Here is a 144179-nt window from a genome sequence, read left to right as displayed (position 1 = left end):
ATGAAAACACAAGTGGAATCAAAATTTAAATTGAGATTTCATTGATTCTAATAACAAGTTTGTTTCTCCACTCAGTTCACCAGATTGCATTCGTCATCCGTCATCTCACAATGGAATGTAAATTCCATGAGGATAGAGATTTCATCTGCCTTATTTGCCCCTGAATTTACAGTGCCTGGAACAGTGTGTGACAAGTGTTTGGTGCTCAACAAATAAATAATTGTTGAATGAATGAATAGTAAGCCTCAATAAATGTTAGCTTATTTTTATCATTCTCACTTACTCAGAGTAAATACGAGCGGTTGCTCTGCATATCCCTCTGTTTATATCTGGAGGTTGTATTTCTTGTCATCTCAGATCTATACAACAGTGCCCTGCCCACTCAAAATTGTGAAGTAAGTGTCTCTTGGCAGTGAAATCCTTTCACAAACCATGGAAGCTTTTCTCCATAGGAGAGGACAAATAGCCCTCAGAGTTTTTCTGAGACAATCACATCTGAAACAAGTCTGTACATTAGAAGCATTCACATACTGACATCTGCAGAAAGAAAGTGACAAACACAAGCAGAGGGGGAAGGCTAAAAACACACAGTTCTAGAAGCACAACATTCTGGGGTCTTTTGCGGGAAGGACAACCAACCTCCTCAGCTCTACAACCTCTAAGGCCTTCTCTGCAGTATAAGGATTAATGCTTATAATGATATGCTTGAGTTAAGACTAATTTCAAAATTATGCTCAATAAGTCTCCTTGAGAAACTTTGGGAAGTTGTTATCCAACTAAAAATAAAGTTTATATCAAGCATAATTAGAGCAAAATACTTTTTCAAATAATGTCTCAGTTGTGAATATCCGCTTGTGTATATCAAATTATTACTGTTTTACATTGTTGATCAATTCTTGGTGTACATACAAAAGTTTAATTTCATGATGCTGCACTATACAGAGCTCCAGGTTGCAGTGGTTATGAAGCTAATTGTTACAACGTAAATTTTGTTGACACCTTAACAGAAAATTGATGATGCATAAAAGCATTTGTTCAGTTGGTTTCACATATGGAAAATCTTAATTGTAGAGCTCTTCGACATAGAAATATGTCTTCACGGCAATAGTAATAAAGAGTTGATTTTATCTAGTAGACTGCATATAGCATCTGTTATTCAGTATTCAAAGGAGTGCTTCCAGCATGCACAGATGGAAAAATGTAGCCTTTTTAAAAGTTGCATCATTTTAATGAAGTGTATTTAACATAGCATGGCACTTTTCAGAAATTATGAAAAGATTCATCCTAGAAGAGCATTTGGTCAACTTTTATAAATGCTCCATTCAGTTACTCTACATTTTTAAAGAATGTGAAAATTACTAATTTCAGTAAATTATAGTTTACTCTTAAAATTAGCAGGGAAGCTATCTACATTCCCATAGTACCGTATTCCCCTAAGTATCCCATTGCCCACTTTCATTTTAAGTATCCACATTTAGGAGACACATATGTTCATACAGGAGATCTATCTGAGTTTTATGTAGAGGGTTGACTAAAAACAATAGATTCTTGATGTTTATCCATGAGATACCACTGCTGACAGGAGATTACTATTTTGGATTAACATTTTTATTCTTCACGAACATAGTCATTCCTTCCATCTTGTCTACCCATCTATGCGTTTTTAAATGGGTATTAACTAGCCTGAAAGCATACGACTGTCCATTATGTTTACTGCCCCCATTTATTTTAGATTCACAGGTTAAATTTCTTACTTTCCAGTAAATTACTATTTTGCTACTTATGCCACCTTGATAAAGACTTTTCTGTGCAATATTTCCTTTGTAATAAAGATATATATCTACAGTGAAAGAGAAAATTAAATCTATGCTATTCATGGGAAAGTTTATGGCTTGCAATACCACCAACATTTAAGAGCCTTTTATTAACTTCCTACTTATTTACCCATTACTACTACCTAAGGTGTACTACTAGTCACCAAAATCTCAATGACAGATATGACATTAACAATTTCACAAAATTACATTATTTTAAATAAAAATTAAAACAGTGAGAAAAGATCATTATACAAGTTTCAGTTATAAGGAGAGGTAAAAAATACACACTTTACCTAAGTATATGAAAATTAAAAAGACATTTATATCACCCGTGCTTCACCTATTATAGTCTGGAAAATATTAATTGCATGTCCTGTCATGAGCTAAGCTACAATAACAGGAATATCTGTTCTATAGAATATAGTTTAAAGAAGAATAAGGTCACAATAAATAACTCAAACATCATAAATTTAAGAGAGAATGGCAAAGAAAAATAAGTTGTATTCATTCACAGGTTGATTATTTGCTAGATAGGCTTCCCATGTCATTGTCTTACTTTTCCATTTTTATTAAATGAAGTATATATTTTCCATATTCCTTTTACCTAAGGGTTGATAAGGAAATCTTATTAAGTAACTATAAACTGGTATATTTTCTAACTCAATTAGTCAATCTGATTCCTGTTATTGTTAAGTTTTGTCTTGTTTGCCACTGTATTAAATACTTGATTAAACTAAAATTGTGATATGAAGTGATCAATAGTTTTTCATATTTGAAATATTCCCTTCTTTTTCAGACAATATAAAGCAAATGACTTCTTTATCAATTAATTCAATAAATATTTATTTAGAGCCTTTCTGTGATAAGCCATTTGCGGCCTTTGATGATCCAGTAGGAAATAAACATCACCCCATCTCTAAAATACCTTGCAATGCAGTGGGGGAGAAAGGCCCAAGAATATCATTTACGTGTGATAGGATGCATATAAGTATGCACAAGTATTACGGTTACATTCCTTTTCTCTTGCTACTATGATATAGCTTATCACCTAGATAAGGACCAAAGAAACTTGCCAATTCATACAATTTACTAGGTCATTGAGCCTCTGTTACGTGCCAAGCACATGTAAGAATATAAAAATGCATGCTGACTTAACACTGAACTCATGAAGTTTACAATCTAGCATGGAAATAATTTGACCTCCATTGCAAAGAAGATCTGCTTAATGATGTATTGACTTGGCTTAATATCATAATCATTCCTATGTTGAAAATTTAAAAAACATATCACTTAGGTCACCTATACGTTTCAAAAGTATATATAATAACACTGTACAATCTGTTGTGCTTATTCTTTATAAATTATTATTGGGCCAAATTGTTTTGTTCTAGAAACAACATCCCTCCATGGCAGAACTGCTCTTCCATTGTCTCCTTTGCCCCTGTATAAAGGCTGCTTTTTAAGAGTATGGTTAGCTCTGATGACTGGTGACCAGCACTAAACCCATTAGAACATTCCACTCAGAATTTTCCGTACTTTTCTTTAACCTTTCCTTGTTTTTTTCTCTAATCAGAAAAATACTCATATTTGGGGTTACATCCGTGTATGATCAAGTGAGGTGACAACATAATTAGTCAAAATAAATGAAGGGATCAATGGGCTACATGTCACCACTGCAAGAATACAAACACTTGAATCATGAAGAGCTGTATTAAAATTCTAGTTCTCTCATTTATTAATGATTGAAAATTTATTTAATTTACTGAGTCTAAATGTACGCATTTATACAATAGATATGACACCACCACCATCATAGAGTTATGGATGAAATTCAACTAATACTACAGGAAAAGTATCTAGTACAATGCCTTACACATGGTCAATTAGTGACATGATTTCTTTAGCTACCAGATTATATGTTAGCAGATGACCACACTTACTGACTCTTAAGAAAATGGTGGATATCTTTGGTGAGTTGGTAACTGGAAGATAATTTCCAAGCGAACTTAACAGTATATCATCAAAACTGTTCCCTTATATAATATTTGTTCTGATTTTTATCTACTTGTAAGCCTTGAATGTAAAAGATAGATTATTAGACGACGCAATGTGTGTAAAACTCCACAACTGACTTGTCACATAGTAAAAGACCAGTAATATGATTTGTCATTAAAAATAAGATATTAGAAGGTGAAGCTTTAAGTGAGTTTATGGTTTACATTTCACAGTATTTAGATTTAACTGAAAAAATGCAAGTAATCATATACGTATTTTCCCACAAAGCCTGCAAGATTAGAAAACAAATGTGTCATCAGTATGATTTATGCCCCAATAGACTTTTCCTAAAAATCTTAATTAAGCTTCCTCTAGGGCTAGCAGTCTTAAAAGAAAATATTGTAGCTTTCCCTTGCTGCCTCCACTAGAAATAGTTCTCAAGTTAACTAACACTTTTTCTTTGTAGCACCATATAGGAAGACAGAAGGGCCAAAATCTTGAGATGTGTCAAATTGCTTTTGGAAATAATGACTTGTTGCCATGGTAACCTAGAACCTAACGAATCTATCACAAGATACAAGATCTCAGTACAGGTGTGGGATGAAAAGCACTGGAGATTTTAAAATAGTGACTCGGTTGCCTGAATCATATTCTCTTTTTCCTCAAGTATTAGATAATAGAGTATCATCTAGCAAATGAACTCAAGTCAGGTGTGATTATTATTTTTTTCTCCAAAACTGTGGAGAACTACTATGTACAGAGCTGATTTTAAAATAGGATGTTTGTAATACCTTCCAGGCAATCTTTAAACACATGTCCTTTTTTATTGTATTTTTCCTGTCCCTGACAGATAGCAGTACTTTATTGTTTATATACAGATAAAGTGCGGCCACTTTAGAGTGATGGCACCATTTTTAATTTTTCTTAGATTGAATTGTGAACATTAATAAAGAGAAACAACAGAGAGGCAAGTGGACAGAGTAGTACATTCTTACATTTAGACATTGGCACTGATGTCCTACTAACCGGGAGAAATGATTGACTACTGTCATGCCTGTGGTGTGATATGCTATACTCTCAAGACGAATCATGGTGTTGGCAGTTCATGCTCAAGAAAGCTGCACAGGATGGAAAAATGATATGTCACAGCTGAAGCACACTCACAGTGAAGATTTCATAGCTGCTGCCTGCCCAGGACCTGACTCTGATGTGATATTTCTTCTACTCTTTAAATTGAGTTTTATTGAAATCATTTGAAAAGCATCATGCCATGTTAGGAAATTATTTAACAATCCAAAATCATTTCTGATATTAAAGTCTAAACAGGTTGTTCAAGTTTCTTTAATGACAAAGTATGAAGCTGAGAAGAAAATTAAATAAATATGAAATCTTTGAAGAATAAATAACAGCCCCTCTGTTCTTAAAAAGCCTGCTAAATGTCTATGTTGTGTAACTACCAGTGAATAAACTCTGACCCCATAGCTCCCAGGAGATAGTTGTCAGGATATACCAACCACCACCCACTTTGACATAATTAGTGTGGAGAGCTGAAGCACAGCTTCATGGGTCAGAACGGAGCCATGTGGTGAAGCGCGCACAGCCTCTGACTTTCTCTTGTCTCAAGTAGTTTGAGCTGCAGCATCCCATTGTGCTAGAGAAATGTGGAAGCAAGAAAAATTTAATTTCCTTTGCCCAGATATACCATTCTATGTTGGAATATGTAAGCATTAAAAAAGTTCAAACTAAAAGAGTGCAAAATTAAAACCACTAAATCCAGTGACCACACTTGCATGGAGTCTAGTGAGAAATACTGTTGTATTCTTTGGAACGGTGGTGTTGGAACTGAGGAGTTAGAACTCTCTCTTTTTCTATTCATCCCAACTTTGGTTAAAAGAAAAGAAAAATCAACTCAAATGCTAGAGATACAAAGACAAACATAAAACACTACTTGACCTGAAGGAACTTATCATCAGGAAAAGGACCTATGTACAGATATTTTAGAAGCCATGTAGCATCATTGTGGGAGAGAGTTGGATCTGGTGCCTTGATAACTCCAGAGCAGCTTATGTTACCCCCAGAGCTTTGCAAAGTATTCCTGGACGAGAAGGATCAGAAGAAAATTGTAGAGCGATTTGGAGCCAGGGGCTTATTAGGAATGAAATTTCTACTTTCAAAAGTGTTGAGGTGTTTTAGGCAAGAAAAGTAGCACCAGCAGAAGCTCAGAGTTGTTGGGCAGGTGGCATGAAGAGATTTACGTTTCAGAAGAAAACAATGTTTAATATTTTAAGACTGTAGGATGGAAGAGTTTAAAATATATCCAAGTGAGAGAGAGAACAAAAGGTTCTTTATCTAGAGTAACAATAATATGGATTGTGGGTCAAAAAATAAGTATTTACAGGTAGGTTATGAATACTTACATAAGGAATAGCAGATACACCAAATAATCTAGGAATATTTCAGGTTGGGAATCTGGAAAGACCACTAACTGAGATATGGAAGATTTATTTTTTTTGAGAAAGATTAGCCCTGAGCTAACTGCTGCCAATCCTCCTCTTTTTGCTGAGGAAGACTGGCCCTGAGCTAACCTCCACGTCCATCTTCCTCTACTTTGTGTGTGGGATGCCTAGCACAGAATGGCTTCTGCAAAGCAGTGCCATGTCTGCACCCAGGATTCGAACTGGCGAACCCCAGGCTGCCGAAGCGGAACGTGCGCACTTAACTGCTGTGGCACCAGGCCGGCCAGATATGGAAGATTTTAAGAAGAGATATGGAAGACACAATGAGTTCCATTTTAAAATATAATGGACCTGTGGTATCTTTGGGATATGCAAAGGAGATGAAGAATAGACAACCTGAATTTCAGAAGAAAAGACAAAATAGAGATTTGAAGACACAAGGATCTGTGATAATCAAACCCATGTGCAGAATGGCATGATGCCTTAGATTTGACATAAAAAATAAGATCTAAGCTCCAGTTTCAGCTGGAATATATAGAGCACTGTAAATATGCTCCTTCTTCTCAAGAAGAAGAAAAGCTGGAAAAACAAAATTGACCATTTTTTTTGATCCCATGATAGAACTCATGATGCAGAGAAGCAGTTATTCCATAATATGGAGATACACAAGGACCTTCGGCATGATTATAGCCTGAGCATACATAAACTGAAATATATTACAGCCATGGCAGACAAGCTGGAAGAGAGAGATTGGAATATACCATCATAAAGTCGTTTCACTGCATGTGAATTGGTATACAATTGTATGAAGAGGTTCTCAGATTAACTAAAAATATATGTTGCAACCTCATAAGAATCATTTTAAAAGTTTCAAAAAAAAGTATAGAGACTAAATCAATTGAGGAGATTACATGGAATCATACAATAAAACTCACTTAAGAGAGGGCAGAAGAAGAGGAAAACTGATGCAATGAATAGAAAATAGCTAGCAAGATGGTAGATTTTAAACTGACTTTATCAATAATCTTCTTTTTTCTTTATTTTGTGAGGAAGATTAGCTCTGAGCTAACATCTGTGCCAATATTCCTCTACTTTGTATGTGGGATGCCTCTGCAGCACGGCTGATGAGTGGAGTAGGTCTGCACCTGGGACCCAAACCCATGAACCCGGGCTGTCAAAGTGGAGTGCACAGAACTTGCACCACTTGGCCACAGGGTGGCCGCTCAATAATCATTTTTAATGTAAATGTTCTAAACAAACCTGTTAAAAGAGATAGTGTGACTAGATACAAATGCAAGACCTATCTATGGTCTGTGTACAAGAGACCCACATTAAATAGATAAAGATTTAGGTAGAAGTAAATGGATGAAGAAAAACTAACCATTCAAAACTAACCAAAGTAAACTGGAGTGGCCATATTAATTTTAGTCAAGGTAGATTTCAAAGCAAGGAAAATTATCAGAGATAAGGATGTACATTAGCTAATAAAAATGGTCAATTCTGTGCTAGTCCCAGTGGCCTACTGGTTAAGTTTGGTGTGGTAGGCTTCATCAGCCTGGGTTCAGATCCTGGGCACAGACCTACACCACTCTTCTGTTAGCAGCCATGCTGTGGTGGCAGCCCACATAAAAATGCAAAGGAGAAAGATTGGCAATGGATGTTAGCTCAGGGAAAATCATCCTCAACAACAAGAAAAAAAGTAAATTCTGCAAGAAACATAACAATCTCACATGAGTAAACACTTTAAAACAGAGCTTCAAAATATGAGACAAAAAGTTGATGGATTGAAGTGGAGAAAGACACATCCACAATTTTATTTGGAGACTTCAACAACCCTCTCTCAACAACTGATAGAATAAGTAGGGAGAAAATTAGTAAGGATACTGAATGATGTGAATAGCACTATCAACTACCTTGACAGAAGTGACCTAACAGAGAACTCCATGTAGACAAAGCAGAATGAAGGACATAATAAAAATTAAAGCAAAAATCAACAAATTGAAAATAAGAAAACAATAGAGAAAAATCAATGAAACCAAAAGCCAATTCTTTAAAAAGATTAATAAAGTAGACAAACCACTAGCAAGGCAAAGGAAAAAAGAAAGAAGACACAAACTACTAATATTAAGAATGAAACAAGGGATATCATTACACACCCTGCACACATCAAGAGGATAATAAGGAAATACTGCAGACATTTCTACACACATGAATTGGATGACTTAGACGAAAAGGACCAATTCCTCAACAAACACAAAATGCCACAACTCACCCAATATGAAACATAATTTGAATACCCTTATATTTATTAAGGAAATTAAATCAATAACTTAACAATTCAAGTGCATCCAGGGAGATATAGGGCCAGAGGTTTGCTTACTTGGAGCAGACGCTATGAGATTCCATAAGCCAGAAGAACACATAAATAGTAATTTTGATGAATTTCTCTCCGGCCCCTCTCCAGTGTGGTAGGGTGAGGGTGAGAAGCTTATGGGAGGACAGTTATACAGAGGCCCCATGTTTTCACAGGCTTTTCCTCCAGAACTCTTCCAGGCTTTCACAGGGAGAACTGGAGAAAGTTCCCCTGTGGCTCTGGCAGGGAAACAGGAAAAAAAGCCATGATAAAACCCTCTCAGATTCTTCTCCCTTAACAAACAAAGGCTTCGTCTCCAGGGGCAAAGTGATGCTTTGATGCTTCAGAAGTGAAAGAGCAATAAAGAATTTCTCAGAGAAAAAAAAGTTTTTTAAAGATATATATATCTCTACTATACCTATTATAGTAGATATCTATAAAGATATACATATATCTACTATAATATTCTAATATCTATTTTATATATATATATATATATATATATATATATATAATTTGCACTTACAAACCTTCCAACAAAGAAAATTCCAGACCCAAATAGTTTGACTTGGGAATTCTACCAAACATTTAAAGAAGTAACGCAAATTCTACGCAACCTCTGCTAAAATACACAAGAAGAAGGAATCCTTTCAAACTCATTTTATGACTAGTATTATCCCAGCACAAAAAGCAATTCAAAGACTTCAAAAGAAAGTATAACTCCAGATCATTATCTCATAAACGTGTATGCAAAAGTCCTTAACAAAATATTATGAAATACAATCCAGCAATATAAAAAAAGGATAATACATCACAAGAAAATGGAGTTTATCCTATGAATATAAGGATGTTTCAATGTTCAAAAATAAATCGATGTAATTCAACATATTAACAGACTAAATATGTGAAAGTTTATGATCATATCAATAGATGCAAGAAATGCATGGACAAAATTCAATACCCATTCCCTATAAAACTCAACCAACTAGAAACTGAAGGGAAACTCCTTAACCTAACAAAGAGTACCTGTCAAACACTTACAGCTCTCATAATCAACTGTGAAAGATTAATGCTTTCCTCCTAAAATCTGGAACAAAGCAAAGTTTGTCACCACTCCCATTCAGCATCTTACTGGAAGTCCTAACACATGCAACAAAGCAGGAGAATAATATAAGATAAAATACAGGAAAAAATAAAGCTTTCTATTTGCCAGTGACATTTATGTTTATATAGAAAATCCCAAAGAACCTACAAAAAAATTTTCTTATAGTGGGAGAGGGAAGTTACAGATAGTCAAGAAGAAAAAGCTGGAATGAATCCCATGGAACTGCCTTAGAGTCAAAGACATTAGCATAAACTGAAATTTAGCTTAACATAGAGATGGATAAACAGGGAAACAATTATAGATATCTGTGTGTATATGGGTTAGTAGTCAGATGCACATTACCTAGCTCTCTTCTTCAAGGGGCTCAGGAAGCAATGACATCTTATGAGTAACAAGTGAACCCAGGGCCCATGGTTGCTAATACCATTCTCCAATAAAAGAAATAAAGGCTTCTTGAAGAAATGGCTAGTTCTAGGGCTGGGACAGGGCATATTCAAGATGAGCCTGAAGTACCTTGTAGTATCAGAAAATAATGAAGCACCTAAACAATAAAAAGGGATATTTCAAAGGAGTGTCGGAGCCAAACTAAAGGAACCTCCATTGTATATCACAGGTCACTTGTCTCATTATTGTGTACTTCAATAAAATATTTTACTTAAAAAAAATCCAAGTTCCAGCAATGATTGACACTTACATAACAACATTTAATTTGGGAATGTTAGTCACGTGCACCTCTGGGTGATGTGTTTGGGCGGAGGAAGTGAGGTCACAGGTGACACTCAATTCATCCTGTACATTCTTTTAAGTGATAGGATTAATGATTGCATTTGCAAGGGAACATTTTGAAAGAGAAAAATAATTTGGCATTATTGAAGCAATTGCAATGTGAAACTAAGGCTTTCCTATTCCAGAACATGCTTTTTGATATCTTATCATCAAACAAAATTCAGCCTAAAGAAGGAAAATTTTTACAGATTCTCACTTTGGCAGCAAACACTATTGAAGGAAAGGTTGACTTGTGTGTGTGGAAAGTGCCCGCTGCCTAACTTAAAGGACTTACGTATTTAGGGAATAAAAAGGGAAAAAGGACATTTTGGTTTTCAGGTCCACACAGAGCCCTTGAAGACAGGACATTGTATTTGTCCCTCTCCAGCAGCAGCAATGAGCCTGGAAACTATTAGACAGACAATAAGTACTTAGGGAATAAATACGTCAATTTCTATTTATCCTGCTTTCTCATTTAGACGATTAAAACCAGGTCTATGACACTAGTGACATTTGAAAAATATTCTCCCTAGGGTAGTAGCAGTCTTATCAGATGCAGAGGAAGGTGCTTAACTTTATGAGAAAATCGTGGTGACCACAAAATGTACCTAACTGAATTCTATCAAATGTGATTTCTTAAGCCTTAATCTCAACATTAACATCTAGATCAAGTCACATACCTTCTACCCTTGCACAATTCTCCACCACTTCCTTAATGACATTCAAATAGATTTCCCATTCCTTTCATTAATCAATAAAACTCCTCATATTGGACACGCATTGTTGCATCATTTTGTACTAACTGTTTCACTAAGCAACCCAACACAGTAATGTCCCCATTTGTGGCCAAGGAATGTGAAATAGAGAAATTAAAATATATATCAGAGATTTAAGTTAAATAAGTTGCAAGAAAAAACTTAATTTTGGCCTTTTGATTGATATTTTGCTGATCCCCAGCACATTGCATCTGGGTGCGAGTGGGGATAACAGCTTTGTAAATGGGGATATTTTTAAAATTGTGTAAAATTCATTAGAATGGGCCTATAAACACGCACATACTATATCCTGTATATAAGAATGCCATGATCATAACATTTGTTCCTCCCATGCATACACTCCCTGGAGCCTCCAAGCACACATCACATTTGAGGGAGCTGGCCAAAACGGTGACTTTCAGAGTCAACATGGACCATCTTAATATTCTCATTAACACATGAGCCATCCGGCACAGTGTAATTTTCCTAAAAAGTAAGGCTGCTGTTTCCTGTTTTCTGTTTATTTTAGCTGGAGCACATTAGTTTTGTTTTCTTTGTCAGTGATATAGTTATATTTAAAAATAAAACATTAAGTCAGGTTTTCTATGAAAAGGGAAAAACAATGCTAAGCGAGGTGAAAAATATTTTCATTAATGCTTCCTCCGAAAACAGAAGGCCTCAAATTTTATACTTTTGGTTTATTATTCTCACTTTCAAAAGGATGATTTTATTTGACTGAAAGAAAATTCTTGGTGATAGTGTCTATTTCTTTTTTTTTATATTCATGTTTTGCTATTTATTTTCCATACCCTTATTCTGTTTCTCTCTGCCTATTATCCATCATACACTCTTCACCCACATCTTATACTTTTCTGATTATATTTTTCCTGCTAGATCTTCCTATTGAGTTCTGTGACTTGCGGTCATTTAAAAAGAAACCCTGGCAATATTTTTAATCAGGTAAGTCTGTTCTTTGCCTAGGAGAAGAGCAGGGAGTATTCACGGGTATATTAATTTACCTGTTTGAGGATCCCTGGTCAGGGCACTTCCAACCCACCTTGGTGTGAATTTTAAAAAGGCATCCATTTCTTGAGAGACAATTTTTTCCCTCTCGGAAAATAGTTGCAATCTGCAGGCTCTGTTATAACAAGATATTTTGTTGCCATTTGCCAGAATAGATGATGAATGTATAAATCTATGGATGTGAAAAGCCCTCCCAGGGTTGCATATTTTAGGCGGGTTCTTCAATTCTGTCTTCCGGTTTACTACTTTCAATTCCATTTTCTAAGCTACTGTAATTCAATCACTGGTTTTTCAATTATATTGGTGTCTATTTTTTTCAAATCTATAAATTTAAGCAAATTCTAACACCCATTTTGAGTTTTGAGTACTTTTGAGTTTTGTCATTATTTCTGTTTCTTTATTTAAAACTATTTTGAGCCTTATTGTCTCTCATTTATTTTTTTAATTTTACAGATGCTTATATCTCAAGCATGATGTGCTAGACATTGTTGGGAATATTTTATGAATATTATCTCATTGTTCTATGATAAACCTTACCTGGCCGCTCAGCTCGCTGACTGGTGGGTGACATAACCCCAACTCAGGTACATCCGATATAAAGTAAAGGCAGCTGGACCGCCCATCCCACGATGGCCAGATCTCTTGCAGCAAGCCACCTCCATGCATACGTGGGTCCAGTGCTTTCCTAAGCAGCAGCACTCAGAGACTTAGGTTTACTAATGCTGGGCAGAGATGGTTCATGAGATTTTGGCTTTAAAAACTCACCCTGTTCCTCTTCTCTCAAAACTTGTCTTGGAGAGGCGCTAGGGTCCTGCTTGAGAGTAAAACTTTTCAGCCTTCAGTCTTTGGTTTCTTTCTGTTTAACAAATATGAAACTACTTCCCTATTGCCGCCTATTCTTGGGATGATAATTATCTTGTTTCTCATACATGCTTTGTTTTATTTTATTAATTTCCTTGTTTGAATGCAATTTTCTGTATCGTGAGACTTTCTTTATGAAGGTTTTTTTTTTCTTTTTTTCCCCATGGGAATTCTGTGTCCAGCTTGTGGAAATCTCTCCATATTCTAGTTTTGCATTTGATCTGAAGGGAAACTGGGGAATTCATAAACTCAGAATCAGTGTTGGTCTTAATTACGCAGTGTTGGTGGATTCGTGCCTCCCAGAGCTGAGGTTTAAATTCAGATCTATATCTCCGGGTGGGATGATGTTTGGTTTCCAATTCTCTTTGAGTGGCATGGCATGCGGGCAAGCTTCTGCCATTTCTGAGGTGAATGAGAAGAGTTTTCCCAATCCCAGGGTTAAAGGTGGGCTAGCACTGGAGGTTAGCATATTTCTGGTTTGCTGGTGGGGGAGAGGAGGAGCAGACAGGAGGTGCTTCTTCCTTAGATAGGCCTAAGACCTGCCTCCTTTCCCATATCCTTCCGTGGACAGCAGGACCAAGCCCCATTGCTAAGGCACTCATGTGTCCGGTCCTCCCACAGACCACTGCAGGTGAGCCCTTGCATGCTTCTGGTCTTTTGGGACCTGGGGATTTCTGCTATCGATTTTCAGTTCATATATATTTTTAAATATTTTTTGTTGTATTTTCTCCATTGTTTCTTTACATTCTTGAGACCTAACAGTCCTTGAAGACCTCAACTATCATAATTCATATAGTATGGTGCCTACTTTAAATACCTAATTCTTAGATCCAGTTTTATTCTGCATTGTTAGCAATCTACTATTTTTAGCCACACACTTTATAGCAACAAGAAAGAAAGCATTTCCTAGTCAAGGAACTATAAGATGATAAAGTTGTTACATTTTAGCATTCACTCTGGAACTCACTATTGAGAGGGGTTGTTCCTTTCCACAAAATGTGTTGAATGACACCAACTAGTGATTTTAATTTCTAAACTTCAAAAGATTTGACAGTTTATCCTCGGTAGTTTTCAGTTTATAGACACCTTGTACTTAATCTTAAAAAAATTTCCATAAGATTGTAGGATTTTTATTTCAAATTTTCTTTTATTATTACAATAACTTTTAAAATTGTTCTCCAAACAGCCCCAGAATTTAGTAATGGTCCCTCAGAAAAGTGGTAATTTGCACGTTTATATTCAGACCCTCCTTCACTTTCAGCAGAACCGCTCTCCTTTTCTTTGAACACAAAAAGCTAAAAGATTGAAAACAACTACATAAAGCCAATGGTATAATAATGTGAGTTACAGTTTCTCATCTTCAAAAAGAAGATGACTGAAGAAGAATATGCTTTGTGGAAGTAGTCTGAGGAGAATCATTCAATAGAAAATGCTGCATATTGAAATAAGTTTATCAGGAGCATCACAATAGATAACATATACTGCGAACTTTTGTGTGTCTAGGAATCCTAACTGATTTACATTTATTAACTTGGTGGAATTCCAAAACAATCTAATAGGTGGGTCATATGGTCCATATTTTACAATGAGAAAAATGAGGCACAAAAAAGTAACTAAATTACCCAAGGGTATTTATCTAGCAAAAGATCTACTTACAGTTTGAAGGATCAGATTCTAGATTAGCACTCTAAATTTTATTTATTTTTCTTTGGAATTGCCATTTGATTGCTTTTTATTCAAACCCAGCACTAACCTCTAATGTATAATGGTGAATATTCCAAGAACGTATCCAATAAGAGACGGACACTGTTGGCTGAACTTAGACTTAAGAATTCAGATGTTTTAAGTTCTCACCCAAACTAGACATTCGGTCTTTCAAAATATTTAAGAATTCTAAAATCAAAATCCTTTAATCTAGCTCAGAAAACAAGTGTGTTTTGATACAACATTCGCTCTCCATTTATTTTAGGGGTTGCCAAAGATATCATTGAAGTAAACTCCAGGGTTAATTATGTTGAGTACTTTTGACTTTAAAAATTTTTATGTTACTATTTGCTAATATTGAAGTAGATACTGTAAAGGGTTTTGAGGGTTTCAAGAAAAACATAATTTTCTTCCTTTTCTGTACCAATATTCTAAGATTTTACTGTGAAACAATTCACTATCAAGAAAAGAGACAAACAGATATAAGTTTCTCCTCTGGTTCTACTACTTTATAGTTACGTAAAATTAACCATTCTGAAACTTATAATTTGCATATGGATATAACTTTTTTTTGGTACAATGCTGTTTTAAGGATTAAATGAGATAATACAGGTCAAGAATATATGATGGAGGGACTTTTTCTTCTCATCTCCACTTTCTTGTCTTTTCCAGAGTGACCATTGCTCCCTAATTTATATAATACTAATGTGTTTTGGGAAACAAATCATGGCATCAATTTCAACATAATTCGTTAATTCCTTCTCTAAATATCACATAGATTCATAATTAAATCATCATAATATATCACAGCTGAAGATTAGGTTAGTTAAGTGAAGACATCAATTCAAAACTGATGTCAAGTTCAGCAAAATAATAAGAAAGCATTTATTTTATGGGTAAATACATTTCTAGTAGAGAAAATTAAATGCTAGTGATAGATAAAAATTACATAAATTGATTTTTTTTAATTTAACTTTTTTTTTAAAGATTGGCAGCTGAGCTAACAACTGTTGCCAATCTTCTTTTTTTTTCTGGTTTATCTTCCCCAAACCCCCCCGTACATAGTTGTATATCCTAGCTGCAGGTCCTTCCAGTTGTGGGATGTGGGACGCCGCCTCAACACGGCCTGACAAGCGGTGCCATGTCCGCATCCAGGATCCGAACCCTGGGCCGCCGCAGAGGAGCGTGCAAACTTAACCACTCGGCAACGGAGCCCGCCCCTGATTTTTTTCTACATGTAAATAGGAAATCCCAGGTATGTATAAAAATGCTGAAACAGAATTTTATCATTTTATCATATACATTTTACCATACACATATAAAAATTACATTTTTCAGAGCCAGCCTGGTGGTGTAGTGGTTAACTTCATGCTCTCCACTTCGGTGGCCTGAGGTTAGCTAGTTTGGATCCTGGGAAGGGACCTATGTGCTACTCAACAAGCCATAGTGCAGCGGCATCCCACATACAAAATAGAGGAAGATTGCCACAGATGTTAGGTCGGCAACAATCTTCCTTGAGCAAAAAGAGAAAGATTGGCAATAGGTATTCGCTCAGGGCCAATCTTCATCACCAAAATATATATATATATTTGTCAAAATAACAAAAACTAAAAAATTTATTTTGACAAATATATTTTAAATGTTGCAATACTATCAATAATGTTGTTTTGTAGTCTCAAGCCATACATTTCCCTGTGGAAGAACACACAGTATAATGAATTTCTTTTGGTATTATAATAATACCAATAATCCTCCTCAGATAGCCTCTAAATTGAATACACTGTCTCTCAAATATGGTGTAGGACATTTTCCCATAAATATAAACTTCCCATCAAATATTTCACAGTATTTCCTCAAGATTTCAAGTGCTAACATTTTAAAATATGTAACATATCCTAAAAGACCTTACCGGAATCATTTGATTTGATTTCTTAGAAATATTTGATTAACGTCACAAAGCGATTCAGTTAGCATTATGCTCGTTTTCCGAGATCTAGTTGTTCTGAGCACCATGGTGTGCAGTGACAAATTGTTAAGCTGTTCAATTTTATAATTTATTTTAATATCTTATTTGCCTCTTTATATCCACTAGTGTTGTTACGGCTGTTCTTTGAAATCATTAAAAATAAATGATTTTGTTTTTTTGATATTGTTTTTGTTTTTAAGAGATAGAAATTTAATGACAGAAGAAAGAATAAATCAGTTATACACTGATTACTTTACTATCTGTTATGACCTTCCATGGATGGCCATTATGTGGAAAAGAGGCTTAACTGATAAGTTTTAAGGAAAAAATAAAACAACACTGGCAAGAAATTCTTTAGTAGGAAAAGTACTATAAGGGTCAATTAGAGTGATGCTTCAAATCCAAATATTGCACACTTCCACTTCCAGCTTTGATGGAGTAGCTTGTAGCTGACCAATATTCTTGCCAAGCACAACAGGAAAATACAATGAAAATTGGAAAGAGGAACTCGAATTGGCCAGTGAACATATGAAAACTTCCTCAATCTCATTAATTACTGGGGAAAATTAAACCCACATCAATATGTCATTACATATCATCAGAAAGGTTAAAGTTAAAAAGAACAAAAATATCAAGTGTGGCTGAAGATGTGGAGCAATTTGGACTCTCATGTAATGACATTTTTACAGCCCCAAAATGGTGAAATATCACAAATTTCATATGTTTTCACCTAACTCAATCATTTTTTGAAAACCTGCTAAGCAATACCTGCTTAATATTAACACACACTATGACTCAGCCGTTCTACTCTTACATATAAAACCACCAGATATTTGTGTATGTGATATATATGGGAAGGGGAGAGACTAGTAATTATCATCCAAAGCTGGAAACACTCAAATATGCTAGGTATTTGTGATATGTTCATGCAATGCAATACTGTAAATCAATAAATCAATGAGAATAAAAGAATGATTGGTACATGCAATAGCATAGATAGATCTCACAAACATAATACTAAGGGAAAAAGAGCCAGACTCAAAAGAATACATACTGTGTGCTTCCATTTACATAAAATTCAGAAACAGAAAAACAGAATTGATAGTGATGCAAGTAGGTATACTAGCCACATGACTGACAGTGGGCTCAGGGGCACTTTCAGTGATGCTGGCAATGTTGTAATTCCTGATCTGGATGCTAGTTACTACTGGTGCATTTACTGTATGTGCATTTCAACTAAAATATATTTTAACAAAAAATAAAAATGAATTTTATGAATTTGGCAATAGTTTAGTGCTTTGCCCAGCTGTATTACCATTGTGGTCTTCCTAGACTAACCTTTTTGACACATAGTAGAATTGGATGCACCCACAGCTAAAAGGCTACTTGCTTAGTTTGTATCTCTGATTCTGACTTTTGAAACTGTTACAGTGATGCCTGGATCAGAGAATCCTAAACTGCAAAGCGAAGCAGTAAGAGGCTTGTTGAAATTTTCTTTCCGTATGTTGCCTTTTCTCTTTTGTTTCATGATTTTATATTTGTTCTTATTTTTCTCTAGTGATTTGAAATATATAGGTACAAATACCCCTGAGGGTTAATTTTAAGGCCTTAAACAATGTAGTTGAACATAAATTACTCTAATTAGGAACAGCAAGAATGAAACATTATTTGCTATTTCCCACCCATACAGGATAAATAACTCAGCTCCATTTTCTTCATGTCATCCTCTAGTACTCCTGTTTCACAAATGCTATTTTGATAATAAAAGCTAAAATTTTTTATGCATACTGCAAAGATCAGATCATTTAACTCCATCTTTCAACACTTATTTCATCATTTTTATGGTGTTATATTTCCTTTAAAATATTTAAATTTCATTTTTCTGATTGCATTTTCTAAAAATTGTATTTCACTTCACAAATCTTAACCTCTTTGATTTGCACCATCTCTCAATTTAGTGTAACTCTTTTTTTCCTATTGTGTTTAAAGTAACAGTTTTCATTAAATATCCATGGGTTGTTTACATTCTGAATCCTATGACTGAGGATTTTTTTACATTCTGTTGCTCAGGAATATCAACTTAGAGTATATGTTGTGTCTTAGATGAAATATTTCTATCTCAATCTTTCTAATAGCAGTGTTTCTTTTAGTTAAATCCAAATCCTGTCACATTTTTGCAGGAAATATGATTTTTAAGAAAAGTCTGGGTATTAGGACTTGTTTTACATTGCTGAATTACAAACAATTGAATGTGAAGAAAAAATATATGGATGTTAATTGTGTTTCTAAAGTTCAAATAAGCATAAAGTGATGAGGAAATTATTGTGTGCAGAGCGAGTTGGATAAAAAACACACCAGTCACAATGTAGAAAAAAGTGTTCCATGAAAATCTGACTAAAATAAAGAAAAATCGATTGACTTATGAATGTAGTTTTAAAACATTAAAGATCTTTTAAAAATAAAACCAGAAGTTTGGCATTCATCTATTCAGTTTGGGTATCATTTTGCAACATATTGGAGATGAAATATCAACATAAAATCTGAAAAACAAAGACTTTGAGCAATGACACATTTACTAAAAGTATAGCTCAGGGATATTTCATACGACACAAATTAAAAAGCATCAGTAATTAAGATGCTATATTTTTAACTAATTATGACAATGTAGAATAATTTTTAATGTTATATGAAGCAGGTTCAAAACAATATTTACCATCATGAGCTCCATCCACTTATACATATAAATCTTGTTAATATGTAGATAGGGTAAGGTAATATTTTGAGAAGAAGCAAAACCAAAAGATATATGTGATCTCCCATAATACATGAATACAAGGACACAATTTCACCTATGAATGGTCAATGCAAATCATAAAATAATTTATTCCAAAAATATTTATATATTTCTATATGCCAGAATCTTTGTTCCTTTATGAAAATACAAAGACGAACATGACACAGAAATGTCCTTCAAAGGACTTAATCTAAAGATACATATAAAAAGTAAACTCTTCTAACAATACGGTGGGATAAATGTCATAATAAAAACAATAATAGTGATTATATAGGGTTTTTTTGTGGTTGTGATAATGTAGGTCTCTTTTGTTAAGATGAGAAAATAGAATCACAAAGCACAATTGCCTAACATCAACCATCCTGCAGTGCTGGTGGCAGGATTGAAACTGAGACAGTCTAATCTGGAGATTAAGGTCCTACCTACCACAGAAGTGTCTCTTGAAAGGCTACAATGCTGTGGGCTCACAAAGACCTTTTAACTCATCTCATAGCTTCAGGTACTTCCTAGCAAATATAGTCTCGAAACTAACCAAGGAAAATAGAGCAATTGCAAAAAATAAAGATCTCCTCTATTTCTTTTAATATGGGAAAATTTTAAGCCTGGTTTTTTGCTCAAGGAAATGGATCACATGACTAGAAATTAGAGATATGGAGATACAACAGTTGAAAATAATAGCAGAGAAATGGCATCAAATATAATTGAAACTAAGAATAGAAAAATACAAATAAGAAAATTATCCTAGAGCTGATTTAATTTTTAAAAGATGTGGGATATTTAGAAAGATTCTATTTTTGTTCTAGTCATTACATTTGTACTCACACCATTTTTAATGTCCTTAATGCTCGTTCTCTCATTTAATCGTTTAATGCCTGGTGTGTCAACCTTTTTTAAAATGGTGTCTTTTATCTCCCAACGATTGACTAAATAACAAGGAGCTGCTCTGGGTTCCTATTCTCCCTCTTACATTTTTTAGTTGAGTTGTTACTACTTTGCCACAAATATAGCACTTGCATCTCAGTCTTCTACCTTTGACACCACTTCTGTTTTAGTTGTGATATTTATTTACTAAAATGGCCATTATCTGTCCTTTTGCTGGTATGTTTCCATTCATTGCTTGGTTGCATGAAGCTCATCTTGAGCAAGATTCCTCCAAAAGTGCTTATGGGTAGACAGTTCCCCAAATTCTTACATTTTAAGCTTTTTTCCTTCATTCTGGCAGTATAGCAATGTCTAGACATTTAGTGGTTTTTTTTTTTTTTATTCTTTGAAAGTGGAGGAAGGGTTTGTGTGTGCTCTTCGTTACTCAACTGTCAAAGGATGCTTCTGTTTTTCCTTTGTGCTTCTCCTTTTCCTTTGTGCTTCTCCCCCAGAAATGATTCATTTCCATGCTTGCCATTTCACAGGACGTCCTTTCAACTCCCTTCCCTGTGAACATGTTCTCATCTACCCGGGCACTTATTTTAGTATCTTCAGACTCAGGGTGCACTTGCTCTTTCTGATGGTGGTTTTAGATAAACTTTAGGTCCATTCCTAGCTCCTTCTCTCTTCCCGACAGATTTCTCTTGGTGGGGTGGGGTGGAAGTATGAGAGAATGCTTGCTGGAATTTGGTGGGTTTATTATTACTTTTTTGTATAAAATAGAGTTGTCTAGAAGTTCGGGCATTTTCTGCCTTCAAATTATGTTGATGTTGGAATTCTTGTATAGTTTTATTTTATTTTTACCTATTGTTCTTCTATATTGTTTCTAGAGGAAATATGGAAAGATGTGAACTAGACATTCCGCTTTATTGTCAGCTACCAGGAACCTTCGTCTATTTTCTGCAACACAGAGATCACAGTTATTTTAAAATTCCTGTCTGCTAATTTTCACATCTATATCTCCTGTAGGTTTATATCTGTCATCTGTTATTTTCTCTTAGCTTTTGGCCACATGATTCTCTCATTTCATATTCCAAGGAGTTTTTTATTTAATGTAGGTGCTATAGAGTGAATGTTTGTGTCCCCCCAAAATTCGCATGTTGAAACCTAATCCCTAAAGTGATGGATTTATGAAGCGGGGCCTCTGGGAGGGGATTAGGTCATGATGGTAGAGCCCTCATGAGTGGTCTTAGTGTCCTTATAAAAGAGACTCCAGAGAGCTTCTCCTCACTTCCACCATGTCAGGACACAGTGAAAAGATGGCACCTATGAACCGGGAAGCCGGCCCTAACCAGACACCCAATCTGCCAGCCCTTGATATTGGACTTCCAGCCTCTAGAACTGGGAGAAACTTTGTTGTTCATAAGCCACTCAATCTATGGCCTTTTTATTATAGCAGCCTCAGCTAAGACAGTCAGGAAAATAATATACGCATACATATATATTTAATAAAAGATGATACCTTCCTCTTTTATGCAGAGACAGCAGAGAGTTGAACACCTTAGTCCTCTCACAGACTAGGGTGGGCTGAGGTCGGTGTGCAGTGTTAAGAACAGTGTACCTTTGTCTCACCCCTGTTCTAAGAAAATGACTCTAGAATTCTCAATGGAGATCTAACGGGCCTTTGTCTCTTCACCACTGGGGGCTGCAGGAAATGCACTCAGATTTACAGATCTCTCCAGCCTCTGCTCTAAGCTTCTTTACCATTTAATAAAGCTCTGAGGTAGAGACTGGCTATATGTGTGATGTTGCTCAAGCCTCCAGTTTTTCAATGATCACTCCAAAGCTCTATGGCTTCTTCTCCCTCAGCAGAGGCCCTCAGCCAAGGAACTGCCTGGACCTCAGCCTCTCCCTGAGCCCAGAGAAAGACACACCCTCAGGGAAGATGCTGTTGCACTTTGTCACTGTCAAGGCACCAAGATGTTAGTCAAAGGGTACGAACATTCAGCTATGCAGGATGAGTATGTTCTGGAGCTGTAACATACAGTATAGTGACTATAGTTAATAACACTGCCTTGTATACTTGAAGTTCACAAAGACAGTAAATCTTAAATGTTCTCACCACACACACAAAAACAGTAATTATGTTAGGTGATGCAAATATTAATTAGCTTGATTGTGGTCATCATTTCACAATGTATGCACACATCAAAACATCAAGTTGAACACCTTAAATACGCACAATTTTGATTTGCCAATTATACCCCAATAAAGCTGGAAAAAAGGATTTTGATTCTTCACAGTGTTCTCAAACCCTCCCCATAGTAGGTCTTTTATTCCTAAATACCACATTACTGCAGGAGATTTTAATCTGTTTCATAGAAGTTTGGTTGAATTCTTTAGCCTTCCATGGGAAGCTTCTGAATTTAGTAAGTGTATTGAGCCTGTAACTAGCCTTGTGTTTGAAAATCCTCACATCTCTGATTTTGGCCAAAAGCTCTAATGATTCCTGTCCTAAAATAGAAGACCTCAGCTTTGTTCAAACCTAGATTCTGAGGCTCTAGCCTGTGCCAGGTCAGCAAATGATCCTATCATAGCCAACAGCTCTCTGAAGCCTTTAAATTTATGCTTTTAAATTTTTCTCCCTTCTCAAAATTTTCTGCATAGAAATGCAGTCTTGTCACAAAGTAGTTCATTCTGCTTGAAAGCAAATAAACCATTTATATTTTTTAAGTCACCATTTGAAGTTACCAGTTTCAACTATTAAAACAACAAACTGGAAAACATCTGGGCATAAATCTAGCAAAAAGTTATGCAAGATATCTAAACAGAAAGCTATAAAGCTTTACTAAACAACTTTAAGAAAGAGTAAACAAAGGGAGCAGTTATCGCCTGTTCTTGGACAGGAAAATTCAATACCACAAAGACATCAATTCTCACAAATTTTATAAATATATTAAGTGAAATTTTAATGAAAACCATGAAAGGAATTCTTGTGGAAGTTAACAAGTCAATATCAAGCTTAGAACTGAAAAACAAAAGAACAGCAACAGCAGCAGCAGAAGGAAGAGAGGGAAGAGGAGAGAAGTTAAGAAACCTATAATTATAACAATTAAAAGAGAGAGCTGCTGGTTAGTACAAACACTTGCAAACCAACCAAGGGAAAAGAACTGAGAAGCCAGAGGGGATACACACTTACATATGCTTCTTTGACAGATGGTAAATGGCCACGGAAGATCAGTGAGGAAGGCAGGACCTATTTTGTAAATGAAACAGTAAAATGTGTATCACTACTTCAGTCCACATGTGAAAGTCACCTTCAGGTGACTTAACTTGATTTTTAACCCGGTAACATTCAGAATAGAAACATGGACAATGAATCATCTAAAAGTAAATCCTCTCAGCAAAGAAAACCATCAACAACTGAAAAGGCAATTTATGGAATGGGAGAAAATATTTACAAACTGCATATCTGATAAGGGGTTAATATCCAAAATATACATGAAACTCACAAAACTCAATAGCAAAACCCCCAAAATAATCCAATTAAAAAATGGACAAAAGACATGAATAGACATTTTTTCCTAAGAAGGCATGAAAGGCCAACAGGTATATGGAAAGATGCTCAATACTGCTAATCATTGAGGAAATGCCAATCAAAACCACAATGAGATATCACCTCACACCTCTTAGGATGTGTCATTGAAAAGACGAGATATAACAAACGATGGCTCTGTTGGTTATGAGGATGTGGAGAAAAGGGAACCTTGTTTCCCACTATTGGTGGGAATATAAATTGGTGCAACCATTATGGAAAACAGTATGGTGGTTCCTCAAAAGATTAAAAATTGAACTAGCATATAATTCAGCAATACCACTCCTGGGTATATATCCAAAGGAAATGAAACTATTATCTCAAAAAGATATCTGTACTCTCGTGTTTATTGGAGCATTATTTGCAACATCCAAGATATGGAAGTAACCTAAAATTACTGTTGAACTGCAAAAGATTCCAAATAGCCGTAGCAATCTTGAGCAAAAAGAATAAAGTTGGAGGCATGACACTACCTGGTTTCAAAATATACTACAAAGTTATAGTACTCCAAACAACATGATACTGGCAGAAAAACAGACATACAGACCAATGGGACAGAATAGGGAACCCTGAAATAAATCCACATATTTACAGTCAATTGATCTTTGACAACTGTGCCAAGAACATTCAATGGGGTAAGGACAGTCTCTTCAATAAATGGAGTTGGGAAAACTGGATAAGCACATGTTCAAGAATGAAATTTGAGACTTATCTCACAGCATATACAAAAATAAACTCAAAGGGATTAAGGACTTCATGTAAGACTTGAAATTTTAAGACTATGAGAAGAAAACATAAGGAAAAAGTTTCTTGACATTAGTCTGGGTAATGATTTTCTGGATATGACCCCAAAGGCACAGGCAATAAAAACAGAAATAGACAAATGGGGTTGCATGAACTAAAAAGCTTCTGAACAGCAAAGGAAACAGTAAATGGAGTGAAGAGACAATGAAGACACGACGTATGTTATGGGAGAACATATTTGCAAACTATACGTCTGATAAGGGGTTAATATGCAAAATATATAAGGAACTCAAACAATCCAACAGCAAGAAAACAAATAACTCGATTCAAAAATGGGCAAAGGACATGAATAGATATTTATCAAAATAAGACATACAAATGGTCTATAATAAAATATTCACCATCACTGATCATCAGAGAAATGCAATTCAAAACCACAATGATATAACACGTCTTACCTTTTATTTTATTTACTTTTCACTCATTTTTTGAGGAAAATTAGCCCTGAGCTAACATCTGTGCCCATCTTCCTCTACTTTATATGTGGGACACCTGCCACAGCATGGTTTGACAAGCGGTGCATAGGCCCACACTCAGGATCCGAACTGGTGAACGACAGGCTGCCAAAATGGAATGTGCGAAGTTGATTGCTGCGCCACTGGGCTGGCCCCCCTCATATCTTTTAGACTGGTTGTTATTAGAAAGACAAGAGGTAAGGGTATGGCAAGGGTGTGGAGAAAAGGGAGGCCTTGTACACTGTTGGATGGGATGAAAAGTGGTAGAGCCATTACGGAGAAAAGTATGGAGGTTCCGCAGAAAATTTAAAAATAGAACATGTAATTCGGTAATTCCTTTTCTGAATACATATCCAAAGGGAATGAAATAAGGATCTTAAGGAGATATCGCTATATCCATGTTCATTCCAGCATTATTCACAATAGCCAAGATATGCAAAAAGCTTAAGTGTCCATTGACAGATGAATGAATAAAGAAAATGTGATAAACACACATACATACACACACACACACACACACACACACATATATATATATATATATAATGGACTATTATTCAGCCATAAGACAAACAGAAATCCTATCCACAACAACTTGCATGAACCTGGAGGACATTATGCTAAGTGAAATAAGCCAGACACAGAAAGACAAATACTGCATGATTTCACCTATATACAGAATCAAAAAAAGTCACACTCATAGAAGCAGAGTAGAATGGTGGCTGCCAGGAGATTGAGGGTGGGAGAAATGGGGAGATGTCAGTAAAAGGGTAGAAAGTCTCAGTTACAAAGGATGAATAAATTCTGGAGATCTAATATAGAGCATGGTGACTAAAGTTAATAATATTATTTTGTATACTTGAAACTTACTAGGTGAGTAGATTATAAATGTTCTTATCACCCACACACAAATAACTATGTGAGATGAGGGATACATTAATTAGCTTAATTGTGGTAATCATCTCACAGTGTATATCAAAACATCATGTTGTATCCTGTAAATTGCTACTCTGCCTGCCGCATTGAGAAAGGACTAAGGGCAGGTGGCTGAAAGCAGAGAAACCAGTTAGAAGGTCACTGCAGTAACCAAAACAAGAGGTGATGGAGGCTTATAGCAGAATGGTGAGGAAAGGTGTGAAAAATGGTCAGATGCTGGATTTATCTTGAAATTAACAAAACTGACTGCTGATGAGATAAGAAATAAAATGGAGAGTCAAGGAAGAAACCAAGGTCTTTTGGCTTGAAAACCTAAAATAAACAAAAAACAAAAAAGATTACATTGCCTACTGAGATAGGGAAGCTCTGGAAGAGTGAATTTGGTTGAGGAGATATCAAGATTTCACTTTTGGATGTATTTTATATGAGCTACCTTCTAACCATCCCAGTAAAGATGCCAAGTATAGATTGAGTCTGTAGCTCAAGGGAGAGGTTTGCTCCAGAGGTATCAATTTGGAAATCATTAACATACAGATAATGTTTAAAGGCAAGAAGCTGAATGAGATTCCCAGTGGAGTGTTAACAAGCAAGGGAGTTGAGAAAACATCACTAAAATGTATTTAGTAGGGAGGGTCAGTGCATTAGGGAGAAAATCAGAGAGCTTAGTTTTCTCAAAACCAAATGCAGAAAGCATTTCAAAGGAGGATGGGTTGATCAACTGAGCCAAACGCTGCTAGTAGGTCAAGTGAAATGAGCACTGTGAACTAAAAACTTGAATTTAATCAACAATGTCTTTGGCAAGAAGAGTTTTAGTGGAGGAGAGATGGAGGAAAAGCCCAAACTAAAGAGAATTCAAGAGAGAACGGGGGCAGGCATAGGAGACAGAAAATATAGACTATAACTTCAAGGAATTCTGCCATTAAGCAAGGCAAAAAAGTAAATAAATAAAGTGGGAGAGGGGATACTCAGAGAAAAATGTTCAGGGAGAGAATACTTTTCATGTTGGAAGAAAATTACAGTATATTTGTATGTTGCATTTTGGGATAAACTAGAAAAAAATTATAATGCATGAGAATGAGGGGAGAATTGCTAGACTGACGTTCCTAAATAGATTCAAAGGCATGGACTCTAGGGCACAGGTGTGGGAAGAAGCCCTATAAAGAAGCAAGGAAGTTACATCTCTGGTCACTCCAGGTTTCTCAGAGAAATGATGTCATCATCTGAATATGAAGATGGAAAGGTGTGAAGAGAATGGAATGTATGACACATGAGAGAAGGTAGACTAGAGAAATCAGATTTGAAAGAGCACAAAGGGGCAAATTGCTAGCATGACTGAGTTTGATTTTACCAGAAATGTACACAGAGAATAAAACAGATCTCTAAGCTCACGTTTCACCAGAGAGAAGTCTGGCTAAGGATTGAAATTTCTTGCTACCAGAATGATTGTGTACGTGTGTGTGGTACTTATGAGTATGTATGTGTGATTTTACATATATTGAATTATAACATCCCGTTATAAACTGCATTCCCCACTCCATATGCCATGAGATCATTTGTTCAGCTCATAGAAATCTATCTCATATTTTTAAAAAGCCAGCCTTTCTTTGAAAGCTATCATACCACTTACATACATCTCCACTATGTGCAAATGTAGTATTTATTTACTGGGCATTCTTTTTGTAGAATTTCACTATGATATTAAATTCCTGAATGAGCATTTCTGTAATATATTCTTCTCTATCTGTGCTATTCCATAATTAGATAAACTTCAAGAAGTGAAATTGCTCATTAAATACTTGTATATATAAATATAGATACAGGTTGCTGGGACATCTATACATAACATAACAATAACACAACATGATCTTGCCATTGATACCAGTGTCCCAGATTCCCTAACCATGAGGTTTCTCTTATGCTATCTCCAAACAAGGCTGAAGGATGGTGTTAGGTGTCTCTTTCTCCACACAACCGTACCTTCAGCTAAGGAATCCGAACCATCTCATTAGCGCACCACAATTTTCATCACGTTAACTATCTTTTTAGATATGATGTAGCTTCCTGTGGTTTCTTAGGAGCGACTCTCTTAATCTGACTTATGACCATCCTTTCAATTAGGAATTCAAAGCAACTTTTACTAGCTTTATGCATAATTTGATCTTGATAACTAAAAATAAGTTGAGGATGATTATTAAAAGTAAAAATACTTTTAAGTAAGCCATAAAATTATAGATTTATGTTTCTACTTTGATACTTGATTGTTAAATTGACAAACCTCATTAAACTTGCATAATGAGTATTGATCAACCATTTTCAATATACTGTTCTCCAATATCATGCAGAGCATTAATTTTTGTTTAATTGGGATGTCAACACACTGTCACAAATTTTAAAAAATAATCAGCTATTCAACAATGATTACAGATCATATTAATCTGCCTATATGGATTTCAGCATCAATACAGCGTTAATATACCTGAGATAAAGAATCAAATGTTTCAAAATTACTTATGGGTAACAGTCACAGTTCAAACTATTCTTTGAGCTAGAAATGAGGTTTATAAAAATAACAGTCTGTGGAATGGGATATGTGTTGCTGCTGATAAGCAACTAAAAGAATGAAAAATAATATTAGAACTCTAGAGTCTCTATTTTGACCATTCAATATGTCCCACGTATGTGTTCTTTTTGGTGCAGGAATTGGAAATGTAATGAAACGAAGAACATCACAGATGAAATCACAAATAACACATTTAGGTTTGTGCTTTTGGAGTCTTACTGAAATAAACAAAATTCACTGAAATGAGAAAAGTTAATCTGTCTAGCCACACACTAAAGAGTCCATCCAGGCTTTCTATTGAGGAACCAGTCTGAAAGTGTCTGTTGATGGGATGGATATTACAGCTAAAGAAACAAAGATTCTATTTAAATATATAGAAAGAAGGATAAGCATGCAATAGTCTTTTCAGTCACATCTCCATACATACATTCACAAAGAACCATATTAATATGAGTGTATTTTGGCCCTTCTGTCAGAATGGTGTGCAGAAAGAAAACCCTGAAATTACTCTGATATCCTCTGAATCTTGTATGTGAGACACACTTAATTAGTCCCAAAGGAGTAAAAGTCTCTCATGGCAGATTGAGACCCAAGACTGAACCATCCATATGAGGCAATTTGAAAGGGAGCCATGCAAAGCTCCTTCCCAAAAGGATTAATCTCCTCACCTGCCACCTATAACTCTCAAATGTGATTCTCTACATCTGAAAGCCCTTCCACACTGAAGATGGAGATTAGCCTTCTCACACAAAACTCAGATTTATGTTGGAAAAATAGCACCTTATTTATTCTACAAATTCTGTTTATTACATAACATTCTGACTGTAGATTTGGGGAGAAAATGATGTAAAATTATTTCTTCCTCAAGTAATTCAAAGTTTTCTTCTATGTTACATATTCTATGTCCCATGAAATAGTAATTTTATTTCAGTTTGAAAAGGTAAATATAGTTTTAAAAAACACAGTCTGTACATTTTTTGCAGAGGCGTGGACTACCAATTCTAAAACTACATCCCTGTGTATTCTGAGATTAAGCAAATAAGTAAAAATATTGTGATATTGGGAGCAAGGTTCCTCAATGTCAGAAAAGAGAGTTACAAATATGGATATGGGGAATTCTACAATGAACTTTATTGTGTTCAAATGGAATTATAGATATTAGTATGAGTGCATAGTTTTCAATATCTATATAGTAATAGAAACAGTATTGTGATCATATATGTTTATAAGCATATAAATACATAGTTAAATGTATGTTTCTGTGTATGACTAGACATATGTATTTGTGAGATTTGTCAGCTTTTTAGAAGGCCTAGAAACAATTACACCCAAATGAAAATGATTCACCCAAGAGCCCAGATCTTGGTTTCTAAATTCCATTCTCCACCAAAAGAACCTTGGAGAAATGACCAATTTTGGCTAGGATAGGAAAATACACGGCGATTTTAGAACATATTATGCCAAACAGTAAAGAAGTACTCGGAGATTTATGGACACATGTCCAAAGGGTGCAGGAACCAGACTGAATGTGTTACCAGTGGCTACGGATGACACATCATTAAAAGAATGAGAGTAAAGGATTGTAACTCACTGATTAAAATAAGGACCTGTGATTCCTCATGTAATTAATGAATTAATTAATAAAAATGGCTTAAGGGCTTTCAGTTGCAGTAGAGAGAATGGAAGCCTTTTCCTTACAGTACAAAACCAACTGGTAAATATAGAAGGAATAATATAATTTATGATCACAATTTGATGATTATCCTAATAATAATTAAAGTAAGAAGAATCAATGGACGGTAAAAATTGAAGAGTGAATTTTGAGGAGTAAAAGGATAATTTCAATTACCCCGCAATTTACTTGCTATTTAAGAAAAAATATTAACTTTTCAATGGTCAAACTAGACATATACCAACTTAGCCAAAGTTGACATCGCCAGTAATGGAACAAATTGACCTCATACCTCATGAAATACACTGAAAAGAACAAAATATCCCTTACTGCATAATCTTGCCAAAAGTGCAATAAATTGAAAGGTTTTCTACAAATATATGGTCATTATTTGTGCTATTTAAAATGACTGAAGCTATGTGTCTGATTAAAGATTACAAAAGGAACATGAAAACTGAATGTAAGGGATGATCTGGAATTTGGCTATGAAAGACGCTATTGAGACAACTAGCAAAATCTGTATAAGGTCTGTCGATTAGCTAACAGTATCCTATCCATGGTATTTTCCTCATTTTATAAGTATACAATGGTTATGTCAGAGAACATCCTTGTTCCTAGGAACACTAAAGTACGATGTAAGGGCAACAATTCTGCAACAGAATCTTTAATGTCTCATCCAAAATAAGAAAATAGTATATTAATGTAGACCTGGAGAGGGGGCAGTAAAAGGTGAGTGTTACCATTTGGAGAATCAGATGGAAGAGAAGGTAGGAATTCTTTGTACTTTTCTTACAACTTTTCTCTAAGCCTGAAATACCGTGTCCAAAGTAAAATTTAAATGAAAGTAATGCCACTTACTGTATGGAATGTCTTGGAGATTTCAAATGAACATTATAATATTGAAGGATTTGCAAATAATTTTTAACATTTTGTTTGGCTATTATTTCTAAAACTCTAATGAGTAGCTATATGTGCCCACTCAATTGTTGCCAGAAATCTCTGCATTGTAGATTCATCAGAATTTGCACAGCTGTAAAAATAAGTGATCATTTATTTTCATTCCAAAATGCATCTATACATATCCTTTTGGAATATCATAGAAAAGAGTGTGGTGATCAAGATGAGGTTTCTTGTTTCTGGCCAAGGTGCTCACCTAAAAGCAGCAAAACCTGCCTAGAAGTGCTGTATGTTAATACTCAGCGCTGGATGTTAACACCCAATAAGTGTGAAGATGTAGGGTAACAGGCACACTCTAACTACTGGAGTGAGCATGTAAATTAGTGCAACATATCTGCAGGGAAATGTCCCAATATTATTGTTAGGACAATAGCAAACTAAGGAATTTATCCTAAGAAAACAATTTGTTAACTGCACAAAAATGTATAAAAGGATAGTAGACACCATACGATTTATACGCAAAACTATTGAGAACCATTTAATTGTCCATCATTGTAGGACTGGTCTGAGAGTAGAACACGTAAACGATAGAACAGGCTGTGTAGCAGACAAGTCAAGAGTCTGAGTACTGAAGTCAGGCAGCCTAAATCCGTGTCTCGGCTCTTCTACTTACCAGCTGGGTAACATTGGTCAGATCACTTACTCCCCTTTAAGCCTCCATTCACGCATCATAGGATTATTGAGATTGTTAAAAGAGACAAAGTATGAATTTCATAGGGCTTTTGTGGGAGTCAGGTACATAAAATACCCAGCACAGTGCCTGGCATGTATTAGATGCAAAATAAAATTTAGCCATTGTTTTGTTTTATTGTTAATTTATACTCACACAATGGAATTCTCTGCAATTATTACATTCCATTGTGTCTACCTACATACTACCTATGTATATTAATTTCATATAATATGTAAATATAACATTGTTAAAGTGAAAAAATTGGTTTCAGATAGCATTGAAGTATGATTCTTTTTCTGTGTGTGCATATCTCCATAGAACTATCTTCCGGGCGACAATCTAAATATTAACACATAATATTCTTGTTTTTCTTTACATCTTGTTTTCTTTTAAGTGAACATGTAGTAATTTTATAATCTGGAAAAAAAGGAGAGTCATTTACATTAAGAAACTGCCATCCTCAATGCTTAATTCCTCCCTTTCATCTTAATCTCATTTCTGATTTCCATTGCCCAGAGGAACAGGAAGGCACACACACTGCATTCCTACAACTGCTCCGAGGGAAGACAGCGCTTGACAAGAGCACCCTGCAATCACCCAGCTCGTAGGCCTCTCTCATTCTGGCCAAGTGACTGATTTATTTTATACAGGCATTAAATTTTAAATTAATCCTTAAAAATCTCCAGTTGACTATTTGAACTTTTCATGAGAGGGTTTGAGTGTATTGATAACACCTGCACTTAAGGATTTTTTTAAATTAAATATGTGCTGTGTTTGTACATAGTAGGTGGGAAACCATATGGTCTCAAAGAAATTAGGTATGATAACTTAAATCAAAAAAGTAATGCAGTTTTTAACACAAGTTGTGTTTTTATGGAAAGACAAATATTAAGTAAGCAGAAAACCATGTATTATACTTTATAAGATGCCATTGATGGTAAGGTGCACTATTATTTTATGTCCTCCAAAAGAATGAAAGCAAAAGTGGTTTTGTCACATTTATTGTAACAAGAATCCTAACTTCAGAGATGTTAAATATGAAAAGAAATAAAAAATAAAACCCACTCAGTTTTAGAAGAATAAATCACCATATTTTCATAGAGGCTGTGTTTCTTAGCATGGAATTATGGAAGTTACTGCATCAAATCCTATGAGACGCATTAAAATGGGGTTCTTCCTGTTTTAATTATTGGCTATCAACACAATGCGCATGAAATTGAATCAGTGTATATAATGAAAAGGGTTAAACCTCTAACCGGATGAATATTCCAGTGAGCCCCCTCCACAATTAAAACATGAAGGGCTAATAAAAAGTTGAAGCACAATGTGGTGGGTTTTTTTCCTGGTTACAGGCTAATAAAACAATATTCTCTGCACAAATATTTTTTCTTCCCCATCCAATACAAACCAGTGCTTAATGGAGAGTCAATAACCTTATTACGAAAATTGGTCTAAATCAATAGTGTACAGACAGTGGTTAACGATGCTAGGTAGCCTTTTCAAATGCATTTACTGACAGCATCCCATCCCTCTGGTCAGGAGTTATTGGGAACACATCTTGAAAAGCACACTGTGATATAAAGAATGCATGCAGATGCCTAGTGCTCGAGACTAAATTTAATCACCTCCTGCTTGCGACCATTTGGCAGCTTTGAGAAAGTTCTCTTCTAACCAGCTCTCTGAAGCCGAGCTATTAAAGCACTAATTAAAGACAGTGCATGGAAGACACGAACACTAGGAGTCTGGGGTAATTGGCTACAAAAAAGACAAGGCTGGAACACGTCACTTTGTCTGCTTCTCCTGATTAGACTCTAATTCGAATACCAATATTTCACTGCACGCCAAGGTGCTCTGGGAGAGATGTCTGCCTCTCTCTCGGTTGAATGGATGGCTCTTGTGTGAAAAGGGAAAAATAGCAATTTTCTTTTATATTTAATCCTCTGAAACCCTCAGGATCAACAAGGAAGTCCACAAAACCTTTCCTGTGCATCTTGATACAATTTATTAAAGATGAGGAAAATAAAGAAAAAATAACATCTAATGAAACAAATAAGTAATTCTGTGCAATGGCAGTTGCCCAGCAAGCCCATCATGGAGCAACAGTAATTACATTTGAAGAGCTTATGTGCTGCCTGATAAAATGGTTCAAAACGTAATGTGTCTAGTTCTCATCTACTTCGAGCTTTCTTCATAAATGAGACACACTAGAAGGGGTTCAGAGTGGGAGAAGAGAAGAAATTGGGGGAGGAATGTATTCACAAAAGTTCTAAAGTATCTCCCGTGCTCCAGACACTTCCCTGAGCACCGAACACGTGCTTTTACTTAACCCAGTCAAAACCCAGTGAATGGGAATTCCTTCTTTCTTGATTGATGAAGAATTTGAGATAAATTAGGTTATGAATCTACCTAGGATATCCTGTGAAATAATCAGTGAATTTCAATCTAAAAGGTAAGGAAACTGAGGAATGGAAACGAAGCATTTTTGCTAAGGATACCCAGCAGTCAATTCTGGATTCAAGATTTGAGCCCAGACTCTCTTACTGCAGTGTACATATAAACTACTAAACATGACCATTAGTCGTCACAAGGGCAAAAGTCCTTTTCAATTATGTGATCACTAAATTCGTGCTATAATATCTATAAAATTTAAGTAGATATGATACTATTAAACAATGCCAATTCAATTCTTCATAATGCCTATTCTGTTTCCCATGATAATGTATTTCAGTCACTACAGAAACAGCCCAAAGACCATGTTCCACAGATGTTGAAATAGTGACATCATCTTCATACATGACATATTGGCTCAACAAAGTCAGTTCCATAATCTTTTAAAGACAAGCCAGTTCATGTGTCAGACTTTGGAGAAAAACCGAATGTAAGTAAATATTCAAGGCTGAAAAGTAACTCTGAATTTGGCCTCTTCACCAGAATTCATTGTCTTTGAGATAATTTTAAAACTTGAGCTTGGAATGAAAGATGTGTTCTTCAAAGTCCCCATTTAAGCCAGCACTCACACTTCAGAAAAGAGAGGAGGCTATTCTGCAAAGACAGAGGAACAATCATTAAAGATTCTAGAGTAAAGTCTAGATGAAGGGGTGAGAAGTCATTGGGTCTGGACTCATTGCAGGAAAAGGGCCATAAGAACAGGCAGCTGGGGCAGCTGAAGAGGAAATTCGAGAAAAGAGAAAAGATACGACTTTTACCCACCATGCCTCGCCCACCCTCCTCCACTCTCTTTTGTCTATCTCCTCTTTGACATATTCAATAAAGTCTATGTTTGTCTTTGTATCAGTGAACTATTTTTGAAGCCTGAAAGAGTTGTCAAGAAAATGCATGTGAGCAAGGTCTATCCAGACGAAGAAAGTGCCATGATAATGTAAGACTCTGGTATTTCATGGAAGACAGAGGGAGTAGACAGACAGCTTTTAGTCTCTTGGGAACATCCAATCAGCAGATAGAGTCAGAGCTTCACCTGTCAAGGGCTCAGAACCAACACCTGGATTATACAATCAGAAGTCAAGAGATCTGAAAAAACTTTCAATATAGAAACCAAAAAGAGGAAAGCAGGGACCAGCTTGCTGGCATAGCAGTTCAGTTCGAGTGCTCTGCTGTGGCAGCTGGGGTTCACTGGTTCAGATCCCGGGTGTGGACCTACCCACTGCTTATCAAGCAATGACAGGCATCCCACATATAAAGTAGAGGATGATGGGCATGGATCTTAGCTCAGGGGCAATCTTCCTCAGTAAAAAGAGGAGGATTGGCGGCAGATGTTAGCTCAGGGCTAATCTTCCTCAAAAAAGAAAAAAAAGAGGCAAGCAATGAGCACAGTCTTACAGGAACTCTGCCACTACCATCTCACGTTCAGCATAACCCAGGTCGTTTTTGCTTATTTGCACGTTTGTTTTTAAAGTAATGGCTTCATCTGTGCTTTTTCACTCCCTTTTCAAAGTGAGAGCTTCCCCTCTTGGTCAAGGTTAATTGTCCATTTGTCTTCCTCTGACCTAGACTTTACACAGTGCTACAAATCTTAGTGCAAGCAAACCTCAGGCAGATATTCATGAAAAGCACTCAATCTGAGTCACACACCCTCTTCTGGAGTCCTACTGCACCCTGTGGATACCTTATTCATACCACTTATGCACTGGACTAAACTTGCTGCAACTGTGGCTACATGGAGTCAGTTTGCAGGAAAGTGGGAGGTACTCTATGCAAGGTAAAGAGAATAGTTTCCCTGGTAGTCCTTTCCTTGAAATGTGCTGCCCGGGACACAGAATTCAGTGTTACTGGGGCAGTGAGGAAGAGGGCATATAGGAGGTGAGATATATTTGACATCTCTGCCCACCCCAGCATATTGTAAAATCCTTGTAGGCAAAAGCATACTTTTCAGCACTTAGTACAGTTCCTGGCTGGTGGTATGCTCTTGATATGTGTGTTTCTTATGTTGAAAACGTATTAACTAATGAGAGAAAAAATGAAAAAGCATCCAATTTTATTAAGAAACAAAGGATTTGACATAGTTTTGAATTTGTTAAATAGATAACATAATGAGTAGAGCAGAAAGTTAATAATTAAAGTAGAAAGATACATTCAAAAAGAGCAAATTGTGGCTGCTGTGGGGGCCACTGTTGCCAACAAGACACCAATGAGGTTGAGGAAGCAAACGCTCGCTGTGTGGAGTTAGTTTAGGCCCTGAAGTCTTTCCGCTGAAAAACAGTAGCACGGAAGCAGAATCATACAGTGAGGAAGGGGCGTATAGAAAGTGAGATATGCAACTGAAACATGTGAGGATGTTAGGTACACCTGACAATCCAGATGGTACTGGACACGAGTGTGCAAAACAATGTGTCCGTGAAAGAACACTAAACAAGTTGCATCTGATGAGAAGAGGGCACGGCAGATGTATTCTGATGCTCTGGACCAGGGCTCTCCATTCCTCAGGTCACACTGGTTCCAAGGCTGATACTACACTTAGTTTCTTAAGTTTATTATTTGCATCACACATGGTATCACATACATCATTACATAATTTTTCAGGTTCTTAATCCTTCATACTTATTTTGACCGTTGTGCTTTTCAAGTACTTATATATATTACTGAGAACAAAACCCTGAATGAGAAAGGAAACCGAGACAGGTAGGGGAAATGAGTTCCAGCGTGCTAAAGACCCCCAGGATCACAAAGCAATATATTGGCTAGAACCACCAACTAGAATTTAAATGTCCTTTTCCAGCACATTTCAACAATATTGGAGTGTTTCTTCAAGGCAGGATATAGACAAATGGAGCAGAGAAACAGAATTGAACATTGACACCCTTCTCTGGACACCGGAATATGGTATTGCTTAACCAAATGCTATTATAGGTGACTAACGCATTAAAATATAACATAAATATTTTACTAAAATAATAAAAGTACATAAATTTTAAAGAGACATTAAGAAGCATATTTGAAATTGATTTTACAGTTAAGACTCATTTCAGAAGAGACTATGCAAAAGTAAAATAAAATAAGCTAACTAAAAAGAGAGGCGAGGATAATAACTCTAATATCAACCACTTCAGCATTGACTTGAATTCTCTCTTGGATAACAACAATATCCTTGAAGTGTATCTTTTTCTTTTCTGAAACATAAGTATATTAGTTTACTTATGCTGCATAACAAACTACCACAAATTTATCAGCTTAAAATAACAGCCACTCATTATTTCACGGTCTCTGTGGGTTGGGAATCCAGGCAACATCTATCACTTATCTGGTTCCTCTCATCAAGGACTCACAAAGTGACAATCAAGGTGTTGATTGGGCTGAATTCTCATCTGGAGGCTCAGCTGGGGAGGGGTCCACTTCTATGCTTACTCAAGTTATTGACAGAATTGATTTCCTTGTAGCTACAGAGCTAAGGGCTGCGGATTCTTGCTGCCAGCTGGAGGGTGTTCTTAGCAACCATAGGCATCTTGCAGTTCCTACAGGCCACCCACCATTCCTTGACACATGGACACATACTTCCTCAAAACAATCAGGAAATTCCTTCTTGAAGTCTTTCAACTCAAGAAGACTCAGTTCTTTTTTTAAGGTTTTCAGCTGATTAAGTCAGGCTCACCCAGGATAATCTCCTTCTTAATCTATTGAATTTATTAATTTGAGATCTTAATTACATCCATAAATCCCTTCACCTTTGCCATAGAAGTGGCATTTCATTACTTTTGCCTTATTTCATTGTCTAGAAGCAAGTTATTGGCCCCACTCACACTCAAGGGAAAGGGATTATACAAGGCATGGACAGTAGGGGTTGAGAACTATAGTGATCCATCCTGGGGTGTGTCCAACTTGACCAGGGGGAGAGAATCCAAGGGGGAAGTAGGTGTGATTCAACTCAACTGTGTTTACTAAGATACTTTGGAACACTTTTCTATTAGAAATAACAGGGTCTTTAAACTAGCTGCTATTAAGATGCTCTTTTACTATTCTGTTGCTATTGCTTTTTATATGTCTGTGCAGAATCTTCAGCAGCTCAGCTGCACTATTATATTCCTGGTCCCAGGAGGTTGCTCCAGCTTGCTTAGTTTTGAATTCCTTAAAGTTGTAAACATGCAAATATGAAAACCACTACATATTTTTTATAAGGTACAAATACTATTTTTGAGATTGAGTTAAGTTTATGTGAGGAACTATATGTATGAGGCCACAGGGTCATCTTTATTAGCTTGAGAAAATCAGTCTGAATAGAAGCAATAATTAATGTTTGTGCAAGAAAAGAAAAGCTCATGGAAGTGTTATTCCAAAGAAAATTTCTTTGTGTGTGCATGTGTGTCTGTTTATCTTGAAACTGTAATCTGAAATATTAGAAATCATTGGGCAAAACATGTCATCATAAATTTTGTCTATATCTTCGTAATTGTTAAAGCTGAAAACCGCACTAGCAGTGGAAAGTAAAGAAAAACATGGCTGCAAGAAAAGTAAAGATAAAATGTCTTACATGGTGCTCCTGCATATGTAGCATTCTTATTCTCAAATAATTCCCAAGATAAAATACAGGTAACTTCCCTTCTAAATGTCAAATGAAAATATTTTAAAAATCCTAATAAATGTATAGTAGGAACTACAAATAAAGGACATATAATCTAATTATGGCAATGAAGTATATTTTTTATACATTTTTCAGATTTAAGTACAACCATCATGCTTCTTGTATTTATTAGTAAACATTCAAAAAAGAATTTATGTTTTCATCATTTTCTCAGTACTGAGAAATGTAGTCTTATATGGCTTGGTTATTACTTCAATTGAGGGGTAAATTAGAGGGGAACAATGACTACAGCTTGATATTTGCCAGGGTTGGGAGAGGAGTTGTGGTCCTGTATGTTCTGAAAAAAATCATAGTTAGTCCCCTCTCTTCCCCATTCAAGAAAAGTAACTACTAAGAAGAACAACTAGGAATATATGAGGTTGTTGCCCTGAGACAAAATACCAACATTGACAACAATTCTCTGAACTTTGGGGACTATGAAACCAGTTTTGACTTTCGTTTCATTTTAATAACACTTTTTAAAGTGTTCTCAGCTCTCTTTGAGTTCACACTCAGTTTCTTCCTCTCTGCCTGGATATGAAGCATCAAGCCCAGAAGCTATGACTGGTTGCTCCTGGGTGGAAGCAGGACATAAGGAGGGAGGAGAAAGGTGGGAATCACAGTGAAAGTGACAAGGAGGAGACTAAATCCTCCAGGGCACCTTCCAGGGCACCCCCACTCTGAGCCCGTCCCTGCTTTTACTCTGTCTACACTGTAGCTGGTGCCTAGAACTTACTAACTTCTGGATCTGCAGCAAGAATAAATGACATTTAAAATTTTTGTTTGTATCCTAAGGCTGTAAGTGTTAAAGCATGTTTTTTGAGTGAATTGTCATTATAGTCTTACTAGTTTAAAATCCATCATACCATAAATATATATGTTTTGATACATAATTATTAAATATAATAACTATAGTTTTATTGAGCATGCTTCTGATAATGACATGGATGGAGAGGTTTTTAATTACTTCATATACCTATAGATGAATATTATTTTTGCTAGGCTTAGGGTTCTGCATCAATTCCATTCCTATATAATTTTTTATTTTATAGAAGTAAAAGCTAAGAAAGCTTTTTTACCTAAATAAGTTTACGGGAAGGGAAAGAGTGTTCTTGCTTTTATAATGCTCTGTTCTCTAAAACATATTCCTATTGTTATATTAACACTGTTGTAGCAATTGTTCTCATAATTATCAGCTGGAAGCTTGATTAGTTCTCCTTCAATTTAGTTGAAAGCAAACCAGAAATTATCTATGTTATGAAAAGTTTTGTTATCAGAATATTGTCAGGTCGTTGAAGTCATTGACTTTTTGTCTGTTTGATTTGTGTTTCTTCTTGGCATTTCTGAGATTTTGAATCTTGGAGCTTTGGGATTGTTTTAAGTTAAAATCCAGAATGCTTGTGAGGTCTGTCTTTTGTATTAGGCAGGGAAAAGATGATGTGAAAGAAGACAGGGAGAGAACGATGGGAATCTGGGATGAAGCTCACCTCAGTTCTGTTCTCAGGTTGACCCATTTGTAAAAGAAGGGAAACGAAAGTTGAGAATCTGAAAAGTACTACCCTAGTTTGAAGACCACTGTCGTAGAGAAGCCTACTCCTGAGCATTTTCACTAGGGAATTCCAGTTGAGCAAACATTTGTTGCAGATAAACATGCACATGCTGTTTTCAACTGACAGATTCAGACTTATCAACCTACAGTGTGCAACCTACCACGTAGTAGACACTGTGTGCTGCACAAGGTTCAGAAAAATTAACAATTTACTTATAATAATGGTCTAGTAGGAAGTAGAGATTAGACTTCAGGCCTACTATATATTTGGAGTTCGGTCCAATTCATCGTGATGTTGTTCATAAAATTAAGGCTTGGAACAGAGCAGAATGTGTTCAAATGTTCAAAAGAAGAAAATGGAAGGTGTTTCAAAATATTTAAATCATATACAACTCTGTCTTTCCTCTTAGTGGAAATGGTCCTCTCTATCCTCATGGACATGCCAGCATTTTCTGCTGGCCCAAAGAAAGAACTAAAGGTCATTCTTTTTTACAGAAACTAGTCCAAATGACAAGGGTTGTAACAATACATTTGGACATCAAAGTACAGTGTCATGAGTCAGAAGAGCCAGAAACAAAGAGAACTTTCATCTTGTTTCAACCATATTAATACAGTCTAAATAACAAGTGGACAAAATTTTAGCAAAGTGTGGTTATTTGGAGCAAAGGCAGGGTCATCCCTTGATTATTTCTACTGAGCCATCAGGTTCACAGTTCACCCTTAAATCGAAGATTTTCCCATATTAAGTTGACGCAGGCAGGACATTAATACACATCCTCAGTTGAGGATACCCATAGGCATTTGTAGATTTTAGTTGAAGTACTTTTTTATTACAACTCTTCCTTTGAATAACTTTCACCCTGCATTTAACATAAGACTAGCAATATTTATGTATCATTTCTTGATAAAATTGTTAGGTCACTTTTATCCATTCTGTGAGTATGGGTTTGGAGATATCTCAGCATATTAAGAGTCCTTCTCATCTTTCCTACTCCAGCCTTCAGAGAACTGCTGGTTTTATGGCCTCTTCTCTTCATGTCGCAGCCCTTGAACTTCACAGTATTTGATATTCTACCATTAAACACTTTTTCTCTCACTGCTTAAAATAAAATAAATTTGTTCCAGCAAACCTAATACTATTACTTAACACCATTTACAAAGCCAACATTTGGCTTGCTTTTTCTACTATTTAACCTTTCTCTAGATCATGATAAGAAAGGACCAACTACTTCTAAGTCTTATGTTTTCTACTCAGAACTTCAAAATCACAAGAGATGGTGTTTCAGTCTAATCTGTTCCATCCTACCTCACCTCTTTTGGTATCACCTGTTGTTCACAACAAATCTGGAGAAATGGAGAACAGTTGGTATTCTTCAGGATCACAGACAGAGAAACTCTAAAGGACCATATAGGAGCATGTTTTGGATGGATGGCATATTGTTTAATATCTTTACTCCTTGATATAAAGAGAGCGCCAAAAAACATATTTGGTGAATGGAGTTCCTTCTAAATAGCCTTTAGTGAGGAGTCATCAAAAAGTGTGGTTTGTCTTTTATTCTGGAGACAACACTGGGATTTCCTTTACCTATAATGGACCAAGTACCCTCCTGGATTTCACGAGTCTTGTGTTCTTTAGGAGACTTGAGAAACTTCAGAACAAGAATTTAAGACACTTGTTTTGTATCATCTCAGAGAAATATTGAGAAATAAGCATAGGCTGTTCTCCTCTATTATGATATATACTGTACTCACTAAAGTATTCTTTAAACATCAGGCATGTAAATCACCCTCCACTAAATGGAATTTGGCCCAATAAAGACATTTTTTCATTATTAATAGAAGCTGAATTTTATGCCAGATTCACGATATTAACTGCAGCAATGTCTTGTTCTCTATCAATGATAAGTTTTGGTACAGTGAGTTTAAGACACCATTGAACTTTTACAAGCTTCTCTTACTCCTGATATTCTTCATGAATACTCCCCAGAAGAGGGAAAGGAGGCATATAAAAGTGTGGTGTCAACGAAGCTAAAGACTTTAGAAAAAAACATACTAAAAATGAAAATTATATGATTTGTTAATATATTAAGAGTAAGAAATTGGGAGTATTTGAGATTCTTGTTAAATATGCGTCAAAATTTGAAAGATGTAGATGTTCCTTAAGGTGCCTATGGTTCATCACCTAAAAGCTTTTATTGTTGAAACGCTAATGAAACTCTGAATGAAAATAGAAACAAAAATTCTGGGTGAACTAATCCAACCAAAATGCCCTTTACTTTTCCCAGAAAACTCCTGGAAGGGCTTTCTATTCAAGTGAATGTCAAAGTCATTGTTGGGTAGTACATCTAAGAAGTTCATTGCTCTGTCGATTTTGCTGAGCAAAATCACCTTTGAATACCTATCATTTCTATTCAAAGTATTGGATTTGATTTTCTTTTTCAGTGCCATTCCAAACAAGCAAATTCAATATGGTCACATTTTTTCCTCTCTAAAACCATAGGTTATAACAGTTAAATTGATGGATCATATTTTTAAGTATCAGAAAATGAGAAAATATTTTTAAAGGCAGGACTTCTTAATATTTATTTCTAAATTTTCATATGTTTATGTACTGAATAGCAATGAATACATACAAATAATTGCATATAGTCATTATTTGAATTTGCATTTAAAGTGATTTCATGTACTAAGACTACAAGGCTACGCAATCAAATGATAGCAATTTATATTGAAAATAACAAAAGAATTTATATTCACAATCTTTTCTGTGTGATTATGTAAATGACTTTTAGGTTTTAATTAAAAACTTCCTTTGTAGAGATCTATGACAGTTCTATAATTTAGTTCACTATGGTATTTTGAGGAGAGGAGAAAAATTATTACTAATTAATTTTAGAGCTATTTCCATTGGTGCTTTTATTTACAACCCCTTTAGCTCAGAACTCAGAAATTATTTTTTTCTAAGGTAGAGTACAATTGGACAGAGAAATAAACAACCAGTTTTATTTTTCTTAATAAGACTTACCTTTCACAATTGAATAGAACTGTAATAGTTTAGGGAAACAAAAGTGTGATCCTGACTTACTAGATGTCTAAATCCTCATTTTTATAGCATTCACCTAGTCTTTGGAATTTAGTCAACACCATGGCAGACTCCCCAGCAAAACCTGTAAATCACAAATTATAGGTCTCAGTAAATCTTTAACACTATCCTTTTTGGTATAAATCATTTGCAAATCATCGAAACATCACTTAATGATGTCCAAATTTATGTGAGTTTAGATTGATTCCAGTCAAACAGCATCACTTGACATCTGATAATTAAAATAGAAGGTAGAGATAAATCAAAAGTACATAACCCCTAATGATACAAGGTGCTTATTTTTAGAGCAGATTACTGGATTTCCACATTTATATACACATTTGTGTGTGTGTTTCAAAAATACATGACGTAAAATTCCATGAGATCTATGTTTTTGAGTTCTGGGGTCTTAATTATAAGTTTTTAAGCCTTGGGTAATTAAGTAGACATCTATTTCATTACAGCGTGCAATTTAAATGCCCACTTCTAAGAACACGCAGATAGGTTTTTCTAGAAATATTTTTTTCCAACCAACCTGAATACAAACAGCTGTAATTCAGGTATGTTTAATCTAACTGAAAGTCAGATGGAATTTAAGATGAAGTTGTGTTTTAAAACTATGCATGCATATACATTTAAGCCATGCATATAATATACACATTTAAGTTAGAAGAGAAGGTTAAATTAAAAATTACAAGTGAAGAAAAACAGAATAAGCCATAAGACAGTACCAATAACCACGATTAAAAAAGCAATATTATTTCCAAAAAGAATAAGGCAGCAATTGTCAACAAGACATTTTTGAAGTTGGAAGCCCTATGAGTGCATAAATTCAAGTGTTTTGCCTATAGATGATTTATAGGACCTAAATATATTGTACATTAAAGAGTAACTTTCATTTTGTTTAATATCTTATTTTGTAATTTTTAGGACTCTTTGTATACAAGCCAAATAAACCCAATCTGGCTAACTTGAACAGAAAATGTATACTGGATTTACATGAAGAGGCTGCAAGAACTGAGGGGAAAGCTGAAAAGTCTCACATCAAAGAGCAGAGCCAAAGCACTGCAATGATCTATGAAATAGAAACGAAACTAGAGTTCAGTTTATTCCTTACTATTAAACTCTTTTGTTGTCCCTGGGTCATCATGTCAAGACTCATAATTCAAGAAGAAACCAGAATTGAGTTGGTGAGATGAGGCACAGCAGTTGTCTGACAAAACCCTCTTCCCTGCTTCCTGATCTCGTGACTCGGCCACATTTCTCAGTTAACTCTTCCCCCTACTTGTGGCCATGCGACAATATTCTCCTCAAGTGTGGTGATGTGGACCAGTTTCCAGCCTACTTTTGATGGCTAAGTCCCTGCCCTCTCCATCCTTCCTTTAGCTAGAACACAAATGTGCCTGAAACTTTCTTTTTCCAACAGAAAGGGACAAGGCCCTAGTGGATGATGGATAAATAGGAGAGAAATATGCTAGGTCTCCGAATGACCTTGTAAAGCAGAGTCAGCTTGAACTACTATGTGGAAGAGAAATAAGCTCTTATTTTCTTTAAACGACTGAATTATTGTAGGTCTAGCCTTAGCTTAATAACTCTACCTAGCTTGGGTTATATGCCTACAGCTTGGAATATCAAAAGAAAAGGCATTTATATTGACCATCCCACCAAGGCTACACAAAATGGTGGAAAGGTAACATCTTTGAGTGAAATAGAGACATTGGGCTGGCAAAATGTCAGGTGTCTTTGATAATTAGTACAAGAGGGATGGTTGAAATGGAAGGAAGAAGGGCCCATGTTCCTGTTTAAGGAAAGATGTCTCTCTATCCTCTGCTCTCTTTTTTTCCACATACCCAAGAATTCAATTTTGAAATGGGTAATTCCCTTAGGCATACAAACTGCTTAAAAAACAAAACAAACAAACAAAAAAACCTCCCTTAATCCTATCCGTTTTTACTTACTATCTCATTTCTGTGCTTGCCCTCTTTAGAGCAAAACTTCTTGAAGTGTCCATAGCTACTATCTCCAGGACTAACTACCATTTTCTCTGTTATAAAGCGATGAACTATTTCACATCTAAAGTCACAGAGGATAATATAAATAAGTCATATACTCAATTTTACAGGAAAAGATATAAAACGTTAAAAACAAAGTGAAAGTGTTCTGTGTATTTCCTTGATCATTTTACTAAACACACACACACACACTGCCCCCGCACTGCAAAATAGAAACTGTGCTGAATTTGGCATTTGTCGTTCTTCTGCATGTATTTATACTGCTACTTCATGTGTATAACCCCAAAACAAGACTATTTGATTTTACAGCTTTGGAAATTTTTGCAAATAGTGCCTTCCTGAATTGATCATTCTGCAATTTACTATTTGTTTCAATATTATGTTTTAAAATTTATCCATGTTGATACACGTAGTCACATAGTTCCTACAAATCCATTTTCTCTCTCATGTTCACTTGATGAATATAACAAATAAATTTATCATTCTTTTTTGAACGTCCTTTATTATATACACATACATACATATATTACATCAATATGTATAAATTTATGTATGCATATTATGTATATATAATTACATATATAATTATAGCTATGAGAATTTTATCCTATAAATAATTTTTGTGCACTTCTTTGAAAATCTCATTTGTGGAGTTGTTTAGAAATGGAGTATTCATGTCTTTCATCAAGTCTAGAAAATCTTCATGCATTATCTCTTTGAATAGTACTTCCCATTCTGCAACTCTGTTGAATTCCTACTCATCTTTTATCCTCATCTTTAACCTCACTTTTCTATTTGCTATGTCTTTGTCTATCATCTAGTTTTCCAATTCACTTTCATCTATGCATACTATCTAATCTGCTGTTTATCCAGCCATTGCATTTGAAAGAATAAAAATATATATGAACTATAATTATATTATAAAATTATGTATAGATAAATTATAATCATATAACTACATTATATAATTTTTATTTTTTAAATATATATATTATTTCTTTCTCTTTTAAATATGTCTTGCCTTTTTTTGGTCTGGTATATTCCTTATGTATTTGGTTCCATTTTTATTTCTTTGATAATTCATATATGCAAACTAGCATCTATACATGCTAATTCAATGACTAGGAATGTGAGAGGTTGTTTCTTTCTGCCGTTTGTTGTTTTGCTGACCCCTATGGTCCTGGAGGCTTTCTTTTCATGTGATTTGAATTAGACTGTGAAAGCATCTTAGTGTATTTCTCTACAAAATTTTGTTGTTTTTGTCTAGCCAGATCTGCTAGGTTGATTTTAAGCCCAGCACAGCACCACACATTGCAACAAACAGAAACTGCATATTTGAACATTAAATTGAAAGCAGGCCTGTTGTTACCAATTCTTAGGTGCGATTTTTATCCTGTTCAGCAGTCAAGTGAAGAGAGACAAGATTTCATATTGTTTCTCTTTGACAGTGACCAGAATTATTTTCATTTCCATTTTTTCACTGAAGTTGTAGCCCTTCAATAGGACTGGCTATTTGAGAGAATTTCAGTAAAAACTCCATGCTTTGCACAAGTTCAAAGTCTTGCCTCTTGTCTTCCTCTATATTACAATTAAAGAAAGTCTCTTTGATACTGAGACTGGTAGTGCCCCCAGGAAAGTTAAAACCACGGAGACCACTTAAGATTCTTCCTTTCCACCTCATCCTCATTGTTGGCCCTGAGGAATTTCTCTTACTTTCTTGCCAGTTTATCTACATCTTTAAAATAATGTTTATTTTATATTACCCATCACTTTTTACAAGTTTTATAGGTTAAGTTTTTCCATGATACCATTATAAGGTCTTTCTATTGTGTAACGTAATTGAATATATGAAGATGAGGAGAAATATTCATTAAAATTCTATTCAATATTTTATAGCATCATATACTAATTTTGTTTTTTAAGCTGTTTTTGAACAAACATGTGGCACGTACTAGTCTTTAAAACCATTTTAGGGGCCGGTTCGGTGGTGCAGCTGTTAAGTTTCCATGTTCTGCTTCTCAGCAGCCCGGGGTTCACAGGTTCAGATCCCAGGTGCAACACGGCACTGCTTGGCACGCCATGCTGTGGCAAGGGTCCCACATATAAAGTAGAGGAAGAGGGGCACGGATGTTAGCTTAGGGCCAGTCTTCCTCAGCAAAAAGAGGAGGACTGGCAGTGGTCAGCTCAGAACTAATCTTCCTCAAAAAAAAAAAAATTAGTTGTGAGTTGCAGTAATTGAAATACTCATATGGCAGTGAAAATTAAAGGAAAATTAGGCTGATCTCATCAAGATGGCGCTGTGAGCAGACATTGAACTCGCCTCCTCCCACGAACACAACCAGGTTACAACAATTTTGGGAAGAATCACCCTGGATTGAAAACTGAAACCTGGATAAAAAGAAACCCACGACAAGGGACAGTCCTGACGAAAGAGGAGAGGCAGTAACTCTGGCAGGAGAGGAAAAAAGCCACCTTTGGGAGCAGCGGAGCTTCTCAGCTGGCCAGGTGGGAGCCAACCTAAGGTACGAGCCCTCCCTGGAGGAGTGAGGTCCAGAGCGGGGGCAATACTGCTATAACCATCCTTCGGACTCAGCCCAACTGAGATGGGGGTCTTACTGTGTGGCTTTGCTGGCTGTTAACTGCAGCGAGGACACCCCAGAAAAGCTATCGGCCAAAAGCCAAAAAGATCCGGGTCTTAAAGGGTCCACGCACAAACTCACTCATTGCAGCAACCTAAAATCACCAGAGAGAAGGCTGACTGTCCTTTGGTGAAACAAGACTCACCTGGTGGGCTCTGGGGGCATCTTGATGAGAGGAGGATCCTCTCAGGAGACTGAGACATTGGTGGGGGCTGTTGTTCTGAACTGGTCCAGGGTGCTGATAGGGACACCAGTGGGGGCCATTGAGGTGCATCCCTTGGGCTGTTAGACCAGGCATCTGCCACATCCACTAGAGCACAGATTTAATCCAGTTCAGCCAGGGCAGGCAACCCGCCCTAAGGACTGGCCCCACCTAACAGCAAGCTCTCAGGCTACTTTTCAGCCTGCATTGACTGAGTGCCTTGATCCTCTACAGGCAGGCAAGGATGTCTGCCTCTGTGGGGCAGGGCTTGTGTGAGGACCAGCTGAACTGGGGGGGTCATTGGGGCAGAGGTGATGGCCTCAGAAGTGTGGCATTGGGGAACGCTCCAGGGGGTTGATAAGTGTGCACAGACCAGGACTGTGTTGACAGTGTATGTGGTCCAGTGGGGGGTGAGTCTTATCAGTGGCAGAAGACTTGTGCTTCACAAATAGCCATAAAAAGGATCAGCCCCACCTTCCAAAGCCTGAAACAACTGAGTGCCTCCATGCCAAGGGCTAGCCCCACTCAGCTGCACTCCTAAGAGAACTGACAACAGCCTTGTTGGCCTCAGGCCTATCACATCTGTACACCCCTTAGCCTAGCAACCAGCTACACTGGGTACCAACCCAATTAAGAGGACAATTGCAATAAGAGTGTGCTAATAGACTTTGTAGCCAACAGTGCTGAGGCCCCTCCAAACTGGATTTACAAACAGCTGACCAGGGAAGGAAAGATCAGACTCCCTGGGTACCTGCAGTGGGACCAACCCTGCCACAGCAGAAGAACACAAGTAGCCCACAAAGGGGTCACTCCTGGTTCTTATGGTCTGGTGACGAGAGGGAACCACACTGCTGGGCTTCATAAGGCATCTCATAAATAAGGCCACTTCTCCAAGATCAGGAGACATAGCTGACTCACCTAGTACAAAGAAAACAGCACAGAGAAAGAGGCATAATGAGGAGGCAAAGGAATACTTTCCAAGCAAGTCAACACTACAAAACACCAGAAAAAGAACTAAGTGAAACAGAAACTAGTGACCTACTCGACAAAGAATTCAAACAAAATATATTGAGGATGCTCACAGATATGCAGAGAAGAATGGATGAACACAGTGAGCACATCAGCAAAGAACTGGAAGATATGAAAGAGACCCAATCAGAAATGAAGAAGACAACACTCAAAATGAGAGATTCACTAGAGGGACTCAATAGCAGAGTAGAGGAAGCAGAAGAACGGATCAGCGAGCTAGGTGAAAGATTAGAGGAAATCACCCAAGCAGAACAGAAAAGAGAAAAAAGAATTAGACAGAATGAGAACCGTGTAAGGGAACTCTGGGACAATATCAAGCGTGCTAACAGTCGGATTATAGGGGTCCCAGACGGAGAAGAGAGAGACAAAGGGGCAGAAAATTTATTTGTCGAAATAATAGAGGAAAATTTTCCTCACCTGAGGAAGGAAACAGACATCCAAGGTCAGGAAGCACAGAGAGCTCCAAACAAGAGAAGCCCAAAGAGGCCTACACCAAGACATATTATAATCAAAATGTCTAAAATTAAAGACAAAGAGAGAATCCTAAAAGCAGCAAGAGAAAGACCACAAGTGACATATAAAGGGAAGCCCATCAGGCTGTCAGCAGACTTCTCAGTCGAGAGCCCACAGGTGAGAAGAGAATGGCACAAAAAATTTGAAGTGCTAAAAGGAAAAAACCTACAACCAAGAATACTCTATCCATCAAGGCTGTCATTCAGAATGGAAGGAGAGATAAAGAGCTTCCCAGACAAGCAAAAATTAAAGGAGTTTATCACCAAGAAGCCAGTTCTACAAGAAATGCTGAAGGGACTTATTTAAGTGGGAAAGTAATGACCACAAATAGAGATAAAAGAAAAAAATAATCAAAAACCCCAAAAGAACAACAAGAAAAAACAGGCAATAAAATCACTAGTAAGGTAAAAGTATAATAAAGGCAGCAGATCAACTACCTGTGAAGGTAAGATGAAGGTTAAAAGACAAATATACTAAAATTACCTATTTCAGTGATAAGAGGGTAAAGGATAGACACACACTAAAGAAAAGACTATATATGATGTGAAAAACATATAATGTGGGAGGAGGGTAGTGAAAAAGCAGAGCTTTTAGAAAGAGCTCAAGCTAAAGAGTCTATCTACTCAATATAGACTGTTATATGCATAGTATATTAAATAGGATCCTCATGGTAACCACAAACCAGAAACCTATAACAAGCAGGAAAAAAAGTAAGACAAAAGAAATCAAACATATTACTAAAGATAGCCATCAAACCACAAGTGAAGAGAGCAAGAGAAGAAGAAAGGAACTGAGAAGAACTACTAAAACACCCCAAAAAAAGAAAAAGTGACAAAATGGCAATAAATACATATTTATCAATAGCTACTTTAAATATCAAAGGACTAAATGCTCCAATCAAATGCCATAGGGTGGCCAACTGGATAAAAAAACAAGATCCATGTATATGCTGCATACAAGAGACACACTTCAGACCTATAGACACTCACAAACTTTAAGTTAAAAGATGGAGAAACATATTCCATGCAAATGGCAAAGAAAAGAAAGCAGGGGTAGCAATACTTATATCAGACAAAATAGACTTTACATCAAAAACTGTAATAAGAGACAAAGATGGGCACCACATAATGATAAAGGGGACAATCCAACAAGAAAATATAACACTTGTAAATATCTACGCACCCAACATAGGCGCACCTAAATATATAAAGCAATTATTAACAGGCATAAGAGGAGAAATAGACAGTAACACAATAATGGTAGGGGACTTTAACACTCCACTTACAACAATGGATAGATCATCCAAACAGAATATCAATAAGGAAACACTCGCCTTAAAAGACACATTAGACCAGATGGACTTAGTAGATATATACAGAACATTCCATCCAAAAAGCACAGAATACACATTCTCTTCAAATGCCCATGGAACATTCTCCAGGATTGATCACATATTAGGCCACAAAACAAGTCTCAATAAATTTAAGAAGATCAAAATAATCCCATGCATCTTTTCTGACCACAAAGGTATGAAACTGGAAACCAACTACAGAAAGAAAACCAGAAAAGCCACAAAAATGTGGAGATTGAGCAAAATGCTACTGAACAATGATTGGGTCAATGAAGAAATCAAAGAAGAAATCAAAAAATTCCTGGAGACAAATGAAAATGAAAACACGACGTGCCAAAATCTGTGGAATACAACAAATGCGGTTCCACGAGGGAAGTTTATAGCAATTCAGGCCTACGTCAACAAAGAAGAAAAATCCCAAATAGACAATCTAAAAGTGCACCTAAAGGTACTGGAAAAAGAACAACAAAGCCCAAAATCAGCAGAAAGAAGGAAATAGTAAAAATCAGAGCAGAAATAAACGAAATAGAGACTAAAAAAAAAAATAGAAAAAATTAATGAAACCAAGAGCTGGTTCTTTGAAAAGATAAACAAAATGGACAAACCCTTAGCTAGACTCACCAAGAAAAAAAGAGAGAAGGCTCAAATAAATAAAATCAGAAATGAAAGAGGAGAGATTACAATGGACACCTCAGAAATACAAAAGATAAGAGAATACTATGAAAAGCTATACGCCAACAAACTGGATAATCTAGAAGAAATGGATAAATTCTTAGAAACATACAACCTTCCAAAACTGGACCAAGAAGATGTAGAAAATTTGAATAGACTGATCACCAGTAAGGAGATCGAAACAGCAATTAAAAACCTCCCAAAAATAAACGTCCAGGGCAAGATGGCTTCCCTGGTGAATTCTACCAAACATTCAAAGAAGACTTAATACCTATCCTTCTCAAACTCTCCAAAAATTTGAAGTGGAGGGGAGGCTTCCTAACTCCTTCTATGAAGCAAACATTATCCTGATACCAAAACAAGACAAGGACAACACAAAAAAAGAAAATTACAGGCCAATATCACTGATGAACATCGATGCAAAAATCCTCAACAAAATACTAGCAAATCGAATACAACAACACATTAAAAAGATCATACATCATGATCAAGTGGGTTTCATTCCGGGGATACAGGGATGGTTCAACATCCACAAATCTATCAACGTGATACACCACATTAACAAAATGAAGAATAAAAATCACATGATCATCTCAACAGATGCAGAGAAAGCATTTGACAAGATATAGCATCCATTTATGATAAAAATTCTAAATAAAATGTGTATAGAAAGAAAATACCTCAACATAGTAAAAGCCATATATGACAAACCCACAGCCAATATCAATCTCAATGGAGAAAAAGTGAAAGCTATCCCTGTAAGAACAGGAACCAGACAAGGATGCCCACTGTCACCACTCTTATTTAACATAGTATTGGAAGTCCTAGCCAGAGCAATCAGGCAAGAAAAAGAAATAAAAGGGATCCACCTTGGAAAAGAAGAAGTGAAACTGTCACTCTTTGCAGAGGACATGATTTTATATCTAGAAAACCCTAAAGAGTCTAGTAGAACACTTCTAGAAATAATAAATGAATACAGTCAAGTTGCGGGATACAAAATCAACGTACAAAAATCAGTTGCGTTTCTATAAACTAACAATGAAGTAGTAGAAAGAGAAATTAAGAATACAATCCCATTTACAATTGCAACAAAAAGAATAAAATACCTAGGAATAAACTTAACAAAAGAGGTTAAATATCTGTACACCGAAAACTATAAAGCATTGTTGAAAGAAATCGAAGAAGACACAAAGAAATGGAAAGATATTCCGTGCTCTTGGATTGGAAGAATTAACATTGTTAAAATATCCATACTTCCTAAAGCAATCTATAGATTCAACGCAATCCCTATCAAAGTTCCAACAACATTTTTTACAGAAATAGAACAAAGAATCGTAAAATTTATATGGAACAACAAAAGACCCCGAATAGCCAAAGGATTCCTGAGAAAAAAGAACAAACCTGGAGGTATCACACTCCCAGATTTCAAATTATACTACAAAGCCATAGTAACCAAAACAGCATGGTACTGGCACAAAAACAGACACACACATCAATGGAACAAAATTGAGAGCCCAGAAGTAAACCCACACGTTTATGGACAGCTAATATTCGACAAGGGAGTCAAGAGCATACGATGGAGAAAGGAGAGTCTCTTCAATAAATGGTGTTGGGAAAACTGGACAGCCACATGCAAAAGAATGAAAGTAGACCATTCCCTTACACCATGCACAAAAATCAACTCAAAATGGATTAAAGACTTGAATGTAAGACCCGAAACCATGAGACTTCTAGAAGAAAACATAGTCAGTACGCTCTATGACATTGGTCTGAGCAGCATATTTTCAAGTCCCATGTCTGACTGGGCAAGGGAAACAAAAGTGAAAATGAACAAATGGGACTACATCAAACTAAAAATTTTCTTCACAGCAAAGGAAACCATCAACAAAATGAAAAGGCAACCTAACAATTGCGAGAAGATATTTGCAAACCACATATCAGATAAGGGGTTAATATCCAAAATATACAAAGAACTCATATAGCTCAACAACAAAAAAAACCAACAATCCAATTAGAAAATGGGCAAAAGATCTGAACAGAGATTTCTCCAAAGAAGATATACAGATGGCCAACAGGCATATGAAAAGATGCTCAACATCATTAGCTATCAGGGAAATGCAAATCAAAACTACAATGAGGTATCACCTCACTCCAGGCAGAATGGCTATAATTAACAAGACAGGAAACAACAAATGTTGGAGAGGGTGTGGAGAGAAGGGAACCCTTGTTCACTGCTGGTGGCAGTGCAAACTGGTGCAGCCACTAGGGAAAGCAGTTTGGAGTATCCTCAGAAAATTAAGGATAGATCTAACATATGATCCAGCTACTCCACTGCTGGGTATTTATCCAAAGAAGTTGAAAACACAAAGGCATAAAGACACCTGCACCCCTATGTTCATTGCCGCATTATACACGATAACCAAGATTTGCAAGCAACCTAGGTGCTCATCAAGGGACGAATGGATAAAGAAGATGTGGTATTTATACACCATGGACGACTACTCAGCCATAAGAAATGACGAAATCCGGCCATTTGTGACAACATGGATGGACCTTGAGGGTATTATGCTGAGTGAAATAAGTCAGAGGGAGAAAGTCAAATACCATATGATCTCACTCATAAGTAGAAGATTAAAACGACAAAAAAAACCACACATAGCATTGGAGATTGGACTGGTGGTTACCATTGGGGAAGGGGGGAGGGCAAAAGGGGTGATTAGGGTCACATGTGAGGGGATGTACTATTATTAGTGTTCGGGTGGTGAACATGATGTAATGTATACAGAATTCAAAATATGATGTACATCTGAAAAAATAAAAATTAAAAAAAATAAATAAATAAAGGAAAATTAAATTTGCTACTGTAGCCACCCCTGACACAGGAAGGGTTAATAATCACTGGAAAAGGTTTGCCAACAAACTGTGACCAAGAGGTGAGAAGGCCAGTCAGCCAATGACGGGTAAGACCCCCAGGGCAGGGCAACCTAAGACAGGCATGGCCACCTGGGGTCACAGATGGAGCAGGAGGGGCCGTTGCCTAAGAGACCTTGCCTGCTTGGAGATAAAAATATACGAGCACAGCAATAACATGATAATATCAAAACAGAGGCCAAGGGAGGGGTCCTTGAGAAATCACTAAGAATTCTTGGCATTTGCTAATTACTTCATCCAGAACACCTGTGTATGTTTAACACCTGTAAGCTATGTATATATTGAAAATGCTGGTTATAATAAACTCAGAGTGGCCATCAGCCCTCTCCGCGTCTATCCTGGTGTGTACATTGGATTGCAACTCTGACAGCTACAGATACTGAAAACATATGCGGAATATTACTGACATTCTTGGCAATTAAATGAATACATGAAGAAAAGAATCTTGATTTAATGTGGATGTGGAAGTAAGGTAATACAATTCTATGCCAATAGAGAAAACTTTCAAAGAGTTTCTGAAAAATATATGAAAAACAAGTCATTCCTCAAAGCTAAAGAATACTGTTTAATAAAGGTACTGCTACAGAAGTCAAAATACAGTGATGTACACCTGAAATTTATATAACGTTATAAACCAAGGTTACCTCAATAAAAAAATAATTAATTAAAAATAAATAAATAAAGGTACTTCTCCTAAATGCTATAGCCAAAAGGACAGAAAAATGATAGAATGAAGAGTGGAAAAGCACAATAGGTCGAATAGTTAAAAACAAACAAAAAGTTGGTTATAATGACCATATTACCAAGCTCTAAATTAACCTGGAGCAAGTAACAAGAGCACTTACATTATATATATTTATGTGTATATATATATACACACACACACATATAAAACATATATAACTTATGTTATATAATATACATATTTTATAGATGTATATTTATATATATTATATATTTTTCTATGAAGAAAGAGAAAGCGTCATAAACCAGACTTAATAACAAGGTGAAGCATAGCAATTCCGTTGGAGTTAATGAGATCATCACCCCATATGAACAACAGAGTACTTACTATGTAAATATTTAACTATTTAACAGCACATGATGCTGTGTTAATTTACAACTGCTAACTACTTGTAGTAACATAGGATTACTGACTTTTAAGGAAATATAAGCCAGTGTATTCTTAAATGATGAAGGTTAGATCTTCACTTATTTTCATAATAGTTATTCCTAACATTTTATCTCAAAAGCCAATACTTTATATCATCTCAAATTTGCTAAAAGTTGCAATGGAAATTGGATTCTGCTTCACCAGTTACTTTGGCCATAGCATTTTACCTCAATTAAATACTTTTTTCCTCTTGTACAGCCACAATAATGCTATCCAAAAAAACCCATAATCATACAACCATATGACATTCAGCAATAACTGTTTATGGCTTCCTGGGCTGGGGTCAGCTAATGGATACTAGACAGCTCTGTTCTCACTGTCGGAACTTGGTGACTGGGGCGATTCAACTCTATTCCAAATGTTTCTCATCCACCTGGCATGTTTTTATAGCAATGGTACAGACACCAAAATGAGCAGATCCAATTATACAAGTACTTTTCAAGACTGTTCTTGAAGAGTTGAAGAGTTGAGGTGATGGAGCTGAGAGCCCAGGGAGACGAAGATGGCTAAAGACTGCTAAAGATTGAAGAAAAAGAGCACTGCAACATGGAGAATTCTAAGGATCTATTGAAAATTCCTTCAACTATTCAGCAAAGTTATGTCAGTGCATGCATGGAAAGAAAATACATGAAGTCAGAGAAAAAAAACAAATAAGAAGATTAGAGGTTACAGTGCTCATTGCTAACATAGAGACTCAAATAAAGCTTGTTCCCACCAAACACATTGAAAATTGAGAATTCACAATGCATTGGTACAGTACCAAGAATAGTTTTGCTCTAAGATTGGAGAATAATCAGTCCTAGACTAAACACAGCTCTCACCTGACACATCTTAAAAACCAGACCCCCAACAATTCAAATTGTTTCCAAGTGCTTTAACTGTGTCCCAGAGCAAATCTCAAGATAGTTATATGAATATAAAGTTTCCACATATGACAACATAATATTCACAATGTTTGGAATCTAGTCAAATATTACCAGACGTGCAAAGAAACAAGAATATCTGACCCACATTGAGGGTGAGGAGGAAAGTCAATCAATCAAAACAGAGGCACACAGTTGTTAGAATTAGCAAGTAAGGACATTAAAACAGGAACTGTATTTCAGATGGTTAACAAATTGAGTAGAGACACTAAAAATATAGAAAGACTTGAAATGAACTTCTAGAGATGAAAATATAATAAGTGAGATGAAAAACACTCTGCATAGGATGAAAGGCAAATTAGGCATGTAGAAGAAAAGATTATTTAACTTGAAGATATAATAATATGAACTATCAAAACAAAAAACATAGACAAAATCAAATCTTTTAAAATGAAGAAAGCATCATTGAGCAGAAGCACAATTTCAAGTGGTCTACTGTACAAGTAACTGAAGTCCTAAAGAGGAGCAGTTAGAGAGGGGGACAAAAATATAATAGAGGAAATAATGGCTGAAAACTTCCAAATATGATAAAAACAACAAACATACAGATCCATGAATCTCAACAAACCCAAAAACAAGTAGCATGAATGAAACTACAGAAAATCACACAATAATCAAATTTTTCAAAAGCAGTGATAAAAAGAATATCTTAAAATGTCAGGTTTTTAAATGTACATGTGGTAGGTAGCTTCTAAAAAGGATTCCAACGATCCAGGGCTAATGATATGCAAGCCTTTATATGTAGGCTAGACTTAGTTACTTGATTATGATGAATACCTGAGGAACATATCTGAAACTATAGGAAAATTGATCCTTGTTATGTAATGGCAGAAAGTTTAGCAACACTCTCACCTGCAATTATGCGAGAAACAGAAAATGTGTCCCATGAACGTGATGATCTAGTTAAGCAGATTTCCAAATAAAATGCTAAAGGTGCCACATCATTTTTTTTCTTGCTACTCATATCAAAATGAAAGAATAGAGAAAACTATTTAACTATTAAACAAAAAAGAATCAGGATTTGATATTTGAGAAATGTGTCAGTCTCCAGAGAGCAATGAAAAGCTAAATTAAGAACTGACTTCTCAGCTCTCTAAGGAAAACGAGGTTTAGCGATAATATGGAGGGATGTGACTGTAAACCAGAGAAAGATCAAAATTTCAGAATATTATTTAGTCACACAAAGGGCTTCTAAAGAGACTTAGCATGTGGCTTAGTGTCCTAGACCACAGATCCTTTCAATTGAACAAAAGGGTCCCTAGGAAGCTTAAAGGAATTGTCCCTCAGCTATCACATCAAGAATTCAAAGTAGAGAACAGTTTATTTAGATGATATTTGTAGATGTGGCTTTTGTCTAATGGAGTAAATCCCAGAGGATCCACAGAGTTTTTGAGAAAACCATACCAGCAGAAACATTGTCAGTTGTACCAAAAGGGAGAGAGACAATATCAAATTTTAAGATGCTAATAAATCCCCAAAACTCTATTATTAGGAAGCAGACTGAGAAACTATTCAGCTACAAATATCGTCTCCCTTTCAAGAAACGGTGAAAGCAAGAGCCAAGAGTTGGGAGCAGAGGGCCATAGAAAATTATTAGCAGGCTTTGTAACCTGTTCAAAAGACTTCCAACATTTGCTCTGCTGCATTTAAGAATGGCTATGGATGACTGGCTCATTTATGACTTCTATATTCCTTTTTGAATAGGACTACTTACAGCAGTTGTCCTATGTCTATCCCACCATTGTAGGCTGACTGTACTAAGATAGCATGTCTTTTTAATTTAACAGTCCTACAGATTCAGAGGAGCAGTGCTCGAGGTGCTGAACTTAAGAAACTACACCCATCATCATACCAGAACCTGCGAGCTTCAATGAAAGCAATGCTCAGAGAGAAATTTACAGCAAGAAATTAATATATTAAAGATGAAGAAAAATGCCACATCGATAGTCTAACTTTGCACCTTATGAACTAGGAAAAGAAGAGCAAGAAAAACAAGATAAACTCTAAGTTATCATGAGGAAGCAAATAATAAAAATTAGAGTGGAAATAAATAAATTAGAGGATAGATAACAGTAGAGAGAACCAACAAAACCAAAACTGGTTCTTTGAAAAGACCAACAAAATTAAAAAACCTTTAGACAGACCAAGAAGAAAAAGAGAGAAGACTAAAATTATTGAAATCAGAAATGAAAGTGGGGACATTACTACCGACCTTACAGAAAAAAAAATACTATTAAAAATTGTGTGTAAACAAAATAGATAACTTGGATGAAATGGGCAAATTTCTAGAAATAAATATGCCAAGAAATTTCTTTCAAGCCAGAAGAAAGAGTGCATATACTTTATGATGCCATTTGTAATCTAGAAAATTCAAAGTAAACTATAGTGACAGAAAGCAAATCAGTGGTTATCTGGAAGGAGGGTGTGTAAGGAGGAGTGGGATGGAGGGGTTAGTTCAGGAAGGGCTCTTGCTCCACTCCCATGCTTGGACTCTGTGATACAATTGGTTTGCCTGGGGACCAGAAATCCACCACCTCCCTTTAGACTAATTTTTTGTGTGGATGTGAGGAAAATTGGCCCTGAGCTGACATCTGTTGCCAATCTTCCTCTTTTCCCTCGAGGAAGATTGTCACTGAGCTAACATCTGTGCCAATCTTCCTGTATGTTATGTGGGATGCCACCACAATGTGGCTTGACAAGTGGTGCTAGGTCTGTGCCTGGGATCTGAACCTGTGAACCCCAGGGCACTGAAGCAGAGCATGAAAACATAAATAGTAAGCCACTGGGCCAGCCCCTCATTAGACTAATTTTGCCTAATTGTGATACAGAGATGGCTTGTCACCATGGATTATAGTGAGATTATGACATTTATGGAATTCACAAAGCCCCCATTCTCATCTGATTTTCAAAAGAGACTGGTGGAGGTATAAGTACCCACTGCACCATATATCACACAGGTGTTTCTCTATGTGGTGTCACAGAGACTAAGAGAGGGTGTTCAAGAGTCAGGCAGCTCAAGCTCCACTCTGGGCTTCACCAAACTAGCTGTTGGAACGCAAAAATTTCCTTGAACTCTTGGTGCCTCATTTTCTTATAGGGTTATTCTAACAGAATTTTCTTTATAGTATCGTGGCAAGGTTTAATATGTTACAACAAGTCACATGCTCAGAAGAGTGGACAGCCGCCAATCAGCACTCAACAACATTGACCTCTGATAAGAGTAATAGCCATTACAGCCAGGTGCCTGGCTTCTTCATGAGGATGGGAGCCTCTTGTGAGCTGGGATGTCTTCTTATTCAGATTTGCATCTCCATCATTGTAGATATTCAACAAACGCTAGAGTAAGGAGGGTGAGAACTGTGAGATTAATGACCTACAAAGTCTATCCCCCACCAGGATTCATGAACCTCTGCTTTTCTCTGATGAGATATCCAGAAGGTGGTCACCCTGCTTAGCCCCTAGGTGATCTCCCCAAATCCTTTAACTTATGATTAATGAGAGAGCAAATACTCTATATGTACAAGAACAAAGAATTAACCACCAATATTAAGAGAGGAATGGTTTCCTCACAGCCATTGCCTCTACTCAGTAAAGAAAAAACCCACTATTAATTGTAAGAGTCTTTGGCAAGTCCTCCTCTTTTTCATTCTGTCCAGCCTTTCAAAGAGCCCAGCAGCACACCTTGCTCCCTAGCGCCTGCTCCTAGACCAATGGCAATGTATCGCTATTGATCATTTGAACTAACCATTTGACCTAATTTCAGTCAGAGTGAATTCCAAGTAACAAATTAGTTCACACTCAATACTGACAAACATAAATATTGAATTGTCATACTATCATTTTCCACAGAAGGTAACCACCATGAAACCTAACTTATTTCAATTTTACATAATTAAGGCCAAAAGACCCCACCATCACCAAGGTACATCATCCTTGTTAACATACAAATATAAAGAAACAACCAAATAAATCTCTGCCTTTTTAGATTTTTGGAAGAAATATAAAGAAACAGCCAAATAAATCTTTCCCTTTTAGATTTTTTAAAAAAAACTTCCTGGAGATAGCTGCTCATCACACTCAGGGCCCCTTAAATGGAGGCAGGTCACCAATTATACAGCTCCCTCAGCACCTGAGTTGGCCAGGCTAAGAGCACATGTGTGGGGGATTCGCTCAGAATGCCTTCCTCCTTGTCCACTGCAAACAGCATCTTCACTCCTGCTGTCAGCGGCTTTTCCTTGCTCTTGTCAATCTCCCAGACTTTAAGTCTCAAGTCCCAGTGCTGCCCAGACCTCATGCCTTGTTCTATCACCTGGGGCCCACGCTCCTCCGACATTGGCCCCCTCTTTTGGATACACTTTAACATACACCTCTGGCTCCAAGCACCAATGTGGTCATCCTGTCACCTACCCTGATCCATGATACATATACGCCAGGCCTTCTTCACCAGGAAAAGGACTGAATAATGATCAGTCTTAAGATGACTTCTGCACTGAAGCAGCAAACCAAGACAATGTCAAAACTTCTGTTCTGGCTACTGTACATTTTTCACTCAGGATAATAGCAATAGGGAGAAAGGAAAGCAATATAGTGGCTTTCGCAATAACTTGGTCAAAGTTGCTCCTTTCACACACAAACAGAGCAAGTCTCTTGACGATGACTTTTCCTATCTAATGTCATCATTGCCATTAAAATGTCCCCAATTTCCAAGAAATAGCTAGATGCTCTTACAAAATGTTCTCCGTAATTTGTTTTCTGTGTTTAATAAATTAATAACAATAAACTAATAATAATAAATTAACGCAGTCACTGGTCCTTGTATACCTTTGCCTTCTATTTTAATATGCACTGCCCTTAATGACATCTTAGAACAATAAGGGAACAAAACAACTGTCATTACTCTCTGTCCCTGGCTTTCTAGAGAGAATAAAAGACTTAGCAATCATATAAAATTGTATTGGGGCATACATGTGTATCCACTATCAATTTGATCTGATCTGAAAACGTATTTCTTGGAGCTATCTTTGATCAAATACCTTTTGGAAAATCTCAATCTACCCTCAGAGCTACATGTACTGCAGTCTGAAAAATCACTTTTTCAAATCCAATTTGAATAACAATATCCAATATACAAAGAATTTCCAAGTGTAAACAAATTCAATTTGATGACTTAATATAGTATCAATATTCTATTTCATGATTACACTATTCTAGCAATTCCTATATCTTTACATCCAATAACTTGGCAATATTAGCATCTCTTGCCCAAAAGTTCAATTATGTTTGTATGAATTCTTGTGGAAACAATTACTAAAAGATCTCTCAAGATGATTTCGGGAAAAATATTCAAAGAAGCCTGGAGAAAAGTAACATAAATCCCTCGTGTGCATGTACTTTCAAGGTCAAAATCTAGCACATCAAACTAATATCACATTAGTTTTCTTCAAGGTCATGATTAGAACATAAAATTCCGTGAAAAAACAGCAACATTTGCATTTCATATGAAGTGTGACCAATGACAGGTGCATCCCTTACATGGCTCACAAGACTAGCAAGGATTGCTGAAGAGTTACTACCCATTTGATATAAAAAGAAATATTTACTGAAATGGAATGTACAGTGATGCCATATCATAATGCTAAACCAGGCAAACCCAAGTCAATGAACCCTCCAGGCAGAAAAAGATTATGTTTTAACACAATTAATAGGGCGATGTGATTCCAAAGAAATATGAAATCATGTTACAGAGAAGAAAACCCGGTGGCCACGTTCTTTCTAGGGATGATGATATTTACGCTGGTAACGTCAGGTCACTTCCCGAAGTCACACAGCTAGTTAGGGGCACAGCCCAAAAAAGAAATCAAGTCCTTCAATGTCTAAGTCACTGTTCTTTCCAAATTGTTAACATACTTTAGAAACTTCATTTTAAGGATAAAATTGAAAACCAAAACAAGAATAAAAACTTCTTACTCAGGGGCTTTGAGGTAAGATCCTTAGCTGAATCTAAAGGAAAAAAAGTCATTAGCCCGAGTTAGAAAGGATAACCCTCCTCTTCCTGCTAACATTTTTTCACATTTTGCTTTTGATCATTGCTAACAGACCTCATTTGTACTGTTGCCTTTAATGTTCCTCTGCCTCATGCCATCTTTCCTTTAACTAAGGAAGATTTTTAGACTTTAAAATCAAGCCTTGAGCTAGCAAGGGCTGAGTAGATTGATCACTAAGCAGGATGCACTATTAGCAGAGGCTGAAAACATTGAAAAAGCCCACAACATTCCAGCAAAGACTTCAGTGTTCACTTCTTCTCCTAGTTTCAAAGTTACTCCTACTTTGTGGTCTAAACTGCTCTCTTGCTAGCTGAAGAATCTCCTCATTAGCATGAAGCTATAAAATATTAACAGAGGAATTATTCTTTCTTTGGAACAAGACACCTTGAACAATTTGCTCAATATATTTCCAATTTATACTTCCTGGCTCATTGAAGAAACCGTCTATCCAAATAACACTGGAAAGAAGGTGGAGAATCAGCCATGGCAACATAAAACAGCCAATAATCTACTGAAGAATAGACTGCATTTCATCATGACAGTTATTTTTACTGATGCTCTTAATCATAAACTTACATGGGCACAATTATTCCCAAAACAGTTGAAAGACTTGCTGAAATGTTTACAAGGGTTACACAGTATTAGCAGTCTTGACAGATGTTTATTTCTTTTGCTTCTATTGAGTTGTCCAAATAAGTATTTGTATGTATATATTACTCCAAATATTATAGAAATGAATAATAAAAGATATTATTTTCTTTAAAATTATAAAATTTTATCTACCAAACAATGCCAAAATTATAAGGAAATATTTTAAATATAATTGGGCCATGGGATTTTTTCCCCAAAATTTTTTGCAGCCCCTGTCTTAAACATAATAGAGATGCAATGTTGGCCTCAATGAATACAAAATGTACCAACAGAATTTAAAAGAATATATTGAAATTCACTCAAATATTAATTTGAATGTTCAAGCTTATCAGATTCTAAAATGTTAACAAAAATGTTCTGCTATAGGGCACAACAATTATGGATAAATATACTTTTCAGCTTTACGTTTTTAACATGGAATGGAAATCTGTCCCATAATGTATAAAAAGGCCTATAAATACAGCCTCCTATGGGAGGAGAGAATATATACCTAGTAGATTGCCAAGTGTTTTGGGCCAACATATTGCATTTGAGGCTCCTTTATAATACATCATGTTAGAAATTTTAATGAACATTATCAGAAATTCATACTGGTTAGTTTCTGTTTTAAATGTTTACCACATTGCCATCAGACAATGCTATTCAGGTTCGTAGGCATAACTGGAGATGATTCCCCTTGAGAGCCAAGATTCTCCCTTCTATGAAAAGTTAAGCACAAAAGTGTTTGAGAATATTTCACATTCTTATTACTTATACATCCTGGTGATGGAAATGTACCCCATATTTTATGTTATGGGGGAGTTAAATCCTCCCAATTTCAAGATCACAACGAATGTCACGTACTAGTCATAAGATTCATTGCTAGGCTTGAGACGGCGCATGCAAGCCAGCTGATAAAACAGCCATGCACAAAGACCAGAAACCATGGCTAACACTTACCTGTTCTTCTTTCAAACCCAACATAGTAAGACTTAAGTACTTCAAAGGAAATTCATTGTGATTAAAATTAAGTAAACAATTATAACTTCAACAGGTCCCTGAAACGTCCTTTCTTAAAGAAAATGTATATTAGACGTGAAATAAATCATAGATGTTATCTATCTTACCACTTTGCTGTTGAGGGGAGAAACCCGATGCCAAGAGCCCACACTTGCCCACAGATTGTCATCAAGATGATCCAGTTTAGAAGCCACAATTCCTGAACACAAAACTTTTCATCTAAAAAAAAAAATTTTAAAGTTCAAAACACTTACAATTATATGCCAAGGATTACTCTACATATAATAGAACCTAAATAAAATGTGACAACTGAAAATTTTTATTAAATGTCTTCACGTTTTCTTATAATATCCCAGTCAGAATAAAACATTAAAATTTATTTTATCTAGGGAAAAAATGGTTTTAAATGCACTATTTAGGAATTTTGAAAAATCTACATGAAGGTATTCCTAAATTAACAATTTTAAGGGCCAGCCCAGGTGGCCTGGTAGTTATGTTTGGTGCACTCTGCTTCAGCAGCCCAGGTTCAGTTCCTGGGCATGGACCTACACCACTTACTCTCAGTGGCCATGCTGTGACAGTGGCTCACGTACAAAATAGAGGAAGACAGGCAGCTGATGTTAGCTCAGGGAGAATCTTTCTCAGCAAAAAAAAAAAGAGGAATACTGGCAACAGATGTTGGCTCAGGGAAAATCCTAGTCAACAACGACAAAAATATTTAAGAAAAATAAATTATATCATTTCACATTGTCTTCATGAGTGAACACACGTTTGCTCCCAGGACACTTATTTCAAAGGATTATAATGAAATTTTATAGAACGAGTCATGACTCTAGACCACAGGGAGTCTCTTTTCAGTTCAGGTTCAATACTTATGAATCATCCTAACATGGGGGGAAGAGGTAAAATAAACTGTCATTTTATATCCAGTCAAGGGAGCTCTCAAGTGAGTAGAGAACACACATGCACACAAACAGACACACACACACACACACACACACACACACACGCCAGAAAAACGGATGGAGAAAGAGCTGGAGTTAGAGCAACAGGCACATCATTCGCATATGTGAGACGTAAAACGAGCCACTTAGCCTGTTGCTCAGCATTTCGGGGAGAAGCAAATTCCAGTGTAAAATGAGCTCTGAGCAGTTTCAGATTCAAAATGGAGAACTCAGAAATAACGGGGCTCAGGTGAAAAATTATTCAGTCATAGCACAGACAATCACAGGACAAATACAAGAGGATCGACCAACCTGGGATAATTCTCAAATGAGAAAGCTTCTGATTTAAACTAAAACAGAAATTCAACTCACGGATGCAGTGGTAGCCCCAGCTTCTTGGTAAGGAGGAACTAGAGGGGGACTTAGAAAGCTGATGACTAAGGATATTTAAGCCTATGTTAGCTGTAAACTAGCCAGCTAACCACATCCTCACTACGTAGTCTAGCGGTTAAGATTTTATGCTCTCTTGGCCATGGCCTGGGATGGTTTCCCCATAAGGGAACCACACCACCCATCCATCGGTTGTGAGACCGCAATGGCTGTGTGTTGCTGGGATGCTGAAAGCTATGCCACTGGGATTTCAAATACCAGCAGGGTCACCCATGGTGGACAGGTTTCAGTGGTTCTCCAAGACTAGAGAGACTAGGAAGAAGGACCTAACCACCCACTTCTGAAAAAATTGGCCAAGAAAACCCTGCAAATAGCAGCGGAGCATTGTCTTATATAGCTCCAGAAGGTCAGAGGATGGCGCAGAAAGAGTGGGCAGGGCTCTGCTCTCAGGTCCTCAGGGTCACTAGGAGTTGAAATCAACTCAATGGCACTAACAACAAAACTATAAATTAAACTTTAAAAAGAATATTCAGTTCAGTGATTTCAATTCTATAGAGTAAATCATTTTATCCTCACAATCTGAGTTTTAAAATATCTTTCTCAGGGGCTGGCGCCACAGCCGAGTGGTTAAGTTCACGTACTCCACTTTGACAGCCCAGAGTTTCACTGGTTTGGATCCTGGGCATGGACATAGCACTGCTCATCAAGCCATGTTGCATGGTGTCCCACATAGCACAACCAGAGGCACTCACAACTCGAATGTACAACTATGTATTGGGGGGCTTTGGGGAGAAGAAGAAGGGAAGAAAAAGAAGATTGCAACAGTTGTTAGCTCAGGTGCCAATCTTTAAAAAAATATATATATCTTTCTCTCTCTCCTTCCTATGCTCTCCCCTCCTGGTATACCCATTACTATACACCAATTGTTTCAGCCTAGATTTTCTAGCTTAGAATATGCAAAGTAAATTAGGGATTCTTCCATGGACCATTTATCTTCTCATCAATGTCACACCCGCAAAGGTATATTGCTACACATTACATTAGTCATTAGGAGTCCTGTTATTAAACCCACAGTGTGTGAATTTATTGGGGTGTCAACTTCTTGAAAGCAGGTGGTAAAGCTCATCCCACATTTTGGGAGCACTGGCAGGAGATGCAAGAGAAGTGAATGTGTGCTCGACTGTGTTGGCTGCCCTCAGAAGTGGCACAGAGACGACCATAAAAATGATTCCATCCACAGCCTCCGCCCTTTAGTCTACTTATCCTTGATCTGTAATAGAAAATAATCCCAATCCACAAAGAAAAGCTTTTACATTTGTGATATTGAATATCTTCATAGAAAAAGAATAAGTAAGATGTCATGAATCACATTGAATTTTAAATGAGAAACCTTCATTTCACTTCTCTCTGCCACTCCCCAGCTATATGCCCTTGGGTTTACGATTTAAACAGAGGTTAAGCCAGGGTCAGCCACACCCTCTCCACACCTGCTTCACTCCCTCCATCAATAACTGTCTGGGTGCCTTAGTCCTTGACTTAAACCCTGTAAACCTGCACCTCATTTTCCTCAAACAACCATCAGAACACTTACATCATAGATTTGTTGGGAGGTTTAAATGCAAAATATGCAAATCAGCCACATGCCATTTTTCTCAATAAATGAGGGCTTTTATTACTAAAATGGCCAGAATAATCTGTGATTCTTTACTTCTTAAACTTGATGCAAATTACACCAACTTCCATAGGCTGGAAAAATTCCATGAAGATGTGTAAATGTAAATAAAGATTCTGGAAGATGATAGCAGTTATGTGCCCTAAGGAAGACATGAGAAGGCACAGTGGGGTCCCTCTAAGTCTCTGCTCTTCCGTCCTATATGCATCCCAGTAACCTCAGCGTAGCCGTGTTTATTTCACAGGACTATGGACACAGCCGTAGGCACAACCCAAATCCTCATTTTAAAGATGAAGAAACATTTTAACAGATTTTAAAAAGCATTTCAGGTCATTAGAAACTGAATTATTTTTTCCATTTGGTTAATAAAATGCACTGTCTTTTTAGACAAATTCTTTGCTCTAACACAGTTTTAAAATTTCAGAGGAAAACTCCAGGATAAACATTATAGTGGTGTGTATATGCCGTATACCAAGAATGATTATCTCCCTCTGTGACTATGGAGATGAACATTATTGCATTCCTTTTAGGCACTTTTTTTTTGTATTTATTAATGCTTAATAAAATATTAATCACAAGAAAAATAGACGTTTGGGTCAGAAGTTTTCTGTGCACCATACTGAGCAGACTGGGCTAACAATGCAAGCAATCTGACATCCCATTAATGAAGGCACTACTGTTGTGAGTTGAATGCTTGTTTTACTGAACTAAGCAAGGGCTTGGTCTCAAAGAGATTTTGACTCTGGAAAGCCTATTTAAGCCCTGAGAAATCTTCTGTTAATGTCAGTGACATCTTTCAAAGGGCACACTATTGCCAATTACATTTACCCTGCCTTTTAAGGCTAGAATTTTAAAGATAAATCCAATGACAGTATTTCTTCTTAATCATTAAGCCTGTTCAGAGAGTTGACATAAGATAATGCTTCTGGATATTATAGTTAGACTTTGTGAAGTGTGCATAATTGAAAGCGTGCATCTAGTATTTCATTTGTATTTTCAATTTAGCATGGTGGCTAAGACTGCAGGCTGTGGAGCCAGCTGCCTTGATTCAAACCCTGGCTTTCCAACTTATTAGTTATGTGACCTATGGCAAGTTGCTTAACATTTTCATGCATTGATTTCCCTATGTATAAGGTAAGGGTGATAATACATTATTACATAATTCTATTTTAAGGATACATACAAGCCTATAGAACAGAACCTTGTACATAATAACTACTATATGTGTTGTTTTTTGTTATTTATATTAATATTCACAATATTTATTGAAGATCTCCTTTGTGCCAGGAATTTTTCCAGGTTGGATAAAGCATTGCTAAAAAGAGGTGACAGGCCAGAAATGGCATCATTTGTGCTAATAAGCCCCATGTCTGCAAACTGAGACTTGTACCTAACTTAACAGTTTCAGCCTCCCCCAGGAATGAAACCATAAACCAGTCTATCTGGGATTACCTGGTCAGCACTAGCGAGGTCATCTGCCTGACAGACGTCTGCAGTCCTCTAAAGAAGGGTGACCTTGTCGCAAACCATCAGCTCTTAGGCAGTGTAACTTCCTTGTCCGGCCTCCTTCTGCCTATAAAAGTTTTTCATTTTGTACAGCTCTTCGGAGGGCCTTTCTATTGCTAGATGAGATGCTGCCTGACTCACGAATCATTGAATAAAGCCAATACCATCTCTAAAATTTAGTCAGCTGAATTTTGTTTTTTAACAGCATTCAACAAAATATACACAAATCCCTGTTATTGTGAAGCTTTTTGTTTGTCGGTTTTTTGGGTTATTTGTTTATTGTTTTTTGGTGAGAAAGATTGTCCACTGAGCTAATATCTGTGCCAATCCTCCTCTATTTTGTATGTGGGACGCTGTCATAGCATGGCTTGATGAGTGCTGTGTAGGTCCGTGCCCAGGATCCACACCAGTGAATGCCATGCCACCAAAGTGGAGTGCACAAACTTAACCACTACACCACTGGGCCAGCCCCATGAAGCTTATCTTTTGTTTTGAGGAAGATTAACCCTGAGCTAACATCTGCTGCCAATCCTCCTCTTTTTTTGCTGAGGAAGACTGGCCCTGAGCTAACATCCATGCCCATCTTCCTCTACTTTATATGTGGGACGCCTACCACAGCATGACTTGCCAGGCGGTGCCGTGTCTGCACCCAGGATCCAAACCGGTGAACCCCACGCCGCCAAAGTGGAACATGCGAACTTAACTGCTGTGCCACTGGGCTGGCCCCTGAAGCTTATGTTTTAATAGGGCAGATGGACAATAAACAGTGAGAATAGGAAAAATATGTAGTACTTAAATGAGAAGCACTAAGGAGGGTAGGAAATAGGAAATGTGGGAAGGTATGAAAATTTTAGAAACAATGGCTATATTAAGTATTAAACTTCTGTCTCTGAGTTTCAAACTCACCCTTTATACGGTACCCAGTAATGCTGGGGCTGGTACCTTGTAAACCACATCTCTGCTTAGCTAGCAGGCTCCCTGCGAGGCCCTGCCAATAGGGTATGCTAGAAGGAACAAAGGCAGGAACAGAAAGAAGGGACTCTCTACTTCCTGTTCATTCCTGTTTGCTTCCTGGTTCCATCAGTGTCTTTCCAGCCTCACTTTACTCCAGCAGAAGTAGAGCATTCCAGTTGAAGCAGCTGAACCCAGTTTTAATTTTTTCCCAACGCTTATCATATCCCAGAGAATTACTTGCGTCAACTGGCTGATAGCTCCTCCTCAGAGTCTCCCCAGCCTTAGCTCCATGGATCCCTTTCTCAAAGCTCAGAGACACCACCCAGTTCAGCAGCACTCTCTGCTTAAAGATCTGGACCAAGCTTTACAAGGCTCATCTTCCAAGCTTCTCAATTTTGATAATCCCAGTCTTTTCCCTTTTTTATTCAACACTAGGGATGGCAGCCATTCCCTGCAGCTGCTACCTCTATGATACCTTAAAGTTCTATTGCGCCATTTTCAGTTTCCTAGTTAACGAAACTTTATACTTAGCTAACAATTTTTCTATTAAATTTTCTCTTTAAAAACCTGATGTGAGTTTTCTCTCTCAAATAAAGCATGACTGCTTGATGGACAACAAAGAATTCACTGGGTAAAGACCAGAAAATAGTGAGAGAATGAGCCAAACAGATATAGAAGGAAAAGCATTCTGGACAGAGTGAACTGCATGTGCAAGGGCCCTGAGGTGGGTCTGGGCCTAGTATGTGTGAGGAAAAACAATAAATCCTGGGTTTCTGGAAGAGAAGAAGCTAAGGCAAAGTAGAGAAAGCTGAGGTCTGAGAGACTAGAGGACTGGATTATGGAATGCCTCATAAATACGGTGACTATTACTTAGTGTTGAATAGGATGCTTTAGAAGATAAAAGGTGTACTATTAATAATTATGCTGAAATAACAAGCATTAACAGGGAATGTTCTAGGCATATGGATCTGAATGACCTTCCTATGTGTAAGTTATTATCAGGACCAGTTTTTATTTAAAGTAACGTATGAAACTATTTGAAAGTATTGTATTGAAAGATGACTTTCTCTTACATTTTAACTTCTCCCAAGAGGAGAGTAGATATGTATTTTCTGTAAAACACAATGTTTCTTAACTCAGTATGAATTATTTAACTACAATCTATAGTAAGCTTGGTAAAAGATACATGGGTTTTGAGTAAATTTAGTAGAAATAAAAACACATAGATATGCCAACATATTTACCTTGAAATCCAACTGTTATCAATTGTTTAAATAAACATTGGCTGTTTTTTTTCTATTTTAAGGAAAATCATTAAGATTTTTGAAACTTTGAAATTTAATATCTTAAAACTCCTTAGGCCTTTGTCTCTTCTAGATTTTTTCCTTCTGTTCTTGAAATAGTATAAAGGACAAATTAGCCTACATTTATCTCCAGCTAATATTCATTGCAGGAAAAATGAAAGTTTAGAAGGAAAATCATAGCTGCGAATTAACAGGGCTGGGATTTGAGCCCTGGCCTATCTTCAGAGCCAAGACGGTGTGTGCCTCACCAAGCCCCACGTATTAAACATCCCTTCTGTCTAATTTTATGACCCTTTAATTTCATTTTAAACATTAAACATAAAACACGAAGAAAGGTGCATGCTGTTTTAATTTGTTATTTTGTGGAAATTGGAACTTTTTTAAATGAGAAAAATAATTCCCTTTAAAGTGAAATTTCAATAATCTTAATTCTTTTCCTCTGCCAAAGATTGCCTATTTGCACTCAATACCATTTCTTTTCTCTAATGTCCCCATATGTGGCAAGAACCAGGAGACTGGAAGCTATGTCTACCAGACTCTGCTGTCGGTAGGGTCCCAGTTTAGATTCTACCACGAGACGCACTTACGCAAATGGTTCATTACATGTGAATTTCAGTTCTGTGCTTTAAAGAGAAGAAACAATCATCCATTATCTGGGTGGTTCTGTGTCCTACCCAGGCTAGAAAGAACCTCAACTCTGTAATGTTCTCTACATCACTTGTATTGGGTAAAAGACAGTTTTAACCTATTCGTAGGAATAAAACAGAGGTGTTTCAACTTTTGTTTTGTTTTATTCTCGGTGACAGTAAGAAATTAACCTCAAAGAAAGGCAAAATGTGCATCAAGTTCAGTCTATGTTTCAAACACAATGGCCTTGAGCATCTCCCTGGAAATAGAATTGGTAACAACAATACTGGGATAAAGAATACTGAACTAAGCAAGATAATGAAGACTGCAAATAAAAATCATCAGTTAGAATTTTGCTTCTCTGATAATATACTCTACTGATAGCTCATGAATTAAAGGCATTCCTGTTTTCTAAATTATATATTACTTATTTTTCTAAAAGGCATATATTCTATTATATGAAACAAATATCTGTGCTAACTGAAAGAGCAGAAGAATTAAAATAGCTGAATTTTGGAGGAAGGGCTACTTTCTTATTTGGAAGAAAGTTTTTAATAGTGAAGTCATTTTTTTCTAAAATCCATAGAGAATTTAATGAAAACCTTCTCTCTGAGAGACCTGAGGAGTTGATATTTGTGTTGATGGTAGATTCAATTAGCACGCCAGGATCAGATTCTAACCATCCTCCCCCGATGCTGAAAATATTTGACAATTCTGCACTGATGGCTGAATGTAATTCTAACATCTCATGCAGTCATGAAGGATCTTCTACCATAGGATCCAAACTTTTCATCATCCCTCGTTATTCATCAATATGAATATTTTTCCTTAACCAGAGTGGATTTCTTGCTCTTGTCCAAAGAGCTCCTCATATTCTCTCCACTTTTTATAAGACTGATTTCTCCACACAGAACATTGTTTACTCTCTTCTGGAACAATTGCCAGGAGCTCCAGCTTTACCAGTGACCAGCAGCACGTTAAGAGATATTTTTCAAACAAAGTTATTCTGTCCCATGGAGGGTATGGCTGTGCTTCAGAACTCTAGAGGTGTGTGCTGTGACTCATATATGGAGATACGTCACAGATGTCTCCAGCACTATCAGACCCCTCGGATCATACGCTCTATTCTCAGAACACCTTGAACCACACCTTGAACTTGCTATAGTACTCTTGCTCTTGGCCCCATGTAAAACTCAAAGTCATCTGTTAATCTAACAAAAGTATCACAGAAGTACTGTTTTCTTTAGCTAAGACAAAGACTTCATATTAGCATCATACAGGCAATGAATTACACATGGACTGATCTCTTGACTGTGCAACCCAAACCAAGCTGTAGGCAGATAAATAGGCAGAGTGAACTCTATCACTGAACACAAGTGCAGAAACAGGATCTTCAAACAGAAGACTGAAAATCACTTTACAAAAAAAGCAAATAAAAACCGCACCTATTTTAATATTTTTAAAAACTTGTGAACTCGTAAGTGGCAGAGCTTCAAAAATATCAAAGGATATGTCCTATTAGCTTTGTAATTCTTGAATATTTAACTGTTCATTCCTCATGTGGGCCAGGCCTGTCCTGTTGTTTTTAAATTTCAATTGAAGACATTCATATTTTCATCTTTTGGGAAACTTTTAACATTTCCTTTCTCTATTATTTTTAATTTCTTAAACATGTCAGCATAACACTTAACTAATTTGTATCAGTTATAAGTGATAAAACCAAAAATCTTTCCCTTCCTAAGTTTTAAATCTGAGTAAAGAATAAAGAAACTGAACACCAAAATCTTAAAAAGTCAAATGATAGAGGAGCCAATTGAGAAAAGCCAATTGAGAAAAGCACTCTTACCCTGCCTTAGAGCTCTACTTTGGTAAATATTAACGTTTAACCAGTTAGCCAGATGTTTAACCCAGTTAGCAAAATTAACAATGGCATTCCAATAGTAACTCTTTTGTGAATGGTAAACGTTACAAGATGAACTTCACATTTGATAAGGCAGATCCAAAAGACAATTTGCAGGAAATGGTGCCTCCCACTTAACGCTGATTTAAAGACCAGAAAAATGAATAGACCTCTTGCAACTGCTGTGAAACAGAAAATCAAGTGAGGCTCAGGAAAGAAGGAAATGGAAGAGAGGCAGAAGTGAAAAGTCAGAGCACATGGAGAGGAAGGGCTGGGGACAGAGAACGGGGAGGCAGAGAGTGTCAACAAGTGGGAAAGTCCCTCTCACAGAAGTATTCTTAAGTGAGGTATACGTGGCCTTCAAAATCTAAAGATGTCACCCAACTATTTACCTGTGTTTTAGTGGTCAGAGTTGCAAGGTACAGAAACTTTCTCTTTACCTCAGAGAAGTATGTTCCAGCATGACCAAGACCCGATAGGTTTTACTATAAATTTTATTAATAGAACATTCTCATGAATGTTCATGGAGTTTATCTCCCACCGCCTGGTATATGTGTGTTTTGATAGAACATTTAGGATACTTGTAACTTCCGGATTACCAGGTCCAGTTAGCACAATGTCACCAATGAACTGGACCAGCATGATATTCTTTAGAATGTCAAGATTACTGAGGTCTCTATGTACTATTATAAAAGACAGCAGGAGAAGTAACACAGCCCTGGGGCAAGACAGTGAATGTGTGCTGTTGTTCTTGCTACTTAGAGGCAAACTGTTCTTAATCCTCCCTGGTGATGGTTATAGAGAGGAAAGCAGTTGCCAGATAAAAGGCCACATACCAAGTACCAGAGGCTGTGTTGATACATTCTGTTAAAAAAAATTACGTCTGACACAGCATCTGTGATGGCGGCTACCACTATGCTGAGCGAGGCAATCTGCTGTTGGACCTGAGTGTCCCTGCTTGGTGTTGCTGAGTGTGCCCAGAGGCCAAGGTCCTGACCAATCTTTACCTCAGCTATTTCTCAGGCTTGGGTTTTCAGTGACCAACCTTGAGGGATGTGGTAACATCTCCCTCTGGACATTATGCTCCCCCATCTCCAAGTCCCTCAGCTGTGAGGCAAAATCCCTATTCCTACAGAGCACGGTCAAATGATGCTTTTTTAGCTGCTGTTTACATATCCATTGTAATATCTACAACAGCTTGAGTCCCTTATCCTTCCTTTAATACTATGAGAACGAAGTTCTGGCCTCTTTACTTTGTTTTCTCTAGGCATAGTTATGTCTAGATTTCAGTTATGTCTAGATTTCATAACATGATTAGAATGAGTTCCAAGTGTCCTTGCCAAGCATTGCATCCAAATGTTTGGATCAGTGTCCCCATGTTAATAATTCTCTCCTATCGCAGTAAGTAGAGTAATGGCTCTCCAAAGACGTCCATGTCCTAATCCTCAAAACTTGTGAATATGTTATGTTAGGTGCAAAAGGGACTTGGCAGATGTGACTAGTTTTAGAAGCTTAGGACAGGGAGATTACCAGGTGGGCACAATGTTATCACAGGGTCCTTTAAGAGGGAGGCAGGACCGTAAAATTCAGAGTAGGAGAGGTTGGTGTGACACTAGGAAGAAACTGCAGGCCTAGGACAGTGGGCAGCCTCGAAGCTGGAAACACAAGTCAGCGGATTCTTCCCTGGAGCCTCCAAAATGAACACAGCCAGGCTACGCCATTTTAGATTGCTGGCCTGCAGTACAGTCGGATAAGTTTGTGTTGTTCTAAGGCACCATATTTTGGGTTATTTGTTATAGTCACAATAGTAACCTAACATACCTATTTAGCCTGATATTTATCCCACCCCTCCCTCAGTATCATTCCCCCAAGATCCGTTCCCCCATTTATTTCCCCAGTTCCTGCCAGTAAATGTTAGCTGGATCTGAATTCCTCTTCTGCATAAGGCTTCAACTTCTCTGCTTGGGCTCTACTGAGAGCTGAAGGCAGTGAGAAGTGAGAATGGTTCTTAGGAAAACAAGCATTATCTTGCTAGACATTGCTTCAAGTGGCATCTATACACAGTCTCCGGGGAAAGGGTGGCAGCTACTTCTGCCACCAAGAAGACCTTAAAGGCATTTGGGGGAGGATACTTTTTGGGTTCAGCTACCCAAATATTCCAATCTTAAGTCTTGGGGTCTAATTTTCCCTCTGAGAATCCTGAGTCTGACAAGGGAAACATGGAAAGTTTCTAAGAGAGTCTTTTTTGTGGCTGGGTCACCATTATAATATGATCCTGACCTGTTTTTTAGCACAGGAGATAAAGGTATGCATTAAAGTTGCCATAGAGACTCTAGCTTTCAAATATGTGTGAAGTTGTCAATTATCTGCTCTGAACTTATACATCTGAGATAGTTTCAGAATATCATTTTTGTTACAATTTCTCATCTCTATGCTATAATTCCTACCCTTCATAATTAAATCAAAGCTATATCGCTGTCCACCAAAATGATAAAATATCACAACAGAAAGTCAAATATGAGGTGTGGATGCTGTAGACTATCAGTATCCCAAGCCTCATTTCTCACAGAGCTGAACGCCTCATATCGATCAGGTTCCTGACTACTAGAGTGCACCCAAGAAAGGCAAACCAGAGGCTGGCAGTGGGACTTTTTGTTCTATTGTCCCTTCCTCAGCCACTCCACCGAGTCATTTGGTTTAAGTCAGTCAGTTTCATAGCTTTTGCAGAAGGGAAGACTGGCATTTAAATTAACCTAAGTTTCTCAGCTTCCACTCCAAATACATGCTATAATCTTTCTTCTGATGATTAGCAACTAAGAAGGGTATGGTGATGTAAGCTTAGGATTGTGGCAATAGAGGAATCTTCCTTATTGTCATCTTTGGATGGCACTTTTCAGGATCAGCATAGAAGGAATGACTTTTGGATAGAATTTGATTGCTAGATAGGCTATGAAGCCAGAATGCTTTCTTTGGAAAGAATACTTGAAATCTGGGGAAGACAGGATTATTTCAACATCAAGGGCTACCAAATCATCTGGATGTCCTCAGGGTTGCCGGATGCTCATATGGTACACTTGTAAAAATTACAAAAAAGCATCCCTTCCTCCAGACACTTTACTTCCATCCATAGGCAAATTTTCATAATATATTGATTTTCTTATGACACTTTGTTGCCATATTCCAGGACAAATTGTGATAATGAATCTACACATCTATACTGTGTACAATGTGAGAGACACACCTAGATGTGTGCCCCGTGCAGTACACAACTGTAAAACTCTTCATGAATCTCCTAGATTGTATTTCCTCACAGAGTAGTAATTCTTGGCCAAATGTATTCTCTAGTAAAAGACTGATCCACAGTGGTCTTAGGGGTTATGGTTTCAATGATATAAGATCCAGTCGATTGGTAGTAAGATATAATCTAAAAATTCACATAGTTTTCAACTATTGCAATGTAAGAGGCAAACCAAAGAATCAATAAAATCCCTCTTCTTTCATATAAAGTCCATTTCTGGCATATTCACAGTAGATAAGTGATTGATGAATCACTAACAGGAACTAGGGAATCTTAATAGAGAACCATTTATATTGGCCCAAGTATTCTCTTTCTAACCATGCAAAAACTCCAAGGGTCAGCCTGGAGTGAGTACCATCACAGTAGATTTAACCCTGTCAGACCATGGGCTCCTGAAATTTCAATCCAAGGAAATATATGAGGATTTCATGTAATCACATAATGATATTTCAATTGAAGTAGTTATGAAGGATCTCATTCATCAGTAGTGAAATGATATTTATTCATTTACTCTAATATCATTTTTAATGCTTTTAAATTTCAGCTTATTTTCATCATCATAAAAGCAATTTCAAACTTCTTTATTTTCTGCTAGTGGGTTCTTCGCATCTTACACTGTACCTGCCAGTAATCACTATAAATACTGCCCAAATTATCTGAACACCACTTTCATATTGATTTCTAGATGACCATTTAAATTCTCTGACTCCAATATCTATACATCAAATAAACACACCAAAGTTACAAAAATCCAGAATAGCAGTAAAGAAAAATATATATCATTATCTAAAAAAATACCAAAGGAAGCAGTAAACGCTCTAAGTCCAAAAGCTATATCCACAGAAAAAGAAATGCTGGATGATAGTAGGTATTATGACATCTAAGTCACATAACACGATAGTCATGTTTTAGATTTCATCATATTTTAAAGCCCAATAATATTCATAACTATTTGTTCTTGACTTTATCCCCAACCCCTTGTTGAAACACTCACTCCCTTCTCTTGGCTTTGGTGATATATTGCTCCAATTTTGCCCAATTGCTTTGTTCATTTGTAGGCTCATCATCCTCTATTTGACCATACGATGTTGGAATTTCTCTTTCTCATTTTTTTTCTCCCACTTTATTTTATTCACTGTAGGAAATATCATCCACTCTCAATGATTTATAGAAAAATACAATTCTTTTTTGTATAAGGTCAAACCCAGATATTTGACCACAAAGATGACATCTTTATTACATCTGAGTAGATTAAATCATCAATAAGTTATATTTACTCCCAGCTTCATTGAAGAAGTATAATTCCCTACCCTTTTGATATTGAACTTTCTATGAGACTTTGGTCTCATGATTTACAGTATCACAAGAGCAACTTAAACTAACCATGTTCAAACCCAAAATAATTATCTCCTGTATTCATCCACATTAAGTTTACTTGTCTAATTCTTATAATGACATCTCCACCTAAGAGAAAAATATTTTTTGGCGTGAGCCAGAATCCTTTGGGCCATATAGGAAAGCACTATGCCCTTCATGTGCATATCAAATCCATGAACAAATCCTGTCAATTTTACTTTCAAAATATTTTAATAAGAGAACTTCATATTTATTATAAATATCTTAGTCCAAGGTATCATCTCTTACCTAAACTACTACAAAAATATCCTAAGCAGTTTCTCAATCTTCAGTAAGGCCAGTTTACAATTTTAACCTCAACTATGCCCCTCAACAAAACAGCTGAACAAATATCATTAACCGTCACAATCTACCTTAGAAAATAGGTAGATTTCTTCTTAAGTTTCTCTATTGACCCGTCACCGTGACACAGGCAATAATCAAAGTACAGCAAGACGTGTTAGTGATTATACAGATTTCATCTTTGCCTTCAACAAGAAAGTCAAGGGCAATTCTATCATCCCTAACAACTCTGGAGAGTGATATTTGGCTGACTTGAAATTCTTTTCAAGGCTTAAGTAGTGTCATTGATCACTTAAGCTAAGTCAGGGACAAATTTTGAATTTAAACACACATTTCCAAATAACATAAATTCAAAAGGAAAATTAGAGAGTATTTTAAATAGGATGAAAATTAAAACACAACATATCAAAATTTGTAGGATGCACATAAAGCAGTGCTTAGAGGAAAATTTATAGCATTAAAAGCTTATATTATCAAAGAAGAAAGAGTTCAAGACAATAATCTAAGCTTTGACATCAAGACACTAGAAAAAGAAAAATAAATTAGATTCACAGCAAGCCAAGTGAAAGGAAACAGTAAAAATAAGATGGAAATACAATGTAACTGAAATCAGAAAAACCAATGGATATTATCAATGAAGTTATTTGAAATAAGTAATAACACTGATAAATCTCTAGCTGGACAGACCAAAAGGAATAAAAAAGACACAAATTACCAACATCAGGAATAAACAGGCATCATTAAAGATCCTATAAGCAGTAAAAAGATAATAAGGGATCATCATGGAGTTTACACCTATAAATTAGATAATTTAAATGAAATGAAGAAATTCATTGAATGAAAGAAATTACCAAAGCTCTCTCAAGGAGAAATATATTGACTGCATAGCCCTAGGTCTATGGAAATTGAATTTGTAGTTAAACTTTCTGCAAAGAAAACATTCCAGGCCTCGATGATATCCCTGTTGAATTAAATCAAACAGTTAAGGAAGAAATAATACCAACTCTATTCAAACTCTTCAACAAAATAGAAAATTAAGGGCCATTTCAGGAAGACAGCACTACCCTGATTCTAAAACCAGACATAGACATTAATAATTAATTTAAAGGCCATATCTCTCATGAACATAGATGCAAAACCTTCAGTAAAATATTAAGAAAGTGAATATTAACAGAGACATATGGAGCAGTACACAACTATCAAAAAGTCCATCTACAAAGAATACATAGCAATACTAAATACGTATGCACCAAACAAAAGAACTGGAAAACAGATGAAGCAAAAACTGACAGAAAAAAAGAAAAGATAAGCCTCAAGTAAAATTGGAGACATTGACTCCCCTATCTCTAGAATAGATAGAACAATTAGAAAATCATCAAGGATATAGAAGAACTCAACAAAACCATCAACTAATTGATGTTTATAGAAAACTCCACCCAACAACAGCAGAACATACATTTTTTCCAAGCACCTACAGAATACTCACCAATATAGACCATATCCTGAGTCACAAAACAAACCCAAGCAGATTTAAAATGAAGTATATAGACCGTGTTCTCTGACCACAAAAAAATCAAAGTGGAAATCAATAACAGAAAGATAGCAAGAAAATCTCCAAAAACATGGAAATCAGGAAACACGCTTCTAAGTAATCCATGGGTCAAAGAATAAATTTCAATTCTTTGAATAAGTCTTATTTCTTTGGCAATAAAAAAAAATACAGCAAGAATGAAACTGAAAATACAACATATAAACTTTGTGATGGAAATTTGTAGCACTAAATGCTTACATAGAAAAGAACTGTATCAAATCAATTATCTAATTCCCCACCATAAGAAACTAGGAAAAGTAAAATAAAATAAACCCAAGGCAAGTGGAAGAAAAAAAATAAATCAGTGAAATTGCAAGCACAAATACAATAGAGAAACCAGTGTAAGAAATAGTTTGCAGTGGTGTTTACACAAAACTATACACACACTTTATACCAATTTCCTGGTTTTAATATTGTACTATAATTACTTAACCAATGGAGAAAATTGGGCAAAACATACACAGAAACTCTCTGTAGCATCTTCCTATAAATCTATAATTATTTTAAAATAATAATGTAAAAAAAAGAATGCTCAGGAAATAGGCAAGATACTTCACCAAAGCAGAAATATATGATAATTAAGCACATGAAACAGTGTTCAACACCATAAGGCATTAGGGAGATACAAATTAAAATCACCAGGACATGCTGCTACATACCTTTTATAATAGCTAAAATTAAAAATATTTATATACAAATCAACAGTAACGGGCTCTGACCAAGATGCAGAGCACCTGGAACTCTCATTCACTGCTGGTGCAAATGCAAAGTGGTACAGCCACATTGGAAAATAGTTTGGCAGTTGCTTATAAAGTTAACCATTCTCTTATCCCGAAACAGCAATCCAACTCACAGGCATGTACTCAAGTCAACTGAAAACTTGTGTTCCCACAAAACATGGACATGAATGTTTATAGTGTCTTTATTCATAACCACTCAAAACTGGAAAGACCCAAATATCCTTCAACTGGTGAATGGATAAACAGACCACCAACCCACCTCAATGGAAGGCTAGTCAGCAATAAAAAGGAATGAACTAGTCATTTATACAACATGAATAAATCTCAGATTAATTATGCTAATTGAAAAAGCTCAAAATGACACTTGAGGACAGACAAAACTATAGGGAAAGAAAAGAGAGCAGTCACTTCAGAGGGCAGGGAATGTATAGACAATGACTACGTAGGGAGAAAAGGAAATTTTGTAGGGTGAAGGAAATGCTCTATATTTTTATTGTGTTGGTAATACAGGTCCTCAGGTCAAAACTTGTAGAACTAAACATCAGAAGGGGGGAATTTTACTTCTGTGAATTAGACCTCAGAATTGAATAGGAACAAAAAAGAATGGCTATCAGGAAACATAAATTAAGATGATAGATGTAAGTTTAAATACACCCCTTTTCCCAAAAATGCATATTTAACTGACCTTTTAAAAGAGAGAATCTCAGACTACATAAAATGATAAAGTCAGCTACATCCTCTTAATAAGAAATATATTTAAAAGATAATGGCCAGAAAACTTAAAATAAAAAGATGGAAATAATGTATCATACAAATACTTACCGAGAAAAAAATGGTTTAATATCAGAGTAAGTAAATTTTAATGCTAAAATTAAAAACAAAATGCAAAATTGTATCATTTGTTTTCACAGGGGACTTCCAAAAGTATCTAAAATAAAGGTCTGGTAATAATATAAATGTTGACATTTGTTACATCTGATTTTACCAGCACATCGTATTCTTCCATGTGTTAAATTAATTAAACAAGGAGCCCATTAGACTGGAGTGGCTCTAATGCCATAGCAGCCTACATAAGCAAATCAAAATCTAAGCCTGTAAATGCCTCAAGGTTATGAAATCAAAACGCTAAGGACAACAACCAATTACAAACAGCCAAGTAGGCTTTAAGCTGTAGCCAATCCGCCATTTCATCACTTTGCTTCTGCACTTTCTCTATATAAGTCTTTCCACTGACTCTCATTGGAGGAACATTCCTAACCACTTCTGGTTTGGTGCTGCCTGATTCAAATCAGTTTTTGCTCAAACTCTTAAGCATTTTAATATGCTTCAGTTTATCTTTTAACAGTCCTGGTGTCAGAAGAAGGAACCCAAAGAGACTCCTGACAATTCCCAGGAGAAATGAGCAACCAGATGTCGGTACCTGCTAAGCCCTTTGAGCTTGCAGCTTTCTTGCTCTTCCTGGAGGCCGTGGGTAAGTCCCTTTCAGAATCGGGATCCCAGCTCTGCAGCTGTCCCGTTATGAGCTTTCAGACTTTGAGTATTTCTTTTTCCTGATGGGATCCAGGGTCAGACTTAGACCAGACCGGGTCCAGTGTGAGGCCTCAGGTGCATAAGATTTTGTTTAAGGCTGAAGAAGCATGCTATCCTCTCAAAGATAATCTTGAATTACAGTGGCCACAGTGGAGAACTTCAGGCCATGTTGGATAAGCTTATTCATTTAGGGGGTTTCCTGGAGAAAAAGGGGCCTCAGTCAACTCACTATAAAGGATAGAGGAGAAATTACTTTTCCTCTTCTGCAGCTTCTGGTGACCAGGATGGGGCCCACTGGAATACCCTACTCACTCTAGAGCCTGCAGATGGCATCCTGGGAAAACTGGGAGAAGCCCACAAATGGTAGAATTCTTACTAAAGTCAGCTGTCTCAGATCTCTATCTGTGGTACCTGCTCAAGAGGGGAAGGTAAAGTTTCCTATAGTCCCTTCCTTTCCAAATTCAGATTGGAAGGAAAAAATACTGGTTATTGATCCTTTCTCTCCCACTGACAGTTATTGCCTTATTGCTGTCTCACTTCATGTCCTGAGAACTTGGCTTAGCAGTTGTCATCTTTGGGGCGCCCAAAAATATGGCCAGTGAGAAATATGGGTTGCACTCCATTTTTTGGCTACGATTGTACTCACTGTGCCAGCTCTCAGGGTAATTATCTGTGTCTTTCTTTCTTTTGGTTATCTTTGGAAGTGGCTGAGGATTTTTGGAGGGTCATAACCTTTGCACCCTCTCTGGGGAACCTTCTTGTGCCCATTGGTTGTTCAACATTGACAGGAATATTTACTGTTTGTCCCAGCTGAAATCTGACAAGACTTTTGAAAGGACTTTTTTAAGTAGGTCTGTGGTCAGAAATTGCCAATTTGGAAGCTGGTAGTCAGATCCTGACAGGAACTCCTTTATAGGCCTTCTCCTCTAAGCTAAAATGAAACTATGTACCCAGAGGGAAAGAAAAAGATCCTGAAGACCTTGTGGAAATATTTACTAAAACATTCCAAAGAAACACAGCTCTAAATATAGAACATAGTAATCTTTGGATTTCCATCCTAGTTGAAGAGCTTCTCCCTGATATAAAGAAGCAGATTGAGGATAATGTAGTTGGATGGTGGGGTCAGAGTCTTGATATCATTCAGGTTATAGCCCAGTTCTTTAAGGAATTATAAACAACTGTACTTGTCTTATAAATCTAATATTTACTAGAACAGAAATGCAGCTCTAAAAACACTTCAAAGTTCACCTATTCTTTTCACCAATCCCAAAACCTCCCCTTTCATCTCAAAAAGCTTGCAGATATTGTAAAAGATCTGGATTTAGGAAACAAAACCCTTCTTGGAGAAACTTACATGCCTCTGAGAAGCAAATATTCCACCAGGTCTTCTCTAGGAGCCCAAAGCCATTTCTTGAAATGCAAACTTCAGGGAGATAATTCTAACCAGAATAAAAATGAAGCTACTTGGAAATTAGGTGAATGAAAAATCTTACAGGTCTTTTCCACAAAGATTAGTAAAAGTTTTATCCATCTGAGTAGATAACCTGAACTTATTCTATCTGCCAGAAACACAATTTAGATCCAACCGTTCCTTTATAAATTAGAAATTTTTGCATTATCTTACCTATCTCATGGCAAAAATTTTACAACAAAAGTTGTAAGATCTCTCTGTGTCTGCCTATATGTTTCTGTATGTATGTTGCAGGATGTGTGATATTTTCTATCTCCAGATGGTATTGCCAAAATTAATTTGTAAAGAGCTCTATTTACTTGATGTAAAGATAAATATCAACTTATATAAATTAAGTATACTCTCAGAAATGTAAAACCTAACCCCAAAGTTTTTCAATTTCACATGCTCTAGAATAATTCAGTAAATAAAATCTAGTTTAAGTTTGTTGGTGTAATTAAAACAGGCATGTACTTAAAGTTAGCATTAAATATAATACTTTTAGTCCACCTAGGGTTACTAAAAGTGAAACTCATGTTGTCTCTGTTACAGAATTCACCTCAAGAAAGATAACTTAAGATGACAGTGAGCTGTACAATGTCTCATGAAATTTTCATTGATAATCTAAATATAATTGTTAAAACCAAGTAAATTAAATAGATGTAAATAATATGAAGGTTTCCAAATAAGCTTTTCAACAATAATTATGCTTTATGGTATATCCACTTAAAAAATGGTTTCTAAAATCTTATTGTAAGTTGAAATCTTAAAGTTACACTGAGTTGAGTTAAATGATAGATATTCAGTGAATATCTAGAGCACTTCCAAATACGGAAACATTAATTACTGAACATAGGTTCATCGACTTTTGCCTTCCTTTTACAGAGAAACTACAGATATTTGGACCTATTAGTAAAATGTTTTGTGCCACATTGAAAAATTAACTATGATGAAGAATATACTTCTAGAAATTGTGAAATATATTTATAAATTTTCTAATTCACAGAATGCTAGTGTAACAGTTCACAATTGCTTACTTTTTAGTTTTCACCAGGAATAAGGTATTCTAAGGGTTAAGAATTCAATCAATATGCATAATTAAAACTACTTAGAAATAACAAAGGTAAAAGAAAATAACTCTGTTTGAAAAGTAGGTAAGGAAAGTAAAATGACAGCTTGTTCCAGAATGAGAAAAAGAAAAAACATATGGCAAAACTTGAATGGATATAAAAAAAAATTGTAGATGTTTGAGGAAAATAAATCTTGGAATAGGAATTTTATGTGTGGTGAAGCTGTCTAAAATTAGAATGGATTCATGTAGGTCTTTAAAGAATGATATTTAATATTAAAAGTACACTGGTACAAAATTAGAATTTGGCTTTCTGTTGAAAGGACAAAGTTTTCTTGGACTATTGGCTGCTTTTCATAACAGATTGCAAAAGGTATTTTTTACCTTTTGGGTAATCTACCTAGAAAGCAAAGATTTTGTGTCTTATCAAGATAATTTATTATGTTTTACATGGTCTTTATCAGGTCTTTGATTACTTAAGAAATCTCAGTCTTCTCAATATTAAAACAGCTAAGTTTTGTTCACAACTATGTAATCTTCTGTATTTGCATTTAAAATCTTTGTCACCTTAAATAGATAATTAAGTATTATTTCATAATGATCTGAGATCCTGTTTAGTCAAATGCTCTAACCTTTTGACAACTGTTCAAAATCATATACTAAATGGAGCCTTTTTGACCTCTAAGTAACTGAGATTTTCCAGAGAGCCCCTGGAAAAATATCAAAGGATTTGTTTCTCACCTTGTATAATAGATGTTAAACTAATTAGGTTTATTTGGTATGTTAAATTACACGAGAAATATTGTCAGATAAGAAGTGATATAAATCTTCTTAAGTTATATGCATATGGATATGTTACTAATATAGGTATTCCAGAAATTGTTAAAAGATTCTAGAAATTTGCAATACTCTCATGTCCAGTTGTGATCCTAAACTATTGTTTGCCACAGAAATAACTATATACTCTTATTGAATGAACTCCCATCAGATCTTTAACTATGACCATTTTTTAAAGTCTTTTTGTTATTTACAGACAGCTATTGTTTTACTCTGATGTTTTTGCAAAGACCCTTCATCTTCAGAGAGATTCATGGAAATCTCTGACATAGAGATGGACAAGTACTCTAGAATACAGGTTTCTGATAAATAAGACATAAAACTGAACTAGGTAAGAATTTCCTGAACTGATGGAAAAACTGGATTCAAGCAGAACAAGAATTAATAATATGAGATTGAATAAACTGATGAAGATGATTATAAATTTTTTTACAATTTTTTTTTGAAAAGATACTGGTTACTTAATGTTTTATTTTTTCTGTTTATGGACACTTTTTGTCTTTTCTCTTAAGTTATCTGTGGATTATAGAATTTTGGAAAGTATACCTCTGGAAACAGAATTGAAACATTTTCTGTTTCACCTTGCTTTATCCCTCTAGAATTCAGAAACTTCTTTTTTTTCTTTTGAGGAAGTTTAGCCCTGAGCTAACTGCTGCCAATCCTCCTCTTTTTGCTGAGGAAGACTGGCCCCAAGCTAGCATCCATGCCCATCTTCCTCTACTTTACACGTGGGATGCCTACCACAGCATGGTATGCCAAGTGGTGCCATGTCCACATCTGGGATCCGAACCAGCGAACACCAGGCAGCCAAAGTTGGAATGTGTGCACTTAAACATTGTGCCACTGGGCTGACCCCAGAAACTTCTTGAAGTTATGCAAATAACTACTTTTATGGCAATAATAGTTATTTGCATAAGTTCAACAATAATCTGTTTTCCTTATAACAGGACACAAATGAAAACATTGGCCATATTACCAAGGCTTTGACTGTAATGTCATATTTGAGAATATATATAAAATCAAACATGATCAGACAGTTTTAAAGAACTAAGGTTGACTTTATGGTGCCAATAAAAGCTCCTTGGAAAACTGGCCTGGTACTTTGCTTACTGGGTTCCCAGCAGCCTTATCAGATGAGTGATGAAGGTCACTTCCTGGCAGACCCAGGAATCTCAGTATATATTGGGGACTTCAAGAAGAGGGTAATTCACCCAAATCTATAGGTATCCCAGCTGAAATCTGATGGTGAGTTCTTGGCTTGGCTTTTTAATCTGTAGAGGTTATTAAAAGTCCAATCTAAGCTTCTTTATGAAAAGTTCTAGCAAAGCAGATTTTAAAAGAGCTTTATCTGGTCAATCACTATTCTTGCTGTACTTATGTAAGTAATCAGGCAAACTTTAATGTGACTAGACTTACTTTGAAATCATATTCATATTACTGTGATTATCTTTAATAGAAATGAAGGGTTATTATAGAGGAAAAACTTATGTTTCAGCAGAAAATTATAACTCAATCTTGTGTATCAGATTATAATCCTGTTCATTGTCTTTGGGGTTTTGTTTCACATCTGTAAATCAAACTGGGTACTGAATTCTTCTAGTTTCCTCAACTATCTGGCTATAAGCATCCAAACTAAGAATTCCAAATTTCTCCCACCCTTCTGATTTGGAATCACTAACAACAAAGACTGCCTTAACTCTCCTTGGAAGGGACCATAACAAGTCCCCCTTACTATCCAGACCACAGCCACACTTCAGGGACTTGAACTTTGGGACCACATCCCCCAATTAAAAAGAGCTCCTCCAGACACTTGGAACTGCGCAGTGGGTAGTGATCTGAAGTTATAATTAACTATTGAGGTTCCTCTTCAGACACAGAAGGCATCTTGAGGTGGACAGCTCTCCCAAAATCACAGATCAAGATCTTCATCTCCAGTATAGAAACTTCATTTCTTTTGCCTTTTTGCTGCTTGCTTTTTCTCTCTGTTAATGCAAGGGAAGACAATGCTCCTGAACTTTGGCAACTATTGCTGAATCTACTACTAAGGCCATAGTTGCACAACAAACGTCCCTAGACTTTCTTCCTAAGATGGTTTTAGAGAATAGAATTGTCATAGATTACTTATTGGCTAAACAAGGACGAGTCTGTGCCATAGAAAATACCTCTCACTGTATCTGGATCAACACCTCTGGTACTGTAGCAAATATCAGAAATTAACAAACAAGCCAATCAGCTAAAACAGGTTGATGCCCCTTCAGGTACATTCTTTGATTTGATACCAACTGGTTTGGGTTAAGGGGACCTGGGTTAAGGACTACATTTCATTCTTTTGGTATTATCCCCCCAATAGGCATCATTGTAGTCTCCCTGGTGCACTTTATTCCCTCAAATGTCTTAAATGGAAGTATGCAGCCATCAGCAGCACGTCAGATGGCCTCACTACCCTTGGAGAAACAGAAATGAGATAAACAACAAAAACAATTCTTCCATGGATCTAATATCATAGCCTATGAGTTTCACAATGAGACAAGAGCAATTTAACTCTGATGGTGATAGAGAGGCACTAATACCAATTTTTTGGTCAATCTCTCCTGTATGAGAGGATGACCAAAAGGGAGGAATTGTTAAATTAATTAAACCAAAAGCTCATTAGACTGAGGTGGCTCTAATGCATAGTGGCATACATAAGCAAACCCAATCTAAGCCCATAAATGCCTCAAGGTTACAAAATCAAAGTTCTAAGGATGACCGATAACAAACAGCCAACTAGGTGTTAAGCTGTAGCCAAGTAATTATTTCCTTACTTTGCTTCCACCTTTTCTCCATAAAAGCCTGTCCTCAGCTCTTTTGGAGCAGCACTCCTAACCACTTCTGATTTGGCACTGCCTGATTTGAATAGACTTTTGCTCAAATAAACTCTTAAAAATGTTAACATGGGGACCAGCCTGGTGGCATAGTGGTTAAGTTTGAATACTCTGCTTTGGCAGCCTTGGGTTCATGGGTTCAGATCCTGGGTACAGACCTGCACACCACTCATCAAGCCATGCTGTGGCAGCATCCCACATACAAAAAATAGAGGAAGATTGCCACAGACGTTAGCTAAGGGCCAATCATCCTCACCAAAAAATAAATAAATAAATAAATGCCTCAGTTTACCTTTTTACATATGTTTGTAATTTTTTTAATTGTATAAATAAGCATAAAAAGAAAATAAATAACTGCAAGATATAGTAAAGCTCTAGAAATTCTTAACTTGGAGAAATTTTCTAGGAATTTAGCCCTACCCTTTAATTTCTTTGTCCACTACAGGTCATGACAATTTCATTTGAGCATTCTCTTTTATGGCTGTGCACACTCTTTACACAGACAAATACATACTCACACACCAACCACTAAAATTAACATTCACAATAACTAAGGTTTTATTTAGAAAACTGTTAATAAAGAGTGTGAATATTGAGGAAAATACCTTTCCTCTGGTAACTACAGTTAACAGTTCTCAGTATTATTTAATAGCAGCAAGGAATGAGTGGAGACCTTTAAGAAATAAAATAAAAGTGGTCTTGGAATAATGAGTGATCTTTAGATTCTTGGGGCCATAAGAAGCACAAAAATAGAACAAGTAAACAAAGGCTGCCAACAGGAATTCAGATTGAATTAAAATAACTAACACTGTGCGTCCTTTGCTCAAACATGAGTTGAGGTCATTCAGGTCTGAGGGCTTAAGCATGTTTTTATGCCAGATTTGCATATTATGGACAAGTCTCTGATTAGACAGTAAGTAGTCAGGTTATCAAGTGGGATTTATTACACCTTCCTGATATCTGTAAGCATCCATTTATCTGTCTTGCTGAAGTTTTGCCCCCGGACACCAAGTAAGTTAGGAAGCCTTGTGTCATCTCAGAAAACTAGTCAGATGACTGCCGTTTTATCCCCTTTGATGAGAAAATATAAAATAAATTAAGGCAAGTAATTGGTGTGAAAATGTCTTTAAAAATCCATGTGTAGGAAATATTTTAAGAGATGTAAGGAGAATAGGATATGATGAAGTATTCCCTGAAAAGATGTCACGGAGGCAGAAATGTTACCAGTCTTGCTTTTTGCTGTACCACCAGCATCTAGAGTAATGGCTGTATACAATAGATGCTGAAGCAACATTTTTAAAAGAATGAATGAAATATAAGATTCTCTGTGGAGCAGAAAAGCAGATAATGCTAATATTTTTGAAGTAAACTTTTGCAACAGTTGAAAAAAGCAGCTCAGCCCAAGCTGCTTTCTCTAGCTATTGTCCCACAAATTGCATCTGCCAAAGTGAAGAGCCTGGGCTGTCAGATGCATGTCATGAGGCTCTGGATAAAACTGATGCACTGTTTGGACTGCTTATCAGGAAGAAGGCAATCCATTCTCTAAGAGGGATTTACCAGTTTCTGCTTCTACATTAGTTTGACTGAAAGACCCAGGAGTCTACAGTTAGATGCTGGGGGGTGGGGATAGAGACCGGGGGCTGGAGCTTCCATGAGCAGTCAATAACTATGCACAGAAAGTGGCCATGCAGACACGAGTAGGAGTACACGATCTGGGCAAAGAGTAGCATAGCTGAGATACCATGTGGCTCAAGGGAGAAAACAAGGGAAAACAAAGTTTTTATAACATTCAAATTCGAGTGCAACAGGGTTTTGAGCTTTGTTATCGTTAAGAGATAAACTGAAGCATATTAAAAATTTTAAGAGTTTATTAGAGCAAAGATCCATTCGAATTGGGCATCATCAAATCGGAAGCCATTAGGAGCCCTCCACCTACAGGAGAGAGAAGAGGCTTTTATAGAAAAAAGGCAGAAGGAAAGTAAGGACAGGATTGACTGACCCTGGCTTAAAGCATACTTGGCTGTTGTGATTGGTTGCCCTTAGGTTTCAATTTCCTAGTCTTGGGGCATTTACAGGCTTAGATTTTGGATTGCTTAGGTAGGAAACCATGGCATTAGAGACATCTAACATAACGGCCTCCTTGTCTAATTAAACACTATTATGATACAACTTTTTATGCTTTCATATAATTTATTCATCTTACAAATAAATATTCAGCTCCCACATTATGCCATGCATTATTCTATACACTAGAAACAGAGCAATGAATGAAGTAAAATCTGTGCTTAAAGCTTATATTCAAATGGGACAAAAAGGAGAGGCAGATAATAAACAAATGAACAAGAAAATATATATATATTAAGTGGCAATAATTAAAGTGGGACAAAGAGAATAGGAAGAGATAGCAATTGGACTTCAGTTTTATAAAGAGTAATCAAAGAAAGACTCACCAATTAAGTGAGGAATTAAGAAGTCATTAGCAGAGGTATTAAAATCATGAAACTGGATGAGATAACCCAATGAGTGCGTATAGATATACAAAAAATGTTAAAAGTTCTCCCTTTTACACTGATTTCAAGAGATTTATGCTCCTTGCAACCAAACATGTTTAAAGTAAAAGAGAAATTATTCCTGGAAGAAGCTGAAAATCCCTGATGACGCCTCGTTCCCAATTCTGGATCTTAGGATGCCTGGCCATATCTTTCCTCTCTCCTTTCATTAACTCCCCTTTGTTTGAATTAGCTTGATTGGGTTTATGTTTCTTTCAATCAAATACCCTTTATGAAAGAAACTTAATAATAAACTTGGCTTCAAACACAGCAGTATACTTTTTGGTCTTCTTAAAAACTCTTTACATCCCTCGGCACAATTACAACTTAAATGGTGCCATTTGGCTAGGACCCTGAAACTAGTTTTGCAACAATTTAATTTTAATCTTCTCTAAAAATGATTAAGTCAGAGATGACAAATGACTCAATACCAATAAGTTGTTTCCTTAAGTGGTGAAATATATAATAATGTCTACTTTCAGTCTGTATAAAAAGAATTCTAAAGCAAGCAGGATGTGTGGCATACTTTTAACCAGCTTCTGCACTGGCTGACTGCAGCACTCTCTCCTGAGACAGTCTGTCAGATATACAAAAGAAAAGGCACTTAGAAACTGTTGCTTACTGTAGCTAAAGTCTCCAAGATATTTTTTCCAGTACTTTTTAGAATCAGAGAATTTTCTCTGTCGATTCAAATGTTTTTGCCTTCATTAAAAAAATAAAAATTAGTTCTGCTTTGTTTATTCTTGAAATCCTTACTTTGTTAAAACTGTTAATGATTTTTCCCCAAAGGCTTAGACGTAGATGGCCAGGATAACGAGCAAAAACCAACTTGAACATACACTTTGATTTTTTTTCTCCCCGATTAGCCTTATGTTTTATTTGTTCAATGTGAAAATCTTGATGTTATTTTGACTCAGTAAAAATCTGCTGAATTCCAGGTTAATAATTAATCTATACATTCTCTTGACTTTCCATTTTAAATAGACCACTATGCTAGAGAGTTATAACGACTCTAAAGGTGGGGGGCAATACGACTGTGCCTATACCCTGGGTGAGCTTAAAATCTAAAACTCACGAGGGGCCAGCCCATGGCCCAGTGATTATGTTCCCGCACTCCACTGTGGCGGCCCAGGGTTTCGCCAGTTCAGAACCTGGGCGCAGATAAGGCACCACTCATCAAGCCATGCTGAGGCGGCATCCCACACGCCATGACTAGAAAGACCCACAACTGAAAATACACAACTATGTACTGGGGGGCGTTGGGGAGAAAAAGCAAAAAGTAAAATCTTAAAAAAAAAAAAACTCTAAAGCTCATGAAACTATCAGATAACATTGAAGTACCAGACTTGCATAATGCTGACAAGTAGAGTGTAGACAGGGAGAGAGTATGTGGCCTGGAGAATTCACGGATAGCTTCTCAAAGGAGAAAAGTCTGATATTGGCCTTTTCAGGGATTATTAAAATAATAATATTGCTCTGATTACCTATCACATTCCATTTAACATTTATTGAATATCTACCATGAAGAAAGCATTTTGCAACATCACAGGAAGGCCCAGGCTTATAAATGTGAATAAGACATTGTCTCTGACCTCGGGCAATAATAAAACTCCTGGGAGTAGGAACCATTGTTTATACAAAGAATAAAAACAAATGAACAAAGGAAAAGGAGAGCTAAGATGTTTAATGGGATTAGTCTCAGGTTTCCCTCTTAGGACATGTTTATTACAGAAACGTTCCCTTTAAAATCTGGCCAAGCGATGCTGTTGATAAGAAAACTACGTGGAATTTAATAAGAAGGCCAACAGGAGGGGCCAATTTTTTAAGCCTGGTTTTTTTCTCAAAATGGAAAAAAATTTAAGTGGCCAAACACAGAGAAAATGTTAAATGAATTATAATGCACACATACAATGGGATATCATGCTTTCATTTTTTATTGTATTATGCCTATTCTACAGCAACATAAAAATGTATATAAAGTCATGCACTACATTTGGTCAACAATGGACCTCATATATGACCATGATCCCATAAGATTAGTACCATAGAGCTTAGGTGTGTAGTAGGCTATACTATATGGGTTTGTGTAAGTATACTCTATGATGTTCAAACAAGGACAAAATCGCTTAAGGATGCGTTTCTTGGAATATGTCCCCATCGTTAGGTAATGCATGACTGTACACAGATACCAATAATGGTACATGCCAATGGGGACAGAAAGCCAGACAGGCAACACTTGTGCAAACTAAACAAATTTATTTATCTAAATGATATAGGAACAGATAGGCCCTGTCAAGATATCTAGCAGATGCAAACTTCCTGGCCCCTAAAACCTCAACAGTTGGATTCACAGGAATGGATGACAATATCTAGATTGAGAATGTTATATCAAAAATTCTGAAGCCCTACCTCTCACCTCCAGTCTTTATATGCACGAAGATGGAGCAGTCCAGCTGAGCCCAAACCTGGATACCTGTTGAGACCCACTTACCCAGGTTGATGCACCATATATCCCTCAGAGTTACACAAGGGACAGTGTGCTTTTTGAGTTATGATGTGACCAAATTCTTTCAGACACAAGCAAACCTTTCTTTCAACACTCTCAGCCTCTCCAGATTGGCAGATATATCCAAGAACATTCCTGAGTTGCTAACTTCAGGATCAGAATAAAAACCACTTAAACAGACATCTCTGGGAGTCATTTGCTGGGCCATTAACCCAACTTTAGGGCTGATCTTTGACTAAAAAGCCAAAATGCAAACTATTTGTACCCTATGGTTGTTATCATGTAAAAATGTATAGGCTAATAATGTACAGGTTAATAATGATGATTCTGCCATATATATATACTGGAATTGAACAATTAAGTAAATGAGTGGTGGATGGTGGGAGCCAAGTTTCTCACGGTTGGAGTGAAAATTTACAAATAAGCAGGGAGGAAGCAAGAATGCTCCATGTGGTAACAGATTAGAGTTGGAAACTGTATGAACTCAGTTTAATATAGACATAAATGATTAAATACAGAAACATTTTCAGATATGTGTACATACATGGCTTAGTATACACACATATATTTACTTGCTCTGTCAACTGAGAAGGCTTAGAAGCAATGATACCCCAGTAATGACAAGCACACTGATTGCCCAGATCTTGGTTTCTAATACAATTCTCCAGTATAAAGAACCAGGGCTCCTTGCAGAAATGTCTGATTCTAGGAATGGGGCATGAAATATATGAGATAAACCTGGATATATATATAGACACACACACACAGACACTTATAGGGGGTGTGTCAACAGAACACAAGAGCAAACTAAAAGAGCTCCCAATAGCCAAAGTTGGAAGGCTTTGAGTAACCAACATAGTATTGGATTATAACCCAAACTACAAAATAAATATCTATAAATCCACAATGATATAAACAAATTTTTGAATACATTAATAAATGGGGGAGAACAGATAAATATCCAACACAAAAAAATTCCAAATGATTTATGTAGATACTCCTCCCTCATGGAGAGGAAGCCTAACTTCCCATCCTTAAGTGTGGGTTATGCATAGTGACCTCCTCCCAAAGAATACAGCATGAAAACAGAGAAAAGAGTAGAGAAATGTGACAAATACTCCTTTGATTAAGGTCAGCATTGACAGTCATAACTCATATTGATAGTATATACACTTGATATAATAGTAATGAAAATAGCCCTTTACTTCTGTCTTCATTAAAAAAAGACATCAGGCAAATTCTGAGAGTGGGGCATCCTATGAAATACCTGACTAGTTTCCTCAAAACTGCCAAGTCACCAAAAACAAGATAAATCTGAAATAAGCCACAGCCAAGAGGAGCCAAAGAAGACGTGGTAAACGAATGTCATGTGGTATCCAGGATGGGATCCTCTGACAAACAAAAAAAGAACATTAGGTAAACTCTAAGGCAATCAGAATAAACTACGGGATTCAAATAATATCAATATTGGTTCATTAATTATACTAATGGAAGATGTTAGGAATAGAGAACCTAGATGTCTCTATTATGGGTATCTGTAATATGTTCTCAATTTTTCCATAAAATTTAAAACTCTTCTAAAAACTAAAGACTATTAAGAAAATATATAGGCATATTGATTAAAATGAAAGAAATATATAGCAAAAGAAAGTAGATATAGTGGAGTAGTGGAACTACAGGGAATTTTTAAAAAATATGTGTTTTGCCCTTTTGCTAACGAGAAAAAGAGAAATAATTCCCAATGAGATATAATGCCAAAGAGCTGTATGATGTTTTTTAAAATATTTTTCATAATCTCTTGGTTCTCATTTTCATAATTTCCCTAGGATTTTTTGTTGTTGTTGTTGTTGTATGAGAAATTAAGGAAGCAAAAAATTGGGAGAATTTGGCCAACTTTGCACTTATTTTTAGAGAAACTTGATCATTTAAATGGAACTTGTCTGTTTCTAATCTGACATAACTGTCTCTAATAGCAAGAGAGAGACCTTTTCAAAAGCAAGTTCATAATTCAGGAGGTTATGGTAACTGAAAAATACTGAAAAGCATTTTGGTTTGTCATAAATACATGATTAACTGAGATATGAGATGAAAACATAATATAAAATGTTTAATTTTCAGAGTCAGTTGTATGTCTAAGTAACAGAAAGCAACAAAAAGAAACATATCTGCTTCCTGGCTAGCATTGACATATGTTTCTAAAAGACATCCAAAACATTTAGAACTGCTTAGAACATTTCTGTGGAAACTTTTTATCTGACATTCTACTGATGACAAACATTTTGTAAAAGTCTCAAATTTGTATAATTTATCTTGAGCTTTCTGTTTAGTGTATTTCCTAAGGTTTTAAGTCTAGTGGGAAGGTTCAATTATATTTAACTCCCAATGTAAAAGGAAATTCTCTAATTTGCAATGTATTTGCAATGCTTGTTTCAAAGCTGGAAATCAAAATGTAATTTAATCATTTTTTTTTCAGATTGATTAGTTGTCTATTGGAATAGTTAACAAAGATGGCTAATTACAAAAGATTAAGATAGAAAGGGTGCTATTTATACATAAATAGTGTTTCCAAAGCTGGGAAAAATCACATGGCCTTGAAGGGAGGATTGAGTAGGACTAAGTCCAGCCCACAAAAGTTATAGAGTACATTATGATTTTTTTTTAATATTTTTGGCTCCCTAAGCTGGAACAGGGGCTTGGACCATGCGAACACTTCCAGCACAGTGATTATTTGATTCTCTTGAGCCTCCTGTACATTTGAGGGTGAGAGGCAGAGACTTGAATGAACCCTGATTGTTTGGGATCAGAACACAGATATAAACAGCCTTTCTTGATGTGGAAGAGTAAAGAGAATTTGGATTTCAGAATGATCCTGGGAATTCCTAAGGAAGAATTTAAGGTAAAGGGATAAAGTTTGATGTAAAAAGAGAAATCCAGCAAAGGGGCCAGTGGCTGGTGGGGGAAGATGGTGGCGGTCCAGGCACTGTGGTTGACGGGGAACTCAAGCCTCACCCGGCCACATGGGCAGCAGGACTGACCTGGAGAGAAGGTGGGACTGCACATGAAAGCAAGCTGGATGTCACTACCTGCTGTGACCTCCCAGGTCCCGAGAAAGCATGCCTCGGTGCTCTCTACAACCTGACTTAATGTACTGCAGTGTTTTCTGCCGACTGTGACAAAGCAGGGACACAGCTCTCTGGTGCCAGTTCACAACCTTAGCATTACAAATCCCATTACAACAAACAGATTTTCAGCTCCATCAGGAATCACCAGGCCAACAGTGCAAAGAGCAGAGTTCCACCTGCTCAAGAGCAGCTGAGTGCATCTGTCAGCGACAGGGCTGCAGAATCCTGGCTGATCCAGCCTCAGTGGTGAGGGAAGGAAGTGTGTCTGTGTCATGTCCAATGTAACTCTTCAGAGTTGAATGACCTTTTTGTGGGAGCTCCTACAACATTCCTTCCCAAACAAGTGTATCACAGGGTTCTTAATTCTCTAAAGTCGTGGCGCAGATCATGAGTTGTCCTGGTGCAGTTTCACTGATGTTGGTGGTGTGTCACCTCATTATAACCCCCTATCTTAACTAATTACAGGATCTGAAGAGTCGGCCAGTCTAGATTGGCCCCAAAGGGTAACAAAAGGTCAAATTATACAACAAAAGTTTTTAACAAATAGTGAAACTGCGCAACTCTCCATATTTTTTTCTTGCTTGCATGTCAGTTTTTGTCACCTGTGCTCATAAAACTTCATTTACATCAGAGAAATTCATAAGGCCTGTGTATACAGATAAATTTTTGACCTTTATAGTACTCTCTTAGAACTCTCCATGATGATGAACATCTTCTATAGTAATATGGCTCTTCATTCCTTGACATGTGGCTAGTGAGGCTCAGGAACAGAATTTTTATTTTATTTAACATAAATTTAAATTTGACTATTCACGTGTGGCTGTTGGATACTGCATTAGACAACATAGGCCTACAAGAGGAAAAGGATATTTTATTTAAATACGTAATTTAAGAATCTCATTATTGTGGGTAGCATAAAACATCCTCCCCATCAAGTTACCAATGAGAGCCTCTCTTACAGTTACAGCAAACTTACTAAGTGTTGTTATATGGAAGACTCTGCTAGATACTCAGATCTGCTTCCTTTGCCTCTCTCCTTTCCCAATGAGCAATTTGTGGAAAGGGAAAAAGAACTGAGCAAAATGCAAGCAGAAGAGGAACAAGCAAATAGCAGTGATGCATGGTAATTACATCTGGAAAACCATTAGCTTTTGAGTAATTGTGAATTGGCTAACTTACAATCTAAGACCCCTAAAAGTGCCAAATAAGCAAGGTTACTTAAGCTATTTGAAAATAATTTACTGAATATCTACTAGAGGAATAATTTTTATCAGATACTGGAAAGGATGGGGAGTTAGGTAACGAGATTTTGTTTTGTTCTTTTTCTGCACTTTAAATATTGTTCACATAACTTCTTGTCCATAGCTATTTGCCGTTTTTTTCTGTTCTCCAATAAATGCTGACGGAGACAGATATGTCAATAATATCTATATTCTACCTTTCTGATAAGTAATTTTCTTCGCCATGACAGCTAATGTTGATAACCTTAAAATTATGACTCTACATTTTAAATTTATGTTCGCATTGTTCTTTGCAGAATTCAAAATATGATCTCTGCTTTTAGCGTGAGGACCCTTTGTGATGGATGTAAATGGTGGCTAAGAGAACGTGACTCAGAAGGAAAGATTGACAGTCAAGTCCGTGTCAGTCTCCTGATTTACCGCATTTCACTCTTTTGGATCAACACGAAGAAAACGAAACACGTAAGATATTAGCAATGACAACTTGCCATTTTTTGTTTGGATAAACATAGTGTGAGGGTAGTTTCAAGCCTGAGTCATACTTTGATAGTCACCTATTCCTGACCTCATTTTGATAGGCACAGGTAAGAATTTATAATATGTCTCAGGATTTGTTAAACTCTAGTTGAAGGACAGATTGCAAGAGGATAAGACCAGCTTCAAAAAATACTGCTATACCTCATCCAGACTTTATCCTACATCACTTGATTTGGAAACAGCGCCTAAAATATGTCATCTAGAGTACACAAGAATTATTGGCACTTCTGCATGTAAGATGCTAAAGATCTTTCTCTCTCTCTATGTAGTAAAAAAAAAAATTTATTGGTTAAAATTCCAGGATAAACCATATTTACTTGCTTTTCACCTTCTGGTCTTCTCATATTTGTAATGGGTAGAAGTAGCATTATGAAAACTTTATGAAAAGACCCAGGATGTCTGAAGGGAATCACCTGTGAAATCCATGTACATCATTCCCCAGCCATCCTAATTAGTTACACTTCCAAAAAAATTTTTAAAGGAAAAGAGTGCTGCTACATTCCTCTGATTGAATAAATTTTCTGAGTTAGTATTTTTCAAATACATACGTATTTAGAAATAATATTTATAAGCACTAAAATGTCTGGTTCTTCCTGAAATCAGAAATCCCAAGAGTCCCTTGCACCCCTATGTTCATTGCAGCATAATTTACTATAGCCAAGACGTGGAACCAACCTACATGCCCAGAAACTGATGATTGGATAAAGAAGATGTAGTATATATACACAATGGAATACTACTCAGCCATAATAAAAGACAAAATTGGCCCATTTGCAGCAACGTGGATGGACCTCGAGGGTATTATGTTAAGTGAAATAAGCCAGTCAGAGAAAGACGAACTCTATATGACTCCACTCATAGGTGGAAGTTAATATATTGACAAGGAGATCTGATCGGTGGTTACCAGGGAAAAGGGGAGGTGGGGGGAGGGCACAAAGGGGGAAGTGGTGTACCCACAATATGACTAACAATAATGTACAACTGAAATCTCACAAAGTTGTAATCTATCATAACATTAATAAAAAAATATATTAAAAATTTAAAAAAAAAATGTCTGGTTCTTATCAGATCTGTTATACTATTCAGTGATAAGTGATGGCTATGACATTGGCTACTTGAAAAAAGCACATTCATCCTTCTAAAACTCTATGTGAGGACAATATCTTCCCACTGCTGTGAGCTGAATTGTGTCTCCCAAAATTTGTATGTTGAGTCCCCAACCCCAAATGTCACTATATTTGAAGATGGGACATTTAGGAGATAATTAAGGTTAAATGAAGTCATAAGGGTGGGACCTTAATCCAATAGAGTTGGTGTCCTAATAAGAAGACAGAGAGAGCAAGCACAGGCTGTCTACAAGCTGGGAAGAGAGACTTCAGAATCCGACCATGCTGGCACCCTGATCTCAGACTTCCAGCCTCCAGAACCATATCGATCAGTATAATACTTTGTAAAATATAGCTACATATTCCTCATAAGACTAAGATCACACATGTCAAATGTCCACAGTATACATGTATGAGTCAATAGCCTCATATAATTATATAACATATATGTTAAATGGCAAACCAAGATGGAGATATCCTTCTAGAACCAAAGATTGGTAAAAGACATTAAACATAAAGGCAGGATTACTAACAGAAATAGATCTACAAATATCAGTCTCTGGCATTTAAAATTGAACAAATCGAATATATGTAACACCAGTATGCAACAGAGATCATTGGAGTAGTTCCACATAGTAACCAAAATTTGGTACTCAATAGAGTGTAAAAATTAGTCACTCAATGTGTGAAAATCAGGCACATCATATTGTTAGTGTATGTGAAAGTGGAATTTGTATATCTATCCATAATGTTTGTAAATCTAAACATCTAGAAAACTGAAAACATTCACCTGGCAAGAATATAACCTAAGTGTTTAATTTTACCACATTTCACTTAGAATTTAACAATACTGTTAATTACTTGGAAGATAAATATAAACAAATGATTTTTAACTTCAATAGTCAATGTTACAAAATCTTGACTATAAAATCTTAATTATTGAATTCATTTTTAAATTAAAGAAATTCCCTTTGCTAGCATCCATGTAGCACTACTTGTTAGTATAGTTCATGTTGTAAACCCTATGCTCAATCACTCTGTCAAACAGATAATATTAAAGATATACAAAAAAATCTGTCTTATGACCCAAAGGAGCTTATGTTCTAGATTTAGAGCATTGCTGACACACAGTCCCGTGAGCAGGCTCCTCTCCCCAACGCTGTCCTGAAATGTTGGTGGCCACACGGTTCTAGCTTCCTCTTGTCTCTTCTCACTCCTACCCCTTTACAGATCACCAGGAAATATAGACATCCATATCAGCATCACTAGGTGTCCTCTTTCTCCTAGGATCCAGACGGATAGTTCTCATGCCAAGCCAAATGCAGTATTTCATAGATACATCAATTCCAAATTTTCCCGATCAAACTCATTAACCTCTTCTAGCCCCAAAATAGTGTTGTTTTTTTCCAATATAGAAGACCTGATAGCCAAACCAGATGGATGACCATCATCATCATCTTTCATTCCCTGCTCTTTATTCATCCACAACTAAATTCTGAAAACTCTTCCCTTCCCAATTCCTTTTTTCTATCCCTCAGTACACTCGAACAACTTCAAACTTTTATCTTCACGTCATTAAATCTTCCTACTTGTAACCAACTGTCCCACTAGAGAGTTGAGTATTTTCCAAGTTTCGGCAGTATTATCTTTCCACTTTCAATTGCTCCATGCCCGAAGCTTGCAGTTTTTAGCATAGCACCCGACAACTTATACCAGTCTAGCATCATGCCATGGTTTTAATCTTACCTCCTGTTCCTACCTACTCCATTCCTTCCCCCCACTCCCAATAAACTTGGTGCTTGTTCATTCCAAATATGAGCCTGTGTTTGTATTGTTTTTTTTTTTCTCTAAGAATTGCTTCTCACTTTCTCTGTGGAGCCTTTTCTCTAGCCTCCAAGCACATTTGATTCCACAGCACAGAGAGCTGACAGCCATCATATTCTTTCTCAGATTATAGTAGCTGGAATTTTAGCTGGTTCTCTAACTGGATCGGGCACTTTTAAGAATCTTACTTAGTTTCTTCTCCCAATCCCTAATACATACCTTAATGAAAGATAGATGCTTTTTAAGCATCTGTTAAAATAAGTTTAATTTAATTGAATATTAAACACTTTGAGTTTTAAATAAGAAGGACAACGAATGCATTTGCATCACTTCTTAACTTCCAGAATTCTGTATTGATAGCTTTTGCTTTATTTTTGCATCTCATTGTACCATCCTAATCATTAAGTCTTTTAAGTTAAATATTCAGAGAGTTTGGTCATGGATATGTGTTGCTATGGTAACGTGATCCTGCCAATATCTAGTGCCCTTAAAAGTTTGTGAGTTTTCTGAATGTAAGAACCCTGGAATAAGCATAACCTTTACTCTTTAGGTGCAGCTATAGTCTAAGTTATGTCTAAATTTTCAAAAGCTGAGTCTAAGCAAAAAACAAAGATAAGTTTACATAACTTGGAAGTGTGTGTTCTTAAAATAATATTCATGTAAGAAGAATGATATTCTATGTAAGAAGCTTAAGTCCCATAATCTGAAAATACACATCTTTAACTATCATGGGAATAAGCTCTGACCCTACTGACTCTATATACATACTTTGAACATGCATCTATAAGTTTGGCTGACAATTGCTCATTGGGAAGATGCTATGCAATGCCAAAATCTTATCACTAATAAATAAGATCTTCTGAGATTGATATACCTACTATGTTATATCATAGCAAAATTACATACTATCAAAAAGCATCTTGCATTTAATACTATCTGTAGCCCACGATTGTGCTTGCAAATAGCTAGTTACTAAATCACAATTTTTTTAGTTTAGCACATCTATATACCTCATTTAAGATAAGCAGTCGCTACATAAAAAATAAAGACCTAACTTAAGAAATCTAATATTATAAATTTCAAAGCTTTTTTTAATTAACAAAGTCAGATTTGATGATTCATATTTAAATAAAGTTCCTTATTTTTTAAAGAATTTGTTTCCCTTCCTTTAAATAAAACAGTTTCATAATTAACTGATTTATAGAGCCTTATGTCCAATGAGTATGCAGGGTATAGGAAATAATTGTAACAACTGCTTACAATTTCAAAATATTTATTTCAAAATAGATATGATGAATTATGAAAATTTTAATTAATGAATGATTTATCTATCTCTAACATTTTTATAAGTTAGTGTAATTTGCCCATAATATAAGTCTCATGAATGCTTTATTTCAAGGCTATTATTTCTATAATTTAGCAGTTACACACAATTTTAACTGCTATATAATATCAATGCCTCCAGATAACAGACAAAGTATCAGTAAGCTATTTAAATATTGTGCATATGAGAGATTAAGGATACAGATATTCATAAACATGCTAAAATTTGTAATTTTTTCTTAAATTTATAATTTTGCTTAACTTGACATCAAGTTAACATTAAAAGAACTCAATATATCTTTAAAATTTTTTTCCTCAGACATAATGACTCATATAAAATTAGTAAGTGAATAACAATATAAATGCAAAGCATTAAAATTTTCGTTGTATTCATCCATTCTAAAGAGACAGTGGGAATCATATTGCTTTCTGCTTCTCATTATGCTCTAGCTTTGGTCATAAGGGCCATTTTCAAATGCAGAAGAAAGTAGCAACGGACTACATCAATCTATATTTAATTGGATTATTGCTTATTTTTTCCTAAGTAGTTGTTATAGGAATTGGCCATTAAGGTAATACATGGCAACTCATGAAGAAAGCCAGGAAACTGCAACACCTAAGGGAGAGAATGATTTTGTACCTTCTGTTACAAGCTGGTTTGTGCTGGTCAACCAGTTGACCAGTTAGAGTACAAAGGAAAATGAAGTCTCATCTACATTAAAGAGTCACTCAGCTTCTTCCCTAAGGACAAATCACTCCATAGGAAAGTTATAGTATCTGTCTCCACAATGAATTACTAATTCAAATGAATTTCTCACAGTTCTTGCTTGAAAATGGTAAAGAAAGCATACTTCCTAATAACAGATGACTTAGAACTCTGAATGAGTACCTTCACTGATTACCAAAGGCTTGAGATTTATTCTTGCAAAACTACGTTTGGATAAGTATCCCTCTCCCCAGGTCTATATTTTCCCCATAAAGTGATCATTAGAATAATGTCTGAGTTTGCCTTCTATATCTGTGTCTATATCATCCATCTACATATATACATATATATTTATTTGAATATACATAAATATATGGTTTGAAATACATGTATATGATCTGAAAATATATTTAATAAATCTTGTCAGAAGCTTCTAATGAAGAACAGTTTATCAAATATCAAATCATTATTATAAAGGTTTATAAAACAATAAAACTAAGACTTTTAAAAGATATATTATAAAAGCTTTTAAAATATACATGCATACTTTAATAGTTTACATTAACAATCCAAATAACTAGAAATAATAATTTCTCACTAAGGCCAAGCTGGAAAATATTCATGAAGAAAAGATGTTTAATTAATAGCTGTTGTTGCAGCTGAAGAACAAAGCTGAAATAAGACCACAATCCAGGGCTGACATGATCAAAATTAAAACAGACCAATAAGCGGAGAGGTGCTCATGTAAAAAGAAGGGAGCTACCCTAAAACCCCCACCAACCACTTAGGCATGCAGTCAATCCGTTAGTAATTCGACTAGCAGTTAAATGACTCATCTCAGAGCATTCTCCCATCTCATTCTCTGCATTACACACTGACAATAAATATCCACTCACTAACATCATCTAAACTTAGTCTAGTTTTCTGATTCAGGCATTTTTTGCTTTTTTTTTTTTTTCAGTTGTTTTTCTAAAGAATGCTCCTTTCATCGGGGTCAGAGAACATGTGAAAAATTAATTTTCTGTAACAGAAACTAAGCAGATTCTAAACCAAAACACTTTTGCATTTATCACTAAGTATTTACCATTAGCTAGCACTAACACTTAAAGACGGTTTACAGGAAGATATTTACATGGAATCAATCAAGAGAGCTCTATGCTCTTTGCTTTCACTTTTAACTTTTCAAAGCAGGTAACCTAACAACAAAGAACAGTGGGGTGTATCGCCCCACTTCCGTGAACTCAAGCCCTGCTCTAAAAGAGTTTGATGCCAAAAATATGCTTTGGTTTAGTGTAAATTTATTCACTGACTCTTGTAAAGGCTCGTCCATATAAAATAATGGTATCACTGGCTGATAAATGTAGGAAGCCACTTTATCAGATAGCAAAATTATCTTTCCACTAAGGAATCCATAAAGAGAGCACTGGCACTACAATTAAGAGCTTATTAACATTGGTGAAATGACTGGTTTTGACAAAATAAGCTGCTTAAATTTTTCAACACCTAATTAACACCCTTAATCAATGGCATTTTTTTTAATTCTTTTTTTTCAAGTAATTTTATTGGGATTATAATGGTTTATAATATTGTGTAATTTCAGGTGTACATTATTGCTTATCAATTCCTAAATACACTTCATCATGCTCACCCCTAGTAGTCTAATTTTTATCCATCACCATACATACGTGCCCCTTTGTCCCTTTCACCCACCCCCACCCCTCTTACCTTCTGGTAACCACTAATCTGTTCTCTTTATCCATATTTTTTTTATTGCATTTTAATCTATTAGTGTATCATTCCACAACGCCAATAGTATATTAAATATATTTGATCAATCTTAAAACAATGGGTTTGAATCTATGTCAACTAATGGTAATGGGTTTTATTTTAAGTCTTTATCACTCTATATCCATTGCTTCATGGATTACAACGTGTAATCTGCTAGATCCCTCATCTGTTTTTTACAAACAATGCATCAAAGAGTCTTACTGAACAGAGAATAAAACTGAATTATATCATCAGAAATATGTAGTTTAAAAACGCCAATACTTTTACCCTTAAAAATCAATATTAGGTAGACAAAGCAGAGTATCTGAAAAAGTGTGAACTGTGACTTAAGAATACTTTGTCTTCTTAAAGGAGAAGATGCTGGCATGAGATGAGGAACACCACTGAGAGCTGGGCAGGTCTATTTCAATAAGGAGTCTCAGGTCTCCTAGGAAGGGAAATTTAGAATCCCTTATTTCTGAGATTCAAAGCCAGTTAAACCTTTCAGAATAGACATGGTAGCACTAATAAAGGACCAATGGCTAAGAATAAATGGGGCTGGCATGATAAAAATCACCATCAGGAGAGAAGCAATGGGTCCAAAAAGCTTGCCTGCCCTGTAATGAATCAGAATGGGGGAAGGAGCACAGAGTTTTGAAGGACTCTAAGGAGCTAACACTGAAACCTATTTCTATTTCGTCATCACAGTGGCAGACTGGCACCACCCACAGCGGCTCATGGATGGAAACAGGGTGGGTTGTTGGGAACTGGGAATGATTATCTTCCCTCGCCTTTGAAAATAAATGCAACTTTGGGATGCCCACATACCAATAAGAGATGAAGTCCCAGCCATATTACTTTACTGGAAGATGTTGCCAGCAAACAATCTTTTCAGAATTTCCAGGTTTCAGTGAAACCACAACAAAGCAGCAACTAATTCCGAAGCAAGGAGTTTTGGTCACTTTGACAGATTTGTCCAACCTCAAGAGAGCTTATCAGAGCTCCGATTTCAGGTTCTCTAAGGGAACATGTAGGATTGTCCTGAAATAAAACTGAGAACAATGCATTCCTAGAGAAAATATGCCGGACTCCCTCCCTCATCCAGCATGGAGTGCCTAAATTGCTCTTTGAATTATTCTCAAGCAGCCATTTATTGCAAATTTAAATTATAAAGCAATATGCTACAGGTAAATCTATAAATTTATTGCCTGACTTAGACCCTTAGCCAAGGGAGTATTAAGAAGTGCCCTGGTAAACCCCATCTAGGATATAGACATACTTCTGTTTTATCTCCTCCTAGATAGCAGCAAACCATCACTCCCACCTGACAATTAAGATCAATCATCCCAGGCACTAGAGTGACGTTTTTCTTTGCCATATGAGGAGCCCAAATGGCCAGGGAGCAGTTTCAAATTTCAACTAAGCAGAATCATGGCTATACTCTTGGGTAAAATCACTTGTCTTTTCAGCAATAGGACCTCCAAGCTACTCATCCAGACTTGCTAGGACAAGAAAGAAAATTTCCTACTGATTTAATAATGAGAGAGGCCACTTCCATTTCTACTAGTTTCCCCTACACGTGTGCATTCTGCTTATGGGGAAGAAAACTAAATATCAATAGTGGTTTTCAAGTACCTAAGGTGCTCAATAGAAGCAGTACCCCAATATCAAACAATTTTGTCTCCAAAGTGATATTGTAACTGAGTCATATTCTATCAAACCATCTGCTTCTGGGTAAATGGGAACATGGTGAGTCCAACGAATTCTGAGGATATAATCCCATTAACACAAAATATAACCTCTCTTGGAAGCCAGTTTTGCAGCATACCATAGTGATGGCTAAGGCATTTTGTCCACACATGGTGATGCTAACAGAAGTGCTGAGGACAGAAAAGGAAAATCTGTACCCAGATTAAGTGTCTATCCTTGGGATAAAAATGAACTCTCCTCCAAATAAGAAAAAGCATTAGTTATCTGTTGACGCATAAATAAATAGCCCTACATTTAGCAGTTTACACAACATTTAGTATCTCACAGTGTCAGTGGGTCAGATATCTGGTGTGGCTTATCTGAGTGCTTCTCACTCAGATTTCTCACAAGGACGCAATTACATATTGGTCAGGGCAGTGATCAAGGTTCAAAGAGAGAGGATCCACATCAGAGATCACCGACATAGCAGCTGGCAGGCCTCAGGAGATCCACACTTAAGCTCAAAGCCACTAAGACTTTGACTAACACTCTCCTCAAAATCCATCCAGCCTCTGCCCACTGCCCAGTCCAGAAGCCACTTCCATGTTTTTAGGTATTTCCTATGGCAGCACCCTACTTCCTGTACCAAAATCTATGTGTTGTCTACTGCTATGTACCAAATTACACCAGGATGTAGCTTAAATTACAAACAATATCTTTCAATACCTGTAGTTTAAGGATCTGAATGTCAGTTAGCCATGGATGTCTCTGACTCAGGGTCCCTCACAAGGCTACAATCAAGATGCCGTTTGGGGCTGCATGCATCTCAAGGCTTCGCTGAGGGAGGATTTGCTTCCAAGCTCTTGTTTGTGGCTGTTGGTAGGACTCAAGTTCTAGCTGGCTGTTGACCAAAGACATCAGTTCCTCGTCACATGAGCTCTCCATATACACATACACATAGCCAATTCCTTCTCCCAGAGAGAGGGCTGAGAGAGAGAGCGCGCGAAGCAATAGAAGCCAGAGTCTTTTTGTAGCCTAATCTCATCATTTTGTCATGCAAACCTACCATGCAAATCCATTAGTTAGAACCGATTCACTACGACCAGCCCACTCTGGAGAAGAGGAGATTATACATAGCACAAATTCCAAGAAGCAAGGAGTCATTTGGGAGCCATTTTGGAGACTGCCTACCACGGGGGAGGGGGGGTGGTTTACAGTAATGAACCTGCCATCTATAAAACTAGTCCCCTCAGAGAGAGACTCAGTGTAAGCTTCTTCTTTGGCAGGTGGGGAAATCAGCAGTGGTAGCTGCCAGACCAGCTTTGGTAAAGGGAAATATATCATTGTTCAGCCGTACAAAACTATCATCCCTGAAATGACCATTTTGTGCAAGGGCCCATAAAGAAATACTTGAATGACCAGGGAAAGAAGTTGATTGGCATGCACTAATGGGTCATCTTGTCCACTTAGTGAGTGTTTGTGGTTTTGTTGTTGTCAATACCCTCTGGTATACATTTTTGTGGGATGCAAATATTTTCACACTCTGCTCTTCTCTCAAGATAGATACCTTTTTCTTAGATGTCTTTGTCACTAACTTTTCAGTCCTATTCTTGCCAAGTCTTTGTCCAGCCAGTCAAGCGACTAACAATTGCTCATGGATATATGCCTCAGGCCACTTCTCATTCCACACAAAGTGGACAAATGCACTATCCAAAGTGCTACCAATGGGGATTCTCTTCATCAATGTCTTGCAGGGCTAATCTGAGTGAGAATGTGCTTCATAGCATCCCAACTTTACCTGGCACCAATTTACCATGCAAATACTTTAGTTGGCCAACATTGGGTAATAGGAACCTCTTTAAAGGCTCATCTGTGTAGACTGAGGGATAAGTAGTGAAATAGAATGAGCAAGTACCATGAACATCTGAGCCACCTGCTCTTAAAGTTTACATGTGCCTTCCAGACCCACTAGGAGACAATTTCACACACAGTATTTCTGGTTTATAATGAAAAATGTATGTTTTGATAAATCATATAACTTCCAGTCATGAAAGAAAGTTTGGGTGGTGTGGCAGCCATGGAGGTGTACCCCTCAGATCTCACTCTGAGAGAGAGGCTAACGTGAGGCATGCAGTTATCTCACAGCTTTTCACAGACATGATTTTGGGATCTGCTACAGTGTTCATGCCAAGGCCATGCTCTCTCTGGGCTGCTTCCAGCCAATGGCTTGGAACAGCAGGAGTATTAGAGCAGAACCATTTCTGTCCAGAGCTAGACTCTTCTAATGGTGACCCTTTGCCTTGGGCCTCCCATCAGCCTGGACTGCATTTTCTCAAAGTGAGACTGCAGTCCAAGGCTATTCTTTTTTTTTTTTTTTTTTTTTTTTTAAAGATTTTATTTTTTCCTTTTTCTCCCCAAAGCTCCCCGGTACATAGTTGTGTATTCTTCGTTGTGGGTTCTTCTAGTTGTGGCATGTGGGACGCTGCCTCAGCGTGGTCTGATGAGCAGTGCCATGTCCGCGCCCAGGATTCGAACTGACGAAACACTGGGCCGCCTGCAGCGGAGCGCGCGAACTTAACCACTCGGCCACGGGGCCAGCCCCTCAAGGCTATTCTTATCCACTCTTCCTGCCTTCCCTGTCTCCTTTCAGAGTTATCATACCTCCACTGTGGTCTGAAAGCTCTCCCTGTTTATTCCTACGCCCTCCTCCCTCTGTTCTTTACAAGCATTTCTCCCAATAAATCTTCTGCATCTATAATTTTGTCTTGACATCTGTTTCTCAGAGGACCTGAATTGACATGAGTTGCATAGTTATTGGTACTGCATCTTCAGCTGCTCAGTGTCTACCCATGCTCAATAGCAACCAAGAGATACTATTCAAAAAGAAAGGAGGACATTGCCTTACTTCAAAATCCTAGGAGTCTGTACCTACTATCTTTCTATTGAGAAAATTGGGAATTTCAAGATGTTCTATATTTCTTCTTCGTCACAGTCTCATCCAATAGATGGGGTATGTTGTGTCATCTGGCCCAAGTGTCAGCACATCCCACACTTCAGGCTGTGGAGCCGTTTCCTACTAAACCTACTGGGTTATCTAGTAAATGGGTCAAGTTGGGTGTGAATGCACAACAATTTGTTTCTTGCCTTAGAGAGATATGACATGCCCCAAACCAGTGGACCCCTAGAAACTTCACTAATGAGACAAGTTCCTGAAACTTCTCAGGATTTATCTTCCCATGCATTTATCTTTTAAAGGTATCTATGGTACTTGGTACTTCCTGCTCACTGAGTCCAATTATCTTAGCGTTATTATACAAAAAAGTGTAATGTTCAGTGGGATTTCAAAATAAGCAAGTTATCTCTAGACTTTATTAGGACTGGAGCAGATGTGTTGACACAGTTCCGAGGCTCTTCAGTTAAGGTACACCCTTGCTTCTGCTTTCTTTACTGAAAACAGTGGAAGAAAAGTATTTGCTAGATCAAGAACTGAATGCAGGTGCCAGAGGCTATGTTGATTTGCTGGAATACAGATAGCACATCCAGAAACCCAGCTACAATTGATAACACCATCTGATTAAGTCTGCAATAATTTTCTGTCATTCTTCCTGATCCAGCTGGCTTTTGTTGTGACCAAACAAGCGATTTAAAATTGAAATGTGATAGGAAGTGCAACCCTGCATGTTTGAAGCCTTTGACAATGATGCCAATTTCTTCTTTTCCTCAGGGACATGGTATTACTTTTGGCTTATTGTCTTGATGAAAGATGGAAACGTGTCCAAGGACTTCTTCTTGCCCTTTTCTATCATAATAGCTTGTATTCTAGGGGTCAGAGAACCAATGTGGGGTTTCAGTCTGTTTCTAAGTATCTTTATACTAGACGGTGCAGAGTCATCACAGCAATAGATCTTGGCAATATCGCTTCTCGTTGTACAAGTGTTCTTTTCTTGAAGCTGGCCTTGTACTGACTGTCCATGATTCCTATGTTGGGATATATTCTAGTTATGGTCCTGAAGGCTATGAAAGGTAGTGGAATAGTTAGCCCTGACACTTTGTACCCCTTGTAAGAAATCTGCCTCAGGTATAGTCATGATGAGTAGATTTTTTGTGAAAGTTGTTTCCTCAGGCAGGGTGTGGAGGGTCTGCCTCTGCCAGCAAAGGGAATTCAGAGAGTTTGGGAGAATAGAGCCCTTCATCTGTCTGCCTGTGTTCTTGACATATGTTACATCTCACTTCTCCCAGCAGTGTGGGGTTTGACCTTTTAACTGACTTCAACTCTGCCACTCATACACTCAGATCTCTAGTCTGATCCTCAGGCATGTATGCCCTGCAAATACAGGAGATGAGGGATTTCTTCACAGCTGCCATCATGACTTTCCAATGATCTACTTGCTTTCTCAATTAGACCCTTACAACTTTCATTCCTTCTTTTTCTCTGTTGTGCTCTCTGGCCCCAATAGAGGTCAGGCAACTCTACAATCTTTTCCATCAATATTGTCACCATAATGACCAAGAGCCATGGTCATCAACTCTCTGGACACCTTGCCTTCCAGCTGCACCTGCACATCACCTCATGCCAGCACCGTGAGAATTTGAGAAACAGAGATGTCACCTATACTATGTGTTACCCTGGTTCATTTCCCTCCAGAAAGAAGGTTATCCATATGGTCTTCACATATGTGAGCAAATAAATCCCAGAATCCAATTTTGAGGGTCAGTTTCCTGTTCCTTTATGGAACTAATCAAAATAAAGCTGGAGTATCTACATTAGTATTAGACAAAGTAGATTTCAAACCAAGAAATATAATCAAGAAGAAAGAGGGCATTATTGTATTAGTTTTCTAGGACTGTGTATGTCTTCTTGGGCTGCCCTAACAAAATAACAGAGTAGTCTAAACAACAGAAATTTATTTTCTCAAAGTTCTGGAGTCTTGAAAGTCCAAGATCAAGGTGCTGGCAAATTTGTTTCTGATGAGAGCTCTCTTCCTGGCTTACGGATACTTGTCTTCTTGCTATGTTCTCACATGCTGAGGGGAGAGAGAGAGAGCTTGCTTTTTGGTGTCTCTTCTTATAAGGAAACCAATCCCATTAGCTCAGGCCTCTGCTATTATGACTTTCTTTTACCTTAATTGTCTCCTAATAGGCCCAATATCCAAATATAGTCACCTTGAAAGTTAGAGCTTCAATACATGAATTTTGAGGGACAAACTTCATTCCATAGCACACTATCATAACAAAATACCACAGACTGGGTTGCATAAACAACAGAAATTTGTTTTCTCACAGTTCTGGAGGCTAGAAGTCTAAGTTTAAGGTATTGGCAGATTTGGTTTTTCCTGAGGCCTCTCTTCTTGGCTTGGCCATCTTCTCACTGGGTCCTCACATGCTCTTTCCTCTGTGTGCTTGCATCCCCTATGTCTCTCTGTGCGTCCAAATTTCTTCTTATAATGACAGCGGTCAGATTGGATTAGGTTCTACCCTAACAGCTTCCTTTTAAATTTATCATCTCTTTAAAGATCCTATCTCCCAATACAGTAACATTCTGAGGTACTGGGGATTAGAGTTTCAACACCTGAATTCAGCCCGTAAAAATTACATAAGGAAAAAGGAGGTAATTCTTCAAGAAGCCATACAATCCTAAACATTTTTGGACTCAAGAACAGAGTATCAAAATAAATGTGGCAAAAAAATGATAGAACTGAAGGGATGAATTTGGTTCCTTGTAACCTAAAACAACAAGTTTTTAATTTTTCCTATTAATTAAAGTTAAAAATTAGACCCTTATATCTGGGAATGCTGGCATAATGCATTAACACCTAAAAGTATAGTACAACTACATATTCTATGTTAGTGATAGAAAGGATTTATATGTACGTCAACCAAAGGAGGGCACTCCCCTGGCTTTTCTAGATAACCTCACTCCTTGTTCCACCAAAACTGCCTCCAAATTTGAGCACGGTCTGTTGCTATTACATTACGAACAATAACATCTTCTGCCACATCCCACCTGATCATTCTCTATCCTCTAATCCTGACTTATTCTTCTTTGATTAGACTTAGCCCATGTGAAATACTGATATTTCTTTATTTTTACTTCTCCACTCTAGAATTTAAGCTTCATGAAAATAGTGACTTGGTCTGTTTTATTTATTATATCTGAGAGTAGAATAGTGTCTGGAATATAATAAGCACTCAATTAATATTTATTGATTGAATGAATAAATACACGAATGAATGAGTCATGAGTGTTCTACACTGTTTTGGGACATGCTAACGTAATAACGTTTTTCTTCTTCTGCCATATGAATTCAAGGAAATATTCTACTTGTAATTCTATTATGAAATTATGCAATAAGGGGCTTAAAAGATCACAGTCAAATTTGGACAGCCTAGGAAATATGTGACCAAGACTGGAGAGAATATAGAACCTACTCCATATACCCACAAAATCACTTCCTTTTTTTGTGCTTAAAGTTTTTTAAGTGGGGAAGAAAATCTTTTTATAATATGAGAATTCTTACAAAGAAAACTTATGTGGATGAGATAGCACATTGTCAAATCCCCACTGTTGGCTTTTACGCCTTTTTGAGAGCAGATTTTGGCACTGACTTCGATGGAGTAGGATGATGTGGAAAATGAAAGCCACATTGCCAAGGATGAGCACCTAGAACAGGCTTTTAGTATGACTGCAAGGAGAATTGGTTCCAGCACACAGAATAACAACTTCTAAATTTGCTCCTTAGTCCTAGTTTTCTGCTGTAATTAGAATATGTAGAAGGTTTTAAGTTTTCTGTAGCCACTTCAGTAAAAAACAAACATGCTCAATGTTATTTAATTATTCACTTTCATAACAACATACTGCATACTATAATTTAGCACACATTAAAAATTTACTGCTGCCAGGCACTATATTGGACTCTGAGCATACAGAAATAAAATGACAACGCCCTTGACCTGAAGGAGTTAAACTGCAGTGGTAACAGTCATAAACAGTATTACAATATAATGTCATTATTATAATTGAGGTACACCTGTATATAGGACATAATATAATGGTACTATGTAGAGATTAAATAGGAACACACAAGAATGAATAATTAATTATCCCTAACAGAGCCAGAGAAATCTTCCCCCCAAAAAAATCACTTGAGCTCTGACTTGAAAGCATTGGAAGTTTGTCAGAACGTCATGGCATAGAAGGGCAGAGGGAACCATGTAACTGAGCAAATTTCTCATTTTATAGTAATAGGGAAAAAGTATATTTAATATTCAAATCCAACAATATATTTTTATTTTCCATTTTATTTTTACTAATTTTCTGCAGATACAAATATTGATTTGCATTTGGCATTTCGTTACTAATTGTCTATATTATTGATATCATAATTTTGTTTGTATCTTTTTAAACACTTTGTAGAAAGCAATGAGATAAAAACAAGCTTTTAAAAAGTTATTTTGAGCTCCGTATTTATTATTACTACATCTAGAGATATTTTTTAGCCATTTAAATTACAGAGTTAATAGCTGCTTGTTATAATGATTCAAAAATTCAGAAGAGTCTAAAATGTAGTTAATGGTCACCCCACTGCCCTCTCCAATTTACTTTCTTGTGTTAAACATTGAAAACTAATAGCTAATACGTAATACATCCTTATCTTCCCTATAGAATCATATTAAACAAATGTGAATATCTAGGATACTTTCTGGTTTCTCATTTTATTCTACCAACAGGTTATTATATCATGCATACACTTCTGTAACTCTCTTACTTTACATAACAATATATCATGAATTATTCCACAACATTTCAGCCAAATTCAGTTATTTACTTAAATATTGAGGACCTAAGATGTGCCAGACTTTGTGACAAGCACTGGTGACAGAGTGTGGGACGGGGCAGCTATGGCCCCTGCCCATGTGGGACTCACGTTCTGCTGGGATTTTAAGGAAGAAGAGGGGATGTCATGCTTGTTCTAGATGCAAGACAGCTACGTACTTTCATAGTGTGGAGAAAACCGGAAAACACTAGTTCTTGGAGAGTGAAAATAAATGTTCAGAGTAACAAAGAGAGAGGGGAAAAAGGAGGAACTATGTTTCACAGGGTTATCATTCAAAGATTTCAACAAGTATTTATAGAACACCTACTATTTACCAGGAACAAAGTGTTCCTGCTGTTATGGAAGGGGAAGAAAAAGTTAATATATATGCAGTGTATTAGGCAGGAATGAATGCACCAAAGAAAAACATAGCAGGTAAGGATATAAGAAGAACCAGGATGAAGTGGGAAATTTTATTAGCTCACATAGGGTGGGTGAATGAAGTCTCCACTCATAAGGGGATATTTAAGCAGAAAAGAGAAGAAAGTAAAGGAATAGGTTATGAGGACGCTTGTGAAAAGCTGTTTCAAGGCAGAAGAATGGTCAGTGCAAAAGACCTGAGGTCTAGGAGCTGGGCGTTTGGGGGGGAAGTAAAAAGGACATTGTGGCTGGAACCATAATAGAGTAGTTGGAGATGAGGTCATGGGTCATAGTGAGACTGGAAACCGCTGAGAACTTGGACAAGATAATCACTCTGGCTGCCGTGTGGGGAACCAATATTGCAGGGCAAGTGAGGAAGGAGGAGGACCAGGCAGAAACCTAATGAAACAGAGCAGGCAATGGAAGTTGGTGGCTGGACCAGACTGGTAACAGGATGGTGTGCTAAGATCACTAGTGTTTATGCTAAAGACAGTTGCAAGAACCTCTAAAGGATTTCACGTGAAGATTTTCGTAAAAACTGTGGTTGCAAGAGAGCAAGCATAAATTTGACTATAAGGAGTCTAGTCAGGAACCTATTACATAAATTTGGAAATTTTCTGTTTTCCCTCTTAAATAACCTTATAAAGTAGGACAAGAATTACTTCATATTCATGATAGAGGCTAAGCAGATGCATATGTTGGGATGGAAGAGAGGAGCTAAAGTGGGACAGGATGGAATAGGAAGCTTGCCAGGCAATCTAGAGAACTGATGAAGGGTGATAAGATTTCAAATCGATGGGGTTTTATATTGTAAAAAGGAATGTACTATACCATATTTTAAAATCCACAATTAAACATTAAGAATATTTTTAAAAGTCAAACTACTTTAACATAAAAATTATTTTTATGGATAAAAATGCCATGATTTAGCTTTATAATTTCCTGCTAATGGAAGCATTTCATGAGTGTTGAAATTATTTGCTGAAATACAAAGTCATGCTTTTTTAACCCATCAAAACCATGAAGATCTAGTCATTATTATTTATAATTGCTGCCTTAGTTATTTTAAAGACTGGACTTGGCTAATTAGCTCTTTTGGAATACTCTGAGGCTCTGGTTCCTGCTTCATCTTCATCCAGGCTCCATGTAGTCTTGCTTTTATTTGTATTGACCTTTGACATTTCAATTTTCTGTTTGCTTTTTAAATCCTGGCTAATTAGAGGATTTCAAATTCTTCATGATAAATAAGTTCTTGTACAGAGCGTGTAATTAGAATATCTGATGACAAGAACTGGGAGTTGAACACCCCGGGGTTGAAAGATCATACCTCCAAGCAGCATTTTCCCACAGGATGTTTTGTGTTTCAGCAATTAACCTCCTGTTCAGGACATGGCCCGCTATTCATCTCCTAACATCCCTTCGTCAGGATTATTTCAAAGTCTGTGCTTTTATTGCCTTTTATCAGATGTGGTGAACCCTCAGGTCAAAGTAAAAATGCCTAGAGAGAATGTCTCATCATCTTGTAGAAATGATCACAGTGCCTTTTATTAGAAATGTATCATTGAAAGCTTCCGAATTGCCTTTTGCCCTGCATAAAACTGCTACACTTATGTTCCATTATAATGTTACAGCTATTTCCTCAGTGAATTACAGTACTGGCTGCACATATGCACTTGTGTGTGCACACACATACACTTCCTTTGGAGTCACAGAAATTGTTGGAGTAAGAATTCATACTGCATAGGCAATGAGCTAGGACAGGAGGCAACTAGGAACTCTTTATTGCCACAAAACTGTAGTTGGGTATTTTCATTCCTCTTTCATTCTCTATATATTAACAAATGCCTACTCTGTGATAGGTACTGGAATTTGTATTGTGAATATAAATGCAATAAACCACCAGTGGTCCCTGCCTTCAAGAAATGTAGAGAACAGATGAGAAACAGACTTTAAAGTGTTACTACGACCAGATGTGGAGCTACATAAGTGGTAGTGCATAAACACTTAGTGGTAACAAAAAAGGAACATCTGCATCTGCCTGCAGACTCACAGAAGACCTCAGAGAGGAATATTTGCCCTTATATTTGACGGATAAGTGGAAGATTACTGGACAGACAAGTGTGTAGCAGCAGGTGTGGTGTGGTGGGGTGATAGTGGGAGTGAGAAGGAATTCCAAATATGTAGAAATGCACAGAGCCGGGGGAGCATGTTCACAACCCACCTTAATTCCACATGGTGAGACTGAGGGGCAAGAAGAGCAGTGAGAGAAGATAAACTGGACATTGAGGAAGTTAATGAATTGAAGATACATGGCTCCTCCTCTAAGGCAGGGCTAAACTTGCAAGAGCCTTGGCACAGGTGCCAAAAAAGACATTTCACATTCTCTGCTACAGATGGTGGAGAACCACGGAAATGCGCGTGATCACATGTGGTTTGGTAAGATTATCTTGCTAGTAGTAACCAGGTTAAACTTGAAAGGTTGGGAGTACAGGCGGGGAAATCAGTAAGATGTCCGTTGAGAGAGTCCAGAAAACAGGAGAGGAGAACCTGAAAGTGGATGACAGCAGTGGAAAAGTGGAGGTGGCAAAATATACAAGAGGTATTTAGGAGGTAGACTATAACAGTACTTAGAGACCAGTTTCTGCTAACTGGTGCAGTCCCTGTTTTCCGACTTGAGAGAGTACATGAATGAGGGAGATCTATGACGCAGAGGCTCAAAAGGGTGCTCCATCACCCAACAATGATGGAACTTTGAGCAGATTATGTGACTCCTTGAAACTCATTTCTAAATGGAGACAATACTAGCACCTGCCTCATAGAGATGTTATGAGAATTAAATGAATTAAGACACGCAAATTAATTAAACTACATGGGGTCAGAGCAAGCACTAAATGTTAGCTAGTATTATTTTACAGAAATCTTGAATTTATCATGACTTTGAGGCAATCAAGTTGAGATGTCTATTACTGGATAAATAATAGACTGTAGAGAATGTATAATTTTCAGCTTAAAGATAATAGATTAAATGCACAGACAAATCTAGAAATTTCCAGAATGAAAACAGAACAGGTAAGCATGCAATTTTGGAAGATGTCAACACTTAAGGGGAGAACAGAGAAAGTAGAACCCACAAAAAGGTTGAGGCTAACTGGGAGTCTAGGAACAGACTGAATGCAGTCATCGGGCAACATAAGACAGACTGAGCAGACTGGAGTTAAGGAGCAGGTATCTAACCTCTGAGAGTTTCCTGAAAAGAAAAAGACGTCACACCTTGTTTCAACCAGTATCCTGACATAGAAATATGTTTCTATTATAATGCACATAATTTTTAATTCATGAGTTAGTTTTACAAGTCTGTCTTCCATTTTAAAAGAATGATAATCTTCTGTAACAGTTATCTACTAACCGTAGCAAATCATTCCAAATCTTAGCAATTAAAGTCAAAAAACAACAACAACACAGGTGGACCCAGAGGGTATTATGCTAAGCAAAACGAGTCAAAGACAAATACCATATGATTTCACTTATATGTGGAAACTAAAAAACAAAACAAGCGCACAAACAAAGCAAAACAGAAACAGACTCATAGACACAGGAAAAAAGCTGGTTGTTATCAGAGGGGAGACGGTGAGGGGTGGAGGGTGGGGTGAAACAGGTGAAGGGGATTAAGAGGTACAAACTTCCAGTTATAAAATAAGTCAGTCACAGGGACGCAATATACAACATAAGGAACATAGTCATAATACTATAACTTTGTATGGTGATAAATGGTTACTAGACTTATCGTGGTCATTTTGTAATGTATATAAATGTCGAGTCACTGTGTTGTACACTTGAAACTAACATAATATTGTATGCCCACTATTTTTCAATAAAAAATTAAAGAAATAAAAACAAGAAACATTTTCTTTGCTTACAATAACAAGTGTTACATTTTAGGCTGGCTAGGTGAGTGGCAAGAACACTTAAGATCTACCCTCTTAGTAAATTTCAGGTATACAATACAGAATTGTTAACTACATTCACATTGTTGTATATTAGATCTCTAGCTCACTCATCTTGCACAACTGAAACTTTGTGCTCCTTGACGGACATCTCCTCATTTTTTCCACCCTATAACCCCTGACAACACCATTTTGCTCTCTGGTTCTACGAGTTTGACTACTTTAGATTCCATTTATAAGTGAGATCATGCAGTATTTGTCTTTCTGTCTTGGTTTATTTCATTTAGCATAACGTCCTCCAGGCTCATCCATGTTGTCCAAATGTCAGGATTTCCTTCCTTTTCAAGGTTGAATAATATTTCATTGTATATATGCTTTGGTCATCTAGAGGCTCAACTGGGTCTATAAAGACTAAGGTGGCTTCACTTACATTGTTGGCAGTTGAGGCTGGTTATGGTCTCAGTCCTATGTCTCCAAAAGGCAGCTGCTGCCTTCTTCATGTGGCAGTCTCTGATTCTGGGAATGGGAATGGAAGAAGAAGGCCTCTTAAGGCTCAGGCCAAGAAATCCTACATCATTTTTCGCTACCTTCTGTTGGCCAAAGCAGGTCACAAGGCTGGCCCAGAGTCCAAGGGTTGGGGAAGAGACCCTCTCTCTCTGTGAGAGAAGCTGTAAAGAATTCTTGGCCACTTTTGCTTTACCACATCTCCTTAGAGTAAAAGCCACAGGGTTTTGATTTTGTATTCCTAATTCCTGATACGCTGTTTTTTTTTACAGCTGTATCGAATGAAGGCATGTTTCTATGGTTCTGTGGGGTATACTTCCTTTACAAACATCTAAGGTTAAGAGTTTAAAAGGAAAAAAAACACTCTTCAATAAAATAGAACCAGATTTACTAAGACTGGCAAAGAAAAATGAATCTGTGTGGGAAGAATGAAGCCATACCTCAAAACCATGACTTTTCTCTTGAATTTTACCCTCCCCTTGAGAGCTTACTTTTTTCTGCTGCCAACACCATGTACTCACTCCCTTTAAAACTATGGCTCAGGAGACTTTCTTTGATACTCCATATTATCTTAGATGAAACAAATCTGAAACATTAAACAAGAATTTTCTATGGCAATAAAGGTCAAGAGTAACATAAATCTAAATACTGCTTGCTCCCACAGGTTTTAGAGCCCATTCTACTATCCTATTCATCCTTCAAGCTTCCACCTCGACTCTCAGAGCTGTCACTGCATCTCCACAGCTGCCCTCCTGACTGTCCAAATGCAGGAAAGACAGCCGTGGCGAGCGGCAGCAACTCCGCCCCTCTCCTTCAGAATCCTTCTTCCCTGCCTGAGAATCTAGCTCTTTTTCAAGTCCTGACTCAAGGATTATAGCAAGGGAGACTCCAGGTCCTTCACCCATGGTTACTTCTAGAACCTTACCTGGAGAGAAATAATCACATCATCCATAAATGATGTAACACCAGGAGGGCACTAGCCGGGAGGGTGCTTTTTCACACAGCACTTAAGAAATGTAAAAGGCAAAGTGATCCAACATTATTTTTTTTCATTCACACTAATAGAATTTTCCTGATGTGTCAGAGGAAGAAAGGAAGACAAGGAAGGTAGGAAGAAATGCCCAACCTCGTTTAAAATCTATAAAAATGTAATACTGTTGCTCCTTGAGTAACTTAACATATGTGCGAGGAAGCCAGTTCTTGACATCTATGCAGTAACATTTTCTGGATGTTCTATAAGATTACTTAATTTTGCAATCATAAGGTTTACTTGTCCGTAGTGCTAAGATTATTACTCATTTCACTGAATCAATGTTAGGGAAGATACAAAGCATTAGACAAATTATCATTTAGTCTCAAAATATTTCTAAGATCATTTCACTCAAAAACAATAGAGATACTAAATAAACCTGGTTATACCAGGTAGTAAGTAAATTTGAAATATATCCCACAGTCTTTCCCTTAGTCTGTCATTACTAATCATAGTGTCAATCTGTCTGCAATTGTAAAATCTTTCACTGCATTCTCAAAGCTAGGGAAGATTTGCCTAATAGAAAAGAAAAGGATGAAGAGAGGACATATAGCTACACATAAGCAAAGATTTTCCTTTAATCTCCTATAAGGCCACATTGGTGCCAAGGTTAAAGGAATGCAGTAGAACTAAGGATCTTCAAATAGAAAAACTTGAATTGAAATGAATTTCATATTTCAAACAGAAAACTCCCAAAGGAAAAAAATTGATTTGTTTGAAAAAATTTTAATGAGCAAATAACAATATCAGAAATTAATTTCACATGTGAAATGGAAATAAATGAAAATTTTCATATGGAAAACAATAAAGCGTATTTGTGGTAATAGTGGTAAATAGCATTTACATAGAGTATTTCAAATGGTTGATTCTCTACTAAAAAATAACTAACGTTTCAATTAGATTCTCAAATTTTGCAGATTAAAGATGTGCACCACTCAGCATTAGAATTGTTTAGTTTGAACTCGATAAGGTGGTTCAGCATAGACAATAGCAATATCTCTTTTTCTTAACAATACAGTTAGGTGCTGTTAGACTTGACACCCAGATAAGGACAAGAGGCAGTTGCTCTAAAGTTTAAGGTTCACACTAGATATTAGGCACCATAAATCTTTGGGAGTGGCCACCTCATGTTGAATGGTTCTCACATCAATTGAATATAAAGAAACTAAGTCACCCTTTTTTGAAAAATTGGATATACCAGCATATGTGCTGGTACACCAATAGGAAGAGCTAATGCCAGGAGCAACCCAAAATCCATAGATGCGAGTGCTTGAAACTTCAGAGAATCCTGATAACATGATCATTTGGTTCCCAAAGACCCACTGTTAATGCACGTGTTCTTCCTAGCCAGACTCCAAACGTCTGGGCTGCTGCTGAAGTCACTCTTCAGTGTAGTTATGGACCAACTCTGGACAAAGTAGTGAAATATGTTTCCCATATACTTGCTGCGTCCTCATTGCCAATGCCTCCAGACTCTGTCCAAGTAATTGATGCCTCCAGAGGGCATTCTGCTCTCATAGCTTCTCAAGGTGATGCCAAACATAGACTGAATCTTCCCATATTGTCATAATCCAGATGTTTTGTCATCTCTTCCATGATCAAAATTGATCTTTCACCTCAGGACTCTGCTAATTCATATGATTAACTGACTTAACCAAAGTACCCATGGTTTATTTAAGATTAACTTGTTATCACTGCCAGTGGCCATGTTCACGTTCACTGGAGATGTATTGGCTGAACTCAGTGAATGAGCAACGTGCAACTTTCATGACCTGCAGGATATCCAGGGGGAAAACAATTTGGGAAGCAGGTAGAACCCTGGTTTCCATTAAATTCACACTGAATTTGTGGCCACCACCTTGCCAATGCAGGTTTGCAAAGAATCCAGAACTGGAATGTTTTGCTATAAGAGCTACACCTGATTGAGATGGAATTCTCAAACTGACAGCACTTTATTGCTTGGCTTGTGCTTTCAACTTGAAATTCAGCAGAGAATGATACATAAACTCATAGGTTTTTTAATGTCTTGATGGGAATTATTGAGTTGTAAACTTTTTTATGCTGGGAAAAGCCAGGTGAAAGTAATTGAAATGTAAATTCTAAGTAAAAATGGTAACATAAAGAAAGGGTTCATTTTAGATTTCATAACAATCCAATGTACAGTTATGAATTTTCAAGGGAAAGCAGAAGTTTCCTATTACCTTCTGCTCCTGGAGGATGGACCAAGCATAGATGATTACTTCATTATCACTCTCCTGGGAATTTGCCAGATGTTAGAAACAACGCAATAGAAAAGCACTCACTTGGATTGTTGCCACTGAATTAATAGGAAGCAGCAAGTGGATGGACTCACAAGAAACGTCTTCACCATTTCTCAAGATAGTAAGAGTTTAGCTTTTATGGCTGCTATTTTTATTCCCTTTGTATGCCTACCAGGTATTTAAAAACTTTTTTTAAATATCCAAAATGTGTAAAGTACTTTTCCCTGGTCTGAGAACCTCATTAAATATCATGGAGATAAGATCTGTATTAGGCATTTATATTTTTGCTATACTGAAATACATTCTCTATGAGAGGTCAGTGAACTTTTTCTGTAAAGGGCAGATAACAAACATCTTAATTTTTATGGGCTATATGATCTTTGACACAATCACTCAATTCTGTCAGTGTAGCGTTAAAGTGTAGTGTTACACAGACAACATGTGAATGAATGAGCTTGGATGTGTTCCAATAACAATTTATTTACAAAAATAGGCATCAAGCTTGATTTGGCCCATAAACCACAGTTTGCCAGACTCTCTTCTATAAAATGTTTTTTTGAGTTTTTTCCCACTCTGCTATATTGCTCTGCACATAGGTGATACACAATATTTGTTGTATATTGGATGACTAAATGAATGATTTTTTAACAAAATTATTTAAAGTTGATGATAAGTGTTAATAAATTTCTGCAAAGTCTTATTAGGAAAAAAAAAAAACCAGCTTCATAACCACGTTTTCTTTTCTCTTATAAAGTGAGACAATATTAGCATGCTCTTCCCAGGACAATCCCTTAAAAATAACTTTGCATTTTTAGGAGAAGAGCACATAGAACAGTACAAGCTTTCGCTCAAGAGCTACTTAAAAGATAATTTACACCACTAGATATTTAGGAATCAATGCCTTATTTAAATATTTTGCCGTGATCTTTTTCATAGAGAATTAAAAGATATAGCAGTACAAAAGAAGAGATCCTAAAAATATAAGAATATTGGGAAAAATCCTTCTAGATTTAAAAATAAAATATTTAATAACTGATTACCAATAATGAAATTTGGCTTAGTAATTGGTGTAAAATTCTTTCAAATTAAATTATAATTTAGTCACCTTTACTCTTTTAGCCTAAGAGTTTTTTGTGTGATCCCTGTTGGGGTGATAATTTCACTTAATTCATGGCCTTGACATGCTTTATGACTTGTCAGTTCTGATAATAGAAAGACTATCTACCTCTTTCATACGCCACAGCATATATAAGAGAGTTAAGAATAAAATGTCTTTAGGATTCAAAGAACATATGATACCACATCAAATTAGTGGGAACAGGAAAAGAATTACAGAGCCCAATCTTTTTGGTAAGGCATATGAACATATACCTACATAATAATCTGGACTCAGAGAATTTCTTATTTTCACCATGTTGCATAAATGTCTTGTGCATTTATATTTCCTCATATGGTTTCCAGTTAGGGATACCAATCACACACTTGGCCACCCTGACTACCCTTCAAAATCTACTTCAAACATCTTATCATGAACTCTTATTAATCTTGACTTCTTCCATCCCTAACAGAATCTCTGTCTCTACTCAAAGCTGTAAAGCCCTTTCTTCGATTCCTAAAAAGTACTGATCACACTGTGAGACTTTTACTTGTTTAGATATGTCAAGACTCTGAAGAGTCTCAGATTTTTACTTACTTCCAAGCTAACAACTTAGCCTGCCCTGTTTCATGGATGCTGGCAGAAGACACAAGATGCCTGTGTCAGAGACAAAGAACTTTATTACTCACAGCAATAGGAGGAACCAGAGTGGCAGCTTTGTGTTGATACTCCAGGCCCCAATTTCCTCAGGCCACATGAAGAGGACCAGGTGATGCTCGTACACACAGAAGGCTGAGCTACAGGGAGTGAACCCTGAGTTCATGGACCTGAATCTTTTCTAATGGGCAGTTAGTATGCCTGACCTTTGCCTCAAAGAAAGATATTATCTTTATTACACTATACATTAAGCAAATCTTTTCTCTGCTCCTGAGGGAATCAATACCCTTGTTTTCCTGGATGTCAACTACACAAATTGAGTTGAAATCATTGTCCAGAACAAAGACATTGTTTCTACTCCCAAGACCTGCTAAAACGTTAGGGAACCATGGAGAATTGTCTCCCAGCAAGTGGCTTTCCCTCCTTGTCACTACAGAGCAGTCTAGTTTGTGCTCCTCCTGAGGAAGATCTTGAGAAGCAAGTAGTTTTGGGGGAGGTGATGCCAGAAGACACCAGTAAGAAAGAGATAAAAGGAACAGAAGGAAGCCAATAAAGGGTGAATTAACACTGTATAACCATATAACAATGTAGGTAACAGAAAGTCAATCATTTTGAGAATTCAGAGAGATCATGTAGAATAAATAAAAACCTCTAAATTATCCCCTTCAAGGAGAGAGTGCTGAAGTATTTATATACCCGTTGTCTTTAGTCATTTGAGAATTGTTCCTGGAGTGTGGTAATATCTCTGGTGGCTCAACTGTTGTGTTCAGAGACAGAATAAATTCAGGGAACAAAAAAGAAAAAAAAGAAAAAACTCTCTCACCAAGGAAATAGGGTCATTGTACACTGTGAAAAAAAATAGTAACACCCATAGTCATGGTCAATATCTGCTACAAGGGCAGAAAGTGTGTTATTATGTTTTTTTTATGTTTTTGCTTTTTAGCAATCAGCAAAACTGAGTTTATTGTTGGCACTTAATTTTTTCTTTCTTTTGAATGGAAGAGAAACATTTTGAAACACATCTTGAAAAAAGGATATCCATAGACATAAATGGAGGAAATAATGCAGATTTTATCTCTGACAAAATCTCCTTTAACAAGTAAATGCCATATCTAATGTTGTATGGAATTAGACATGACTGAAATATTTAATTCTGCTATTGCACTTCTGGGCCACACAAAAAAGTAGCCCTACCACTCGTAAGATCATAAATTCAGTTTGGTGAAGACTAGTGAAAATTGGCTCTTCTTTTAAAATTCATTCATCTTCATCATTTAAATGAAGACAGGAGCTCAATGAGGCATGCTAAAGATAAGGTTTAATTCATTTGCAAACATTTTTAACACTAAAGGTTTTGTCTCATTATCTAAATTCTTTCTGTAAATCAGACAGTCTGAAATAAAATTGTCTTAAAGAAACTAAACTTTTGAATACAATTTTGTATTCTAAATTAAATGATTACATTCTAAATCTGTGCCCTTCCATAGATTAGACTCTGAGGCTTCCATGGAGATTGACACTATCTCTGATCATGAATATATGAAACTGTTTAAGGATGCCCTTATTCGTCCAAGTATTTAAGAATCTGTTTCTGGGTGGGTTTTGCCAAATAAATGTAGAGGTTCATGCATTAAAGACTTCCTTTCAGTTCAGACATTGATCAAACTACTGGCTACATAAGGGGTCCCTTTGATTTTTCTTTCAGATGCTGTAGAAATTTCATCAAATCCTGGCTCTTGCCAGTTAGCCTTACTTCAGCCTGCCTTTGTCAAAAACAGTAGAATGAGACCTCCAACAGGGGTGGAATATCTTAGCCCAAATTCACTTTTTTTATATTATTATTATTATTCACAAACTACTTGAATTTGCTTCCTGGCCACCTAACCTCACCTAAGACAACAGAAAAACTCTCTAAAGAAGACCAATTATGCTTAGGTATCCTGTATCTGACGGTTAGAAGGAAAAATGGGTCATCTAATGTTATTTCCCAAGCCGTTATCCCTTGTAGAGTGTTCCTGGCTAAGATCATCCAGTTCCTCCTCTCCTGCTTACTACCCCAGAAGGTAGAGATCTGAGTGGTGGTGAACTTTCTTATCGTGAGTCCAAGTGTATTTTGTCAACCTTTTCCATTAGCCTTTAAGTTCAACCTCAAGCAACAAAAAGTAAGTATAATTAAGAACTGTCATATACTGAAAGACCAAGCCTTTCCCTTATTTTCACTTTAGTTTCTTAAATCATCTATCATACAGCACTTATCCTAGAATACCTCCAGACCCATTGCCAGCCTTTTCAGGCTTCACTACTACAATTCACTCTACGTTTTCAAATACCTCTTTTTCAAATACTCAGATGTTTTTATGGTATCCTTATGCGGTAGGATGACTTACCTCACCAAATATTTTTAAGATACAAGAACACTCAACTTATATACTTTACACATATAATTCATTTCTAGTTACAAATTCAGACTTTATTGGTAGGAAAATACCATAAACAATTATTTTAAATATTTCAGACACCAGAACTAAAGGCATGTTTATAGACATGTTAACTAAACTATTAAATATTGTTATTCCCTTTTGCACATAATCAGTACAATTACATTAATTATCAATAAACTAAATCCATATTTTTGACTAGTTTTAAGCACTAGTGATAACAAATCTAATATCTTTACACATATTTTATATCAATAAAAGTTTATTTTTAACTCTAAAATTCATAATCTAAAGCCAAAAATATTTTAAAGATGAAAGGGACAAAAAGGAATAAGCTATAAAATTATCAAAATTATTTGTTTTCAGGGAAGAATAAATAAGCAGCAATATATGGTGAAAGGTAGCTATGTGGGCTTCCTTTCAGATGTAAAAAAAATTTAGAACTCAAACCACAAAACACTCCCTGTGGAATCTAGTATCTTTATCTAATGGATAAAACAGATACCAAATTTTAAAATAATGCTTAATATATTCAAGGAATTAGGAGAAAAAAAGGAAAACAACATTTTCTAAAACCGCACACTATCTCAGTGCTTCATATACAATGGCTGCATCAGTAAAAAGTATCTAAGTACTCACCAATAAAATGAGACCAGACATGAGGTGTGGAGCTTCTACATCATCAGCTTAATCAGAAATTGCTCACCCTGCTTTATAGTTCTTTTGGACCAGAACAAAAAATCAACTTCAACCACGCACCCTAGGGATGCAGAGCAACAAGATGGAAGGGATTGGCTCCTTGAATAACTTCATGAGGCAGAAGCATATGTGCCTGTCTGGGCCACACACTTCTGGGCTGTTAGCTTATTGAAGCCATCGCGTGTTTTTGTGTGGAATAGCGGCATCAACTTGACATTTCTTACTTCACCAAGTATCCAGAGCTTTGAAATTCCATCACTTATTTTTCCTTTGGTAATTGTTGTTCAATTTACTATTATTATTATTGTAGATAGAGATGAAACTTTTAAATCCAATCTCATTGTCTTTGGTTCAATACATTTTGTAGGTACTGCTGCCTGGAGATGCACAAATGCAAAAGCATTTTAAGACTGCTCCTTATTTTTTACATTTCACAAAAGAATACACCATGCTTGATGATGTATGTTCTTTGAGTATGAATTTATGGCACATTTTTCAAGGTATTCACTGTCAATTCAGCTACACTGCTATTTTGGACTCTTTTATAATGTTCATTTTTCTCAGTCTGACACTTCAGTGGGCCCTAACACACACACATTCACTGGGGAAGCCTAAACATTAAAGAAATACAGAGTTATCAATCAAGCAGCAACACTTCCTGAGTGTCTACTCGGGGCAAGTTCTCTGCTGGGTGAAAAAGATTCAGAAAGGGGCAAAACATGCCTGTGAAAGCCAGGAGCCCATGATCTTGTTAGGGAGCCCAAATACACACACACATTATGACCCAAAACACTAGAAAGTACATGATAAATGCCACTAAGTTCTGATGAAGGGTTGGAGGGAATATTTTAAGGTGACATTGATGCAAAAATTTACAGCTGCCTAGATACACTGTCCACACTCTTGATCCCTACATTTCAGTATTCCTCTTCACTTAGTTTGTTATGCTATTCCAGATACACATACCCAGTTCCTCAAATCTAGCCTCTGGTCTTCACATCATGGATTACAACCCAGAAGGGTTAAAAACAGCAAAGCCTTTTGCTTTGGACTTCTCTTTTGCTTCCATAGTTTATCTTTTCCTTCTATAGTTTAATTTTTCTGCCCTATATAGATTTGAACTCAAGTAAGATTGTGATCTAGACAAACTTTTATGCACTATCATCACTCAGGTAAAATGTTCCCAGGAAATCCAGAAGTGTGAGAGAATGAAGAGTGATAGCCTAGACTGTGTTGACAACTCAGCATTGCTCCCAGCCTCTTCTAAGATCTTTTCTCATCACAAGGAATTTCAAATACATTTTCCAGAATTCACTTACTCAATTAGAGTTTGCTAATGAGAAGCACTTGTATGAGATTAGTAGTGCAGAAAGATGGAGCCATTATTATCTAGAAGGAATTGCAGCCAGGCATGTGGACAGACATGGGGTGTCTTAGTGAGTTCCTGGATAGCTCTTGAGAAACACATGCTCTACTCTTGCGGACTGAAATAATTGGTAGTAGTTTCCCAGAAAGTCTTAGAATTTCCACCATTCCTCAAGAAGCACTTGAGAACCACCTGCTTTGGAGCTTCTGGCTGAGGCCTCTGCAAAGACGTTCATGAACTTCAGTGTCAGCTTCCTTGACCTTTACTCTTCCAGTTTTTGCTACATTTATGTAAGCCCCTATTCCCTTATTAAGACTTTATCCCTGGAGTACCTACAGGGGCTTGTGTTTTCCTGGCTGAACCCTGACAGTCACAAGTGGGAATCCATAGTAAATGAGGAGATGATAGGAGGAAAGTTCTTGCACTTTCAGGCACTCTCTGTACAAAACATCACACTGAACAACGCATGGAGGGAGTGGGAAAGACAAATCCAATTCTGAAACTGATAATCCCATCACTTAAAGTGAATGAAATAAGAAGGTGGACCTGAACCAGGAGTCAAACAAGATGCTGGACATAAGCACTCGTTTGGTAGAGGCAGGAAGAAACGCCTAAAGAGGAAAGGAAACCAAAGAGGAGCTCACCTGGGATGTGATGAAGGACACAAGCAGATCGAAGAAGAAGAAGAAGAAAAAGGCAAGAGGAAAATAGAGAAGTTAGTTCAGCTAAGGAAATCAGGTTACTTTTTAGAAATCAGAGTGAAAAGAGTTTCCATTTGAAATACCAACTATCTTGATAGGATTTGAAAATCATTCTATATGAGGAATTGGAATATATTTTCCTCCAGTCTCCCCATCCTAAAGAGCCTTGGCTCCTGCAGAACTCATGAGTGCCATGGATGTCAACATCTCAAGTTCCATTTTAAGTCCGCTTCTTCCTTTCTTACTCACTTCTATACATAATTTAAAAAAAAAAAATCAAAACCTAAGTTGTACTGTCATCCCACTTTAAGAATGCAGAGAGCCAGACTTTAGAAAGCTTCAGTGAAAGTGAGAGGAACAAAACTATAGTCATACCATCTGATGAAATGCAGTATAATGAAGTATCTCCAAATATGTTCGAATGGTTACTGCTCCCTGCCGAAGCACAGTTTGCTAAAAAACACATGGTACATACATTTTTAGGAAACTTCTAAGATTTGTTTTGAATAGTATCAAAATTATATTTAACTGAAAAAGCAACCTATGAATAGAAGAAAATATCTGTAAAGCATGTATCTGATATGGAGTTAATATCCAGAATATATAAAGATCTCCTACAACTCAATAACAAGAAATCAAATAATGTGATTTTACACTGGTCAAAGGACTTAAAGAGACATTTCTCCAAAGATGAAATACAAATAGCGAACAAGGATATGGAAAGATGCTCAATATTACTAATCATCAAAGAAATTCAAATTAAAACCACGAGAAAAGACCTTATACCCATTAGAATGACCACTATAAAACATAAAACAGAAAACAAGTATTAGCAAGGATGCGGAGAAATCAGAACCATTGTGCCCTGTTGGTATAATTATAAAATGGCAAAACAGCTAGGGAAAATAGAATGGAGTTTCCTTAAAAATTTAAAATTAGAATTACCATATGATCCAGTAATCCCACTTCTGAGTATTTCAAAAGAATTGAAAGCAGGGTCTCAAAGAGATATTTGCACCCTTGTGTTCACAGCAGCACTATTCACAATAGCCAAGAGGTAAAAGCAACCCAAATGTCCAAATGGATGGATAAAATGTGGTACATGCATACAATGGAATGTTATTCAGCCTTAAAAAAGGAAGGAAATCCAGTTAGATGCTACAACGTATATGAACCTTCAGGACATTATGCTAAGTAAAATAAGCCAGCCACAAAAGCACAAATACTTCATAATTCCACTTATATGAGGTATATAGAAATAAAGTACCCACTATTATAAAAAAAAGCTATCTTAATAAATGAAAGCATAATCAATTTTGTAGCACTAATCTGAATCTCTTCTCATAGTTTACCTCCTCATTCAGAATGTTAAGTATACGTATATGCATATGTATAGATAGATAATATAGTATAGCTATAGATATAATGTGCTATACCATCTTGCCATCATCATGATATCTTCACATCATTTCATACCACTTTGCTGATCTTGAACATAATCCTACCTGTCTCTTATATTTATATCTACTTACATTTGAACAGAATCTTCCCTCAAACTTACGGTTATTATCATCTACCCTTTCTGTTCTTGGGGCACATTTTTTCTGGTCTTCCAACACCACCATAATCATGCTCTTTCCACAGTTCCCTTCTCATCTATTGGCTAGCTACCCTAAAACTAATTAAATGTAAAGCATCCTTAGATGAGAATGGCTTAAATCCATGTGTTCTGTTTTTTTCCTACAGGAACTTTCAATCTCTTGACCAAAAGGAAAGATTGATGTTGTGTTAGAAATTACCGTCATTCTATGTTAACCTTTAAGTATGCTAACTGGCAAGCTATTCCAGAAGCCACAGAACAGAAAGCCTCACCAATCACATTAAGATGCTTAAATCACACACAGTGAAAAAGAGGAGGAAAAATATGGGCCAAGTTAACACACTTACTATAGAATGCAAGTAGGGTAGTAGAGCAACAACACTTAAATCCCAGGTCATGCAATGTTCTTAGGTACACTTGCCTGCTCTTTCTGCCACATCAGTTTTCTTTACTGATGCTGTGTTTATGAAGACCAGAATCAAGATTTGAACCAGGGGTCTTAGGAGGCCAAAAGTCCTGGAACTAACACACACTTGCTCTATTGGAGAGTACAGTGTCAAGTATGCCAGGTCACAGCTGTAGCTTGAAGAGGAACTATGGATTTTACATGAGATTCTTGGACAGAGGACAGGTGGAGCCAGGATAAAATCTTAATGCTTGTTACCAATGGGTGGTCACTTTAAGATCTTATGAATACTGAGTGCTTCAGGTACATCATGTATATTTGTGTATCTTGAATATTAGCTGCCTCTCGGTCCTTCCATTTCCTCTGTATTCAGCATCTAGACTCGTACTTTATCTCTTATCTAACGTGTTTCATAGGCAATTAACTCATCAACTTGACTCCTCTTTGTGAATTCTGTTTGCATCTCACATGCTACTTACATATTCAGTATATATACATGACACAGCTTATGAGTTTCAACTATGTTTACAATTGACTTATCATCTATGCTTAACTATTTATAGATAATGAATTTTTTTAGCAGTTTCATCATACCATGTATTTTCTCTTCATTTATAGCATAACTATGGATTCTTAATTAAGGCAGCAAAAACACATTACAACAGAATACTAGGGAATTTTCCAGGCATGCGACAGGTCACTGGAAGAGACATTTTGATTTTTAAAAAACAAAAACTTTAGATTTCCATGAAATTGCATTTCATAGACAACTGCTTACTGTTTAAAAACTTAAGTACCCAAGCATTCTGATATAGTGTAAGTCAAAGATATTGCTTGAACATGCAATGCTGAATATACTCACGGTCGCTAGTAGTTTATCCAATGTGAATGTCCAAGTAATATTGTCAGATAGTTACTCCATCAAATTTCTGAAGAATATAAAGAATGAGTAGAAAAGGAGAATAATGATGTTTTTTCTTCATTTACTAAAGTGATAATTCAGCTAACTTTTTCAATTTCTATGAGAATAAGTTTCTTAATGATAATTCAGAAAAGTTGAAATAATTAAGATGTTTCTAGAAATTCTTATTCAAAACAATAATAATCACCCATTGCAGTTGTGTGTAAAAGTCTACTTAGTGACATTAGTTTGCTTTGTGAATAACCAAATTTCTCTGTAAAATAAAAACACATTTCTTGAAATTCTTAAAATTTCAAGAATTTATTAACTTGTTTTTTGGGGATAAGAGAGGCCGAAAAAAATCAATCGTCTAAATTAATTTTTTTGAATCAAAGGATGTCACCTCATTCGAGGAAGAAATGTAGTAAAATATAAACAGTCCATAGTATAAAGATTTTCCACATACTGTACCAGGTTTTGTGCTAATAAAAATTTCCGGATACGAAATTTAAAAAACACCATTATAACATAGCCAAAATATAGTTATTTAGTGGAATTAGCAAGTAGTTATTTTTCAATATTACTTTGTTGATTCAAGATAAAGTAGAGATTTTTGCCTATGTTTTCTTAACAAATAACCAAATTGAAAAGAAATTGAAAATCTTGCAGTAAACATTTCTAGAAGAAAGCATAGGAAAAAAGCTTTTAGATTTTGGTCTTGGCAATGACTTTTTTTGGATATGACACCAAAACCACAGGCAACAAAAGCAAAATACGACAAGTGGGATTACATCAAACTAAAAAGCTTCTGCAGAGCAATGGAAACCATCAACAAAATGAAAAGGCAATCTATGGAATTCAAGAGAATATTTTCAAAGCATATATCTTAGAAGGAGTTAATATCCAAAATATATAAGGAACTTATACAGCTCAATAGCAAAAAACAAATAACCCAATTAAAAAATAGAGGACTTGAATAGATATTTCTCAAAAGAAGACACACAAATGACCAACTGCTATATGAAAAAATCTTCATCATTAATCATCGGGAAAATGCAAGTCAAAATCACAATGAGATGTCACCTCACACCTGTTAGCATGGCTATTATCAAAAGACAAAGAAGTATTGGAAAGAGTGTGGAGAAAAGGAACCCTTGGGCACTTTCGGTGGGAATGTAAATTGGTGCCAGTCACTATGGAAAACAGTAAAGAGGTTCCTCAAAAAATTAAAAATAGAATTACCTTATGATCCAACAATCCCACTTCTGGGTATATATCCAAAAGAAATTAAATCAGTATCTCAAAGAGATATCTGAACTCCCATGTCCATTGTAGTATCATTCACAATAACCAAGATATGGAAACAACCTAAGTTTCCATTGACAGATAAATGAATAAAGAAAACGTGGTGTATATATATATATATATATATTTGTGTGTGTGTGTACACACATGCACATACACAATGGAATATTATTCAGTCATGAGAAAGAAGGAAATCCTACTATTTGCAACATTGTGCACGAATCTGGAGAATATTATGCTAAGTGAAACAAGCCAGACACAAAAAGACAAATACAACATTATCACACTTACATGTGGAATCTAAAATAGTCAAACTTATAGAAGCAGAGAGTAGAATAGTGGTTGCCTGGGGCTTTGGGGGGGTGGAGGCAATGGAGAGATGTTGGTTAAAGGGTACATAGTTTCCATTATAAGATGAATAACATTTGGAAGTCTAATGTACAGCTTGGTGACTATAGTTAACAGCAATGTATTGTACACTTGAAATTTGCAGAGTGTAGATCTAAAGGATTCTCTCCACAGATGTAAAAAAAGAAGAAAAGGGTAACTGTGTGAGGTGATGGATATGCTAACCAGCTTGATTGTGGTGATCGTTTCACAACGTATACATATATCAAAATAGCAAATTGTATAGCTTAAATATATACAATTCTTACTTGTCAATCATACCTAAATATAGCTAGTTTTTTAAAAAAAGATATCTGAGATACATTAGTGAAAGTAGCAATTTCTGAGCAATATCTAAAATGTGATTCCTTTTTTGGTTAAAATAAAAAACTAAGCGTCCTATTTTATGCATTTATCAATACCCATAGAACTGTAGACTAAAATGAGCAAATTTTACTATATAGAAATTAAAAAGTGAACTAAAAAGATTGTGACCTCCTAAACGTACATTAAAACATCACCTTTTTCAAAAATATGTGTCAAATCTTGTAATATTAAAAAAAAGCACTTGCTTTAAGTAATTTTGTCCCTGCCAAAAGTAAACATATTGATAATGGTTTATTTGGGGGTCAGAGGTGATTTATAATATTAAGAAGTCTGAAAGAGTGCTTAAGGAAAAGCCCAGTGGCACCCAAGAGAAGTCAATGAGGCATGGCAACTATAGATTGTGGATATGTCATCATAAAATCAAAATGACAAGGGGATATGAGCAATAAATGTAAAATGATAGACATTCTGTCACAAAGCCACGTAGACATCAAATACTGGTAGGGCAAAGGTGAATGTTCAAAGGTCATTACCATCATCAACCTTACAGGTCAGTCTTTAACTCTAGACACAAGACAGTCTAGAAGTCCAGATTTAGGCAAGAAAAGGAGAGTATGGGAAACAATCCTTCCAAGGTCACATGTAACATATCAGAAAGCAATAAAACTTTTTATCACACTTTCTTCTATGATCTAGAGTCCATTTTTAGTACTGTATATTTTTAATAAATCCTATCATAGGTGGGTGTGTTATGAGGTGAATTTCCTTCTAAATTCACCATGTAACTTAGAAGTGCAAAATAAAGCATGAAAGTACAGTTTTCCAGCTCACACTTCAAAGTGTATGCCTCAAACTGGCCAGCAAGTTGTGATCTCATCATATAACCTGTAAGTGTTGAAGGTGAAAGAAATCTGTCACACACGGGGCTATTTTAATTTACTTAGAGAACATATTCATATTGTATCTACTATTACTGAAAGAGTAGGATAGGCTCAGGTGAGTGCAAACATGGGTACAGTCCTCAGATTTTCTTACAATCCCATAGGCAAGTGGAAAAGTCCATGAACAGCACAAGAAACAAGAGAACACATTGGCTGGATGTGACTTTAATATGAAAATCCTCAGCCTCCCTTTTCCAAACCTAACATGGATTTTGTATATATTTTCTAACCTACAGGCCCATCCCAAAGGTCAGGTCTGCTAAGAGTCCTAGGAAGTGAGTGAAGAAGAAGCTGAAGGTTGTGGGTGAAGAATAAAGTTCATTTCAACTAAATGTTGTTTACAGAGAATTATTCTACCAGGGACTTGGGCAAAACAGTGGGATAGATAATGTATATTCTGGTATCTAAAAAGATAAAATGTTGTGCAATGTCTTGAATATAATTTCTACTAAAAGGTTAAAAAACAATTTTCTAATATGCTACATACTCAATAGCAAATGCTCTGAATAATCATGGAAGTGGTAGGTGCTATTTTGATGGTGAGACAGACGAGAAGGAAAATATGAACATAATCCTAAATTTGTTCTAAGGACTTGAAATCACCAAGAGCAGTTTGGAGTTAAAAAGGAATGTCAGAAATAATGGGGTGACTTCCTTATAGGTATGCTTTTTCTGGTGAGGAAGATTGGCCCTGAGCTAACATCTGTTGCCAATCTTCCTCTCCCCCTCCTCTTTTTATTTTTTTCCTGCCCAAAGCCCCAGTACATAGTTGTATATCCTAGTTGTAAGTCATCCTAGTTCTTCTGTGTGGGATGCCGCCTCAGCATGGCTTAATGAACAGTGTGTAGTCTGCACCCAGGATCCTAACCTGCGAATCCTGGGCTGCCAAAGCAGAGTGTGTGGACTTAACCACCTGGCCATGGGGCCAGCCCTCTAACTTCCTTATAATACAGTACAATCTCATATAATTTGAATCAATTAACAGCTAAAGTGGAAATTGGAGGCTTTGTGGCCAGTAGGGAAATGTGGGAAAATGTCTTATTGATCCAACCAAAGTTTCTCATCCAGGTGAGATTAATGCATTGAGACGCCACAGAAAGGAGGATATAGTGTTTTGTTTGGGTGTGGTTTTCATCCATATCTCATTTGATAAGACCAAAATGTGAAAGCTGGTTGGCAGTAGTAGTGATTAACTGTCTGTCCTGTCTGTTTTAGCTTGTCTCTTTCACAGATTCAAGTAAAAAAAAAAAAGGTTTATTAACAGAAAAATGTGTACAACTAATGTAACCACCACAAACAGAAAAAGTAGAACTCTACCTCTGACATACTGCAGATTTAGGCCTTAATTTCTTCAAGAACAAGGTTGAGAAAACAGGAGTTTATCATCAAGTTACAGATGTCTGTCTGTTTGTGTAAATGGCTTCACTTTCCCAGGAAAAAAAGAAAAGGAACAAGACATAGACTAGGTAAATACTCTTGAAAGCCATTTGTAATTCACACAAGAACAAAATGCCTCCTTTTCCATTATTTCGCTTGAAGGGAATTCCTCTGAAGTAATGATGGAGTTGTTAGACTTCATTCTTCCATGCTGCAGAATACCAAATCCTCCATCCACCAGCCATCAGGACTTAGATCCTATTTAATACAACTTGTATTACCAAGTCTACAGGTTCACAGGCTTTCTAGTCAAATAGTACCAAAACCTAATATAAGAAACAGTTTTCTAGAGTGAAAGTCAAGTAGCAGTCATATGAGAATTGATTTCTACCCACCAAAAGCAATGCCAACACAGCAGAGGAGATACTTGAATCCAACTAGCTGTGCATAGAAATCTTCTAACAAGATGTTAGTAAGTGAGGATGAAAAGCTATAGAGCAAATGTTATTTTCAACAAATTACATATTTTATGTAATTTGTTTTGCCTTTTTTTGGAGTAGAAAAACAAGCACTGATCTATTTTACATATATTTGGATTTTTTTCTTTAATATTTGTTTTTTAAAAAAATTTTAGTATTATATGTAAATAGACATTAAGCTCAAAAACTAAAGGTGAAAATAAAGGCCCTCTGTTGACAATAGGAAAAACGAAGGGTATGTTCACATGGAATCTTTTAGTTTAGAAAGAAAACCAAATCAGTATCATTTGATATGCATATGCATAAGTATGGTAAACAATCCATAATAATTTTAATTTGGGAAATATGTAGATCATACTACATTCTTTCTTAAAATAACTATAGCTCCTTTAATTTTTTTTGGTGAGGAAGATTGTCCCTGAGCTAACATCTGTGCCAATCTTCCCCTATTTTGTATGTGGGATGCTGCCACATCATGGCTTGATGAGCAGTGTGTGGGTCCATGCCCAGGATCTGAACCCACAAACCCCGGGATGCTGAAGCAGAGCATGCAAACCTGACCACTACACCACCAGGCTGGCCCCACAATAGCTTCTTGTGATAAAAATTTCCTAATATTCTATGAATCACTAGGATGGTTAACCGAATCTTTGATGGGAAGGCAGCTATCACCTATTAGTTCTGGTTGACCAGAGGTTACATTTAGGCTGTTAAGTATTTCATCTGGGGGTTCAAACTGTGAGCCTCAGAACCTCATCAGAACTCATAGTTGGAACAGACCTTTGAAATCAGTCCCAGTGTTTTATTCTCTGTCCAGAGGGGAAGACTAAGCAGAAAGGGATTGATTTTGCCTCTTTCTCAGGGAACTTGGTCCAAAATGAAGCTCTGAGGAGACCGGAGAGCCCTGAAACCATTCTTGTTTTCAGAATAAACATTGGGAAAAATAAAGTGGGTGACAAATCTGGTGATGGACAACTGAGTCTGCCCCAAGCAAGCACTGAGGACAGAGGTTCAGTTCTTTTACTATCTGTCCTTTTTGGGGAATAGAAAATCCCTGAGATTATAACTGATTCCCATGAGAAAACTGTTTCACATTAAGAAAGTGTCAATATATTAGCAATAGTCATTGAATTATATTTGAAATTTAGGATTTCTTCTTGACACTGGGGATCATTATTTGAATTCCGATTTTAGTCACATGTATTTCTTTGCATACTATTCAAACACAAAGCCTTCTATATGAACTCCATCCACAAGGGAGTAGCAAGATTTCATTAGTGAACTATGTGTAAGTTTTATGGAGGTTCTCTCAGGTAAGGTGATGCATAATATCAAGTTATAATGTTGAAGTTATTAGATCTTAGCAAATAGCATAATTAACTGTCTATGTTTAAATAGGAGACAAGTGAGAATTTATAAACTAAGATAAAATATGCTTTATGCAATTAAGGTATGTAAAATTCTTTTCTGTAAACAAAAGCAAACAGCTTTTTTTCATAGCTGTAATGTCATTTTGAAAGTACCGTGTTTCTCAGGGGCCATCAGTAAAGGCACTGCATCCATCTTTGTCAATTTCTGAGCACAGCCATTAGTGTAATGTCACCTTCTGAGTTCCTCACACCTTGACTACGGAAAGTTTTTAGTTTTTAAAACAACAACAATAAAAACAATGCCTGACGATGACACTGGGCATTAGAATTGTGCAACTAGAAACACTGTCCTGTTAGAAAAAAACCTTGAATGATAACAGACTCTGTGTTGTTTTAATTATAATCATCACTAATCTGTTATCATTATAACAAAATTCACCTCAGTCATTCTCCCCCCATTTAAAACTATCTCCGAAATATAAGAAATGTAATCTGGAGTAAATATGTCATTTGAAGGAGATAATGCCATGTTACTCTTTGAACTTTCCCTGTTTAGGAATCATTTTGTCACTGTATAAAATCTGGGATTTGGGAGATGAAAAAGATAATACAATCATATCCTTCCCCATAATTCTATACAACTGGAAAGTCAGGGTCAGGATCTGGTGTTGAATTGCTGTGTCTGAGGTACCTTAGCAAAGCCCAGGTTCTGGATTTCTGAACATTTTGGCGAACGAATCACATCACTTGCCAAAGATGATGTTAAAGAGAGTCTTACATGTATTGAAGAGCTGAGCTGTCTGATATCTAACATCAGTTCTGAATACAGGATTCCAAGACTACAACAATCACAGACAATAATCAAATTTAGTTCTCCGATAAAAATCTGCACTTTCAAAATACTTAACGGTTTTGCTGAATTCTAGACATTTGCTTTATAAAAAGGAATAAAACAGAACAAAACTATAAATCTGCTCATATTCCTGATTAAAATTAATTTAATTTTATTAAACATGTTTTCTTTTAGTCCCCTGGTAAACATTGTTAGGATATAGCTAATTAAAAGCACTATCACCCATCTACTGCTTGTTTGTCTCTAGGAAATTGAAAACACATAGCAGCAACCGCTTAGCTCATTTGGTGAGGCCAGCCATTAGTTCAACACAGAAGTCTTAAGTCTTACTAGATGACAGGAAAATTGGATACAGAGATGAATGAGACAGAGTTTCTATCCTCAAGACTAGTATAACCTCGTTGGAGGAGAGAGATGTGGAAACAAAGAGTGATAAATGCTATGATGGATGTAAGCACTATATTTCTAATCATGTAGACTAGTCTCATTTTGAGATTAGTTTCCTATTGCTGCTATAGGAAATCATCACAAATTTAGTGGCTTAAAACAACAGGAATTTATTCTATCACAGTCTGAAGGTCCTAAGTGCAAAATCAGTTTCACTGGGCTAAAGTCAAAGCGTCATCTGGGTTGGTTCTTTCCGGAAGCCCTAAATTTTCCCTGCCTTTTCCAGCTTTTATTCCTTGGCTCATGGTCCCTTCCCCCAGCTTGAAAGCCAGAGTAGTAGCAATTTCTCTCTTCTGGCCTCTGATTCCATCCTTACATCTTCCCTGAATCTAATCCTCCAAACTTCCTCTCACAAGGATTCTTGTGATTACATCGGGCTAATCCAAATAACCCAGAATAATCTCCTCATCTCAAGAATCTGAATCACATGCGCAAAATCCCTTTTTCAAAATGAAGTAACATATTCACAGATTTCAGGGATTAGGACGCTGGCATCTTGGCAGGGGAGGGGGGGTGATGCATTATTCAGCCTACCATAGCTATTGTGGACAACTTCTTACAAATATCAAAATTCATGCAGAGTTTCAATAAGCTTTTGGAATTTTACCAACTCATCTTTTTTATATTCCAGGCCTGTGCCTTGTAGGTAATCTGGAGAATTGTTATGATATGATATGATATAATAAGAGAATTCTTATTAGATATGAATTAAAAATGTATGTGAAATGAAACAGACTGTACTATGGATAACATAATGGACGGTACTATTGTTATATATCAATATATATAGTGGACTATACTATTGATGGTAGCATAGTTTGGGCTTAAATGACCCATATTAGCTCTTCAAATTATATCAATGCATTAGCTGATTCTCATGTTTCTATACTCATCTTGGCTTTGAACTATAATTGCAGATTGAGTTCCAGTTCCAATTTTTTTAATAAAGTGTATGTATGTGTATATATACACTATATATTTATATATCCTTTCCATTAAAGAGATCTGGTATTAAAATCTAACAGAAATAGAAATGTATTAAATACATATTATTTGCGCTTTGGTTTAAATGTTTAGTGTTTACCTAGTTTTCAGGAATTCTTAATTACTGTACTGATGAGATTCAGGGTTATAAGTTCACTACTGCTTGCAGTTTTCTGTAATTCTTTTATTATTGAGGTTGAGTAATGTGATTCTCTTGATAGTGTAAATTAATGAAATACTGTAGAGCTCTAATTGATGGCTTTCTCAGATTTCTTCATAAACCATTATTACTATCTGTCTGTGGAGGCTTATAAACTCTGGGAGTTCCATGGCTTCTTTGCATCTTGAGACAGATGTTCTGAAATAATTTTCAATTATACGTCCAATTTTGCAAGTCTAAGGTAGACTGGGAAGAGAGAACAGAAAGCAAATTTCAACCTACTGTCTCAATTTTAGCAGATGTCTCAGTTTGAAAGAAGGATCCTTGGACCCTTAAGGCATTTCTTTTGTATCTCCTCCTGACCCCCAGCCCCAGTGGGTGCCAGCTTAAATCACATGAGCATCTCATTTTGTCAGAAAAGGAATCAGGTTAATATATGTGGCGTACCTCCTACTCCAAAGCTTTGAATTAGACATTTTCCACATTAATTTATTCATTCAACAAACATTTATTGAATTCATATGTGAAAAATTGTATGCAAGTTGCTGAGGATAGAGTAATATAAAACACTCTATCATTCCTTGCAGAAATTCAGGCCTAGCTAGAAAGGACAAGTCTCCTGTCACTGTAGTACATATGATTAATTTTGAAATAAGGGCAAACAGGGCGTACTATAGGCATACCAAAAGACAGCATCTAAATCCAATTTTGAATAAGAGAGTTTTTATTTGGGGAATTGAATTTTGAAGGACAAGAAGAAATTAGCTAAAGAAAGAGGAAAAAGACATTCTAGGAAGAGTAACAGCAGAGAAAAAGCATGACATGACATGGCACCTGAGGAATCAAGGATAGATCCACACGGCTGGAGATAAGGGAACTTTCATGAGGCAGTAGATAGGAATATGTGGTCTTGTTCTAAACTAAGAATTATGAGTCTTATCCTGTAGCTGTTGTGAATCCCTGGAAGCACAGTACTGGCATGATCCAATTTACATGTTAGAAGGATATTTCTGGCACCAGTGTGGGGGGACATGTTATTCAACCATCAAGTTTGCTCCGACCTTCTCCAGACTATAAGGTGTCCCTGAAGGCTGGTCTGTATGGACCATATCAAAGAGCTCCCTGGGATCTACTTCCAGGTGGCCCCAACAGAGGAAGAGAGGGAGGAAATTAAGGTCAGTGTATTTGTTCCTCTGACTCCTTGCCTGATTGTCTCAGGTTAGATGCATCCCTACACCAAAGTTAGGGCTCCTGTAGGAGGCTCTATCTAGGGACTATGGCCCCACTCTACTAGTACTGGGATCCTCCACTATCCCTGGTGGTTTCTATGCACGCTGCCTGCAGCTCTTTAAATGGTTACTTAATTAAACTCCACTGTAATTCTCCAATATGAATCGACCACATTTTATTCTGCCAAAATTCTCACTGATAGCATTTTTATGGTTTTACTTCATCACATAGTGAGGTCAAAATCATTTTTCACATTTCACAGGTGAAGAAACTTAAATTTTAAGAAGCCAGGAATGAATGTCCCTCCCTGCCTAGAAAGTCAGCTCCTTCCACTTCCTCAGATCACAGTGGCATGAGATCCTTACTGACTACGAGAGGACTGGCAGGTCCTGGGGATAGAATCTGAAAGACCATGCCCCAATATTTCGTGCGTTTCCTCCTTTTACCATGCTAACATGGTGGATCTGCAGAAAATATGATGTGACTTCCCATGCATTTTGTCTTGCTTCAAAAAACCATTGGATGAGCCATTGCCTCCTTACCTTCAGAATGAATAAAACTTCACAGTTGCATCCTCAACAAGGCAAGGGGTCTGTGACAATCACTCCAATTTGCCAAGACCAATGTTATATATATTTTATATGAAAATATATTACTATATTTTTGGTATATACTATGTATATTTCTTCTTTAAGCATTGTTCCTCTAAAGGAATTGTCAACCCCATTGAAGGAAAAGGCTGTAACTTTTTTCCTCTCAACTTTACATAAATTTCAATGCAAAATCTAATG

The 144179-nt window shown here is 36.5% G+C and overlaps 1 long non-coding RNA gene across 1 annotated transcript; it reads right to left on the bottom strand.

Moving 5' to 3' along the window:
• Positions 1–60326: 60326 nt before the first annotated feature.
• On the bottom strand, positions 60327–137931 carry LOC139084599 (uncharacterized). The gene is made up of 4 exons (XR_011542105.1): positions 137806–137931; positions 133490–133556; positions 65055–65166; positions 60327–60589 (listed from the first exon to the last, which is right to left on the bottom strand). It is a non-coding gene; the product is annotated as an uncharacterized lncRNA (long non-coding RNA).
• Positions 137932–144179: the final 6248 nt, after the last annotated feature.

The sequence above is a fragment of the Equus przewalskii genome, chromosome 7, assembly GCF_037783145.1.
Source record: "Equus przewalskii isolate Varuska chromosome 7, EquPr2, whole genome shotgun sequence".
Classification (NCBI taxonomy): domain Eukaryota; kingdom Metazoa; phylum Chordata; class Mammalia; order Perissodactyla; family Equidae; genus Equus; species Equus przewalskii.
This window is presented reverse-complemented; position numbering and strand designations above follow the sequence as displayed.